The 144179-nt window shown below is 32.5% G+C and overlaps 15 protein-coding genes and 1 long non-coding RNA gene across 20 annotated transcripts in view; 10 read left to right on the forward strand and 6 right to left on the reverse strand.

Annotated features, from left to right (window-relative positions):
- Nucleotides 1–8493: 8493 nt before the first annotated feature.
- Nucleotides 8494–10779, forward strand: LOC120580030 (uncharacterized). The gene is made up of 2 exons (XR_005645655.1): nt 8494–10237; nt 10480–10779. It is a non-coding gene; the product is annotated as an uncharacterized lncRNA (long non-coding RNA).
- A 1774-nt stretch (nt 10780–12553) lies between these two features.
- On the forward strand, nt 12554–22454 carry LOC11444424 (ABC transporter G family member 15). Of its 3 annotated transcripts, none has more exons than XM_024783126.2 (10): nt 12554–12682; nt 12940–13215; nt 16327–16406; nt 17303–17764; nt 18072–18194; nt 18567–18698; nt 18861–19145; nt 19769–20041; nt 20126–20233; nt 21846–22454. In XM_024783126.2, the coding sequence occupies exons 2-10, from the start codon at nt 12960–12962 to the stop codon at nt 22206–22208; spliced, it is 2082 nt and encodes a 693-aa protein (XP_024638894.1). In that variant the 5' UTR covers nt 12554–12682; nt 12940–12959; the 3' UTR covers nt 22209–22454. The 3 variants fall into 3 exon arrangements, with proteins under 3 accessions (XP_024638894.1, XP_024638893.1, XP_013456597.1); XM_024783125.2 differs by having other exon boundaries at nt 12674–12815; XM_013601143.3 differs by lacking the exon at nt 12554–12682 and adding an exon at nt 12689–12829.
- Nucleotides 22455–27999: 5545 nt separating this feature from the next.
- LOC11446636 (ABC transporter G family member 15) lies at nt 28000–34963 on the forward strand. 3 transcript variants are annotated; one of them, XM_024782523.2, is made up of 10 exons: nt 28000–28375; nt 31283–31362; nt 31513–31974; nt 32602–32724; nt 32805–32936; nt 33027–33311; nt 33416–33688; nt 34077–34184; nt 34316–34374; nt 34508–34643. In XM_024782523.2, exons 1-9 carry the CDS (start codon nt 28126–28128, stop codon nt 34370–34372), a joined length of 1770 nt encoding a protein of 589 aa, XP_024638291.1. In that variant the 5' UTR covers nt 28000–28125; the 3' UTR covers nt 34373–34374; nt 34508–34643. The 3 variants fall into 3 exon arrangements, 2 of the variants coding, with proteins under 2 accessions (XP_024638291.1, XP_003607361.1); XR_005645736.1 differs by lacking the exon at nt 34316–34374 and having other exon boundaries at nt 34077–34315; nt 34508–34645; XM_003607313.3 differs by lacking the exon at nt 34316–34374 and having other exon boundaries at nt 28126–28375; nt 34508–34963.
- A 322-nt stretch (nt 34964–35285) lies between these two features.
- LOC11442855 (protein TRAUCO) lies at nt 35286–39771 on the reverse strand. Its single transcript, XM_003607314.4, has 2 exons — nt 38611–39771; nt 35286–36146 (listed from the first exon to the last, which is right to left on the reverse strand). The coding sequence occupies exons 1-2, from the start codon at nt 39662–39664 to the stop codon at nt 35587–35589; spliced, it is 1614 nt and encodes a 537-aa protein (XP_003607362.1). The 5' UTR covers nt 39665–39771; the 3' UTR covers nt 35286–35586.
- A 4595-nt stretch (nt 39772–44366) lies between these two features.
- Nucleotides 44367–50779, forward strand: LOC11443665 (NAD(H) kinase 1). The gene is made up of 11 exons (XM_003607315.4): nt 44367–44556; nt 45181–45325; nt 45445–45564; nt 46228–46415; nt 47165–47278; nt 47447–47541; nt 48056–48162; nt 48529–48602; nt 49381–49459; nt 49555–49862; nt 50198–50779. Exons 1-11 carry the CDS (start codon nt 44524–44526, stop codon nt 50504–50506), a joined length of 1572 nt encoding a protein of 523 aa, XP_003607363.1. The 5' UTR covers nt 44367–44523; the 3' UTR covers nt 50507–50779.
- A 1368-nt stretch (nt 50780–52147) lies between these two features.
- On the reverse strand, nt 52148–56617 carry LOC11441204 (protein RETICULATA-RELATED 4, chloroplastic). The gene is made up of 8 exons (XM_003607316.4): nt 55967–56617; nt 55133–55201; nt 54316–54447; nt 54156–54209; nt 54016–54060; nt 53034–53173; nt 52631–52756; nt 52148–52542 (listed from the first exon to the last, which is right to left on the reverse strand). The coding sequence occupies exons 1-8, from the start codon at nt 56528–56530 to the stop codon at nt 52506–52508; spliced, it is 1167 nt and encodes a 388-aa protein (XP_003607364.1). The 5' UTR covers nt 56531–56617; the 3' UTR covers nt 52148–52505.
- A 24462-nt stretch (nt 56618–81079) lies between these two features.
- On the reverse strand, nt 81080–84910 carry LOC11439218 (phospholipase A1-Igamma3, chloroplastic). Its single transcript, XM_003607321.4, has 2 exons — nt 84052–84910; nt 81080–82165 (listed from the first exon to the last, which is right to left on the reverse strand). Exons 1-2 carry the CDS (start codon nt 84725–84727, stop codon nt 81237–81239), a joined length of 1605 nt encoding a protein of 534 aa, XP_003607369.1. The 5' UTR covers nt 84728–84910; the 3' UTR covers nt 81080–81236.
- A 15332-nt stretch (nt 84911–100242) lies between these two features.
- Nucleotides 100243–102293, forward strand: LOC11441642 (phenylacetaldehyde reductase). Its single transcript, XM_003607324.4, has 6 exons — nt 100243–100513; nt 100615–100784; nt 100950–101141; nt 101254–101416; nt 101529–101715; nt 101930–102293. Exons 1-6 carry the CDS (start codon nt 100387–100389, stop codon nt 102072–102074), a joined length of 984 nt encoding a protein of 327 aa, XP_003607372.1. The 5' UTR covers nt 100243–100386; the 3' UTR covers nt 102075–102293.
- Nucleotides 102294–106231: 3938 nt separating this feature from the next.
- LOC11438790 (phenylacetaldehyde reductase) lies at nt 106232–108688 on the forward strand. The gene is made up of 6 exons (XM_003607326.4): nt 106232–106680; nt 106824–106993; nt 107407–107598; nt 107793–107955; nt 108102–108288; nt 108387–108688. The coding sequence occupies exons 1-6, from the start codon at nt 106560–106562 to the stop codon at nt 108529–108531; spliced, it is 978 nt and encodes a 325-aa protein (XP_003607374.1). The 5' UTR covers nt 106232–106559; the 3' UTR covers nt 108532–108688.
- A 1611-nt stretch (nt 108689–110299) lies between these two features.
- LOC11441660 (phenylacetaldehyde reductase) lies at nt 110300–112414 on the forward strand. The gene is made up of 5 exons (XM_039832763.1): nt 110300–110344; nt 110880–111068; nt 111441–111590; nt 112102–112160; nt 112261–112414. Exons 1-5 carry the CDS (start codon nt 110300–110302, stop codon nt 112412–112414), a joined length of 597 nt encoding a protein of 198 aa, XP_039688697.1.
- A 221-nt stretch (nt 112415–112635) lies between these two features.
- LOC11446660 (uncharacterized) lies at nt 112636–115875 on the reverse strand. Its single transcript, XM_003607329.4, has 5 exons — nt 115321–115875; nt 114391–114690; nt 113961–114107; nt 113438–113656; nt 112636–113325 (listed from the first exon to the last, which is right to left on the reverse strand). Exons 1-5 carry the CDS (start codon nt 115732–115734, stop codon nt 112897–112899), a joined length of 1509 nt encoding a protein of 502 aa, XP_003607377.1. The 5' UTR covers nt 115735–115875; the 3' UTR covers nt 112636–112896.
- A 4756-nt stretch (nt 115876–120631) lies between these two features.
- LOC25492871 (uncharacterized) lies at nt 120632–121460 on the forward strand. The gene is made up of 2 exons (XM_013601146.3): nt 120632–121010; nt 121115–121460. The coding sequence occupies exons 1-2, from the start codon at nt 120695–120697 to the stop codon at nt 121141–121143; spliced, it is 345 nt and encodes a 114-aa protein (XP_013456600.1). The 5' UTR covers nt 120632–120694; the 3' UTR covers nt 121144–121460.
- A 312-nt stretch (nt 121461–121772) lies between these two features.
- LOC25492872 (sulfite reductase [ferredoxin], chloroplastic) lies at nt 121773–126386 on the reverse strand. Its single transcript, NM_001426984.1, has 8 exons — nt 126112–126386; nt 125060–125839; nt 124683–124979; nt 123952–124149; nt 123110–123244; nt 122908–123024; nt 122652–122810; nt 121773–122528 (listed from the first exon to the last, which is right to left on the reverse strand). Exons 1-8 carry the CDS (start codon nt 126259–126261, stop codon nt 122319–122321), a joined length of 2046 nt encoding a protein of 681 aa, NP_001413913.1. The 5' UTR covers nt 126262–126386; the 3' UTR covers nt 121773–122318.
- Nucleotides 126387–127073: 687 nt separating this feature from the next.
- On the reverse strand, nt 127074–127658 carry LOC112420885 (uncharacterized). The gene has a single exon (XM_024780664.1). The coding sequence runs from the start codon at nt 127656–127658 to the stop codon at nt 127074–127076; it is 585 nt and encodes a 194-aa protein (XP_024636432.1).
- Nucleotides 127659–134617: 6959 nt separating this feature from the next.
- Nucleotides 134618–138880, forward strand: LOC25492873 (cytochrome P450 81Q32). The gene is made up of 2 exons (XM_013601148.3): nt 134618–135602; nt 138173–138880. Exons 1-2 carry the CDS (start codon nt 134697–134699, stop codon nt 138794–138796), a joined length of 1530 nt encoding a protein of 509 aa, XP_013456602.1. The 5' UTR covers nt 134618–134696; the 3' UTR covers nt 138797–138880.
- A 4186-nt stretch (nt 138881–143066) lies between these two features.
- The window catches only part of LOC25492875 (cyclin-B1-2), a 4282-nt gene continuing 3169 nt past the window's right edge, over nt 143067–144179 (forward strand). The window contains exons 1-2 of the mRNA XM_013601150.3: nt 143067–143286; nt 143576–143676. Coding sequence (XP_013456604.1) covers nt 143158–143286; nt 143576–143676 — 230 coding nt within the window. The 5' untranslated portion in view covers nt 143067–143157. The remainder of the gene's footprint in view (nt 143287–143575; nt 143677–144179) is intronic.

The following is a 144179-nucleotide window of genomic DNA, read 5'->3' on the forward strand; positions in this document are numbered from 1 at the left end:
AGGGAGCTTAGAATTGGAGTTTGAGTGAGAAAATGTCACTTTTCCCGAGAGTACCTGATTTTCACTCGCCTTGAGTTCGCCTTGAACTCGCCACGGCGAGCTACTGTTTTTGTGAACTCGCCATGGCGAGCAGATGTGCTCGCGAGGCGAGTTGCACAGTTCCTGAGTGCTAACTTGCCTGTATGATTAGTAGTGGTTTGAGGTTGTTGGATTTGAGCATAGTTTTATTTAATTGTGCATTATTATGGATTGATGAATTGCTGGTTGTTGTTATTGCTGATGGCTATGATGTATGATTATTTATTAAACCATACATGTTGTATTAATTGGAGTCACATGGAGTTGCATTCCATGGTCAGTTGTATGTAGATATACACAAGTAGGTCCATTGCATATGCATAAAACAGCGGTGAGGGCTTCGGTCCTGGAGTACTAGTTGCTCAACAGCGGTGAGGGCTTCGGTCCTGATGAATGCTTTAACCATTCAAAAGCGGTGAGGGCTTCGGTCCTGATTGGTACCACATGCATAATGCATTTCATTAAGAAGTCTAAGATGGTGTCTTAGCAGTGGTCATGTCATTTGCATGAGTCTTGGTTGTTGTTTCAGGTTTATCTGATGTTGATGTTGATGTTGAATATACATTTATTTATATATATTCATTGCGATCTTGATGTGTTGTTGATGTTATTGGTAATATGTACATTGTATACATACTTGCTAAATGGATTATTATGGTGATGTTGTTGTGGCTTGTGAATTAAATATTGATATTTGCAAGATTATTATATTTGAAGTTTTAGGGTGTTAGATTCATTTGATGATTTTAATATCTATATTTATTGTTGTGAATCTCACCCCTTCTGCTTGAAAACGTTGCCCTTCCTATGGGTAACTTGCAGGTGATCCTGAGTAGTAGGTGGTGGCTCAAAGTCGTGTCTAGGGCTCTGATACGTGGGATGGGAATTATCATTTTTGTTATTGTTGCTTTTCCTTTCCATGTATCAAATTTTGGAACTTGTGGTGTGGAGCCTTTTTGTTGTCTTTGAACTATGATGTTGAATTATGTTAAGGCCTTTAATGCCATAGATTATTGTTGGATGTTCATGAGGATATGGATTTTGAAAACTATTCCGCTGCTATGTTTTCATATATATAAGTTGATTTGATTAAATAGTTTTATTTTCTATTTAAGAATTTTTGAAATGACGTGTAGCATGCCCGTTTGTGGAATTACTCTGATGTATATAAGCTATTTTATTTGTTTTGGGTAACGGGGTGTTACAATTTGGTATCAGAGCAGGTTGGTCCGTCCGACCAAGTAGTAGAGTCATGTTGAGCCACCTAGGATAGAGTGTCAACTTTAATGTTGCTTTTTGTTGTTGTTCTGAGTTGTTGTTTTTCGTGTAGAATCTCGAGATGACTGGAAGTAGTGATGCTGCTCTTGTTGCTGCGCTTGAGGTTGTAGCTCAAGCTGTTCAACAGCAACCTAAGGTTGAGATTGGTGGTGATGGAACCAGGATGCTAGAGACTTTCCTGAGGAATCATCCACCAACTTTCAAGGGTAGGTATGATCCTGATGGTGCTCAGAAATGGCTGAAGGAGATTGAAAGGATATTCAGGGTCATGTAGTGTTCTGAGGTTCAAAAGGTGCGGTTTGGGACGCACATGCTAGCTGAAGAGGCTGATGATTGGTGGATTAGTTTGTTGCCTGTTCTGGAGCAGGATGATGCTGTGGTAACCTGGGCCATGTTCAGGAAAGAGTTTCTGGGCAGGTATTTTCCAGAGGATGTCAGAGGTAAGAAGGAGATTGAATTTCTGGAGTTGAAACAGGGTGACATGTCTGTCACAGAGTATGCTGCAAAGTTTGTGGAGCTTGCCACATTCTATCCTCATTATAGTGCGGAGACAGCTGAGTTCTCCAAGTGTATTAAGTTTGAGAATGGGCTGAGGGCTGACATCAAAAGGGCTATTGGATATCAACAGATCAGAATCTTTTCTGAGTTGGTTAATAGGTGCAAAATTTATGAAGAAGACACCAAAGCTCATTATAAGATTATGAGTGAGAGGAGGGGTAAGGGACAACAGAATCGTCCTAAACCTTACAGTGCTCCTGCTGACAAAGGAAAGCAGAAGATGGGTGATGATAGGAGGCCTAAGAGGAGAGATGCTCCTGTTGAGATTGTTTGCTACAAGTGTGGTGAGAAAGGCCACAAGAGTAATGTTTGTGGAGGAGATGATAGGAAGTGTTTCAGGTGTGGTCAGAAGGGTCACAGTTTAGCTGAATGCAAGCGTGGGGACATTGTCTGTTACAACTGCAATGGGGAAGGTCACATCAGTTCACAGTGTCCTGAGCCGAAGAAGACTAGAATTGGGGGAAAGGTGTTTGCTTTGACTGGTACGCAGACTCCTAATGAGGACCGACTTATCAGAGGTACTTGTTTCTTTAATAGTACTCCTTTAATTGCTATTATTGATACTGGTGCTACTCATTGTTTTATTGCTATTGAATGTGCATATAAGTTGGGTTTGGATGTATCTGATATGAAAGGGGAAATGGTTGTTGAAACTCCAGCTAAGGGTTCAGTAACCACTTCTCTTGTTTGTCTGCGGTGTCCTATATCTATGTTTGGTAGAGATTTTGTGATTGATTTAGTTTGTCTGCCGTTGACGGGTATGGATGTGATTTTTGGTATGAATTGGTTAGAGTATAATCGGGTTCATATCAACTGCTTTAGTAAGACGGTACATTTTTCTTCTGCTGAGGAAGAAGGTGAAGTTGAGCTTCTGTCTACAAAACAGATGAAACAGTTTGAACGTGATGGAATTTTGATGTATTCTCTAATGGCACAATTGTCGTTAGAAAATCAAGCTGTGATTGATGGGTTACCTGTAGTGAATGAATTTCCGGAAGTGTTTCCTGATGAGATTCCTGATGTGCCACCAGAGCGGGAGGTTGAATTTTCAATTGATCTTGTTCCAGGAACTAAGCCGGTGTCGATGACACCGTACCGTATGTCAGCTTCTGAGTTAGCTGAGTTGAAGAAACAGTTGGAGGACCTGTTAGATAAGAAGTTTGTAAGACCCAGTGTTTCACCTTGGGGAGCACCGGTGTTGTTGGTCAAGAAGAAGGATGGTAGTATGAGACTATGTATAGATTACCGTCAGTTGAACAAGGTTACGATCAAGAACAGATATCCGCTTCCTAGAATTGACGACTTGATGGATCAGTTGGTTGGTGCTAAGATTTTCAGTAAGATTGATTTGAGGTCTGGTTATCATCAGATAAAGGTGAAGGATGAGGATATGCAGAAGACGGCCTTTAGGACACGTTATGGTCATTACGAGTACAAAGTGATGCCTTTCGGTGTTACTAATGCGCCTGGTGTTTTTATGGAGTACATGAACCGAATTTTCCATGCTTTTCTGGATAAGTTTGTTGTGGTATTTATTGATGATATTTTAATCTATTCCAAGAATGAGGAGGAGCATGCAGATCATCTGAGAATTGTATTGCAAGTGTTGAAGGAAAAGAGATTGTATGCAAAGTTGTCGAAATGTGAGTTCTGGTTAAGTGAAGTGAGCTTTCTGGGTCATATTATTTCTGGTAGTGGTATTGCAGTGGATCCTTCAAAAGTTGATGCGGTATCACAATGGGAGACTCCGAAGTCGGTAACTGAGATCAGAAGTTTTCTGGGTTTGGCTGGCTATTACCGCAGGTTCATAGAAGGGTTTTCGAAATTGGCTCTTCCGTTGACACAGTTGACCTGTAAGGGTAAGTCTTTTGTGTGGGATGCTCAGTGTGAGAGTAGTTTCAATGAGTTGAAGCGAAGATTGACAACTGCTCCTGTTTTGATTTTGCCTAAACCAGAAGAACCGTTTGTTGTGTACTGTGATGCATCTAAGCTGGGCTTAGGTGGTGTTCTGATGCAAGATGGCAAGGTGGTAGCGTATGCTTCTAGGCAATTGCGTGTTCATGAGAAGAATTATCCTACACATGACCTGGAGTTAGCTGCGGTGGTTTTTGTTTTGAAAATTTGGAGGCATTATTTGTACGGTTCCAGATTTGAGGTGTTCAGTGATCATAAAAGTTTGAAGTATTTATTTGACCAGAAGGAACTGAACATGAGGCAGAGGAGGTGGTTAGAGTTACTGAAGGATTTTGATTTTGGCTTGAATTACCATCCTGGTAAGGCCAATGTGGTTGCTGATGCTTTGAGTAGGAAAACGTTGCACATGTCTGCTTTGATGGTGAAGGAGTTTGAGTTGTTAGAACAGTTCAGAGATATGAGTCTTGTCTGTGAATTGTCACCCCAGAGTATACAGTTGGGAATGTTGAAAATTGATAGTGACTTCTTGAACAGTATCCGAGAAGCTCAGAAAGAAGATTTGAAGTTTGTTGATTTGATGACTTCAGGTAATGACACTGAGGATAATGATTTCAAAGTTGATGATCAGGGTGTGCTGAGGTTCAGAGGTAGAGTTTGTATTCCTGACAATGATGATTTGAAGAAGTTGATTCTTGAGGAGAGTCACAAGAGTAGGTTGAGTATTCACCCGGGGGCTACAAAAATGTATCATGATTTGAAGAAACTGTTTTGGTGGTCTGGTTTGAAAAGAGATGTTGCTAAGTTCGTTTATGCCTGTTTGGTTTGTCAGAAGTCCAAGGTGGAGCATCAGAAGCCTGCAGGGTTGTTGACACCGTTAGATGTACCGGAGTGGAAGTGGGACAGTATCTCTATGGATTTTGTGACGAGTTTACCGAACACTCCGAGGGGGCATGACGCTATTTGGGTTGTTGTCGACCGGTTGACGAAGTCGGCACATTTCATTCCTATTAACATCAGTTATCCGGTAGCGCAGTTAGCAGAGATTTATATTCACAGTGTGGTGAAACTTCATGGTGTTCCGTCGAGTATTGTGTCGGATAGAGATCCGAGGTTCACTTCTAGGTTCTGGAAAAGTTTACAGGACGCCTTGGGTTCGAAGTTGAGGTTGAGTTCGGCTTATCATCCTCAAACAGATGGTCAGTCGGAGAGGACGATTCAATCATTGGAAGATTTGTTGAGGGTGTGTGTGCTTGAGCAAGGTGGAGCTTGGGATAGTCACTTGCCTTTGATTGAGTTTACTTATAACAACAGCTATCACTCGAGTATTGGTATGGCACCGTTCGAAGCCTTGTATGGTCGGAGGTGTAGGACTCCTTTATGCTGGTTTGAGTCGGGTGAGAGTGTTGTATTGGGACGGGATTTGGTTCATGAGACTACTGAGAAAGTAAGGTTGATAAGAGAAAAGATGAAAGCTTCGCAGAGTCGACAGAAGAGTTACCATGACAAGCGAAGAAAGGATCTTGAGTTTCAGGAGGGTGATCATGTTTTTCTGAGGGTCACTCCTTTGACGGGTGTTGGTCGGGCTTTGAAGTCGAGAAAGTTGACTCCTAAGTTCATTGGTCCGTATCAGATTTCAGAGAGAGTTGGTACAGTGGCATATAGAGTTGGTTTGCCACCACATCTTTCGAACTTGCACGATGTGTTTCATGTTTCTCAGCTTCGGAAGTATGTTGCGGATCCTTCTCATGTGATTCCGAGGGATGATGATGTGCAGGTTAGGGACAACCTGACAGTTGAGACTATGCCATTGAGGATTGATGACAGGAAGGTGAAGTCCTTGAGAGGTAAAGAGATACCTCTTGTGAGAGTCGTTTGGGGTGGAGCGGCTGGTGAAAGTTTGACTTGGGAGCTGGAGAGTAGGATGCAGGAGTCGTATCCGGAGTTGTTTGCTTGAGGTAAGATTTCGAGGACGAAATTCTGTAATTTGGGGAGAGTTGTAACGCCCTAGTGATTTATTTAATTAATTTTAAACTATGTGGAGTATATATATATTTATATATGATGGTTTGGTGATTTATATGGAATATATGCATATATTTGTATATATGTGATTTTTGGATGTTTTATGTGGTGCATTATTTTATTATATGGTTTATTTAATAATAATTAAAATAAGTATGAAATAGTAATTATTTTGAGGTTTGGGGAAATAATAGGAGTTATTAGAAATTATGGGGAGTTAAGTGTAATTAGGAGGGAGTTACTTTTAAGAGGGAAGTTATCAGAGAAATTAGAATCAGTTTTACGTAGAAGCAGTTTTGGGAGCAAACAAGAGAGAACCAAGGAGGAACCAAGAGGGGATTTTTGCTGCACATTTCTTCTGCAAATTTTAAGGTAAGGGTGGGGTTTACTTCAATAGTGTAGATGTTAGATTCTGATTTTTGAGTTTAACAGGTTTTAGTGAAATTTGGGGATTTTGGGTTTTATGTTGAAAATGGGATTTTTGAAGTTGTAAGCCTGAATTTGATGTTAAAATTGGTTTCTGGTTGCATAGAACACTTAATTATGTATCTGTAAACTGATTTGGGGAGTGATTGGAAGAAAAATGGGATTTTTGGGTAAAACCAGTTTTCTGCCCGTACAGAAGTTCATCGCTCGCCTCGCGAGCAGCTGTGCTCGCCATGGCGAGTGAGCAACTTCATAGCTCGCCTCGCGAGCAGTCCAACTCGCCATGGCGAGTAGCCCAGATCAAAACTTGATTTTTGAAAAGTTGTTATAAGATGTTTTGGGGTTGGTTTAAGGTACCTAGATGATAATAAAGAGGAATGGTGAAAGTTTTAGGTTAAAAAGATGAATAGGGAGCTTAGAATTGGAGTTTGAGTGAGAAAATGTCACTTTTCCCGAGAGTACCTGATTTTCACTCGCCTTGAGTTCGCCTTGAACTCGCCACGGCGAGTTACTGTTTTTGTGAACTCGCCATGGCGAGCAGATGTGCTCGCGAGGCGAGTTGCACAGTTCCTGAGTGCTAACTTGCCTGTATGATTAGTAGTGGTTTGAGGTTGTTGGATTTGAGCATAGTTTTATTTAATTGTGCATTATTATGGATTGATGAATTGCTGGTTGTTGTTATTGCTGATGGCTATGATGTATGATTATTTATTAAACCATACATGTTGTATTAATTGGAGTCATATGGAGTTGCATTGCATGGTCAGTTGTATGTAGATATACACAAGTAGGTCCATTGCATATGCATAAAACAGCGGTGAGGGCTTCGGTCCTGGAGTACTAGTTGCTCAACAGCGGTGAGGGCTTCGGTCCTGATGAATGCTTTAACCATTCAAAAGCGGTGAGGGCTTCGGTCCTGATTGGTACCACATGCATAATGCATTTCATTAAGAAGTCTAAGATGGTGTCTTAGCAGTGGTCATGTCATTTGCATGAGTCTTGGTTGTTGTTTCAGGTTTATCTGATGTTGATGTTGATGTTGAATATACATTTATTTATATATATTCATTGCGATCTTGATGTGTTGTTGATGTTATTGGTAATATGTACATTGTATACATACTTGCTAAATGGATTATTATGGTGATGTTGTTGTGGCTTGTGAATTAAATATTGATATTTGCAAGATTATTATATTTGAAGTTTTAGGGTGTTAGATTCATTTGATGATTTTAATATCTATATTTATTGTTGTGAATCTCACCCCTTCTGCTTGAAAACGTTGCTCTTCCTATGGGTAACTTGCAGGTGATCCTGAGTAGTAGGTGGTGGCTCAAAGTCGTGTCTAGGGCTCTGATACGTGGGATGAGAATTATCATTTTTGTTATTGTTGCTTTTCCTTTCCATGTATCAAATTTTGGAACTTGTGGTGTGGAGCCTTTTTGTTGTCTTTGAACTATGATGTTGAATTATGTTAAGGCCTTTAATGCCATAGATTATTGTTGGATGTTCATGAGGATATGGATTTTGAAAACTATTCCGCTGCTATGTTTTCATATATATAAGTTGATTTGATTAAATAATTTTATTTTCTATTTAAGAATTTTTAAAATGACGTGTAGCATGCCCGTTTGTGGAATTACTCTGATGTATATAAGCTATTTTATTTGTTTTGGGTAACGGGATGTTACACAAAACATTTCCAGGTTTTACCTTGAATCAAATGAAAATGTCTAATTTCAAATTCCATTTAACAACTGACATTTGGGGGCACTTGTTATATGCAAGTTTTGATTAATTGTTTTCAAGCAATAGCAATCATATTTTTAAAGGTATATACCCAATGAAGATAAAAACTTCAATTATTTTCCGAGTTGAAGAATGCCAAGTCTAACCTCTCGACACTCAACATTCGGAGTAAGATTCTTTCTACTGCCAGTACAAGAGTTCAAAGACATCCTCGGAGTCGAGTATATAGAGATTCGAGGTAGATGTTTACAGAACTATTTAAAAGTTCAAGTTGCATAATTTCTTAAAACAAACTGCCAAATCGAAGGTGTGCAGAAGAAGTCCTCAAGTTGCAGTTAGATAGCTGCAATGCCTAAGATTCAAATAAAAGAAGATACTTGCAAGAGAAATTTTTTCATCGAAGTTACAAGGCACATGCATCCATAAATTCTAGGAGTTTGTTTAATTAATTTTCTATAAATAGTAGAATCAAACTTCATGCAAAGGAGTTTATTTTCGTTCCAAAAACTTGTCTACTAGATAACACATCGGTTCACATATAGGATAATAAGTTGTTGATTTGAATGACGTATTTTTTTTTATTCAGATTTGAATGATGATGTCACTCACTTTTACTTGTATTAAAAATCCCATTTTATTTTACTTTTTCTCCTAGATTTTCATCACGCGTTTATTTCTTTTTACATTTTAACTTCAATCACGCCTTTTCTTACACTTCAAAATAAGTCTTGCAACCTTAAACCTATCAACTAGGAACTCTTTACGGATCTAACTTGAGTTCTAGATTGATTTTTCGAGTTCATTTGCTAAAGGGATATATTTCCACGTCAACGCCCTAAGAATTCATATCAACGGATTGTAATTCAAATCTAATCATAGATCTATAATTCAAATTCTTAATAAAAGTGAACTCCTAAGATAATGATATTATCTACAATGACCAACACCTTTTATGCATTATTTGAAACTTGGATCTTTTGTGCTGATGGCTAGCTGTTGGAACATGTCTTGATTCCCTTTAGAGGGAAATTTATACAAATCTTGGCACCAGATTAAAAGAGGGAACCCTTCAAAGATGAATCAATGTAAGTTTTTTTTCCTGTTCAATTTTAAATTGGAAACTTAACTTCTTACGACTTTGCCAATACTTTTTCCTCTATCGTATTTTCTTTCAAGCTTTTTGTTGATGTTGTTAAATCGATACTAAAATGTTAATCTTGCGACGGAGTTGGTAATTTCCTTAGTAATTTAATCATGATGAATCAACTACAAAACCCCACCATATAACTATGTTGTGTTGAATGATTCTGCTTATGGCTACTTGATTATTGTAAATTGAAGTTTCACATTTATGCTACATTGGCTGGTTAGTACTTTGTTTTTATTGGCTTAGTTTTGTGGCTAATCTGGTACATGGTTTGGATCTATTCTCCGTTTTTTTTTTTGTGCGGAATTTGCAGCTATCTTTTGTTGAACTTCTGTTGTTTTGTGTTCTTTAAACTATTATGATGATCATTATGCATCTGCTACTAGTTTGAAGGATCCATATCCCTGAGTATGTTGCACAATGCTTCTGCTACCACTATATGCATGAGAATGTGTGTGTTAATCATCATCAAAAAAGCAGATTGTTAAGGTATTTTATTTTCAATTACAGAATGTACGAGAAGGTGTGTAATTGAACTTTACAAATAACATTTTGAGGTTAATTTCATATTAGATTGAGTATTTGTATTAATAGTTTATATTTAGATGGCAACTATAGTCAACAATTTAGTTAATGAAGTCGTCGAGTTGCTTAAGCAATATGTTTTGTACTTTATTGTGAAACAACTAATCTTGTATGTAAATGATGCAGGCGGAATTCTAGATATGATAAGAAACAATTTTTGTGATTTTTGTTTGATTACTTTGCAATTTTATTTAATTTAAAACTTGCAACTTTTATATGCTTATATTACTGCAGAAAATTCAAGTTGGTGACCGTTGAGCGATATATTCAATCTTTGTTGTTGTTTATCCCAACAAAATTAGCTAAAATTGTTTTCTAGAGAATGGTTGCGAATTAGTTACTAAACGGTAACACTTTTAAAGTGTTACGAATACTACTCTCAGGGTAGCACTTTTTATCAACTCACTTGGGATATGGTCTGATGATGTTAGCTTTGAACCTTGGAATGAGACCTTTGTATGTGCTCTTCTCATGTCTCAGGTCCGATTCTCTCGTGTCAATTTCGGTGGGCTAGTTTAACTTCTTCATAAAAACATAGATTTTGATTTAGTAAGACTTCTCAAATGCTATAAATCTCATAGATGTTGTAGGGTTCCATTAATATCTGATGTTCTTTTCATTTGTTATGACTTTTCTGATATACCGTTGGAGTATTTATGATTTCCTGATGAGTTTGCCTTTGTGATAATCCAGAATAGTTTTGTTCATAATTTTGATATCAGGCCTTTGATTTATGATGGGAATTGACTCCCCAACAAGATTTGAGGCGCCACAAGAGTGATGATTCATTTGTTGAAGATAATAACTGTTCTGGTGATGGGTCTACTGCATTAAAATATTACTGCTATATTATTTGCAATTTTTACGGAGGCTCACAAATTTATACTCACAAATCCTATGCATTTCAAGGAATTTACAGTTTTTTTTCCTTCAAGTTTTGTACCTGTTAAAAGTATGAGAAGGCAAAGAAATCATCAAATGATAGAGTGAATATGAAAGCAATTCACACTGGATTATTGTCACGGTAGAATCTGTGCAACATTCTTTGATTACTGAATCTGTCACATCATCGGATTAATAGAACTAACTAATAACATGATTATCAACTGATAACAGAAACTGTGAAATATATATAGAGGCTGCAACATCCCCCTCAAAAGTTGGAATTTGTATACCTAACTCCAAGTATGTAGCCTATTTACACCATTAGTCTGCTGTGCTCATATAACTTCTTTAATTATGAATGGTAGTAATGTGCTAAGTAATGGAGTAAAAGACCAAAACTAAAACAGAAAGTATTTGCCTCTATTATTAGAAACAATTCATGAAAAATGTGAAAGAGATAAATTCTCTATAAAAGCCAAGTCAGAACCGTCCAGACTTAAATGGGGTTGCTGAGCAGGCATAAATTCAATTTAATAATTTGAATGTTTAGAGAAATCGGTGTCAAGTATTAATATTGATGAAATATGGTGATAGGGAACTAATTTCTAAGTTATTAGTAATTTTTTTTTTCTATTTTAAAATATTGGATCTTGCTAACGATTGTCGTAATGACACTTTTTAAGGATTTTCAATTAAGAAACTATTCATTGAAAACGTTTAATACTTCGATTTTCAATGCATTTCTTTTAGACAAAAGAAAAACTATTAAATGAAAAAGCACGAGATACATAGACTGGGGGCATTCGACCAGACCTAGGTAAAATCCAAATGGGAATACGTCATAATAAACATACTAAGTGGATCAACCCTAATCTATCCCAACAAATAATCACTCATCACGAGCGCAACCTAGCGAACCCACATACAGGCGCAAAATTAGGTTACAAAAAAAGGTGAAGAGTGAACATCGTAAAGAACAGTTAGGTATTAAAAAACATGGCGTATGGACCGACCGCCAACACAATACACATTCCACGAGCCAACAACTCCCTGAACAAAGCAGCAAGCATAAGAGCTCTTTCGAGCATTAACAGTCCGAACAATCATAGAGACTAAGACAGATGAGTAGAGGGTACTAGAGTGGATGCAGACATGACAACTTGAAAATTGCGGATCTCAATAGATCCGGAGCATCAGAGAATCGATAAGGTCAAACCACCAACCACAATAGTTTCAAAGACGCGTTAGAACTCAGATCGAAGAATGAGTCTGATACGTTAGCAAGCGAACATACCCTTTCGATATCCAATGCATTGAATGTACAATTTTTCATAAAAAATTACCATCTAAAGTCTTTAAAGAGTATCTTTAAAAAATGCCTTCAGAACACTCGTTAGCAATTTTTCTAAAATATTTTATAGGTAATTGATTTATTTTGTCAAATAAACACCCAAATATAATTGTGGTCCACAAATAAACTACCATTATTAGTTTTTTTATCTTTTAAAATATATTAAATTACTACCTCCGTCCCTAATTATAAGGCCCTTTTGAAAAAATAACGGGAATTAAGATAGTGGATATTTGTATTAAATATGTTTGTAATTATTATTGTTTTTACAATTTTATCCTTTAAGAAAGAGGGTTGGCTTATGTTTTCAACATTCTATTTATTGCTAATTGAAGAAAAAGATGTATAATAAATAGGGACATGTATGTAAAGAAATAATTAATGTAGTTGAAAATAGAAAATGAATCTTATAAAAAGGGAAGAAAAAAAATTCTCAAAAAATCTTATAATTAAGGACGGATGTTGTATCAGTTATCATACATCAAATTTGTGTGACTTAGAGTGCCATTTCGAAAAAAAAATATTTATTGCTTAAAATATCTTGACATACAAATACGCTGACTTAAGTTAAGAAAACTAAATTTCCCACTAAAAGAAGTTTACTAGTACTAATAAAAACGACGGTTTGAGAATGCAACAACATTCATTGATATCAAATTTGTGTGACTGATCAAAAGTATGGTGTATATGTAAGCACATGTAACCTTCACATTAATTTCCTTTACTTGCCACCTATATGCTTCTATCCGTTCATACCCAAGACATTAAACTCTCCCATCTTTTCTCTCTCTTCATAATTTTTCCATGTAACTGTTTGATTAGGTACAGCATTAATGGTTAGTTGTTTTGCATTTGTTGTACATCCATTCTAGATTTCTTTTCTTATCTCTTTTAAGCTTATTTTATGTTACCATTCATAATAATATCTTGTTCAAACTATCTTTAGCTTCAAATCTACATAACAACATGGAGATTGAAGCAGCAAGTGGTAGCAACAACAAAGGATACAACATGGATGAGAGTGATGAGGAAGCATATTGTGGCCTTAATAGAGGAAGTTTCTTAGCATGGGAAGATCTAAGAGTTATGTTGCCAAATTTTGGGAAAGGACCAACCAAGAGGTTACTTAATGGGTTAAATGGTTTTGCTGAGCCTGGTAGAATCATGGCTATTATGGGTCCTTCTGGCTCTGGAAAATCCACTTTGCTTGATACACTTGCAGGTTCATAACTAGTTACTTCATTCTTATTATGCTGCTATATATGTTTCTTTGTTTGTGACAGTACTTTTTTTTTTTTTTATGCTATGACTTGAATTGCCCAAACATGAGTAAATTCAAGGTTTTTTAAAAACCACAATATCATGTTATTTGGAAGAAGAAAAAATGTTCAACCTTTTATTGGTTTGATGGTTTCTCACTATGGTGGTACACAAATTCTTTTATTCAATTAGGATTATGTATAATTAAATGTACCAAAATTGGATATTTCCCTTTTGAGCTTTCTTTCTGAGACTGTTTGAAGCTTAATTGTTTTGTTTAGTGTATTGAATTTACTAGTTTGATGTTTAATTTTTGTTTTATTAAAAAAATTCAACTCAATTCTGGTGACACTAACCTAAGGGCCCTTGTTTTAATGGTTTGGTCTGTGGTGGGGTATGATATTGTTGTCTAACAATAAAAAACATTACAATTATGGACCATCCCGAACCAATTCTGTCAAGTCAAAAATTTATTTGCTATTTTGATGATATTTGGACTTATTTTTGTACTTCTTAATCACCAGGAAAAAAAATTGGGGTTTCTTATAAAAAATATACAGATATTTACAAAAATACGTTAGTGACCTTTCCACTATACAGCTACAAATAATGAAGGAAGTGGCATTCAGAAATCCAATTATAATTTAACTAAGGCATTATGGGAAGAATAATATTAAGGTAGTTAAAATTGCTTATATTCCCTCAAAATAAATTGCTCATATTAGAGAACACAAAAGGTTAATGTTTTTTCGCTTAGGACATGTTAAAGGTCACATGTTAAGGAATCTATAGATGCGAAGGGCTCCCTTCATCCTTTAATATAAGGGTATTTTGTCCAAATCATAAGTATTAAGAAAAATTGTCGCAGTAATAAATTTATGTGAAAAATTTGTAACTATTACTAAATTGTCTTTTTAAAAATAAATTTATTTAATGTTGATTTTTATATTCTAAGACAGTTGGTAGTATTATACTCTTTCCGTCCCAAATTATAGGATGTTTTGGGTATTTAACATGTATTAAGAAATCTAATTAATTTTCTATGAGAAAGAGATATTATGAGTTATTCTACAAAATTGTCTTTAATAAATGATATAGGAAAGATAAATTAAAAAATTGAAAAAAGTTAAAGTAATAAATAGTTAAGGGTATATAGGAAAAGTAACATTAAGTTTCATTGGTATTGTAAAGAGACTTATAATTTAGGGTTATGTTAACAAGTGCTCTAGTGCCCTTAGGACACTTGTTAAGGAAATCGAAATTAATATGTTTACATTGGATTCAACAACATTTTGACTTTGAAAAAATAAAATTCCTCATTTTTCATCATTTTTCAATATAATATTTTTATTTTTATCCTCTTAAACAATGCCCTAAAGGTACTCTTTAGCATTTCCCTATAATTTAAGACAATTTTTTTCTCAAAGCAATTTATAATTTATGACGCAGGGAATATTACTAAAGGGTATAGATGGAAAAAAGATAAATGAATGCATCTAAAAATTTATAAATAGTATTATATTTAACGACAAACCTATTTTTTTAAATAGTCTTATAATTAGACACGGGTGAAATATTTATTGAAGAAAAAATTCTTCAAAATATTTTAAAAATAAATTAACACAATTTTTAATAAATAATTTATATCTTTGCGACACTAAGATGTGTATTTACCTTTTGCTTATCTTATCTTATGATAATAAGGAAAAGAGGGGTGCATGGAGTATTGATTTATTTTTTTAAATCTCGTTTTTATCTTTTTCTTTTCTACTGTGTTGGAGATTTGCTCTTATTGTAGAGTTGGGTAACAAAGTGGCGGTGGCAACTGTTTCTGTCTCCAAAATTTATTTCCAAATCTTTGACAGCTGCCTTTGAAAAGAACAAGTTAATAGTAGCTCTCTATCTTTATGTTATTAAATTTTGGTGGTTGGAATTGTGTGATTGGAAAATTATATTCAATCACATAACCTAACTTAACTTGTGGATTTTGAAAAGGGTAGGTTCAATTAGCATGAGAATCTAGGTGTGTACAATTAATCAAGTATATTTCAATAGAATTTTTTTATTTAGTCTTGGCTAAAATATGGTTTTATTTCCTGCAAATATGCCTCGTTTTGGTTTTAATTCCTGGAGGGATTATTTTCAAAAACAAAAATTTTTGCAGGGACCTTTTTTAAAAACAAAATATTTTGCAGGGACAAAAAACTACAAAATTGGTTCAATTATAATGTGTCACGTATGCAAATCATCACAAAAATGGGGTCAGGGACTATTTTCAAAAACAAAAAATTTTGCAGGGACCAAAAACAATTTTTTTTTTTACAGGGACCAAAACCAAAACGAGGCATATTTGCAGGGACTAAAACCATATTTTAGCCTTTAGTCTTTAATATAGATTAAATGCATTATTTTTTATATGAATCTAAAAAGTCAACTTCCTTTTGTAATAGAGACCGAAAAGAATATATATCCAAAAAATTATTGCAAAAGAGTTTGATAAACATATACATTTCATTACCTTCATAAGAGTTCTTTTATCTCAATTCTTAGTTTTTAAAAAGAAATGGACCTTAGTTTAGATTTGAAGGCAAGTAAAGTTTGATTAAACAAGTGATTGAATTCAAGTGTTAATAAGGTTCATCAAATGGCAAATCGTTCGGAAAAACGAGAAACTTTAGTCATGTTACCCAAACTACGGTTTATAAGTTATAGCCATGCATTGGTGTTTTTCCTTTTCACCAATTATCAAATTCCATGAATATTGATTGCCAAAACACACTTTAAAGCCCCATGGCCCATGCTGGGGACCATGGTTTTTGTCTTCTCATTTGCACTATAATGGAATTTGACCTTTTCACCTAATCATCACATATCATAAATGGTTGAGTGTTGCATAATCTATCATGCTTATCATCCAGTGTTAGATGAAATTAAAATCATATTAGCATCATCATTAATCACAAGATAAAAAAGGAGTAACAAAGTTTAATCAATAATACAATTATCCATATGCAATTTGCTAGTTGATACATAACTTTTCAGGGCTAATCTAAATGTCCAAATGCTGTTGCAGGTAGACTTGCAAAAAATGTGGTAATGACAGGAAATGTTTTTCTCAATGGGAAGAAAAAAACTCCAGGCTATGGTTTTGTTGTAAGTACACTAACACATATTGTTGCTAGTCAGAATTTATTTTGAGCACCTATTTTCATTTCTTTAATGACTGAAAATGTTCCACATGCATTTACTTTTTGAAAAAACAAAGTAATTAATTATGAATAGATGCATTTCATGTAATGCTAGAGAAATTTTCTAAAAAGTGGTGATTTTGCAATAACTTAATTGTGTATCTACCAAAAGAATAGAGTTTAATTTGTATGCGCTTTCGGTGTTTAACACAACCATTCAATTAATAATTCGTGTCAAATGGCTTAATGATACAAATGAGTGACTAGGAAAATTGATCATCGAAATTGTAAGCATCGGTTAAGATAATCTTTGCTTTTTAGTGAAAAAGTAAATATATGATTGAAATTGTAAAGCGTCGGACAAAATAATCAATCTATTAACTTTTATTGTTACGGTTTATGATGTGATATGTTTGTCGAATATGCAATCCTTCCACGTTGATCCCACATCAATATCATTACACGAGATTAATTTGTCTATGAAACTTACGCTTTCATGGACTAATTTGATAGTAGTTAGTTCATGCACAATTGTAACTGCCTGCAAATTTGTCTCTGAAATGACCTAAATTTCATAGAAACATTTGTCGCTTTTGAGCTCGTATTGATGTAACATCAACAAGCAATGTAACATGTCCAGTTAACATATTACATCATAGTCTCTAACGATAGAACTTAACAAATGATTAATCTTGAATGACATAAGAGATTATTTGAGCTTTGCTTACAATTTTGAACCAATTTGTATATTCACTTGTTTAAACATAATTTATCAGACTCATGAAATGATGCGATAATAGATCATTGAATAAAACTATATCATTCATCATACTCATTCATTAATTGATGTTGAAACTTCAGGCATACGTAACACAAGAAGATGTGTTGTTAGGAACTCTTACAGTGAAAGAAACAATAACATATTCAGCACATTTACGTCTTCCATCAACAATGTCCAAAGAAGAAATCAACGGCTTAGTTGATGCAACAATCATTGAAATGGGTCTCCATGACTGTGCAGATAGGTTAATAGGTAACTGGCATTTGAGAGGTATAAGTGGTGGCGAAAGGAAAAGAACTAGCATTGCACTTGAGATTCTCACAAGGCCTCGGTTGCTGTTTCTTGATGAACCGACTAGTGGTTTGGACAGTGCTTCTGCATTTTTTGTTGTCCAAACTCTTAGAAATGTTGCTCGTGATGGAAGGACTGTTATTTCTTCTATTCATCAGCCTAGCAGTGAAGTCTTTGCACTTTTTGATGATCTTTTCTTGCTCTCTGGTGGTGAAACTGTTTATTTTGGTGAAGCTAAAATGGCAATCGAGGTATAAATACATTTTTGGTGTCTGCAAATATATATATATATATATATATATATATATATATATATATATGTTTTTAGTCTCTGCAATGATTTTATCTTGTCGATACCCTCGCATTTTGAGAATGATTTGTTTTCTCTTATTTAGAAAGACACTTTAAGTTCAAGACGTGTCCTGAGTGTCTGAAACGTATAAATATTCGACATTCGTACGATATTGACACGTGCATTCACGTGTGTCTGATTCATAAATTTTCTCTTCTTCAACAACTAATGCTCATGTTGTATAAATTTTTCGATTTCTTGTGCAGTTTTTTGCTGAAGCTGGTTTCCCTTGTCCACGTAAAAGAAATCCTTCTGATCACTTCCTAAGATGCATCAATTCTGACTTCGACGTTGTAACGGCTACACTGAAGGGATCTCAAAGGATTCCTGTATGTATTATTTAGTAATTCTAAACATATGCTTTGAGGTGTCAGATGATTAATTATATACTCATCCTACTTAGGATCTTTTGCAAGAGCTTATCTTATGACGTCAGTTAACAAATAATTGAAAATAGCTTATGATATGATCATAAATTGTTTTTTTAGCTTACTTTTACGGTATGTTCATAAGCTGTTTTCAGCTTATTTTTAGAAACAATTCTAGCTAGCTTTTTGTTGTTAGTTGTTTTCAGCTTATGAAGAGTTAACCCTCATTTGTTCAACAATTGCGGAAACAACTTACACCTTAGCTTTTACACGATATTGAATAAACACTTATTGACATGGATTTTTTTTCTTTCACTTTTTTCGCCTTATTAGGATGTTCCAAATTCAGCAGATCCTTTCATGAATTTGGCTACAGCACAAATTAAGTCAATGCTAGTTGAGAGATTTAAGCGTTCAACGTATGCCAGAAGGGTAAAAGACAAGATTCAAGAACAATCAACCAATGTAAGCATTTATATTTAGCTATACACTTCATTACATATAATTCAACTGATATCCATGCCGAGCTGAAATCCTAAGGATACTCTTTTTCTGTGTCAGTATAGTAACCGGTGTCCGTGTCAGTCATTCATAATATTGATTTTGTTAATGATAAATGTACTACAGGAAGGGCTTGAAACTGAGATAAACCTTGGAAGCCAAGCTAGTTGGTGGAAGCAACTCAAAACACTGACAAGGAGATCATTTGTGAACATGTGCAGAGATGTTGGTTACTACTGGCTGAGGATTATGATCTATATCATTGTATCTATATGTGTTGGAACCATCTATTTTGATGTTGGCTACGGCTACACTTCCATCTTGGCTCGTGGTGCCTGTGGTGCATTTATATCAGGATTTATGACTTTCATGTCAATTGGAGGCTTTCCATCTTTTATTGAAGAAATGAAGGTAAAAAAAATTGATTCAAGAAATGAAACTAATTATTGATCAGTAATATGAGTTTATAAACAGATAAAGTTTTCATCAATACTTTGGAAGTGTATGGAATAGCTTATTTGAGCATCTTTGGATTAGCTTATTGTAGTTTATCTACTGGTATAAATACTTGTGAGATTGCTTGGTAAAGCTTATAGAAACGGCTTATGACATGTCCATAAGCTGTTTTCAGCTTATTTCCATAAACTCTCTAGGATAGTGTATGGTCTATATGAAAACAACTTCACGTTATTGTCTTTTGTTATAGAAATAGCTTATATATTATATGATAAGCGTTTATGCTATAACCATTATATATCCGTACAAATCCTATGCCATAAGCACTTGTATAAGTCTTTGCAAGAGCCTCTGAAAATAGCTTATGCTAAGTCTAAATATTATTTTCAGTTCATTTTCATAAGCTCTTTCAGATAGCTCAGTGTCATAAGTTATAACTTTTAGCATATGCAGAGTTTACCTTCATTTCAACTTTGATTATAGAACCAACTTATACAAAAGTTCCTGTAAGATATGTGTTTATTCAATAAGCCATTTATGTTAGGCTTATGATGTTTTTGTTGATATATCTGAAACAGGTATTTTATAGAGAAAGGATGAATGGATATTATGGTGTAGCAGCATTTATTTTATCAAACTTTCTTTCATCATTCCCATTCTTGGTTGCTATTGCTCTTACTTCTTGCACAATCACATATAACATGGTGAAATTCAGACCCGGATTCATTCACTATGCGTTTTTCACTATTAACATCTACGGATGCATCTCAGTGATTGAGAGTCTCATGATGGTTGTAGCTGCACTTGTTCCAAATTTTCTCATGGGAATCATTACAGGAGCTGGAATCATTGTAAGAACAAATGGCGAAAATTCTACTTGAAACCTACCACATGATCCCCATGTGTTAATTTGTCATATATTGTTATTCATGCAGGGAATCATGATGATGACCTCTGGATTCTTTAGGTTGCTATCTGATCTTCCAAAACCTGTTTGGCGCTATCCAATTTCATATATCAGTTACGGTGCATGGGCGATACAGGTAATTCCCGTTCATACCAAGTGTCGGTTTTGTTTTGCGGTTGAGTCGTTGACTAAATTGATTATGGCTAAAAATGAGTTGAATGTAAAGTGATTTATATTTGGATATGTTTATGTAAAGTCGGTTGAAGACAAGTTTGAGGCTAAAAATCAAGTGTAGAGGGAACAATTTCAATTTCTAGCTTCAAGATAGAATCAATTATGGATGCAAAATCGGTTCTACTTGAGAACATCCAAACATGTCAATACTAATTCTACACCTGTAAAATCAATTTTTCTTCCTCCAAGAGTCGAATTAAACATACACTAATTGATTCCGGAAGAACTGAATTTGTTAGGAAGTTGACAATTTTGACAGAGTACCCTAGTAACAAGTCCATAATTGAGACTAAAGCAACATAAATGACATCTTTTTAGGATCCAATTGCGCATTTATTTTATCTTCATTGATGATAAACATAACAGCATAATACGTTTCTAGAAGTGAATTTGAAGATTTATGCTCTATGTATAATAGCACGGACACTTTAGATTGAAAGCCTGCTAGATACTGGCACATGTAGTTACATCCAATCACTTCCATCTTTATTGATGTCAGACATAAGCAATGTTTCACAAATCGCGTGTCAATTCGGCGAGTTTACCGAGTTTACGTGTTTAGGTGCTAAAAACGTGTTAACTCGGAGGTAAACTCGATTTCTGGTAAAATCGGAAAGTTTGACGAGTTTGACCGAGTTAACACTCAGTAAACTCGTGTGAAATCGGGCGAGTTTACCGTTTTTGCGAGTTTACTCCTGTATTTTTTTTTTCTTCAAAAATGGCCCATTGTTTTTGGCCCATTTTTTTTCAAGCCCAAATGAAAACATATTTACTTTCTAGCTTACAATACGTTTCAGCTTATTGAAGTGAAACATTTCATATCATTTTCTTTGAGTTTTCAAGAACAGGGGAGCGAATGAAACATTAGGTTTCCGAAGATGAAGATATAGATGAGAATGGTGTTATGGAACTTTAGAAGATTGACCTTTCGAAGAAATTACCTAGTTTGTTTTTTGGATAGTTTTATTCTCAAGTTTATAAACTTGTGAAACTTTGTTTTTGGGATGGGTAGACTTTAGAGACTTATGAAACCTATGCTTTTGTGTGTTAATTTTTCTATTTTGATACTAAGTTAAGCATACCACTTTTTTATGGTGGTTTGGTATACTTTGCATTTATAAGTAAGTCTATATTTTTCACTATTGATCTTTTTACAGTATTATATTAGCTTACATATGTATGCATATAATAAATTGTATAAAATTTCAATTTTAGGTAAACTCGTACGAGTTTACGAGTCGAGTTTACCTAAATAAAACGAGTCGAAGTAAACTCTCGAGTTACAAAACATTGGACATAAGAGCATAATATGTTTCTAGAATTCAATTTGAAGATTTATGCTCTATGTACAGTAGCACAACACTTGAGATCGAAAGCGTGAAAGATACAGACGCGATACCAACTTATGTAGCTGCATGCCTCCATTTTTTTATAATTATTATCGGTATACGTGTCAGTGTCGTATCTGGTGTTAGTGTCCACCTCAATGCTAATTAATATGAATTTGGATGCAGGGTTCATACAAGAATGACTTGCTTGGTCTTGAGTTTGATCCACTGCTCCCGGGTAACCCAAAACTGACAGGAGAATATGTGATAACACACATGTTGGGGATTGAATTAAGCCATTCCAAGTGGTGGGACTTGGCAGCACTTTTTCTCCTTCTCTTAGGTTACAGGATATTGTTCTTTGTTGTTCTCAAGTTCAAGGAAAGAGCATCACCATTATATAGAAAACTTGCTGCCAAAAGAACCATACAACAGCTTGAGAAAAGACCTTCTTTCAGGAAAATGCCATCTGTTACTACTTCCAGGAGGCATCAACCACTTCATTCACTATCTTCTCAAGAGGGTCTTGATTCTCCACTCCACACCTAGAAGAAGAACAACTACAAAGAAGAGGAATATATATAGTTATATAATTGAATTCTGCTGGATTTTCAGATATTGATTGGTTGCTTTCATATGACACACAAAATTTGCATTTGCTTTATTAGTATTAGTTTATATGTATAGGGGAAATGTTTCATAACTGTTCCAATTAAGATAAGAAAAATGGAACATTTGTGTCCTTGGATTACATTTTTAAAAAAATTAAATTCTGAGATTGAATAATGTCTTGTACAAATGTCTCATTGTCCTAGCCTTATCAGTATTAGGTTAGAGCTTTGTTTGGACTGATTATACATTGCTTAAAGATATAATGATACAAGTTTTCCTTCAAGAAATTTTGTCATATATACACCATGCCTGAATATGGTTTATCATTTATTTGTTAACAAGTGAACACTCCTCCAACAAATCATATGTCGACTTCACCGAATAAACCCCCCTTCCTCGGGACGCCAAAACAACCTATCCTCCCACTCCTCCCATTGGAACGTCGTCAACAACCCCAAAAGACTATCTGGCAAGGACCGCTCTCAAACAAACAAATTTCTACGCCAAACAAACTGTCAACTCCACTCTCCCCATTACACACCCGGAAATCTCTCACCATGCCTTCCTTTTGTTCTGAAATCAAAAACAACCTTGGAAAAATATTACAAAGAGGTGTATTTCCTAACCACTTATCTCTCCAAAAACTTGCTGCTCCCCCATTTCCCTCCTTACAAAGCACTTCCGCTTTAAACCAATTTTACGCCACTAATTCTTCTAAAGAAACAATATATTTCCCCACCTCGATGTGAAAACCGGTCATGAGACATTACATCCAACACATTCCCTACTCAGATTTCTATACTTACCGACCAAAACCTTTTTCCAAAGGGGACTATCATTTGAAGCAACCATCGTCTCCACTTAGCCAAGGGGCTCAAATTAACCGCTCTAACATCTTTTACACCAAGACCGCCTTTACTTTTTGGTTGACACACGGTTTTCCATTTAACCCAACAAATCTTCACCCAAGAATTTAATCTTCCACTAAGTTTCTCTAACATCAGATCTCTTGTAGTCAACTTTCTAGGATTAGCACCCACCAAAAGACTCAAATACTTAAACATAATAGAACCTTTGCTACGATATTTAAGAAATTACATGCCAACTTTATAAGCTCTCTCTGCACATTTACCCCCACCAAACAACTACTCTAAAAATTATTTTCAAACTTGAGACCATTTCAAATCCATGTAACATCACTTTCAACGTCCATAAATTTTCCACTGCCACTTCCCCAATACACAAGGTGCCATCCGCATATCGGAGATACGATCACCGACACTTCATAGCCACCCACCTCAAAACCCTTGAACAAATTCAATCTCACTGCATTACTCATCAACCCACCAAAACCTTCCGCTACCAAAAAGAATAAAAAAGGAGCTAGTGGGTATCCTTGTTTTAAACCTCTTCTAATATTAATTTCCTCCGTGAGACTCCCACAAACACATGTTTTCACCCGAGCTATCCATTTGTCATAAATATTATGAATGTTTGAACTATGACATATATCATTGTTTCGTTAACATTGCACCTCTTTGTATCAAGGTTCGATTTTAGTTTTGTAATTTGTCTTTGGTTAGAGATAAAATTTAAAAATATCAAACGGCCCCAGTTAAGGAAACATATACCAAATGAGAGTTAGGTCTAGTTTTATGTTGTTATTATTATGTTAGGTAGAACATTTGATGAATGCTGAAGAAGAGTGCATAGAGGTTAGTTGAATCAATTTGAGATGAGTAAATTACGTATGCATGTTAAAAGTGGCAATTCTGTGGAACTTATTTCCTATCTATGCTTTTAGTAATAATGGGTGATAAGATGTGCAAATAAGTAGATGCTGGGGTTTACTTCTTCTATTGTAACTTTTGTGCAGGATGGTGCAGATTGTACAGTGTCCCAGCTTTCAATTTAAACATTGCCAAAGCTGCTCCATGTGCCCCCCAAAAGTTTCTTTCTATAGGAACGATTATTTATTTTACTGTTTGGTTATTATAGCACATTCATAGTTCCTTTGACTTCAAGAAAGAATTTGTCTAAGATATTTTAGTTTTTTTAAAAATAATAAAACGAATAATATTAATTATGACAAAATATGATTGAAATATCTGGTAAAATAATGTGATTTTTGAGAGCGATTCTAAAATCTTGATTGACTTTATTCTCTCAAACTCTATGGAAGCAACTATATTTCATGTGATTCTAATGTGTTATTGAAGTTATATATATTATTGTCAGGAAATTTCATTTGATCACCAAATTTTTTAGATGAGATTTAAATTCACTTTATGTAATGTATAACTCAAGGATTTTAACAAAAATTATACACTTTAAATGCCAATCCGTAACTTTGTTAAATTTATCGTAATTCTAAACATGCACGTATAGTCAGTCATAGTCTACATGAAAACGATTGTTGCTTATTCAATGTATAATGTTGTGTTATGCATTAAGGTTTTTTCTTGGTGGATAGGGTGTGGGGGTTAGTAGGAGGTGCATTTATACAAACTTATTACTATAATCCTCTCAAAAAAACAACATATGCCAATAACATTTATACAAGATAGAGATAGTGTTTCAAAAAAAATAAAGATAGAGATAAATTTGTAGAAGCATGACACAATGAAGCCAAACTTATTTTGACAAACATAATCATCAAACATGAACATGTAATGGAGTTTTCATCTACCATTTCTCATGGCCTTGATGTCATTCAACTTTAGTTTAAGGTCCCCACTTTGAAGCAAGTAGGGGAAAATTTGTACTGTATTGCTATAAGACAAGACAAGACAGTTGAAGTTAGCCCCTTGATGCTGCAGAAGAGTTAATTCAATTTCTATTTTAAGGAAGATATATCCCAGAGGCTAAGATAAAAGTATCATTTCTATATCTCTTATGTGACTGTCCAAAAATATACAAATATGGAATCGGATATTAAAAGACCTAAGATATTTATATATGTACGTACATGTGGAAGCTTGAGAATAATTAATTAACGGTTGAAAAATAAATGGAACATTGGATTTCGATACTAAGAAACATAATATCTTAGTGCTCTAACTTTAAAGACATGATCCCATTCTGCCAATTTTCACTTCCCTATCGTTAGAAGGTTTGTTTGTTAGGTGAGAATAGTTATCACACCCTCTTCATCATTAATCCACTCAACGGAAAGAACATTAATACACATAATGAACTTAATAATGGATAAATTAATGCTAGATCTTATCTTGTCTTGATTATAAATAAATAAAAAATCAATTAATCCAAGAAAAATAAGATTCATTTCAAATTTTCAAGTGGGTTAATTATTGGAAATTACTAACCTTGTTGAGGAAGTAAATATAATAATTTTTGAAATTTGTATAATCAAATTCTTTGAAATGTCTAAAAAAAATTCAACAGTTCAAAACTTTCTCTCTTTTTTTTTTTTGACAAAAATAAAAGATATTCATTCATTCAAATTGGTAGAGTACATCAATACAATGAAAATTCGCTAAAAACAAAAAGGATGAATCTGTGAACAAACTCACAACATCCATGTTAATAGCATAAAACGGCAAAGTACTAAAGACTACACATATGACTATATTTAAGCCTCCGGAATACCCATGTCTCCGGATCTGCAACGTTGACGACTCCAAAGTCATTGATTTGATCTGCACTGGATCGAAGATGGTCTGACAATCTGAACCGAACAAATACCTGAACGAAACAAGAAAAGCAAACAACGTCGCACAAAGACGACGAACAAAACAAGGTCACACTAAGACAACTAAATCACAAAAAAAAAAAAAAAAAAAAAAAAAAAAAAAAAAAACGAAATAGATATGTAAATCACTTATTTCAATAAAAGGGAAATAGAAAAAACTTTCTCTTTTAGGTTTTTATAAAATGCCCTAAATTATTTTATGTAAATATTAATTAATTCTCTTTCCTCAATATTAAACTCTTAAAAAAAATATAAATTTTCAGTAAATTTTAGCAGCACAATCAACTTTCTTATATGCATATCTCTATATTTAAGATAACATGATTGTAAATTGATTAGTCATAAATGTATAGGACAATAAGTTAAACTCTGATTGTAAGGGTGCAACTTCGGTTGGAATAATGTGATCAATGACTTGATGAACTCATTATATTGGCCATGAATTTTGAAAAATTCGGATCATGTGTTATATTGGCCCTTTTTCGATACTGAAGGTAATTTTAATGAAATTTGTGATGTTTGAGATGGTGAAGGTAGAGCGGGTAGAAGATGATGTCGTTGTTGCCAGAGTAGTAGAGTGAGAAGAAGGAGTCGAATTTTTGGTAAGAGAAGAGGGGGAGTGGTTGTCATCGGACATGGTAGGCATATGGAAAGGTTAAGCGTTGGAATTCGAGAAGAGAGAAAGAGTAATTGTGGCTGACGCGGGTGGTTGAGGGGGAAAAAGAGACCAATGATGGTAGAGATAGGTTTAGGGTTTTGGATCAGTATACCTGATGCTTATTGATACCATGTTAGAATAAAAAAGAGGTTATACAATTGCAATGAGGCTCTAGGAGGGTGTTGCTTATACAATGTACATAGTCAATGTGGATTTACTTATATACTTTTTACTGAAAATTTACTTATATCTGAAAGTACTTTTATAGGTATTTTTTAATTCATATTTAAAATTGAAGGGCATATGTATCTTTTATTCTAAACAGATGAGTGTTAGAAACACTGTCTTGTTAATACTTTCTCTAACACTCATTTATTTATTAAGAAGAGTTCATACGAGTACCACCATTTTATGCATGACCTATTTTCAAAATGTAAACCTTGCATTGATTCTATCTAATAAAATAGGGTGTGTTGCACTTCCTAGCACTCCTTTAAACAACTTTTTTCATTTGCACATATATTGAGAAAATAGACGGTGTGTGTTTAATATGTTGACAATTATAGAGTTTTACTTATAGCCAACAATAGAGTTGCAATTTTTTTTTAGAATACTAGAAGTGTTAAGGAAGGAAGGGTTATTTGAAAATATTGATTATGCCTTTTATAAAATTAAATTTGAATAAATGTAAATATTGAAATTAGAACATTAATTTTATTAATATGAATTAAAATATTGAATATTTAATGACCTGAATTTAAAATATTTAATATTGATGTCCATTATCCGATGAGTTTAACCTTAGAGACCATCTTATATGGACTTGGTCAAAATGTGGACCTCACTATTTTTAGTAACTTTAAAATTTATTTTTTCTTCATTTTTTATTATTATAAAATTATTTTTATTAAAAATGGTAAGCGTCCATCTTTGGACCATTTTTTAGAGGTCCATATTAGATACATCTTTAACCTTATATTTAATTAGAATATGGTTTTTTTCGTGGTGCTTGAAATATAAAATTTAGATCAAAAAGATATATTATTATTGCTTGTAAAAAAAACCTACATATATTATTTTTGAATTGATGTAATGTATATTATTTTTTTATTGACAAATTAATTTTGAATATGATAGTTAGTACTTTAGTGAACTTGGGATGTGTCTTTCACCGATTCCCCTGCACATGCAAAGCCCATATCACTGAATAACGATATTAATATTCCATAGTTGGTTACTGTTGGAGGACAATAACTATAATTGCAACTCATCATATAGTAACAATTATTAATCCCTCACAAAAAAACAAAGTGAGTGGTGACCCATTTTACCACGCGTGAACCATGTACATGTATATATATATATATATATATACAAGCTAGCTAACTATTTGGCTACACAAAGCAAAATGTTATTTGTTTTCTCTTTGATTTCAATCAATTAAAAATCTTTATTTTGATTTTGTTACTTTTTTGTTTGAGGAAATGGAGATAGAGCAAGACAATGCCAAAGACAATAGTAAAGGTGTTAGCAACCCTATTGAAATGATGAGAGGTTCAAAAAGAGGGATGCATCTTGTGTGGGAAGATTTGAGTGTTGTAATTCCAAACTTTGGCAATGGACATACAAGAAGATTGCTTAATGGTTTGAATGGATATGTTGAACCAAACAGAATCATGGCTATTATGGGTCCATCTGGTTCTGGAAAATCTACTCTTCTTGATGCTTTGGCAGGTTTGTTTTACTTCCTACCCCATGAAAATCACAAGTCATGAAAAATATCTCTTGCATTCTATATATATGATTTTTATTTTTATTTTTAGGTCATTCATGTTGGTTTTTGTACTAAATAACGCACTTCAAATTATATACATATATATACATCTATTCTCTCTTAACTATTTGATTAAAAAATAAATAAAAACTCTATATCTCTTTTTTACTAACTACATTATTTTTAAAATGTATACATCTCTTAAAATGAACTAAGTCTTTTTTTAAGCAAAGAAAATGAACTAAGTCTTCTCTATCATCTTGTTCCCTTTTGTATATTGCAAAGTGGGGTGAGTTATATAATATTCTTGTTGCTATGAGGGGTTATGTGCTTCAAATCACCCTATAACTGAAGGAAGGCCTAAGTAAACGTGATTACTGAAGAAAAAAGAATATATACAAAGAAATTGATTAGAGAAAATGTATCTGTTTTTTCCTCCATGGATGAACAAATGAAAGCAATTAACAGGAAAGAGACGATGTGCATGTTTGATATTACGGTCAGTGTCTAAATTAAGATAACTGTAATTTATTTATTTTTTAGGGAAGATAACTTTAATTTTTTAGAACCTCCAAAACATAGATTTGGCAAAATTACAATATCTCATCAAAATTTTAACAAATTCACTAACAATTGTTGCAATTGTTTTCTTCTCACGACCACAAAATCTATGAGGATTGTTATTTGGTGTCCGAAACAATAATGTTATGTTGACACCCTTTTTTCCCTACATCTCATGTGAAAGGACATTTTAATAATTTCACACCATGTAAAAGAGAGTGTTAGGTGGGGTGGTGAGGGTCACATAGCCACGTGTCACATTTATGTGTGTGGTAAAAGAGGTATGTGCCACCTATGATGGTCAACGTATCACCACTCTATCTAAAAGCATTTCGGTACAAAACTAAGCTAATACAAAGCGGTTCTAATTTTTCTTTTTGGAATGAAAAAATAAAACATATTATTTTGGGTGATAAAACAAAACTGAGTTTACTTACCCAACTTTCCGGATTGCTAGTGTTCATCCTCTAGAAATCGGATGATTAACAACAACAAAAAATGTACAAAAAAAAAAAAACAACATATTTAAGTCCAAATATTTTTTGTAATGTTTTGAATTGTATAAAATCTATTGTTTCTCGATCGTTGTTAAGTATTAATATTTTTAAAATATTAACATGTGTTATTAGAGCACTTGTTAATATATGTTATTAGTGCACTTGTTAGCATACATAGAAATTTTGTCATTTTTTCTCTAACCATTTGTTCAAAGGATTCAAACCTCTTGTCACCAGAAGCAATCCATTAATGTCGGTGGTTGATTGACATTCTATTCGTTGGTTCACTTGAACCATTTCCAAGCCAACATCCATCTACCATCAACTCATAGTTAGATATGTTGAAAAATATAATATAACTGAAATGGAAATGGAAATGTTAAGCCTCCCAATTTATAATTATGGCTTTTACTATATATTTTTTATTCTATAACATTTTATTATTATATTTTTCTACATAAAAGAATAGAATTTATAGCTTTATATTTCATCTCATTCATTTTTAAAATAATAGAATGATAATTTTGTTAAATTTCATTCTAAAATTTTGAAATAATATGACTAAATTTTTTATTTCATAAAATAAACTCAAAGGTTTTTTCTAGATTACCTTTGAAGAATGGTGGGTAATTTACCCACTAACCAATGAAAATGAACAATTTGTTGGTGGGGTCAAGATAGTTCATGGATACCACTTAAAAATGTGCTTATATGGCTAATGTGTATTAGTTGGGGTAAATTACCCACCATTCTTCCATAGGTACCCTAGTTGTCACCAAAATCAAAATATTGTTTTATTTCACTTTCTTCTGCCGCATTTTTTTATCTTTCTAAAAACCATTTTCAAATCCACACCTTAATTTATTAAGAACAATTCCATTCCATTTTATTCCGTTCATCACATTCATTTTGCTCATTATAGTCATTTCATTATGTCCATATTTAGCTAGAAAGCCATTTTATTTTTTATTTTTTATTCATATATTAGCTTTTGCATTCCCTTAGCATTTTATCCACAGTAGACTAGATTAAAAGTTCATACTAAATTTGCCGGTACAAGGTTGAAATCAAATGATGTAGATTCATCATCAAATGTAAAATGATGAGCACATGAAGCCATTAAATTGTACCTGCATTACTCTTCAATTATTTATTTTCTTCAAAAGAATGGAGCAAAAGCATGGTATTTTTTTTAAGATCGATAAAAATTAGCAGAATATTATATCTATATATATATATATATATAGCGACATACATACACTGATTATTTATTTCAAAATGTGAATTGGGAATAAAGAAAAATGCATTTGTGGGTTCATAAACATCTATACCACACCCAACAAACAAGACCTACTCACACTCCTATGACCCATGTTACTTTATCTATCCTATAAAGATAAATAAAGTTCAATTATTCAGCGGCAGTTCATAACTAACATAGTACTAACATCTACTCTTGACAGTGAGAATTTAATATTTGACTTCATTGTCATGGACGTTAGTTGGAAAGAAAAAAAAAATGCATGTATAATAATATATGAGCAAAATGCATGTACCTGTACATTTAGTGTTGTCCAATCCAAACAAAGAAAAATGCATGTATATATATGTACTATAACAAAAATTGGTGGGTGAATGCTAATTAATAATCTAAAGTCCTAGAACCTAAGCCGTTATTTTGGACATAAGGTAATGAAATTTTATAACTAGATTAGTTTATATTATTGAGATTTCTTATGAACAAATTACCAATGCTAAGGATTTCAATTTCAACATTGGATATATAAATTGAGATTTGTTGCATTTCAGGTAGACTCTCTGGAAATGTTATCATGTCTGGTAATGTGCTTTTAAATGGAAAGAAAAGGAGATTAGACTATGGGGTTGTAGTAAGTAACTAACATCTTACATACATATAATCCACTTTTTAAGTCATTATATTCTTTTATAAATTTATGATAATGAGTATTAACCAGCAAAGAATAAATTAACAATGTCCTATAATAATATGTTTTTATTATGTATGAAACACTATATAGGCTTATGTGACACAAGAAGACATATTGTTGGGAACACTAACAGTGAGAGAGACAATATCTTACTCAGCAAATTTAAGGCTTCCAGCTACAATGACAAAAGAAGAGGTAAATGACATTGTAGAAGGAACAATAATGGAGATGGGTCTTCAAGATTGTGCTGATAGACTTATAGGAAATTGGCACTTAAGAGGTATAAGTGGTGGAGAAAAGAAAAGAACTAGCATAGCACTTGAAATTCTTACTAGGCCATGTCTCTTGTTCCTTGATGAGCCAACAAGTGGTTTGGACAGTGCCTCAGCATATTTTGTTGCTCAAACTTTGAGAAACATTGCTCATGATGGGAAAACTGTTATTTCTTCAATTCATCAACCAAGTAGTGAGGTTTTTGCATTATTTGATGATCTATTTCTACTTTCTGGGGGTCAAACAATTTACTTTGGACCAGCTGAAAATGCAGTTGAGGTACATTTTTTAATATCAATCTCTCCCTCTCATATTTACTTTCATTATTTATTCCAATTTTCAATTAAAAATAATATGTTATCACTGCTGTTTTAAAAACCAAAATATCATTGTACCCTGGACCGTTATCAAGTCACCATATATTTGCAACTACTTTGATATAAAGATTTTTTTTTCTTAGAGGTTTAATAAATGAAGATAACATTGAGTAAAACCTAATAAATATTCTATTTGTATTTTAAAATAACAAATAATATTAGACAGTGGAATATTTCTAATGTGACACACGAAATATTCATTTATTTATTCATGTGTTGGGAACTATGGTCGGTCCCTCTTATTCCCTTCAAAAAAAAAACTATGGTCCCTCTTGTTAGCTTCTATGATTAGTGCTTCATTTAAGGGAGATGCATTCCAAACTCAAAGTTTTGGGATTTGAATATCTCACGAGTCATGTGACAAAATTCACATGAAGGGGTCAAGTGCCATTAAAATTTATAATTAGATTAATTTCTTGCAATCTAGTTATAAATTTTACTACATTAAAATGTACATACAAGTTTGATGTTTTTCTCCTATAACGAATCTTAATCATATTAATTTATATATCCATGTATTTACATGCAGTTCTTTGGCAAAGCAGGATTCCCATGTCCAAGTAGAAGAAACCCTTCAGATCATTTCCTACGTTGTATTAATTCAGACTTTGATACTGTCACAACTACTATGATGTCCTCCGGGAGAACACATGTATATAACAATTTCTCATATTTATCATTAACCAATTCTTTGTATCTCACTATCTCCACTATTAATTCTTTTGAATGCAGGAGCCAAAAACATTGGCACCACCAACAATGAACTTATCAACAGCAGAAATCAAAGCAATACTCATAGAGAAATACCGTTGGTCAGAATATGCAACTTGTGCAAGAGCAAGAATCAAACAAATCTCAAATTTTGTAAGTAACCCTTTACTCATAGGATATTGTTATTCAAACATGAACATTTTATATGTAAATGTAAAGGCCAAGGAATCATTTTAATTACAGGAAGGACATAATTATGAAAGTAAAAGCAAGAGCCAAGCCAAATGGTTGAAGCAACTATCAACTTTGACTCATAGATCTTTTGTCAACATGTCTAGAGATGTAGGGTACTATTGGATAAGGTTAACAATCTATGTCGCCTTATCTTTGTGTGTCGGAACAATCTTTTATGACATTGGATCAAGTTATACAGCCATTTTAGCAAGAGGAGCATGTGGCGCTTTTATCTCGGGTTTCATGACATTCATGTCCATAGGAGGATTCCCATCATTCATAGAGGAAATGAAGGTATCAAATCAAATGCTGCGCTATCGCAAATTTCGTCGTCTCTAACATTTAGTGAGGGAATTAAAGACATGTTTTATTCTGTCTCTAATTCTTGTCTTATGCAGGTCTTCTACAAAGAAAGGCTGAATGGATATTATGGAATTGCAGTCTACATTCTGTCAAATTTTCTCTCTTCATTTCCTTTTATAGCAGTGATGTCATTTGCTACAGGGTCTATAACATATTACATGGTTAAGTTTCGTTCTGAGTTTTCGCATCTTTTGTATATCTGTTTGGATCTTTTGGGCTGTATAGCTGTTGTGGAGAGCTCAATGATGATTATAGCTGCATTGGTTCCCAATTTTCTTATGGGATTGATAATTGGAGCAGGTTATATTGTAAGTACCATCAGCCTTTATATTTTGAGGAAGGAAAAAAAAAAAAAAAAAAAGATATGTACGGTCCGTGTAAACTAGTTTTATATCATCGTTCAATAGAAATAGAGTATTTAATAGTTATCTTTAAAAGATGGGTACGAGATAGGCCTGTATGGCAAGATGGTGAGTTTCTATTGGATGACGGTGTAAAAGTATTTACACTTTCAGTGCATATCCACTAAACTCAAATCATCGGATCATTAAAAACGTTCGACTTTAATCATAATTATCTTTATAATCGCATATATGATTTACTATGATTTGATGACAGTGTAAAACTTTTTACAATAACAGTGTATAAAAACTAAACTCGATTATGGTTGCTAATGTAAAACATATATGTGTACAGGGTCTTATGATGATGACTGCTGGCTATTTCCGGCAGATTCGTGATCTTCCCAAATTCTTCTGGCGTTACCCTATTTCATACATCAATTATGGAGCATGGGGTTTGCAGGTAAATTCAAGAGTATCAAAATTCTCAAACAATATAAGAAAGAAAATCTGAAGCACACAATCAAAAGGATATGAAATGGCGACTTAATTATCGCTTTGCAGACGCTTTTTAATTAAGAACTTATTTAACAGGTACTTATCATATATTGGTTCATGTATAAATCATGTCTACTATCAAAGAGAAAATGAGGGTAAACTCCTCATACACTTTGTATATTTAACTTCTATAATTGGGAGTTTATAAAAACAAATTTTAAGACATTACAAAATATTTTTGATAATTGGGAGTGTGTGACATAACCTTAGTGATTATGGGCAATGCAGGGAGCTTTCAAGAATGATATGATTGGGATGGAGTTTGATCCTGAAAACCCTGGTGAGCCAAAACTGAAAGGAGAAATCATCCTCAAAACATTGCTTGGAATGAAAGTTGATTATTCAAAATGGTGGGACCTAGCTGTGGTCATCTTCATCCTCATGTTGCATAGAGTTATTTTCTTTTTCATTCTCAAATTTAAGGAGAGAGTTGTACCTTTCCTTCACAGTATCTACACAAAGCAAACACTGCGACGTATCAAGAAGCGGGCATCGTTCAGGAAAACGCCATCGTTCGCTTCCAAGAGACACCAACCATTGCATCCATTGTCTTCTCAGGAGGGTCTCAACTCTCCATTTCATTAGAATTGCGTTGTTTCCTGATACAAATACATAAGATTCACATACCATGTATACCACAATACTATTATTATTATATATATTTGGAAACACTGTTTACCTTTATATTTATAGTTGACATGAATATAAGATACATGAACAAGCAAATGCCATGGTTACTTACGGTTCATAATGTGATTTTCCTAAATCAACAACACACTATATATTTCATTTTCATCCACTCCATGTTCAGAAGGTACAACACTATTTCAAATTTCCCGGGCTTTATTGGCCTTTTGGGTCATCCCTGAGACCTGATTACATGAATAAACGGACTCCAGGTGGTGAATGCCAAGGAAGAACAATCAAAGAACGTCTTAATCGTTAATAACTTTTCCTGATCTTAATTATATCATATGAATAGCTCGATAGTTTTATTTTTGAGAAGTTATCAAAAAATGATTCATGCATTTGTGACTTTAAAATAGATATGGCAAAAATATCCAAAAGGGGAAAAGGACAATGCCAAACAAACTACAAAATATCTGAGTATACCTCTGAAAATTATAAGAATTTCCCTGGATTTAATTAATAATATTAAGAATTCTCCACTTCATAAGTTTACACCACTAACCTAGTCATTTGTAAATCAATTTAATTTAATATCAACTAAAATTACAGCAGAATATGAACCCATCCATCTGTGCAGCAAAAAAATACTTGGCAACAAACTGTAGCCCATATTACACTTAAGATTTATTCTCTTCCACCTCTTCATCTGATTTCTTCTCGTTTGACTCTTCATCTGATTTCTTCTCCCTCGCCTCTTCATCTGATTTCTTCTCCTTTGCCTCTTCATCTGATTTCTTCTCTGCCTCTTCATCTGATTTCTTCTCCTTCGACTCTCCATTTGATTTCTGCTCGTATGACTCTCCATTTGATTTCTTCTCAGTCGACTCTCCATTTGATTTCTTCTCAGTCGACTCTCCTGTTGATTTCTTCACAGTCGACTCTCCATTTGATTTACTCTCATTCAACTCTCCATTAGATTTCTTCTCAGTCAATGCCCCATTTTCAACTTGATTTTCAAAACCATGATGAGGAACTTCAACCATTGGCTTGGGAATTGGCCGTTCATTGAAATCATGAGGAAAAAATTCGAAGTCCGGACCAAAGTTGAACTTTACTGTGCAGTTTTGTTCATGGGGAAGAGTATACATTGAAGCAGCAGGATAGTAACGACCACCAAAGAGGTCTTTGAAAGCTACACCTTGACATACACCATTTTTGAAGAAAGATATCTCACTTCCTGCACAGAAAAGAGAATATTGGAAACCAATTGAATTTTCATTCCATACTTAAAATACAACTTACAGCAAAGGAAATTTAACAGTTGTTCTGTAAGCAAGGAATATAGTTGTTCAATGGTCATAAACAACATTTCAATTGTAGAGGTATGAAGAGCTTATGAAAATAGTTAACTGTATTCTATTAATTGTTTTCAGCTTATTTTCACAACCTTTCTAAAACAAGTTAAGCAACTTACGGAAGCAGTTTATACACAGTTCAAAGCAGAATTTTTCTCTCATTTATTTTACAACTATATGTACATAAGCAATTAAAAAAACAAGCGCCCAATTAAGTTGTGTACCTAATGCACCCTATATATTATAAATTTATGACTAATGGGCTTTGTACCTAACGCACCCTATATATTATAAATTTATGACTAATGGGCTTCGACAGTTTCCAGTTCATACACAGTTCAAAGCAGAATTTTTCTCTCATTTATTTTACAACTATATGTACATAAGCATTAAAAAAACAAGCGCCCAATTAAGTTGTGTACCTAACGCACCCTATATATTATAAATTTATGACTAATGGGCTTTGACAGTTTCCACTTTTCCACGCTATTGAGGTTCCCATCCCAAGCAATCAATGACAAGCACCGCCTAACTTCCAACAGTGAATATTGAGATATTCAGATTAAGGAACTCAATGGGCCAGTCCATACAGGGCTTTGCCATGGTTTCAATTGGCCCCCCGCTAGTGGATGGCAGGATTGGTTCCCTGGATAGTTGGTCCTTGGGCTGGATACCGAGTTTCTGAAATAGATTAAGGAATTCAAATTGCTACATGCCCTAAGACTAAGATAGAAATGCGGCAGCAGCATTGCCCATAGAATCAAATCTAGATCAAATTACGATCACATTTGCATATTGTATTAGTGGTTTTACTGTCTGACAACTCTAACCACCAGCCAAAAATGCATGGGAGGCTTAGATGTCTCACTTATCGAAAAATGGCATACCATGATTAAACCAATCAACATACTTAAGAGCATTTATCGATGAAACAACACAGCATTCAGTAGATTTAAATGTACAACCATTTGAAAAAGTATTAAAAAATGAAAAAAATATTTTGAAGAAATTCCCTCCCTCCCTCTCTCTCTCTCTCTCTCTCTCTCTCTCTCTCTCTCTCTGGATGTCATAGTCTCTGTTTTATCAAATCTCAGACGATGTTTATTTATGGGTGCAAAAAACATGTTTCTATTACATTCTTGTTCTTCATCTAAGTTGTTAACGTCTTTTATTTGTGTTCTGCCGGTCCCAACAGTATGGATTTTTCGTCTGATGGAATTTCAGATACATGATACAATAGAGGCACGAAATGGTACATGAAACTTCAGAAAAACAAGAGATGGCACATCCTAGATTCATTAATATAATAGGAAAGCAACTCAGCAGATGCTCTGCCAAGAAAGGAACTTGGGGCAGCGAAATAAGAAAAACACGGCAATTCAGATCAAAAACAGGCACCAGCAAATGCACAAGAGAACAGAGCATGAAAGGAACTTACGACTTGTTGTGATGATGATGAGAGCACACGTCAATTGAGCAAGAAGTGTGTGCAAACTAGAGAAAATATGACACCAGCAGATGCATGTGATTGCAAGCCCTAGTTGGTGAAGAGTGGGTCTATTTTGCTATGCAATGTGGTTCAGGAATGGGTGGTAAGGTTTATTTTTTGTGGGGGTGGGGGGAGGGTGGGGAATATATTTAGGATAAAACTTACCTACACTGCTATAGACATTGTTCCATCGGTCCTTTCACAAAAAACGGTTATTTTTCATCAACAGATATAATATGTCAGTTACATAATATACCTTTTTATATATTATCGGTGAAGAACAGGACAAGCTGGATTTAAGGAACATGACATAAGTTTTGTCCATATATGAACTGTATCTAGGCCATCACATATCCTTAAGCGGTGAGTCGCATCGGGTTCAGTGAAAAAACATTAAAAAGTGACTGGATACTTTCTAGATGAATGGGTACCAGAATGTTTCTTAGTACAAGCGTTGGTAGTGTCTGATTTTAGATATGTGCCAGACTCCAATAAATATCCAATTCTTAAGTATATACTTTATATGGACTTCATAGGGTTTCACTGACAATAGAATTTAGACACACTTAAGGGACCAAGTTTACAATCAAGAAGCTAAAAACTGTTTCTCAATCCAAATCCTCACCCTCCTCCCCACCCCTAAATAATGAACTATCAATTTGGCCATGAGATAATAAACAAGCAAAAAAAAATTATCAGTATTTAACATCTACACTCTACTCTACAGTTAAAATACTAATCACAAGGTAACAAATCAATCCAACATACGCTATCAATAATGTTCAAAATTCCAACATCAAAAACATAAAACAGCAAAGCAAAAACATATAAACAAAATAGAAGATTTGAAGACTAACCAGGCACAACTTCAGGTGGATCTTCCTTGGCATCTGGATTATAAGCATACCGTTGTCCTTTATACCAAACCAAATTCTGATTTTTCGGCGCAAACTTATCTCCATCAGGCAAATTAATATAAAACCCAATAACATCACCTTCACCATAACCCTCATCCCCATAATTCTCCCTCAAAGCCTTATGAATCTTACTCCCATCAATATCCCTATATCCAAAACTATTCCCATCATACCCAACAGGTGCCTGCAAATCACCCTTCTCCATTGTCCAACCCAACCGCGTATGTCCACTCTCCCCTAACCTCACTACCTTTATCTCAAAATACCAAGCTCCTTCCACTACCCCTCTTGTTGCCCTAACCATTCTATACCCCTTTGTGCTCCCAGCACTTAACCTATCCTCACTCAACTCAACTTTCTCCGCTTTGTAAACTTTCGATAAACATATCTTCATCTCCGGTGTATCATCGCTTTTATCAGGAAACCTTTGTACTGGTGTTATCAGAACACTATCTTCTCCACCGTTCGTGTGGTTGTTATTGTTGGTGTTTGTGTTGTTGTTGTTTTTGTTTTTCTTCGATTTTTTCTTCGATTTCGTTGCCCATACATTGTTATTCTTTTTCTTAGTTTTCTTCGTCGTCGCTGTTCCATTCACCGGTGTTGTTGTAGTCGGAATTGGCACAGCAGCAGCAGCATTGTTAACCTCCGGCAATGAAATTGGTTCTTCCTTAACGGGGTTCAGAGAGGAAAGTTGCTTCTGCTTCTTCGGAAGCGGTTCTTCTTCATCTTCATCAGGTTGTTCTCTTTTCTGTTTCGGTGAATTCTTCTGTTCGGCAGAGTCGTCGGAGGGTTCATCGGAGGGATCGAGTTCAGATTTTCCGTCATTGGAGGGAGTAGTGGTAGTAACAGGAGGCGCCTCTATTAATTCCATTTCAACCACGGTGGAGGCAGCGGGTGGTTCGACGGAGGGTCCGGTTGTTGTTGTGACGGTTGAAGGATCAATCATTTCTTCATCTTCTTCTTCGTCTTTGTATGTGGCTTGAAGTGTATCCATGGAAATTAGGGTTTCGAGTGCAATCGGAGAGATTCAATTTGAAAAGCGAGGGTGCTTCCGATATGAGAAGAAGGAGGAAGAGTGAAATAGAGAATAGAAAAATGAAGAGTGGTGAAAAGTGAAAACTTGGTTAAATCATGTGTTGGTTGGGTATACTTTAAGCCCAATTTATGTATGTTGCTCCAACACTAAAAATGTACATCCTATTAGCACCTCACTTTGTGCTAAGATTAATAAACATTTCCCTTTTTAATTTAAAAAATAAAAGATTGATACACATTCCTACAAAGTGTTTTCATATTAATAATTTTATATCATACTAGTAAAATACATGTGGTTCCGCACGGATACGAGTTGTGTTGCCTGTTATAAATAGTTTATGTTTGTGTCAAGTTATAGATTGAGAGTGGTTTATATGTCTGCAAGTGTACGGGTATATCGTCGTAATAAACTTGTGTATCTCAAGGTAACCTTTTTCTCCTAAGTGTTTAACTATATTAGTTTTGATTTTTGAGCATTTGATGGTTGATTTTGGTTTCGAAAATATAATATATAAAAGCACTTTAGAATCATTGGAGTTCATCACTACAATGAACATTTCCAAATCCTATTCCTTTCTGATGTCAGAAGAACTCGTTGCCTAAGGATGAGGTAACTCTAAAATATCATATGTTATCTTTCAGACAACAAAGGGAATATCTTACCAACATAATTTCATATTCACATGGTTCATATGTTGGTAAGACCCATTAAGCCATATTACTCTGTTTGTCCAAACAACTTTTAGGTTTTTCTTATCCTTCGAGAACTTTGTCTAGACATATGGTTCCAGCAACTACCTTAACCTTTTGGTAACTTGGTCGATGTCTAATATTTTAGTGAATTATCATGTCACGATCACTCAATCTCTTTGTTATCAACTTCAACTTCCGTTACCTCATTGATAACATTAGTCTCAAATGATTACATCTAATGATTGTTTGATATTTTTTTTATATCAATCTATTGATTATTCAAGCTCTAACCATCTTACCACAATTTGTTTTGAATATTAATAAGGCTAGGTTTTTGAATTCACACAAGAAAAAAAAAAGAAATGGATTATGGAAAATTCGTCATAGAACTACTTTCCATGATCCCAAGATATAAGAGAGACTATTCACTCATCACAGTAATGATTTTCGTAATAAAATAAAGAAAACAAAGAAATAAAAACAATGCACTTTATTGAAACAGCAAGAAAAGTTACAAGAATTTTCTTCCAAGTTCCACGGAGAAAAACAAATAAAATTAAAGTCTTAAGGTTGTTACGACTATAACCCCTAGTTTTGAGTGGTCGTCACAACCATTAAAATCAAGGCTTTAATCTTTCGGTTTCATTGCTTCGTTGATGAGTAATGTTCCAATTCTTGGTCGTTGGAAGATGTCTTGGTTGCTCCATGAGTTGGTTTGGTCAACAAGTTTTCATCCTTTCAAGTGTTTTCTATCTTTTTGCATCATTTGCTCATATTCCTCTTAAATTATCTATTTGCTAAAAACAAAAGGAAAATGTGGTAAAATGAAAATAAACCATAAATAAATATTTTAATGCATTAGATAAAATTTAACTAAAATTATAGCAAAATATCATGTCATCGGTGGTGGCTTGCCCAAAGTTTTGACATAGCTGTTTCTTTTTTGGGTGATGCTCAAAAAGCTCTTCGAACTTCCTTTTGTTTGTTCTCTTCATTGCACTATTGATTACTCATCTTGAGTTGACTAGGGCGACATGGAAGTTTTCCCATGCACTCATGAATGGACTGTTCACTAAGTGCGTGTGTTGATGGTAACATGTTGAAATCTTTTTATGATCGAGTGATTGCCATGACTATCTCCAAAGCGTTGTCTTTATTTTCTTCAACATTTTCTTTGGTGATGGAAGTAGTTGTGTCGCTCGCATTCCTTGAATGTGGATAGTCGGTTTGTTCTTTATCTTTAGGGTAGAGTTTATCTTTGTGTATTGGCGTATCTTTCCTTATTGTATGAGGATCATGATGACATACTCTAGACGGATGCAATCATTAGTTGTGTGTCTGTGACACCTATGAAATCATTTCTTGTATATTTTATGTTTGTATTGAGTCTTAATATTAATTGGCTTAAAAAAAGACTAATTAGATCTTATTATAAAGATTAATTTTTGACTAGATATTTGCACCTTAAATTCAGTCTTTCAAATTATGTTATTTAGATTTTATTAAACTACAAATGAGTTGATATTAGAAAGGAACAAAGATAGGCATATTGAGTCAAATGTCTTAATAATATAGTTTATGTATGGAAAAATGTCCTAATAATCCCAAATTGGATAAAAAAAAAAAAAAAGTACAATCTAACTACACATCGTTCCATTGAGAGATTAGAGTCATATTTTGAAGAATAATTTGTCTTAATGTAACTCATAGTCTTTTAAACAAACCGATTCAACAAATCAGGTTGTTGGCAACAATAATGAGTTGAGTGGTGTCAGTCTTATTATATTATGGTCTATAGACTACAGATCAAGAAATTGGTAACTCACCTCACCACCACCGGTCGCGGGCGAGCACATTAGATAGAGAGTTTGACTTGCCTTTGCCACGCGTTTCTGAACAAAAAGATAAGGCCACTTTTCCCACCAAAAATGGAATGGAAAGTCAAACTAGTTGTGCTACTGCTACATATGTCAATATAATAAATACTACCTTTTTTTTTTTAGCAAATAATAAATACTACTTATTTTTGGTCATGACTATAATTATTATTTAAGTTCTTGCTAAATAAATATTTAAAAAATTATTAATAAATTAATACTGGCAACGGTTATTATGGTAAGAAAGACTGAAAATTTATTTTCTTTAAGGTAGGTCTAACACCTTTGAAGTAGGTGTCAGTGTGAATTAAAAACTTGTTGCGGTTTAAATAGAATTGATTTATGTTTGGATCTAATAATACATAATTGATTAAACAAAATGAATGTATAATTGATTCAATCAAACTCAAAAGTTAGGATTCCAAGCTTCAAAGAGAATTGTTTTTGGATATGAAAATTGGTTTTGAAAAGTTGAACCAAACATGTGTAAAATTACTTTTTTCACTTATGAGACTGTGGAAGCACTTCTTGACTAAATAGAAGCTGAACCAAACAAGCACATAAGAAATTAATTCCTCTAAAAAAGACGACGACTACTACTACAAGAATTTGATTTTTTTTTTTTTTATTAAGATTTTGATTTCAAATCTAATTTTATGAATACAAAATTTAATCTATAATTATTTTTATTTTATTGATAATCTATATATTTATCTTCTTTTTTTTAGAGGCTATATATTTATCTTTTAACTGCACTATAATTATTTTATAAATAAAAATTGTATCATTGTTTACTACCACTTCTTTCATTCATCATACGCTCACATACATAAATAAAGATGCCTGAGTTCAAACGTCAATTATGACATTTGATCTAATAAATTTGTCATTTTTTTTAGCGTTTTAAACTTTATTTTTTGACAAATTTTTTAAAATGTGCTATTAATATCATTATTGATTTCAACCAAAAAAGTATTAATTTTTAATAAAAGAAGACTAAAATGTAGATTTTTTTTAAAAAGACTAAAATGTAGATTTCATCCTCCTAATTTGGTAAGATCTTAATTTTGGTTTTTTATTTTTAATTACAATTTTGATCCTATTTTTTTTTTACCAAACTACATGTTCACCATTCAATTTGATAACGTGAAAATAAGTTGTTCACCATCAGCCCCTTGTATTAAATCAATTGATACCATTTTGGCTCTGTGACCGGTAACACACATTTTACAGGATTTTCAATTTCTTTTTACCCATTTTTTTTTTTTTTTTTTATAACTCTATTGATTTCTCGCGCGTCTTGTTTTGTTCAGATTATACAATCCAAACGGCATAAAAATCTCTCAAACACGTTAAATATTTTAAATTTTAAAATCTGAATAGAACGCGCGAGAAACTTATAAGGTGGAAAAAATAATGACTTTTTTTTTTTTTTTTATTACAAGAGGTCGAAGTTCAAAGAGAAAAGCTATAAATTAATCAAACGTGGAGTAGCTACTCCACTCCGGCTAATAAACAAGCCTCCTCTTGAGTAGGACAATGCTCGTAATATATATATATATATATATATATATATATATATATAAACCTCAAACAATAATTATATTTGTGAAAACAACTCAACAATTAACTCTTTATTTTCATTCATGCTATCACCCACCTAGTATATTGTCATGCCATCAAATTAAATGGTCAATATCAAAAAGGTGATAACAAATTTCAAACATATACTAAAATTGTGCAATTAAAAATAGAGACAAAAGTACAATTTTGCTGAAATAAAGACTAAAACCGAACTTAAAAAGAAAGTATATGAATTTGATTTCTAGATTCATAATTTTTTTATGGACCAAAAAATTATCTCGCAATGATAATAAAATTAAATTTGCCTAATATTTCAATAGAGTATTTTTTGTTTTTGGACCATAAACAAAGTAACAAATATAAATGAAACTAAACTCATTTCAACCATATATATAAAAAAAAACCTACTAGAAAACTAAATGCAAAAATCCCACTATATAATATATATTGGCTTGTTCCATCCGTGTTTACACATAACAACAATGTTGAAAGCAACGTGTTCCTTTGTCTTTGTCTTGTGAGAATAGTGCATTATAAAAGAACAACACAAGAGAGTAGTATATTGCAAGGTCAATAACTTCCCTCCCACAAAGAATTGGTTTGGTAGTTAGTTGGTATAACACATCCCATTTCCCTTATTCCCTATTCTCTCCTCTCTTCTTCCATGGCACCTCCTCACAAGCTCAATTCTCCCACGGTAATTCTTTCATTTCAATTTTCAACTCTTTATACAACTATTTCCTTCTAGGGTTTTTCTTTATTGTTAACATTATTTGCTTCTGTAAATTACCCTGCTAGGATTTATCTGTGTTTTTGGAATCATCTGCTATTACAACATATCAAAATTCATTTTTTTTTTTAAATTTGAAAATAATGGGCATGCTCAATTTTGACTTAAAACTTCATTTTTACTTTGACTCCCTAACTGCTTATAGGGTATGATCAGTCTGATGATGCGGACTTAGGACCTTGGACTGTGCTCTATGGTCTCAGGTTCGAATCCTTTTGGTGCCTATTTCCGTGGGATAGTCCATAGCTTTGACTTTAATTGGGTTCCCCGCTAGTGGACGGTGGGATTGGTCCTAGATTAGTCGGTCCTCGGACCGGATACTAAGTTTTCAAAACCAAAAAAAATAAATCAAGTGTTCTGTAGGAAGAATGAACTCTTCGAGTGTGTTACTTAATAGTTCTGTTAATTTATCTATTTTTTTTTTTTAAACTGTTGCATATTTTACTGTTTCTTTGAGATGCAGTTTCACAATATGTTAGTATTAGGTTACAAGTTTGTATTTTGGTTTTTCTGATTTCCTTCATGGAACAGGGAAATTCGAGTGTGACGTCGCAGGCTGAGAATGGTTTTATAAGTTCATATTCTCCATTTTCTGAGAAAGCAGTGCAAGAGCTTCTTCAATTACCAATCCAGGGTTCTGATGACCATCTTATAGAGTTCTCTGAATCTTTAAGAAGTATGAAAATCATCATATTTTGTTAGAAATTATTAATAATATCAACTGCAACAAAATATGTGATCTTTGATAACAGAGATCTTTGTGTCCTTATTTTGTCTTGAAACTCCTTCTTCTAGCCGTCGCGAAGACCCTTAGGAAAGTTGCTGAAGGAAAAGCTGCTGCTCAAGCTGAGGCTGCTGAATGGAAACGTAAATATGAGTTGGAGCGGACACGGAATCTGCAGATCGAAAATAAAGGTTCGAATAATTGAATTACTACCACTTCAATGATTGATTTTGTATGTTGTGCTTTTCTATTCTGTTACAGTCGATATTGTGGGAGAAACGGAAAAATTTGTCATATGATTTTTACTTAATTCCAATGCCGCTTGCTATTAAATTGTCAATTTCCGGTCAATTTGTTCTTTTTTATTGCTTCCGTTTATTCATTTCAATCATTTACGTTTCTGTTACTTTTGATTTTATGTTTTTTTTTTCCTGTATTAACGCAAAATTGCCTTTAGGTGTTTTATCGTTGTCTGCAATCTCTATTTAATTCAATGCAACTTTTGTCGATTAGTGCTTAGAGTTCAAGTTCTTGTAGTTGTATTTCATCGTCTTGCGGTCTATCATCTGAGAATGATTTTATGGCTTCATTTATTACTGTTTTTAATAAATACATAAACAGTTAAAATCTTTCATTTCTTCTAGATAATGAGTGTTTCATTTGTCCATTTTTTTCTGACCTTCTCGCCTTTTTCCGTTGAATTTTCCAAGTATTCGCACTTACTTGGCACAATCTTATCGTTTAGGTCTACATCTTTCCTGAATATTGAACTACCATCTAAACTGCTAATGTGTTTTCTGTCTATTTGTCAACTTGAGTTTATAATTTATACTCCCTGGATGTTTTTACTACAGGAAAATCATGCCTTGAGCATCGGGCTGATCTGGATGACGTGAAGACAAATAACTCCGCCAAACAAACTACATTATATAAAGTTGAAGCTAACGGGAAGTCTGAAGAATGTTATTCAAGGAATGGTATTTGTTCCCATGACGTCCTTAGGGATGGGAACCCTCATTCTGATTCCAAGATGCTCAGAAAGGTATTTTGTAAATTCCTTATTGAAGCAAAATACTCCCTCCGTCCCAAATTGTATGACGTTTTGGGCATTTCACACATATTAAGAAATGTAATTAATATTGTGTGGGAAAGAGATATTATGAGTTGTTTTACAAAATTGTCCTCAATAAATGATATGGGAAAGATAAATGAAGGTATTGAAAGAAGAGAGAGTAATAAATAGTTAAGGATATAATAGGAAAAGTAACATTAATTTTTCATTGGTATTGTAAAGCAACATACAATTTGGGACAAATATTTTTTCTAAAGCGACATACAATTTGGGACGGAGGGAGTATGTTATTATGATCAATTTTGTTGCAGCAGGATTCCCTATTGGTATTCTTAAATATTTTTCTCTGATGTACATGTGTGGTCTACACATGCGTAGCCCTTTTATTGATGTTTGTCGCACTCAAACATCCATAAGGCTGAACAGATCACTGTGCAGAACAGCACAAGCTGTTGAGCCTTATGTCATTAAAAACAATCGAGAGATATCAGTGGATAAATGTAGATGTTATTTACCGATACAATATTATATAGTAATTACTATTGAATTATATGCATCTCTTTCCGATGACTGTGCAAGTACTATCGTATTTTGAGGAATCCGTCCTACCAAACACTAATCCATACCCTCATGGTAATTAGCTATATTTGTTGCGCTTCATTGATAATGTTAAAATTACCAATTCAACATTACTGTACCTGACTTATTTATTGAGGCAGGCTTCTTTTAAACTTCAATGGTGCTGCAAAGGCGAGCAAAGTGATCAGCACAAGCATGACATTGTCTCTTTTGAAAGAGGAAACATAACCACAGCAGAGCGCAGTAGTAAGCAGGTATCTTTTATTATTATGAAGGAATTTACTTTATTGCTTCAAAAGTTATTTTGCAATCCATAAGCAAGCATGTCCCTTCTTAAAGTTTGTCCTCGTGCTAGCATTATATTTTCCTTCTATTGCACACACATGTGTTGTGCTCTAATTGATTTGTCATCTTTATTCCAGATCTCTTTGAAATGGGAGTCATCCCCACAGACGGTGCTCATATTGACCAAACCAAATTCGGATTCAGTTAAAATTCTGTGTGCTGAAATGATTAGGTGTGTATCTCAATAAATTGTTTGCTATCATTTTCATATCTTCCAAAGTCAAGTTTTATTCCTTTTACTTATGGTATGATGCTGACTCGAGCCTTAGACTCTTCACAAAATAATGGAAGATGTGTAATGAAATTTAGACAAGAGAGTTCGCAAGCTTTTTCGTTTAAACTTCCAACTGCTGCAGCTCTCTTTCATCTTTCTTTCTTAATTGTTGTTAGAAAGGCTTAGATGTCTCTGCTTAATATAAAAGCCAAGAGCACTCTGCGCTTTGAGATTGTAATTCATTGTGTATGAAGTTGGTGTGGGTTACTGAAGATTGTTTCATTTCAAGTTTTACATTGTGTTAAACGTCTCATTATTTTATATTTCCATCTATCCTCGGCCTTTGTATCCTTCCAAGTATTTGTCTTTAGTATAAATATATAACATGAAAATTTTCTTTTTAAGTTTACCTTTTTGCTGCATGTCAACCCTTGGTTAATTGGTATTTTTTTTTTTTTTTTATCATTCTCAGATGGTTGAGGCAGCATAAGAAACTACAAGTATATGTGGAACCACGTGTCAAGGTCGACCTTCTTGAGGAGTCATCATACTTTAACTTTGTAGAAACATGGAGTGATGGTAAGTAGTCAAATATTTGATGTCATAAAAGGATAATCTTCACATGATGTACTTCACAAAGTTGCGCAGCTTCAGCTTGTGCGTCAATGTTATTTTTCCAAGTATTGCCACTAGAGCTTTTTTTCTAGTGCTATATTTGTGGATCCATTGCACCTAAGAACCTTTTGTAGATATATACTCTATGAATATGACTCTTGTGAAAATAAACAAAACAGTGAATGGCCAAAGAAAGTTTACTCCTTGTCTGTTTTAAGATAATGAATTTCACTTTATCCATAGTGTAGTATCTTGTATTATCTTTTTAGTTAACTATCTGATTATAGGGGTCATTGTAATTGTTTATGTGCATCAATTTTTTTCTTGTAGATAAGGAAATATTGAGGCTGCACACTAAAGTTGACCTTGTGATAACTCTTGGAGGAGATGGCACTGTCCTATGGGTATGTGAAATTGTTTTAAAATATCCTATTGAATGGTAATAGTTAACTTTCTAGGCGAAACTTGTTAATTTTGTCATCTAAAATATGGTTAGAAGCGACAGAAGCATTTGCATAAATTTAAGAGTGAACAAGAAAAGAATTTACGCACCAGTTCACCACAAGTAACTAACTCTTTTATATTTCCGTTTCTTATCCAAACCACTGTTGAAGGTTACGCTTTTGTGAACCGCAGATCTGGTTTACTGTGAACAGTATATACTGCTAAATACTTTTTTCAGTGCGAACGATTCTATGCATTGAGATAAATATGTGGTAGATTAGAAGTGTTGAAGGAAGTCTGAATCATGCATATACATAATTTATCAAATTGAACTTTTAACTATTTATTCAAACTAATAGATTGCTGAAAACTATTTGATTCCTGGGCACTTAAGTAAATGATGTTGATTTCTTCATAGAAATTAGCACACTCAATTTTTTTAAGAAATGTGCATAACCTTAAAGGACATTTAATATGAGATGGAGGAAGTAACATTTTTAATTCCTGGTTTTCGTCCTTTTTTATTTTTGGAACTTCAACTTCGATGAATATGATGATTGCTGGATGAAGGTTGAGCTACCATCTCTGGTCAAAATATATCTTTGGATTTGGAGTATTCATTATTAAAGTTTGGTTACTAAGTCTACTAGAGTAGTTTACTTTGCATAACTTAACCGGTTATCCTAATATATTGCTTTGTGATATCGATTATTAACTTTTTGTGTTCCAAATGTGCAGACAGCGTCTATGTTCAAAGGACCAGTGCCTCCTATTGTCCCCTTTTCTTTAGGGTCTCTTGGATTTATGACTCCTTTCTGTATCCTTCAACTTCGCATAAATGTCGATTATCTACTTTTATTAATCAATATCTGTTTACATTTCTATTGTAATCTTAACTTAACCTTCCTTCAGATAGTGAAAATTACAAAGAGTGCCTTGAATCAATTTTAAAAGGCCCCATTAGTATTACATTACGGCACCGTTTGATATGTCATGTTATACGAGATGCAGCTAAAAATGAATTTGAAACTGAAGAACCTATACTTGTTCTAAACGAGGTTACTATTGATCGTGGTATATCATCTTATCTCACAAATTTGGAATGTTACTGTGACAACTCCTTTGTCACACGTGTGCAAGGGGATGGATTAATTTTATCTACAACATCCGGCAGTACTGCATATTCTTTGGCAGCTGGAGGATCAATGGTCCATCCTCAGGTACTTTCTTGAAGAGCTTCTTATTCTTGTGACTTTATTCCTGAATTTAGCTCATATTTTCTGATTGGCAATGAATGTCTCGATCAGTAAATTTTAATATCTACAATATCAATGAACTACTTTTGTATTATTACAAGTTTTTCCTGGAACCCGTTGTTTTGCTGTTTACATGTTATGGCTCTCATTATTTTTGCTCATAAGATTTTAACATGGAAATTCTGGTCAGTCTTTATATTAAAGTTGCTTTAACCTTACAGTTTTAGTGTCATAATTCTGTTCATGCCATGTTCTATCAATATCCTCCTCCATCTAAAACTCCGTCTTCAAATCTGCAGGTTCCGGGTATTTTGTTTACGCCAATTTGCCCACATTCCCTATCTTTTAGGCCACTGATATTGCCAGAGCATGTGACTTTACGGGTGCAAATACCATTCAATAGCAGAGGATCTGCATGGGCGTCATTTGACGGCAAAGACAGGAAACAGTTAGCACCAGGAGATGCATTGGTTTGCAGCATGGCACCCTGGCCTGTTCCTACAGCTTGTCATGGAGATTCTACTAGTGACTTCTTGCACAGCATTCATGAGGGTCTTCATTGGAATTTGAGAAAGACGCAGTCATCTGATGCTCCCCGTGAAGCATGACTATCTCACCGTCTCTCTTTTTTATTGGCAGAAACTATACTTGGAAATTGACATGTCATTTGTGAAGATATACCAAACGGGGGTGTTGTAGAAACTATAGAAGCAGCTATAATTCAGTGTACTTTTCTTCTTTGTATTGTTGTAGTAATAAATAACTTATTACATAGTCCATCGATGATGATGAAAATGTAGAGGTTGAACCGTGATATTGTAACTTAAAACTATTGAATCCATACATTCTTACATTAATAAACTTACAGAGTATTTTCTCAAGTTTTCTTTTTGAAGTCAATGTTGTCTGTTTACAATAGTTAGTTTAGTTCTGCCCATTAACATACCTATGATCTTTGATTTATTTAAAGGCTAAAATATGGTTTTGGTCCCTGCAAATATGCCTCGTTTTGGTTTTAGTCCCTGCAAAAAAATTTTGTTGTTTTTGGTCCCTGCAAAATATTTTGTTTTTGGAAATAGTCCCTGCAGGGACTATTTCCAAAAACAAAATATTTTGCAGGGACCTTTTTCAAAATCAAAAGATTTTGCAGGGACTATTTCTCTAATAAATGGTTAAGTCATCATGTGACACGTGTGCAAATTATCACAAAAGTGAAGCCAGGGACCAAAACCAAAATGAGACATATTTGCAGGGACCAAAAACAACAAAAAATTTTTGCAGGGACTAAAACCAAAACGAGGCATATTTGCAGGGACCAAAACCATATTTTAACCTTATTTAAAAGATTACTGTCTAATTAATTATTCAAGAACCAGTTGTATAAAAATATAATTTCAGATATCAACCTTACTACACATGTAATTAATCAAAGTCAACTTGCTTGCATTTCTAATAAAAATATACCTGCTATCCATAATTTTATATTTCAGAGATATGATAAAAGCATTTAGAAATTTTTTTTGAACCAAAAAAGATATTGCTAACATGGGTGAGAGACTAATCCTCGTTCCAAATGGTGTGCTTGTAGCTAATAATTTTTTAGAAATACAAGCATATGCTACAAGTTCAAACTTTTTAAAACCTTTGAATAATGTCTCAAGTACGATTTTTTTTAGAAATACAAGCATATGCTACAAGTTCAAACTTTTTAAATCCTTTGAATAATGTCTCAAGTACGAATTTTGTTGACAGAAAGAATTTTGTTGGGAGAGAAGAACCCGATTTGTGTGCCCTACAGGTTCTTCAACGAAGATTAGTACTCACTGTTAAACGACAGTAAAAACCATATGCCGATAGACCCTCCAAATCCAATAACATCTTTCCCTCTTGTAATACAGATACAAGATTTAATCATGCTATTTGCAAATCATCCTTTTTACACAGATTATGACCATTCACGTTTTATTCGCTTGCATGATTTTTTTTTTAAAGATGACAATGATATGCATTGAAGAAAAAAAATGAAAAATTAATAATTGAACACAATCAATCAAGAACAAATTTGCTCAATAAAGAGAAGAAATGCATCCGGACTGAATGTAACTCAACCAGCCATAATCCTAAGTAAAGCTTTCAAAATAAAAGATATCATAAATCTACCAGATCAAGCAGGAATTTCTCAACATAAGCTAAGTTTGTGAAATAATGCACAACCTGCATCTCATGTTAGAGCAAGGAATGAGGATGGGTTTCAGGTCAAAAACAGAGGATTTCTTTTGCCATTAAGAAAAAACTTGTTTCTTTAATATCTTTCAATCTGCTGCAACATTCTCATCTACTTTCAAACTATATCCTTGTACCCAAAGATAAAAAAAAGTATATATGTGTTGTCATCCTCATAACATCAATTGAATGAGGAAACTTATGAGAAAAATAAGAATAAGCAGAGTGCTCGGCAATGAGCGCACAAAAATAAATAAAGATAAAAAAAAACTAATGGGCTACTCCGTTAATTTGTTCTCTGATGTCAAGTAATGAAGGAAACACGCTTCTTGATTTAAATGCAGTCCGTCAAGAAAGATCCAAGTCATTATCTTTGTCTTGGGTCTACTGAACCCCTATCCAACGTGCATAATCCACCCATCTGTAAAGGCAAAATCATAAAACATGAGTTACTAGTAACAAGAAAAGCTTCTTTTACAAGTAATCAGAAAATATATGAAGTTTCTTACAATAATGAACCCAGATATGTATTGCCGGTTCGAACAGCAAAGCAAAGAGCACTAAGTACAAGCTTGTGCTGGTGCAACAAAGGTTCCAAAAGCCTCTGTTCAATAATTCCAGAAAGAACTTGGTACCTATCAGGCAAATCAGATTCTTAATAGAAGCTTTAGACAACAATCTATGTGAACAACTCAAACATTTTTAATATGATGGAAAGTGATCATCGTACCATGCATGATGTGATAAAAGATAAAGTTTCAATTTATAAACTGTAATTTTCTTCCAAAAGTAAAAAAAAAAAAAAAGTAAAAAAAAAAATAAAAATTGATCCAACATTAGTTGACCGAAGCATTAGTAGATTTTTGATTGGCCTCAAAATCTCACTAATGGTAATCACATTATTCTTTTTACCTGAGGTTGCTAGAAACTGCCATATAAACACCATAAGCAGCACTGGTAGAAAATATGGGAACATTTTCAATTTCCTCTGCAGAATCCTTATTAACAGCCTTCTTTGCATTAATTGCGGCATTAGTCACAACTGTCCCAACCTGAATGAAAGCAAAATGCAAATGTCAATGTTTGAACCTAGTTGATTCCACTTACATTTAAAACAATGAATGCAAATGACACTCGGCAAAATCTTTTATTGAAAGAAAAGGCTGTAATATATGATATAGATACTTTGGCAGATTTGAGACCCTTCACTATCTTGTTCTTTAGAACCGGTAGATAAATTATTTCATATTCATATTTGATGTTGCAGTGCAAAAGTAGTTTATCATAATAGAAGATATATATTACTACAAAATCATATTTAGATATAAATAGTGCAAGCCAATGACCAAGATTTAGGCTTGCACTGCATCATAGACAAACTGAACTGATAGACCCACCCAGCTGAATTAAACTTAACCATACAACAAACTTGTAGAGAGCAAATTCAAATAGCACTCACATTGTCATGAATAGAAAAATAACTCTTAAAAATAATACCCATAGTATTCAAACAGCCTACAAGAAACATTAAAAATAATTCTTTTCTATGCTAGAATTTCAACAATACAAGCTCTGACTCTAGTATCATACCCATAATTTTAAGGTTAACGGGAAAACTAAAAATCAGTGTGACAGTGTGTGTGACTCGTCTCAAGATTAAACACTAAGTCCGGCTAGAACCAAAGCCATAATTTAAATTTAAATGAGAAAACTACATGAGTCAACCCCACTGCAAAATCATGACTCTGCTTAACTTGTGTTTCGGCTAATATACATTCAGAAGTGCTCATAAGAGTAATGTGAAGAGCAGGTCAAATGCTGTCAAAATTTATATACTTTTTTTTTTAAAACCACAAAGCACAAGAGTACAATAATTAGGCAAATGAGAACTAACCAGTGACGAAGCAGATCCAACTGCAAAAAGCTTGGACCCATTACGCTGTGCAAGGTAACCACATTTTGTATAACAATTAGTCACTAGCCACAGGAAACTAAAAGGAAAGGATAAAACATAAGTTTCCAAATCATACATACCACAATTGCACCAACTCTTTGCAAGAAAGAATATGATGATCCAGAGAGAGCAACCTGTGGAAGGAAATTAAGAGTACGTAAGTAAATACTACCATTAGGTTGTGAAAATTGTTTAAGTAATGAAAACCATGTGAAAGTAAGCTATGGGATATATCAAGACCTGGAATGCATTATCTGGGCAGTTGTGGAAAAACTTAGTAATGGCCCCTGCACTGACTCCAAGTGGTGGTCTAAGAGAAACTGTAGGTGCAGGTAGATAAACAAGCATGAAATCTGCGATTATAGCCATGACCTGAGAACAATATAAGCAATAGGGATGTTAGGGGAATTGACTACAATACATGTTTCACAGGAAGCAATACTTTTTCTAAACTATAGCATGTACAAAGTGGAAGATAACATACATATGTATTAAGGAGTAAAACGTCAAAGATTTAACTGAAGCATTAATATATAAACTCATCCACAGAGAAATGTAGTATTCTATTCTTTATCCAAACAAAAGAAAGTGTTTTTCATTAAAAGTATTTATAGTAGCATCAGAAGTATTTGGACCTAATACCAAAGAAACTGTTTTTTCATAAGCTAAAAAAACTGTTAATTTCTCCAATTCATTTATATCATTATATATTTTTTATATTTTGAATCATCAGTCTCACGATTATTTACTATACCAGAACAAGTGACAACAAATACAACATAGAACCAGAGGAAATCGAAAAAAATGTTTTCTCAACCGATATCTCAAATTATAGTCAATCAGAAGCTTTGAAACACTATGCATCTCAGAAACATGTAAAAATTGTGTGGCAAAAATCAAAATCTAACAAGCATACAGAAAAGAAAATAATCCCCAAAGAACAGCAGTGTACGTCATGCACATATCCATCGCAAGCCATCATAAAACAACACGTAGTAACAGTAACTAAGCAACTAAATTCACAGGGAAAAATTTGAGTAATTGAGAATATTCTTACCACATCGGCGAACACAATTTCAAGCTCATCGAAAAATTTCTCTCTCCGACGATCATACTCAGCAGCAGTCTAGGGAGACAAGAAATACAGGTGAGCCAAGATTGTCTATCAAGACATCAATACACAAAGTACATTATAAGTTCTAACATAATAAAAAAAATACAATTGAAGTGTAAACTAACCCAATCTTCTTACTCAATAATAACACAATTCATTACTAACTCATACCAAAACACTGATTTTAATTAAAATTTTATTTCACCAATAACAATATTTAAACTATTCAATCTCTCCATGGTTTCAAATTGCAGATGTAATATTGCTGATGTGGAAGACTCCGCAGCAATATTGAGCTGCAATTCGGGCGTGATCGTCAAATACATACATGTACGACTGCATCAGACTATTTCGGTCATGTTTGTTCAAATCGATCACAAAAAATTAAAATTTCAGATCCCCAAATCTCAATCTGCTTTATATCTAATGAAAAATCTTACCTTTATCAGTCTCTCAACTCTTGTATCTCAAGCACCTCTCAATTAGTATTTACAGAGCAAATCAGACTCTACTATGATGGCTAAAGAATAGTGCAGTGGCACGGTGGTGCCACTTTATATAGTTTGTAAAAATTTAAAATCATTTCACACGGTGGCATCCGCAATGCGCTTCACATCAACCACAATTGCTGCATCCGCGACCGCAATTTAAAACCATAAATTACTCAATTCAAATTAAAAAAAAAAAAAAAAACATTGTTATTAACGCTTTCCACCATTACCACCAGAATGAATTCAGTAAATATGCATAGCACTCTGAATAGAATAAGAGATAAACCTTGGTGAAGACGCCAACGCCGCATTCAAATCCAACCTTAGCAAGAAAAAGATCATCAGCAAGTAGACGCTCTTTAAAACCACCAAACTGAAGCAACCATCGCATAAACGGAGATTTCTCAAGCTCCAAAAACCTGGCAACTACAGACGCCGGAATCTTACCTTCCTTGATAGCAGAAGCTAAGTCAGCCGGCACACTCTCCAACGACCTCCCCGCTTGCGCCAACAACAACAGCGCCTCATTCAATCCTCCACTCTTTCCGTCATTGCTTTCTCCGTCTCCATGTCCTCCGTGTCCTCCATGTCCGTCATTGTTTTTTCCGTCATCTCCGCCGCCGAATGAGCCGCCGTCGAAGGAAGGTGCGGCGGAATCGGTGGAATGAAGAATGAAGAGAGGATCTGTGCGGTGGTTGATACGGAAGGAGGAAGATGGAGAAGGAGTGATACGGAGACGGAGGGAAAGTGGAGGGAAAGAAAAAGAAGGGAGGGATTTAGGAGTGGAAGGAGAATGAGAAGAAAGAGAATGGGAAGAAGGAGGAACGAAGGAAAAAGCGATCGACGACATTGTTGCCTTTTCACTCACTTACGAAGCTGCGCACACTACTCACTCAGGGGTTTTAGTTTAGTTGAGTTGTGTTATGCTGTTATGACTTATGACTTATTTCGATGACTAATATTTTATATATATTTTTTTTTTTATGACAAATTTAGTTTAATGGAATTTGGGTTTTCATATCTGTGATGTGACTGCCACTTTTTTTATTCTCTTTATTTATTTAATTAATTCAGACTAGATTCTCGTGTAATAATCAACTCGAATCTCTCCTATTTATCTCATTTCTAATTAGATTGATATTGTGATTTCATGTGTAAACATGTTTTTTTTTTGGGAATAACTTGAGATTGAATTGTTCCCGTGAATTTGAGATTTCATGAATGGTTGATTCACTTTACCGGCTGAATATATTGAAGACAACAAGGACTAGGAGAGGCGTTACTTCCTATAACACCACATTTATTTCATGATACTACTACCTCAGACTATTAATTATTAACAACCAAAAACATATTTTTGGTCTGATTAAAAAATTTAGTTTAGTTAAGTTGTACCAAAAAAAAAAGTGTACGTTTAACATTTTATACACTTATTATTCCACTTATTCTAGCCACTAATATTACACTTATTCTTAAAGGTGATATCAAGATATCTATGATACGTTCTGTTACTCTATGCAACTAGTCGAGATACCCGCGCTACAACACGGGTAGCGCGGCTTCGCCGCGTGTCGCGTCTCGGCTGCGCTTGGCATAGTTATTTTTTTTTTGTCCATAGTATTTAAAACATAATAATGTATATATTGATCAGTAGTAATGAAAAATTATAAAATAATTTTTTTTTTTTTGTCAAGTAGTTTAGTGGCTAGAGCTCACACAATTTAATTGTCGAGAAGTGGAGTGTCCGGGATTCGAACCCCGGCCTCTGCATATAAAATGTGATATCCCTACCAACTAAGTTAAGCTCACGGGAATAAAATAATTAAATTTTAATATGAACAAATATATATTAAATTTTAGTATTGACGATATTAAAAAAGCCAATAATAGTAATAAAAAAAAGCTAATAAATGAAAATAATCATAGTTTTTATTTACTAATATGTTTTACTGTGAAAAATAGTAATAAGCATCCCGTGAAAAATCATAATTAAAGTATTATATAATATTGTTATCGTAAAATATATTTCATAAATAAACATGCTAACATATTCCCGTAAAAAAAATAAAAATAAAGTGAGATATATTTTTGTTAATATGTAGTCCATACACTCATATATATTCTATCAATATATATAGTTCTCATTAGATTTCAGAAATAAGAATATACTAATATATTCCCGTAAAACAAACATATACTCATATATTTTTTTATTAATATATAGTTCATACACCAACATATACTTTATTAATATATTAATAAAACTTAGGCAGTCGCAGTGTTTAAATAGAGATATTAAAAAATACAATTTTTTTTTTGAAAGATTAAAAAATACTAATTATAAAACTGATCACTCGTTATAGTTACTAAAATGGGTCCCGTGTTACAATTGTACACTCCAACGGGTTTTCTATTGATACATTTAAAACGGAAAAAATTGAAGTATGAATAATCATAGTATATTATAATTTTTTTGTTTGTTTTAGTATTGACGATATTAAAAAAAATGAAAATACATTTCACAAATAAACATATACTAACATATTCCCATATAAAAACATATAGTAAGATATATTTTTATTAATATATAGTCCATACACTCATATATATTTATCAATATATAGTTTCCATTAGATTTCAGAAATAAGAATATACTAATATATTCCCGTAAAACAAACATATACTCACATATATATTTTTATTAATATATAGTTCATACACCCACATATATTTTTTAAATATATTAATAAAACTTAGGCTGTCGCGGTGTTTAAATAGAGATATTAAAAAAGTAATAATTAAAACTGATCACTCGTTGTAGTCACTAAAATGGATCCCGTGTTACAATTGGACACTCCAGTGGTTTTTTTTAGTGATACATTTAAAAAAAACAACGGAAAAAATTGAAGTATGATTAATCATAATATATTATAATATTGTTCTTGTTTTAGTATTGACGATATTAAAAAAGCTAATAAATGAAAATACATTTCATAAATAAATATATACTAACTTATTCCCGTAAAAAAAAACATATAGTGAGATATATTTTTGTTAAAATATAGTTCATATACTCATTTGTATTTTATCAATATATAGTTCCCATTAAATTTCATAAATAAGATTATATTAATATATTCCCATAAAACAAACATATGCTCATATATATTTTTATTAATATATAGTCCATACACCCACATATATTTTATTAATATATTAATAAAACTTAGGAAATCGCGGCATTTAATTAGAGATATTATAAAAAATACTAATTAAAATTGATCACTCGTTGTAGTTACTAAAATGGGACTCGTGTTATAATTGTACACTCCAACGGATTTTTTAGTGATACGTTTTAAAAAAAAAATAGAAAAAATTGAAGTATGATTAATCAAAGTATATTATAATATTGTTCTTGTTTTAGTATTGACGATATGAAAAAAACTAATAAATAAAAATAATCATAGATTTTATTTACTAATATGTTTGAGTGTGAAAAATATTAATATGTGTCTCGTGAAAAACATAATTAACGTATTATATAATAGTGTTATCGTAAAATGCAAAATCTTATTCTACAACACTTGTTAGTTTCCTCTATAAAAAAAAAACTTGTTAGTAAAACCGAATTGTAAATTAGTAGAGAAAATGAAGTTGAAAATGAAGAGAGAAAATGAAAAATGAAGAAAGTTGGTATGAAAAAGATAAGAGAGGAGAGTGAGATTGAGGGAGAAAAGTTTATTATTAAATAAATAAAGAAGAGAAAAAAAAATTTATTATTATAAATAAAGAAAGATGAGAGAGAAAAGTTTATTATTAAATAAAAAAAGGTGAGAAAATGGGTTTTAGTAAAGTGGATTTTGATAGTGGATTTGACAAAAATAACCCTATAGTTGTAAAGGAAAAAGTTTGGAAGAAAATTAGGTATGGGTAGTTAAGTAATTTTAGTAGTATCTTGTTTTCATATATTGTAAGTGATGTTGTGTGCAAAATTGTAGCTAAGGTTCTTGCCCATAGCCTTAAACAGGCCTTGAATATGTGTATATCTATCAATCAATCATCTTTCGTTCAGGAAGATCCATTCTTAATAATGCTATGATAGCCATTGAGATTATTCATTACATGAAGGCAAAAACTAAAGGAAAGAAAGGTGATGTTGCTCTTAAGCTGGATATTATCAAAGCTTATGACAAGTTAGATTGGGAATATATGCGTCATATCATAGGTCAAATGGGATTCTCGTCTCGATGGATTAACTAGATCATGCTTTGTGTTGAGACGGTGGAATATTCTGGCTTGATCAATGGAGCAATTGTAGGACCTATTGTGTAGGGTTGTGGTCTTCGACAGAACGATCCTCTTTCACCATACCTTTTTATTATTTGCGTTGAAGGTTTATCATCCCTTATTCGTGAAGCTGGGCGTATAAATGATATTAGAGGTGCCATGATTTGCACGGATGCGCCAATTATTTCTCACCTCCTCTTTGCAGACGATTGTTTTCTATTTTTTAGAGCTTGTGAATGAGAGGCAGTTGTTATGAAAAAAATATATTGGTTGTTTATGAAGAAGCTTCGGAGCAAACTATTAATTTACATAAATCATACTACCTCCGTCCCTAATTATAAGACCCTTTAGAAAAAGGCAAATGTTAACTTATGCCCTCAAGGGCACATGTTAAGGAACTAATTATAAAAATATTATGTTTAAATATTAAATGTTAACCTATCAAAAGTCGTGTATTCAACTTCTTAAAAGTTTAAATATTATGTTTTCCAATGCAAAATTGCTCTTTTTGGGTTCCTTAACATGTGCCCTTAGGGCACAAGTTAACACGACCCTTTGAAAAAATAATTTGTCCCTTTTTATAAGACCATTTTGATATTTCCAAGTACATTAATTATTTTTTTACCAACAAACCCTTATTTATTTTGCATCTTTTTCTTCAATCAATAATAAATATTATATTGAAAACATAAATTAACTCTCTCTTTTAAGGATAAAATTGTAAAAACAATAGTAACTATATACAAATTTAATACTACAACCAACTTTCTTAATCTCCGTAATTTTGGCAAAAAACTCCTATATTTAGAGACGGAGGTAGTAATTATTTTGCAGTCAAAATATACTAGATGATCTTCAGGATCTCATTGCTAATAATCCCCGGCTTCCGTCAAGTGTTAGGTAATGGTAAATATCTTGGATTTCCGTCAATGAAAGGGAGAAGCAAACATGTAACTTTTAAGTTTGTTGAAAATCGCATTTGAAGCAAGACTAATTATTGGAGTAGTAGGTGTCTCTCACAAATAGGCAAAGAGATTCTTATTTAATCAATATTGTAGTATATTCCCTCTTATGTTATTAGGGTATTTATACCCAAGGTTTTGCAACTCGAGAGTTTACCTCAACTAATTTTGTCTAGGTAAACTCGACTCGAGAACTCGTACGAGTTTACCTAAAATTAAAATTATATTAAATTTATTATATGCAAGACATATGTAAGCTAATATATTATTGTAAATAGGTCAATAGTGCAAAATATAACTTAATTACAAGGGCAAATTATACCAAACTACCATAATAAAACATTATGCTCAACTTAGCATCAAAATACAAAAATTAACGCCCAAAATCATAAGTTTCATGAGTCTCTAAGTTTAAGTCATCCATAAACCATCCAAAAAAAGGAAGTTTCACAATTTCCTTAAGTTGTTAATAAAACTATCTAAAAAATAAACCAGTTAATTTCTTCAAAAGGTCAACAAACACCACCACCGCAACCCTAACTGGCGTCGCAATCACCGGCGTTGAACTCTGAATTTCCACCGTTGGAATGCAACCATAACTGGTACGTGCTCCCATGTTCATGGTTTGAAAACTCAAGGAAGAAAGAAAAAGGAACGTTTTATTTCAGGAACAACGTGTTACTGTAAAGGTAACTATTCAGTAAGCGTTTCAATCTTTAGGCTTGTTGAAAAGCAAATGGGTTTTGAAAAAAATGGGCCAAAAAAAGGGCCAATTTTTTTTTTTTTTTTTTTAAATGTATACTCGTAAAACTCGGTAGAGTTTACCGAGTGTTAACTCGGTCAAACTCGTCAAACCTTCTGATTTTACCAGAAATTGAGTTTACATCAGAGTTAACACGATTTTGATACCTAAACACGTAAACTCGATAAACTCGGAGAGTTAACACTCGATTTGCGGAACATTGTTTATACCCCCTAGTTCACTCATTGAGAAAATGTTGAATGGGTGAGGTCATAATTCATCAAACTCATGGGGATTGCTCTGGTTGTCTTGGGAAGACTTTCCACTCCCAAGGTTTTTGGCGGTATGGGTTTTAAAAGTCTTAAGGCTTTTAACATGGCTACAGTCGATAAGAAGACATGGAAGTTGGTTTCTAATCTAGAATCTTTCATCACTCGTTCACTCAAAGCTAAATATTTTCATAGAAATATTATCATGGAGCTGTTTGATGCCATAATCTCAGTCATATTTGACGAAGTATTTATAGTGTGAAAGATACGATCCTTCGAGTTTTTTGGAGGTGGAAGTTGAACCCCGATACTACTCTTCTTATTCCACTCCTTAACTCTCTCCCACCCTAGTCACCATACATACCTTATAACTCCCAATTTGCTATTTTAATTAGTGAATTTTAATAGTAATAATATTTATAATAGTGCAATGTGTTCAAGTTGTAAATAAATGAAAGAAAATGAAGTACTTTAATGATAACAATTAAAAACTTTAATGAACTAATGTAATTGAAGGACTAATCGTTTAAACAATACTAATTCGATTAAGTAACATTTTTTTTTATCAAGTTTTACTTGTCTCTCGACCGAGCTTTAAATTATTATAACCCAACTAAAAAATGAGGGTTAATACAAACAATTAGAACATCTTTTTTAGAAAAAAAAAAAAAAAAAAAGGTACATAACTTTTTGTTAAGGGATAAAAAGAAAGGACATAACTTTTGCTTTATGGAATAAAAGAGGATGAAACAAAGTATAAAGAGAATGTTAATTAAACTATCAACCAATTTGAATTAAATGATTAATGAATTCTATTAAAAAACAACAAATTAGTTAGAAAATCTAAATTCGATTTTTGAATGGTACAAATCTTAACCGTATATCACTCATTACTCCCCTAAACTTTGGATAGCAGAATCTTTTCATACAAGAATCATATGGTTATAGTAAAAGTATACATTGTTGTATCAAAAGTAGTAACATTTATGAAATTTCTTGGTTTATGTAAAATGTCAAAAGGTGACAATTAAAAATGAACGGAGGTAGTAATTAGCATTTCACTTAAAAAAAATACTCCCTCCGTCCTAAATTATAAGAAAAAAAACATATTTTCTTTGTTCAAATTATAAGCAAAAAATACAAACTTTTATCATATTTATTATGTTTTTTCAAAAAATTATCTTTTGCAAAGTGCATTCAATTTGCTCTCTTTTTCATTTTCTCTGTAATCAACTCAATGAAAATTGTTTTTACATCTTCCTATAAAACTTATTTTAAAGATAACACAAAAAACTATGTTACAAAATAGTACTACTGTATGTTTTGGTTTTCATAATAAATGTGATTTTTTTTATTTTTTTTATAACATGGGACGGAAGGAGTGAGTCTCAAGAGAGAAATGCGATGGTCAACGTCAAGATGGCAGACATGGCTGGCCCTCGGTCCAAGCTCCAAGGAGTTGTTATTTACGCTAACTTATTTGTGGGCTCCGTTAGATCTTTCCTTGTATTTTTCTATCACCCCATTTTTCAACGTTCTTTTGCTAAACTTCAAAGAAAAACTACTTTTCTAATTCAACAAATTTGTGAGAACCTTCACCATACTACAATGATTACTCAGCCGGTCGATGCAATGCATGAGCTTTGCACTTTTTAATTCCAATTGTTGAATTTACAACAGTATGATTGGAATCACAAATTTTAACAACCATAACTTATATTTCACTAGTGAAATTATTCATGACTAAAAACGTTTAGATGAGATGACACAAGTCTCTTTTAACTTAATCAAAATTTTGAGTTTGAATTTAGCCTTATACATACATCATCGTTAAAACTCTTAAGGAGATCTCCGCATTTGCCCGCGGAGGATATCCGATTTACACCAAGTAGACTAGTGAAATTATTCATTTGAAAATGTATAAGTTAAATGAAATGACTTTCAAATTATCTTAACTCATTCAAACCAATGAGACTGCTAATGTCTTTTTTTTTTGGTACATAGACTGCTAATATCTTTGATGAGGCAGTTTTATCTCTAGCTATGTTTTAGTTTTTTCTATCAGTATTCTAAAATTTATTCAGACTATTACTAGGAGTGAAATGTCTCAACCTTTTAGTTTTAAATTCATATCCAGTTATAATTCTGATTTAAATAATTCGTTTTACTAATATTTTACCTTTATAAAAAAAATATTTGAGTAAAACATGTAAGTAAAAAATATTTTAATTCAATTCATCTCAGGAATAATATAAACAAATCTTATTAGGGTTAAACAAATATATAAGCATTTCCATGCCTTACCAACCTCACACCCCCAGCCACCCACCCACTTTGAAATTTGTCGCTTAGTGTGTTTGGGAATTAATATATTATATCACTAAAACTCTTTAAACATTGCATAAAAAAAAACTCTTTAAACAATTTTTTTGTATTTATGTCATGAAACATTTTTTAGTATTTATCTCACGAAAAATGCACATAGTAAATTCGCCCAACATAAAGGGCCATGTTGTTTTTCCATGTATTTTGTGTTTATACAAAGTTTGATTGAGTGGGTTCACCTCTTGGTTGATAAAAAACAAAGTTCTGCATGTGCTTTGTTTTGATCAGATTTTCTCTATTCATATTTGGTTGGTAGTTGAATTTTGCATGATTTGAGGTTCGTTATGAACTTCCACATTTACTTTATTCCAATGTAACATATTTTCCTAGCAATACTCCAAAGTCCAAATTTCTAGTTCGTTGAAAGCATGTTTGATTGAACCAAAAATGTCAAAATCACTTTAGGCATGCTAAAAGCTACAAACTTTCTTTCGAAATCGTATCCACGAGTTTTCATTCATAAATGATATCTTCTACATCATGTGGGGTGTGTAGTCGTCCATGGAGCCCAAATAACATATGTTCAACTGTTTGTTTACACAATGACTCCGTTAAAATGTAGCGAATAAAAGACAACATGATCAATAATGAGCTAACTTATAGAAGATAGTTGATAAGTTTGTTAATATTAAGTAAGTTAATTGATTGAATTGAAAGGATTTAGTAAAATTATACGCCGTAAAATCAAACAAAAAATATTTAAAATTGACGGTTCAATTTTTCCAATTAAGACGAAACGAGAGAAAACATTATGCACAATAAATTATAAATTCAAACAACTTGAAATAACACCATATATGTTATAAACTAGCACCAAACGCAACTTGATGTAGCATCATATCAAAAAACGCTATAACTTCGATAGAGAATACTATCACTAAATAACGCTACTTTGATCGTTCGAGCTTATTTGTTGTAAACTATATGTTATAAACTAGCATCAAACACAACATTTTTTTTGGAAGAAATAGCACCAAACACAACTTGAAGTAGCATCATATCAAAAAACGCTATAAACTCGATAGGGAGCACCATCACCAACAAGAGAGGATAACAACATCATGTGAGTATGAGAGAGAAAGTTGTCAAAAAGTTGTAGCAAAATGGTTGTACAAATATCATTTCTCTAATTACAAACCAACAAAATAACCTTACCAAAGAGACCCGATGTTTATAAACCAGCAAAATATGTTAGTAATGGTATGTTTTCTCGTATAATCGTTGTCTATTTTATGAGACCACACTATGATTATTGGCATTCTCTTCCTCAAACATGAGTTTGAGTATTTGTATCGTTCGTGAGCAATTTTATTTCCCCATATTTAGAAAATCACATGATTTCAAAAATTAATTATATTTTTATCAAAAAGTGTATAATCCGAACGACACAAAAACTATGTTATTTTTGGATGTGTATTCCATAATGAATTGGGGAGTTAGAAAAGTTGCTCCATATTGTGAAAATTGCTCGGGCTGAAAAACACGAGTAATTTATCTAAATATCCCCTCGACAGTTAACTGCCGTAGACGGTAGTTAACTGCCGAAATTCAACTTCATCCATCGGCACCACCAAGGTGCATAACCAAGAACAAGAACAAACTCATACCCATTCTCTCTGTGTTTTAGTTGTTGATTTCATGAACAATCCTTTGTGCTTTTGTTAAAACCTCTGCTTCAGATGATTTCACACCATCATGTTCCTTTTCTCACTCTAATTCATCGTCTAATGCTAATAGTTCATCAAATTCATCAACTTTAGAACATTGTGCAACAACGTTGTTGAAAGTGAGTAATAAGAAAAGGGTTAGAAGGAAATTGATGGATTTTAACATGATGAGATCAAGATCTGATGGGTTTGTGAAAAGATAAAAGCATTGGTTAAGATTTGTTGCATTGATGAAGATATAGTTCATTGAAGGAAATTAATGAATTTGGTGCCAATGGAAATTGTGAAAAGATAAAAGCATCGAAGGAAATTGATGAAAATATGCTCCAGCATCATAAAAAGCATGAAATAGCTCCATGGCATGAAATTGAATTTCGCCGATAAATTTCCGCGGCAGTTAACTGCAGATGGGGTATTTAGATAAATTACTGGTGTTTTTCTGCTCTATACTATGTGTCAACAACAATTTTCCCATATTGTTATACTCTTTCTCATCATGCTAAAAACTTTTCAAAAGTCCCGCCCACTATGTAAATATATTGGGACCATTACTTTTTCCATCTTATCTACTTCTCACGCGCCCTATAATTTTTAGAAAAATTTCCATGGGATTTGAGATTATAAAATCCGAACACAATTTGGATGTGTTCGGATTATATAATCCAAAATATGTTTATATGGTTTACTGACGGATTCTCAAGTAACAGTGTTACTGGCGGATTATTTGCATTACCGGCGGATTGTTTAATCCGTTATACTATTACTGACGGATTTATATCCCTCAGTAATGCAATGCCTTGTACGATTACGTTATTGGCGGAATCTTTCCGCTAGTAATAATTCGTAGGTTCCTTATTGATATTACTGACGGATTTATCTGTCAGTAATATAACCCACTGAATTATTGAGGGATTTTTCCATCATTAACGTTATTGAGTGTTTTTTGGATGTTATTGAAGGTTTATTCCGCCAGTAATTACTGAGGGTCTAAATCCCTCAGTAATGTAATTTTGAATTGGTTAGTAAATTGAGGAATTCTTGTAGTGAAATAAAATCATAAAAATACCACCAAAAAATTCTAAAAATCAAATAAAACTAATACAATTTTTATTTTTATTTTTATGAGAGTATGAAAATTTTAAAAAAAATGAAAAATGGGTCTAAACGATGAAAAGCAAGGAACACACCCTATTTTTTGAGGTTTTCGGATTATAAAATCTAAATTGGTGAAAAACTCATTTTTTCAATCCATAAAAAAGGAAAAACTCAATTCAGATTATAAAATTCAAAAATCACATGGACATTTTCGTAAAAAAAATAAGGCGCACGAGAAATGGATAAGGTGAGAAAAATAATAGTCATATATGGGTCATGAGTTCCTTTTTGGTCCAATCCTTAAAGTCCATCTCATAATACGTGCTCAAGAGTCAAACCATAACTCTTGATTATTTCTTCTCCCACCACACTTTCTCACCACGCACCCTCCTGAATTATGAAAGTGATCATGTTTATGTTATATAATCATGACTCATTTTTGGGAAATTTTGGATTGTATAATATGTCAAATCCTCCAAACCTTAAATTTCAACATAATATGGGACTGATTCAAATTGTATAATCCGGATTATTTTGGAAATGAATTCAAATTATATAATGTGACCCAATCCAAAATTTGAATTGTAACGTTACAAGCAAGGTTTCCTCATTATGTGATGTATTTAGTGAATTTTAAATATTTTAAATGTTTTTTTTTTTATTGTAGTTAGAGTCTAGGAACATATGATTATAAATTACTTTACATTGTTCAACATTATCAATCATTATTCACTCTACAATTTTCTTTCTTAAATTTCATTTTGGGAGTGAGTTATGATATCATGGTCATTATTGACACTCATGCTATCCCCAAAATTGTTGTGCGGCTTATACGTGGATAGTACGGTAGTCAGCAAAAGACCTTTGTATCAATTACAATATTATTTATGAGTTTTAAATTTTCGATTTTGTATAAACCAAAAATACTTAAAAAAGTTCGGGTTATATAATCCAAACAAAAATATTTTCAGAATTGAGTATGGCGTGTGAAAAAAGAGTGTGATGGAAAAATAATAGCTTAAAATTTTTTCTTTGAAGGGAAACTATAAACTTCTTCATATCTCATATTAGTTAGTTAATTAGCTAATTCATACCTTTTCGAAGAATTTGTTAATTAATAGATTTTTTATATAAAATAATTAACTAATTAATAACTTAATGATGTAAGGGTAAGTAAGGTGGGTAAGATATAGATTAATTTTGATACAATGTAGATATGATTAAAGTTAAATGTTTTTGACAATTCAACAGCCATAAAAAATCATCATTTTATTTCAATGCTGATATGATTAAAGTAAAATATTTTGTGACAAGATTTATGACAGATTTTATATTTGAAATGAGGGTTTTTCCAACATGGTACATTTTGTATCCATTTAAAATCTGTCCAAAAATTGTCCCAAATTTGTTTGAAAGTTGACTAAAGGCAACTTTTTTTAGTAGTGTATAAAGGTGTCAAATAATATAGTGGTTAGAATTCATCTTTAATTAGAATGTGCAGGGTTTGAATCCCGACCCTTACCTATTACAATTTATTGTCCCTTCCGAACCCCCACCATTGCATATTTTAATATATTGTTCCTACCAACTGAGCTATACTCCTAGAGATAATGTACAAAATATTAATTTCAAAGTAGTTGTTTTTGTTTTTCCCTATCCAAATGAGCTATACTGCAGAGGTAATGTTATTCGCCATGTGGCAGTCCACGTAATTAAAAAATATATATATATATATATATATATATATATATATAATTTTGAAAAATTATTTTTTTAAATTTAAAAATCATAAAATATTTCTGAAAATAATTTTCCGAAAAACAAAATCTGAAAAAAAACTTTGAAAATTAAAATTTTCGAAAACTTAATTTTTTGACATAAAAACTGTGAAAATTTAAATTTTGAAAAATAGATTTTTTTTAACTTGAAAATTATATATTAAATTTTTTTCAAAAATAATGACAATTATATTTTCAAAAGTTATAAATTTAAAATTTTCGAAAATAAATTATAATTTAACAAAAAATTCTAATTTCTTGTTCTTTTACGAAAATTTTAATTTTAAAAAAAAATTATTTTTTTTCGGAAATTTCAGAATATATAATATTAAAAAAATTAATTTTATTTTGAAAATTAAACAAAAAATAAATCAGAAAATTATTTTAATATTTTAAAATTTATTTTCTGATTTTTTAAATTGTTTTTTAATTTTTTTAAATTTATTTTCATATTTTTTATTTTTTTATTTTTAGAATTTTAATTTTTTTTAAAAATATAATATTATATGGCACGCCACGTGGCAAAAGTTGCACAGTCAGTAATTGCCACGTGACCAAAACCATGCCAAATCAGCTGAATAGTGGGGTCAGAGACCTTTTTCAATATATTTTTTCTTACAGGGATGTATTTCATTTTTTTTTTACAGGGACGAAAATCAAAATTGAACCAAATTACAGGGACGATTATCATATTAAAGCCAAATATTACTTTCAAAACAGGTGTTGTTTTGTTTTTCAATGTAATATTATATTTTACTGGACATTTATAAAAATTATAAATAACCAACCGTTAATAAGATTATTTTTGCTTCTCAAATGTTGTGTTATAGTCTATCGATATAGAATGCAGTATGTGTATTAGGTTTTTCTTTATTTTCTATTTGTATTTCAGTTTTGGTCAAGGTTTTTCATACCATATGGATGGTGTGTTTCTGCGAAAAAAACTGACTCTTTCGGACTTCATCTTTATGGTGACCATTACATACATATGTACATGTATTTGTGTGTCTTGGTTATAATCAAGATTGAGTATGAAAGGGGCCATTTGAAATAATGATGGCAGCTAGATCGTTTTTCACTAAAGAGGTTACATTAGCTACTCTAATCTTACCGAATAAATTCCTACTAAGCCTAATCAAATAATATTCATTTATGAAAGAAGTGCACTATGTTACGCTATGCCATGCCATCTTGTCATAATCGGTGTATAAGTTAGGTGAAGCTGATTATTTGTTGTGGCAGTTGTATTGAGCAGTATTCAGGGGTGTGATTTGATGTAAAATTGGATTTTTTTTGATTCAATTACAAATGGATGATGTATTATTGTAACCTGAGGTTGGTGTGCACAGCTTGTGCCAACAACTGTTTTAATTCAATAAAGTTTTGATTAAAAACATAGTAGTGTCCATCAAAAATGAGTTATGTTATGGGAACAAGAAATATTTAGATTTCCTTTATTCAAGTTTAAATATTCTAATAAAGTTTTAATTTTGCTTTCAAGATGGAGTATATTAACATCCCAAAGGGATCTGATTCAAATTTTTGACAATGTTGATATCTATAGATTTGGAGGTTTTAAGTGCAACATAAGTTAATTGTTTCACCTATTGATTTAGTTTTCAACAGTTTTGTGTTTTTTTTTTTTAAATGTGGGAAGCTACTGCATTTTGACCAAGTTCTTAGAATTTTGTTTGAAGCCTTAGCCACATAACATAACATAACATGGTATTTCTTAAAAAAAAAAAAAAACATAACATGTTATTCTTCTTTACAAATTTAACTAGTTTATATCATTTGCATTTATTTGACTGCTAAATGAGAATGACTCAATTTTCTTCAAGGATAAGTGTTATATTATATCTAAGCTAGAATATAAGGTCATAATATAACACTTATCAATGTTGTTGTAGTGATCACTCTTTTCTACATGTAAATATGGTCAAATGGCGAATATGCTCACTATGTCACACCTAGATTATTTGTGAGATAAATTATTTCTCTCATATTCAAAGGTGTCATAATGGTCCTTGCCAATGCCCTTGAACAGCACAGAGTGCTTCAAGTGCTGGTCCATAAATGACACTTGTGTACTTAAGAAGGAAATGTGCTGCGTTATTGATTCCACTAGAGCAGCACTCATGTTTTCTGTCAACTTTTCGTACCACGTGTATCGCATTTTGGCCAACATGCCACAATAAAATTTATACTGTATGAACCAATCTTATATAAACCATCAACTTAATTATAATACTTCATCCGTTTTAAAATGAGTGTCGTTTTAGCCAATTACACACATATTAAGGAATGAAATAAAATAGTCAAATATCATAACAATTTTACCAAATTACTCTAATAAACTATTGGTTCGTTTTTCATTAAAGAAAAAATAATACTTTAGAAGTAGTGTAACATAGTATTAATTGAAGGATACAATTGAAAATAAAAAGTTATTATTGCATTGGAAACTAAAAGTGACATTTATTTTGAAACAATTTTTTTAGATAAAACAACACTCATTTTAAAACGAAAGGAGTATAATTTTTCTGAATACACAAAACATATCTCTTAAAATTTGATTTATTAATTTAGAAAACTCGCAAATTCATGAAAGGGACTTTGGCGGTCTCAAATTTATTTTCTATTAATTGATCTGATTGGATGAACTAGAAGTTGAATTGAACTTCTATCATTATATTAGTATATATCATTAATACTACATCCGTCCCTAATTATAAAACCCTTTTGAAAAAATAACGGGAATTAAGATAGTGGATAAAGTATTAAATATGTTTGTAATTACTATTGTTTTTACAATTTTATCCTTTAAGAAAGAAAGTTGGCTTATGTTTTCAACATTCTATTTATTGCTGATTGAAGAAAAAGATATATAATAAATAGGGGCATGTATGTAAAGAAATAATTAATGTAGTTGGAAATAGAAAAGGGGTCTTATAAAAAGGGACAAATTTTTTTCTCAAAAGGGTCTTATAATTAGGGACGGAGGTAGTAGTTTTTTTCAGAAGATTAAAAGATTTACTTTGTCAAAAAGTATAGTTTAGTTGATAGGGATATTGCATATTATATACAGGGGATACTTCACTTCTCAACAATTTAATTGTGTGAGTTTTAGCCACTAGAATACTTGGATAAAAAAAAGAAAAGAAGAGACATGAGTAGCAACTTGTTTGTTCTAAAAAAATTGAGAATGTATTTCTTTTAAATAATCTACTCAACAACGACTTAATTATATAGAGAATATATAAATGGGTTAATTAAGTTTTTGGTCCCTATAAATATCTGCAATTTTGTTTTTAGTCCCTATAAAAATAAATCACACTTTTTAGTCCCTACAAAATTTTCTGTTAGTGTTTTTAGTCCCTATAAAATTTTCTGTCAGCATTTTTAGTCCCTATAAAAAATTTCCATCAACATTTTTAATCCCTAAAATGCTTAAGGAAAATGTCACAGGGACTAAAAAGTGTGATTTTATTTTGTAGGGACTAAAAACAAAACTGTGAATATTTATAGGGACTAAAAACTTAATTAACCCTATATAAATTTATAGGGTTAATTATTTTATTTTATTTTATAGAATTTAAGTACACATGAAAATTTGATTTTTTTTTAGTTTTCTAACGTGTTTGTGTATAGGAGGTAATTATTTTTAAGGCCTTGTCCGATATTAAATGTGAGCATCTCTCTCAACTAAAATTTTAAGTCTTGATTCATCATGCAGTAAAAGTTTAGCTTTTTTTTTTCTTTTTGTGAAATCCTAACTCTCGTTGGTTCGATTTCTTTTAATTAGGACCAATAAAATCTCCAAAAATTTCCATACGTAAAATTGCAGAGAGGTCTAGGAAATTGACCTAGAAGAAAACGACATTTTTATTCTACATGTTGTAAAATTATTACTTAAAATTAAATTAAGAGACAAACGATCGTAATTAAACTCACTCATTGAGTTTGGGGATAGGACCACAGGCGAGGACCACATACTACTTTTCAAGTCCAGCTCTACGATGGAAGAATATCTAAAAAGTTGTCCAAAACGCCAATAATGAGATAGACATCACTTTTTTTAAAATAGAAGCTGACAATCTTCATGGTCCTTATGATTGAGATGATAATTTGATTTATGAATCAAACAGATGTGATAAGCTAGCAATCTTTATCAGATAAAAATTGTCATATATATTATTATGAAAGTTATAAACACTTTCTATAGTTATTATGAATATCTTTAGGGTAAAGTTGTTTTAAGTGTCATATTGTTGCTTTAAGTTGACTAGTTATGTTCAACACTTATAAATCTCATACTACATAATAATCTCTCTCCAATTTTGTTAAAGAAGTCCCACATTAAAATGTAACATATGCATACAAGAGTAATTTTTTTAAGAGGTTAAAATTGAATATATTACAAAATCAAAATATCATTCCTAGTATAAGGAAAAACATGAAAAGAAATAACTACTAGTCAATGCCCAACATTGTGAACGGATTAAACCACCAATCATGATAATTGAAAGGAAGAGAAGCACATTTCGCCTTCAACCACATGAATACCAATTATCGAGCATTCTTTACCATCAAATAACCTGTTATTTCTTTGTTTCCAAATTTCCCACACGCTAGCATACCAAATCAGCTGAATAATTGATTGCCGCCCCTTAGAGCCACCACCGCCGACATAGCTAAACTGATCCGCAACACAAACAGGGAGTACTGAAGAGACGCCAAGCCAACAATGAATAAAGTGCCAAGCTGGCCCAAAATAGCAACAATGTAGAAATAAATGTGAGGAAGTTTCCAAAGAACCCCAACCACCAAACACACAACTGAGAATCATTATCTATAACTCCATGGTGAAGCAGGTTATCTTTTGTAGGCAACCTATCACGAAACAGACACCAAACAAAAAACACAACCTTCAGAGAGATATCCTTATGGCAAAGGGACTTCTTAGCCACCGTAGCAGCAACATGGTGATGATTAGACAAGAATTTATAAGCACTACGAACAGAAAAAGCATGAGTCGATTCCAAGTTCCAATGCCATCTATCATCCTTTTCAACCTGCAAAATTACATTTGGAAGCAATAAACTAAGTTCCCCCACCAGCTCCCCTTCCCACGTGAACAACCTTCGCCACCACTTCCACGCCCCTCCATCCTCCCCCCAGCCTAACTGACACATGTCAAACACGGACACCCCCTTAAACAACGACATGTCGAACAACCTGCTAAACCTGTCCTTAAACGACACGCCACCGACCAACACATCTGAACAAAAAAGAGTATGTTTCCCATTTTCCACGGAACGACTAACATGATCACTAAACCAACCCTCCTTACACAAGGCAACAATATCACATCACCAAATAGAGACATCACGCACTCCATCCAACAATCGGCATACAAGAGTAATGAAAAATGTATCCTACGTGAAAAATGATCTTTGGACCTAGTTTGAATTACACGGTCTTAAGTTGATTTTTTTTTTTTTTTAATTTGATATTTGAGATTAAAGTTAAAAAAACAAATATATTTATTTACTCTAGGGTTCGACCCACCCAAAAAAATGTCCACAGATGTACCCTACAATAAAAATTGTATTTAGTGGTAGTTTGTGTGTAATAATTGCAAGTACTTATTATTCATGTTTCATAAATCCACACATGTACCCCACCGTTTACAATGTTAAATAACCTCCTATAAATGCCAGTTATCTGGGGTGCATGAATCACAATCTTGTATGATGTTTGATTCTATATGTTAAATTGTGTGATTGTTGATAAGATATGCTACTATTGCCGAATAGTGTTTTAGTATGTTATGTTATACTCCACTATCGTTATATATTTTCAAAAGGTTACCCATTTTGTATGTTTGTTTTTGACTACTTGCACAATCCTTTGTTCGAGTAGATGACAAGATGGTAACATTTGAGGAAGAGATCGAAGCTAAACAACAGAAGGAGTGATCGATATGCCGTTGACACAATATATAGTTGTTTATTTTACGTCGTTAATAAGTTAGTTGGTGTATTATGTGACAGTTAAAGTTTTGTAGAGTTATCTTTGCTTAATGCGACAAACCTTTAGGTTGCATTCTTTTGATCTAATAAAATTATTCCACGATCAATTTTATTTAGGGTTAATTTTTCAAATTGTCATTTATAATATACGTAAAATCTGAAAAATATCATTATAATAGAAAAATACAAAGATTCTACCTCTATAATTTGAAATTCTTTCTATGTTGTCTTCCAACAACCTCGTTACAGAGGAGACGCTGATATGTTAAGGAGTCTTTTTTTTTTTTTTTGTGGTAGTCGGGGTTCGAACTCCGGATCATGCATATATTATGCATTATTTATACCAATTAAGCTAAGCTCACGAGAACATATATGTTAAGTAGTCTTGTTACATGGCTGTTGCCACGTGAATTTTTTTTGTGACATGCCAATTTTTTTTCTTCTCAAAATTGTTTTTTCCCTCACAATTTTTTAGCCTCAATTTCTTTTCCTAACATTAATTGAGGTGCTGCAATAAAGGAAAAAAATGGATCATTTTTCCTAGTAAATGTAAATGCAAGAAAAGTGATCTAAATGTTAAATTTTTTTATGATTTTTTGGAGGCATGTCTAAGACGTTAAAATAAAGTCTCTTACATAAAATTTAAATTTTCTAATATGAGACGAATTACTTATGAATTTTTAAAGCGTCAACAACTCAAAAATCAAAACAACTAAAATCTCAACTTAGAAATCAAATTTTGAGCTAAAGTTTTGCAGAAACGTCCATAAAAGTACTTAGAAAACATATGCAAAGTTTCATAGCATTCAATTTATTTGATTTTTGTTCCTCATAATTATGAATTTCTTAAAAAATCAAAATAAAATGAGACGTCTTCAGATTGCTATGAAACTTTGCAAATACTTTCTATATCTTTTTTATAGAGGTCTCTAAAAAAATGTGCTCAAAATTCGGTTTGATGTCGTGGTTTCCGTTGATTTGATTATTGAGTTTTTAAAGCTTTTAAAAACTTATAATTAGTTTGTTTGTTGTCGAAAAATTATAGTTTTATGTGGGAGACTTTATTTCGGCGTCCAAAACATATCAGTAAATATAATGAAAAAATAGCATCTAAGTTATTTATTTTTTTTGGTCAGATAGTCTAACGGCTAGAATTCACCTTATATCTAAGTCACTTTTTTAAACTTTATGTTTAGAGAAAAAAAATGATCCATTTTTTCTTTATTTGAGCCCCTCGATTAATGTTATAAAAAAAGTTTGAGCCAAAAAAATTCAAGGAAAAATATATAACGTCATCATAAAATTTCCCATGGCAGCAACTAGTGGCCAGTGGCCGAATCAGAAAAAAATTCCATGTGGGGCACAAAATTTATGTTGTCTTAACCATTAAACACAAAGTTGATAAAAAGAAACTACACACAATAATCATGCTAACAAATGTTTTTAAAATATTTGTTAAAGATTCAAAATTAGAAATGATTGATGAAATTTAGGTAGAAACAATATTTTTTTTTTGTTATTTTAATATGTTGAATGTACAATTTTTAAGATAAAATTTTCATTTTAAACTTCTTAACAATTGCTTTAAGAATAGTCGTTAGCATTTCCTTAAAATAATTCTCAATGCGACCTGAGTAACTTCAAATCATCAAGAAGCAAGTTTTGCATATTCGCAAACCTAAATAAAAAATATTTAAGCACACGCATAAATATAAAAAATTAAAAGAAATGTAATTTAGACACATCATTTAACACTATTTAATTCTTTTCTCTTTAAATTGTGTTACTATGTGAGTGTATCCAAACATAATTTATTTGGGTTGTGACTAGATAAGTGTTCTAATTGTTTGTATTCTCAACGTGAGTTAACTCACGTAGGTGTAGGGGTGAGAATAGGTCAGGTCAGACCAGACTTTGATAGGTCTGATCTTGGCCTACTTACAAGCTTGAGCCTGGCCTATGGCCTATCATATGCCATTTTTCTTGACTTGACCTGGCCTATTTAAAAGTCTGGCTTGGCCTGAAAGCCTATTTCCAAGCCTACTTTACATTAAGGTCATCAAATAGTTCATTTGATCTACTAAATAGGTTAAACAGACCTTAAAGCCTACTAAAAAGCTTATTTCACTGCAAGCAAATTTTAACAAGATTAAAGTTTACTTAAAAGTCTATTACGACAAAGCCTATTATGGGACTGACAGATAGAGAAAAATATGTTTCTCTTTTTAATGTATGCAATTATTTTAATATTAAAAATATATTTTTTAATAGATAGATATTAATAGGTCGGCCTATCAGCCTTAACAAGCTTTTCTGGAAGCCTATGTCTGACCTATTTAACTAAATATGCTTTTTAAAAAGCTTAAGCCTTGGTCTTTCTACTAAACAGGTCAGGTCAGACCATAGCAGGCCAAACCGTAGACCCCCTGTAGGTCGGCTTGACTTATTTTCAACCCTACGTAGGTGTATTTCTAAGCGGGAATAAGTAAAAACAAATGGGAGAAGAGCGATTCAAGTATTTCTTGATAGACTTAAAACTAAGAGAAGAAGAAGCCATCCCTTATAAGCCTTGTGTTGTATCATGCTCAATCGTGGCAAATCCAAACTCTTAGAGGAAAAGGACCAAGTGAAATGATATTTGTACAACCATTTTATTACAACTTTTTGATAACTTTCTCTCTCATACTCAGATTATATTCTTATTCTCTCTCTTTCTTTTTCTCTGTCTATTGTTTTGGACCAATGAGAAGAGAACAAATTAAAGTTGTCAACAAAATTATACCAAATGGATGTACATATATCACTACTCAAGAACCAATGGTCCATACACTACTTTTTAAGATGAGCTCAAAATTTTAGTTGTCCAAAAATGAAACTTTGTGAGACGTCACTTTCCAAAGGTAGAAGATTATGTCGGTTATGGCCCCCCCTTTCGTCTTCATGACTAAGACCATGATATGACCTAGTTCCAATTTTCACCTCACATTTTTTGTGGTACATTCACTTCAACTTTTTTAGGTTTAAATGTGTCTTTGGTCCTTGCACTTTCATCAGATTTTGGCATTGGTTTCTGCACTTTTTTTTATTTGACATTGGTCTCTGCACTTTGTAAAAATATTGGTATTGGTCCCTCTGTTAACTTTCTGTTAAAAAAAAACACAAAATCAACAGAGTGCCACGTGGCCCAATCATTTCCGCCACGTGGCACCAATATCAATATTTTTACAAAGTGCAGGGACCAATACCAATATTTTTACAAAGTGCCGGGACTAATACAAATAGTTTTGTGTTTTTTTTAACAGAAAATTAATAGAGGGACCGATACCAATATTTTTACAAAGTGCAGAGACCAATTCCAAACAAAAAAAGTGTAGGGATCAATACCAAAATCTGATGAAAATGCAAGGACTAAAGGCATTTCTTGATGTAACTAAAAAAATGACGCATGCCTTGTTTTTTGTCCAAACAATTACTGACAATGAAGTCAGCTTCTATTTTAGAAACCAACATAAGAGATGTTCATATTTTAACCGATACAAATCAAACCACATATGATTCAAATAAAGTAAAAAACTACTAAAAATGTTATCTTATGAAAATCATTGAAATCGAGTAAGATATCATTCATATCTAGATCCAAGGTTATATAAATTTGGTCAGGTACGGGTTCATTGTGACCCACGTATACCTAACTATTAACTATATAACTCGCAGTACCCTTTAAATGCAGGTGTGTATGTGTTACAACGAGCTTAGCAAAGATCACATGGGAGCATGTACTTTTGTTTGGACTCATGTGACCATGTGATAGTGCCATAACTGATAATAGTTGTGCGTGTACCTAAAATAAAACACGATTTTTGTGAGATTTTCTTTTTTCATGGCAGAGATTTTTTATTCATACAAATAAAATAATAGTCTTTGAAAATGAATATTTTAACTTATATGGGAAAATTATATTCTAAAAAAAAGGGAAAATTATAATGATTTTCCCTTTGATTTGATTAACTGCCACACACCTCTCCACAAATTTAAAATGTACAGTAACCTGACCTCAATTGATGTCTATTAACCATCCATTTAGTTCAAGGAAAAAATATTTCCAGCAGCTTAGCGTTACATTTGAAAGTTCAAAACCTTGTATGTAGGTCATATGTTTTCTATATAGACAAATGTTATTAGGCATGACAATGAGGTGGGCTGGAGACGGGTTTTGCCTTCTCAATCCCCATCACCTACTTTAATATACTTACATGTTACCCTACTTATACTTGATGGGGATGAGAAATTGAATCTCATCCCCGTCTCCAACGGGTTCAGATATTCTCGCTCCATCCTCGTCCCCGCATTGAATCAATTTTTTTTAATAAAAAAAGAGTTTTTTTTTTTTAAACTTTAATGGTAATGTTGTAATGCATTATCCAACAATTTGCGCTTATTTTAACCTTTCCTTACCGAATAATTTAGTTGCTCCTTTAACTATCAATGAAAGTTCTTATATCATGACAATTATCAAATCAAATAACATAGCATATCATTATCAACTCCCTCAACAAAAACAAAATATGACCTTTCTACATTCGGATAGGGTTTGGGTATGGGTTCGGGGTGGGTACATATATCCCCGTTACCCGTCACGTACCCGTATTTTGAAATCGGGGAAAACCCAAACCCTATCAAAGCGGGGAAAACCCGTCAAATCGAAGTTGGTTTGGGCGGGTACCCATGACACTGATTTTGTTGCCATGTCTTAATGTTATTGTATTAGTTTTTTTTTTTTTTGACAAACTAGTAGTATATTAGTTATTATTTTCTTCTTTAAAAAATGTTGCTATTTACTCCTTTAAGAAAATTTGAGCTATGATCATTTGACTCTTTCAACTCCTTTAATACGGTCATATGTATTTTTCTAACTTTTACGACATCTTTACATCATTGGCGGAGCTAGAAATTTTATAGAGTCTACGAATATTTTAACTGTAAATTCACATGCGACATAATATATAAATAGTAGAAGTGATTGTAAGTTGTAACTTGATAGTATGTCATTTTGTCTAATAAATCATTATGAATAGTGATTCAAATTTTGTTACCATAAATTAAATGAGCAATGAAGTATATATAGATTTTGATTTCTATGGAGTATAGAGTATTTCTGTGAGTAATAGTATTGATTTGGGTGAATGGTATAATAGTTCATAGTTAGAGAGAATTATTCGTTAAGACGCTTCAAGAATTTAATCTTAAATTGATTATAGTAATCAATTTCAAATTCCAATGATATTAATTATAATATTTTATTATATTGATTAAACTAATTTTAGTGGTAATTTTATGAATTATTCATTTCTAGAATTTATAGTAGAATAGAAAGAAGAAAAAAACCAATGATAAGTTTTAGTAACAGCCGCAACCATAGGTAGAGGTTCTTGATGTTTTAAAAATGACATCCTTAGAAATACCTACGGTTTTGTTCGTAAGTAAAGGTGGAAGTGACAACCCAAATGGATTCAGCTACGGAAATTAACCCTATAGTAACAGATTTCGGTGGTCACTACAAATCAAATTTCTTGAAGTGATATAAAGAAAATTTGGATTAATCCGGAGCATGTGCCCAGATTCGCCGGATGGTAAAACCGCCTTTGTCTGCAACTTATTGTAGATTAAGATAGCACTAATATATGCTATGAATTATCATACTTTTTTTTGGACATAAATCATATGAATTATATCATGCTCTAGATGGTTGAGGGCATTAACACTGGTGCCCAACCAATTAATAAGCCTAACAATATGAATCAAAATTCTTAAAAATGGAACGGTTAATATCCCAAAATATAAGATTGACTTAGTAATTGTCCTGAGAAAGTTAAAGAATGAAGTGGTAAATTATGGTCTTAGATTTGATTTCGACCTCCAACAAACACCATCAAAGCCGACGTACATGCAAGATCATTTTCAAAACATTATTTTGAGCAATCATTATCTTTAATTTATTTTTTTTATCATTTATTTTTAAGAAGTCAAAATAAAATATATTAATATCAAAATTTAATTTCTTTGTTTTATCTCATATATAAATTATCTTAATTCATCATCGATATAGGTATTTTTGTATTCTCTTGAATTTTTCTTAAAGAAACTTCACACATATTTAATCTATATTACACAACCCTAGCTAGCTAAATGAAACATACATACTTTTTTTTTAAGAGAACATGCATACATTCTTCTTTTTATCAACTTATATATACTTATGAATTAATATTCTTTATCAATTAATCATCATCACATCTTATATTTTCTCCTTTACATTTTTTCCCTACTAAAAACAAATCAGGTGGTCCTTGATTGGAAGCTACCAATGCGATTTTGAATGCGATTTTTAAGCACTAATGCAAGATGATGTGCAATATCTGGTGGATGAGCTTCCAATAGAGGCCGTTCCGGCACAACCCACCGTCCATCGGCGGTTTGAACCATCCCTTTATTCTCATCTTGTCTCCAATGTGGTGGAACACCAAACTCACTCCGTAGAAGATCACAGCTCTTATTCACAAGTGCAATATCCCTTTCTGTAACCATATTAAATTTTTTATCTTTCCCATGATACCCATCCATCAAATGCAAAAGTACCTCTAAATTATGTGTACACCCCAAATCACCATTTTCCTTCAAAAAAGGACTATTTCTATGATCCAATTTAATTTCAGTTCCAACATGAGCATAACTCCAAGGAAAAGACAATGTATCTTCTATATACTTTTGAAACTGAAATTTCTCATTGGTTATAATCCCCGGCACGGTTGGAACTTTGTCATGAATATTATGTATTCTCAAAACTTTTACACCAAGTTCTTCACACCTTTCTTTAAAATGCAAATTCCCAACTCTCGGCCCTGCGAACGAGTAAACCGTTATGGGGACGTTAGTTGTTTTGTCACCATCTTCAATGATGTTCACTCCTAACTCGGCTATGTCGTAAGCGCTGAGTACGGCTAGGGCAGCACCAAGACTGTGTCCTGTGACTGTGATACTGATTTTTTCACCTTGGTAGAATTGAAGAAGTCGTTTAATTTCTGAGAGTACTTGTTCTCGAGCTGAGAATGAACAATAAGTGCATGATTGTTCTTTCTTGGTGTATAAATCGTAGAATCCTGTTTCTACTTTGATTGATGGGTCGTTTTTGAAGTTTGCTTCGTGTAGTATGTCTTTTAGGTCGTATATCCATTCTATGTATGTCACGGTGCCCCTCCATGCAATCACTATATAAAGAGAAAATACTATCTTTAATTGAATAAGCTGAAAAATTAGGAAGTATCTAATATAATCTATCAAAAATGCTCTAATTACAAAGCTTTACTATTTTTAGTAAAAAAAAAAATTTAACACATCAATAATAATAATAATAACTAGTTGTTTTCAATAGTTTATAAATAATATTTTCAACCAATCTAATTATTTTTATGGAGAACACTTTGGTATTTGGTAAAAAATATATTTTAGTCTTTAACACATTATTTTACTATACAAATTAACCTTAACCAATTATTTCTTCTAAAAGAATGAATAAATTAAATTTCAATTATATATTGAGATGGTGGATAATACATGATGAAAAGATAGAGAATATTTCTCTCAAAAAAATGATAGAGAATATTGTTATAAAAAAAAGATGGAGAGTATGTTTGTCAAAAAAAAAAAAAAAGATGGAGAGTATATAGATATTTAGGCCCTTTCTGATAAAAAAAAAAAAGAAGACATAGTTGATGATAACTAAACACTTGATAGAGAATAGGTTAGCAAGTTTTCTTTGTGTTTTAGTTAGGTTTGTACGTAAGGTTCATTTAAAGATTATTTTGTTTAAAAATAATTTTTATGCTGAAAATGAAATAGCTGTTTTGATAGCTTTTGAAGAAAATCATTTTTAATAGAAGAGAGAGAAAATCATTATTTATGGTGTCTATGTGTTTTCAACTTGAATGTTTTTTCAACTACAGTAAACCGTCTGATTTCTTAAAATTCTCGGTTGTTATCTGAGTTGTAAAAGTTTAACTTTGTAACCTTAATGGATAGTAATTCAAGCCGCTCCTCCGTTGTAAAGCGGTCATTAGTACCACGGTTAATTCACCATTTTTTTTTAAAACCGTTTGATTAAATTAGAGATTCAACTAACTCCTAAATAAAAAATGGCATGAAGAATTTTTAATTAATTATTTTTTTAATCTACAATAATGAAGGTTAAAAAATAGGAAAAAGTTATATAATATAAACTAGAGTTGTATTATTTGAACATCCATACATGTGACAACCAAAATTTTACAAAGGAAATGAGGTAGTGACACAAAAACCAAAACAATAGAAAGAAAAAATAAAAAGATAATATGAGTATGAGAGAGAAAGTTGTCACAAAGTTGTAAAAAATGGTTGTTCAAATATCATTTCTCTATAAACTATACACTATAAGCATTAAGTTGTACAAAATTTAGAGTAAAAATTATTAAAAAAATGTTACTCACACCGTTCCTTTTCAGTCGCCGTATCGATTTAAGCTTTTTTCTTACACATACTAATAAAATCAATGAATTTTATTACTTTTGATTTTTTGAGGGGTTCTATTACCTTTGATAAAATTATATTTTTTCTATAAATTTATTACCTCTTAATTCCATAAATTTCTCTATCTTTCTCCGCATTAAAATTAATTTTTTTTTGGTGTAGCATTAAAAGTAGTTAATATTATTTGAACTTTGAAATTTATGACCACCAATCACAAAAATTTTCTTTTAACAAAACCCACATGTTTTTTCCACCAATAACAAAACCCACATGGCAAAAGAATAGCAAGGAAGTATAAATTAATAAAAATATGATATAAGCTCTTGATAAGATCATACTATATTAATTGAAAGAACTTTATTTTAATTTTTTTGAATAAGAAATTTATTTTAATGTTGAGTTATTTGAACACAAGATTTCCATTGTATACATCTAAGTGAGTAAGTCTAACTCGAGGTGAGAGAACACAAACACCCAAAGAGAGAGAAGAAACAATATATAAATATATAGTCTTTTGTGTCAAAAATTCAGTTTGAGAAGCACTTACTATCTTTATTTTATGAGTGGTAAATTAAGAGTATAGGGTACATACCTATGTCACGGCGTCCTAATCGTTTAATCTCTTCTTCGTTGGTGGAAACAGCTATGTATCCCATCCAATTAGCATAAGGGCTCCAAACAGAAGAGATCTTAGATTTCTTGAAGAATTTTGGAAGATTGATATTTGATGTTGCATAGAGGTAGCGGCTTATGGTGTATCCATCTCCCATGTAAAGTTTCTCAAAGAAATGTGCAGGATGATACTTGCATGTTCCACAATATTTTGAGTTTTGATCGAAGTCGAATGAATCGTAACATGCTTGAGCTAGCTCACCATAGCGAATGATTTCTTTGCGTAGGATAGGATCCATTGGATCTAATAGACCTTCCCAGTCGTTCTCGCCTTGGATTTCTCTCCATACCTCGCTCAACGGAGGCAGTGGTGATTCTTCTTCTTCTTCTTCTTCTTCTTCTTCTTCTTCTTCATCTTCATCTTCCTCTTCCTCTTCCTCTTCCTCTTCGTGCAGTTGGTTCATAGTGGACGAAGAAGAAGAGCATTTGAGGAATAATATTGGCGAATTATTAGGTTTTTTGGAATTGGAAAGGAAAAGGATGTTGGATTTGTGGTTGATGGGTTTTGAAAAGAGATGGTGGGAATGGGAAGGATATGGGAGGATAGAATGTTGGTTGAGGGTGTTAGGAAGAAGAACAGGTACAACAGAAGCCATGCGAGGAGGAACTAGATCCACTATCTATCTTTTATCCTACAGAAAAAATCATCAAGATGTTAATGGCTCGTTGGAGAGATTAGAGATATATAATGTAAGGTGTGTGTATATATGGGATGAGATTTATTCACATATGAGTAATAGAGTGATGGTAATAAGGGTCTAGAGTTTTCATATGTTCTTGTTTTTTTTTTTTTTTTTTTTTTTTTTTTTTTTTTTTCCATATAAACCAACTCATTTCACTTATTTATTCACATATGACATAATATTGTATTTTGTTTTTATTGAAGAATGACATAATATTGTATTATTGGTTAACTTTTTAATTGTTTATCATATATGACATAATATTGTATTATTAGTTAAAAATCAAAATTTAAAAGTTTTATTGAATTATATAACATTTAAAGTAATCAAGAAAATTACTAGTAATTAGGACATGGATAGATAACCAAACAATTAAACTTAGGGAAATGCTAAGGCATTGGATAAAAGAATAAAATAGAAATTTTTTGTTGGAAAATGATAAAAAGTAGTCAAGTCAACTTGTAAAAAGTTTATAATTGTTGTTTCCAAAAACCCTTAAACTTATGTGGACAATGACCTCAATCAAAGAACGAAACACTTGGGAGAATAAGAGTTTGATTTCTAAATGAAACAATCTTTAACAAGACTATACTTATCTCATGACCAAACTCTGAATTATCATGATTTTTTTTCTTCTTAAAAACCGGAGAATAACGCCAAAAAAAAAAGAGAGATATGAACTCTTTAAATTTGACATAATTTTTAGCTATATTTTTACATAAGTAGACTATATCATCGATACATGCAATACACGATCGAGTTATATAGGTCGATAACAATTTTTATTTTGTGGTGTGGATATTTTAAAGAGCACGTAAAAAATAAAAGAATAGTAATAAAATTATTACATTTTTTTGTTTACAAAAAAAACTAATACATATTTCTCCTTAAAAAAAAAGACTAATATATATTTCATATTTTATACGTAAAAAGGTTCTTCATATACAAGAGTCGTGAACGGAAACTCGGACCACTTAGATGTCCAAATGCCTTGCAACTTGAAAAAAATCTATTATTGGTACTATAAAAATATATCTAGTATCTAGTATAATGGTAGTCCTATCTATAATACTCGACAAAAAATAAATATTATAATCATTGAGAGTTTGGTATAGCTGAATTTGTTAGATTCATAATATTGTGATGAGCAAATGTTTAAATTTTGATTGGAAGATGTATTCATATTTACGGTGTTCGATATGCTTTAAATATGATTAACTTTAATGAAAAAATTTGAAAAAAAAAATAATATAACATATATTTTATATTTTGGTGGTATCTAGGGGAATCTAGAGGTGGAGGACCACTTATTTTGTTGGTGTAGTTTTATCGAAAATGTTCGGTATATGATTTTTGAATGGATAGGAATGTGAGTAATTTATTGAAACTTTTCCTCACTAATTTTTATCTTCTTCTTGGAGTAAATTGTTGGAATATTTAAAAAAGAGATAACCAAAATCATAGATATTAATCATGACATATTATGCTAAAAAATAAAAATAAATCATGACATATTATAATAAATAAAATAAATTGTGTATCTTGAATGAATTGAAGGATCTATTGTGAATTATGAGCACTGGTCTTGAGAAAGCCTTGTCATTAATTAGGGTAGAGAACTCTTCTCTCCCTTTTCTAATGTTTTTAGAATGAGAGTGTGTTGAATGTGTCATGATTTAATGAGATAATCAGTATATGTAAGCATTAGTAGATACGGGAATATCTCAAAAAACTTACTATGAGAAACGACCCAATCTATCACAACTCGTTTCTAATTACAATCTATTAATAAATATCTTTTTATTTAAAATATAGAGCAACATTATAATTATAATTTAATAGTTGATATAATAATTTATTATTTTAATTATTGGTTAAAGTTAATCCATAAAATTGAACATAGAAACACGAGAAAGATAAAATCTTATTTGGCATGCAATAATTTAAAAGATTTGAGAGATTCAAAATAATGTTATTTTTTCTTCTAAAATCTCCAGGGTGGAAGAGATGGAGGCAATTAAAGCAACCTCTTAAAGATGGTTTCAAGCTAAGAAAAAAAAATAAGGTCTTGTATTTGATTTTCTCTAACCAAATACAAACCTTCTCCACCACCTTACTCAATCATCCAAATCTCATCCTTCGACCAAGATGTAATTGCTATTAACGGTGGTGGCGGTGCGATGAGAAGCTTCCATCTTCGTACCGCCTTCTCTCATGTCCTCTTTAGTTGTTGAGTTATGATACATAGACAATCTTAGGTGACAATACATCTCTTGGTATCCACACAAAAATATGCACATGGCCACGTGGATCCCACACAAACACACTTTCTCTTTCATCTCTTATTCTCTCTTCTAATGCATGAATGTACAAAGGTGTCTATATAATATCTTCGTTAATTGTTTGTGGATATTTTTTCGGTCTTGAATATAAACAAATATCAAAATGTATTTAGTCTAATTGTGAATCAAATACACCTACCTTAATGATTATTTTTTCCTCTTCACGCCGGTGAAGGACGAATTAATAAAAGTTTGAACTTGTGGTAGTTGCTATGAAACAACATTATGGTGTACCACTGACTATGATGGACTATGGATCGAGACCCGGGTCCACCGCATCCTCCAGTGAATTTCCATCCACAAGTACTCCATTCAACCTTTTCCTTATTTAGCCGCATGCTAAAAATAGTTATGTCCTTTTGTCAAAAAATAAAATAATCGTGTCTATTGAAATTTGGTGAATTGATCTGTCTTTGAAAATATAGATATTTTTGTTATGGTGTCAATTAAAAATTGTTGTGTCTTATTAGAAAGAAAAAAATAGGTTCCCGTGAGTATAGCTCTGACAGGGACATACATTGTTATATGTAAGGTTTGGGGTTTGAAACTTCGAACTCTGGACACCCTATTTATTCACCTTGAAAAATGTGAATTCTAGCCTACTTGACAAAAAAAAAAAATCTCGTGAACTAAGCTCAGTTGGTAGAGATATCGCATTTTATATGCAGGGGCCGAGGTTCGAACCCCAGACACCTCCACTTCTCCACAATTAAATTATGCGAGCTTTAGCACTAGGTTAATTGACAAAAAAATAAAAAATAAAATAAAAGATAGTCGTGTCCATTAAAATATCTGCTATTTTTATTTTTACTTTTACGAGTCTTCCTTAGTTTTTGTTTTGACAAATTCCTTAGTTTTTGTTGTTGATATAAATAAATATTATTAAAATTATTAAGGAAATCCACTTGTTTCTTCAAAAAAAAAAAAAAAAAAAAAAAGGAAACCCACTTGTAATCCAATTTTCTTCTAGGCGTTGAGTTAAAATAATTGAGTCTTTTTGACCAAAAAAACAAAATTGAGTCTTTATTATGTACTAAGTATTAACTACTGATATTTAAAAGGAAGGAACAAACATATTTTTCAGCATGAGAAAGACAGCATTTAATCTTTATGTGAAATGATTAAGCTTCAATATATTGATAGTTGAGAACAAATTATGTTACTTTCGCTTTTTATTACAACTTAATCCCCTTCATTATTTAACAAACATTTCATAGTTGTTTTCCTTCTAGTTTTATATTGTTTCATTGATTTTTTGAAAAAGGTAAAATGAGATGCATTAATAATAAGACTAATCATCAAGCACAAGGTGTGCAAAGATGACAGTCCCCAACAAGGTTAAAATGTCATTGATGCTGATGGAGCTAAGACACTAGGAAAACGCTAATAAATATAATTACAGATGGATACTCTCATACATAAAAGCGGATGTTTCCATCAATCATGAAAACTATAAATAAACGACGCTTGTTTTGATTTCATCGACAAGAAGGAATTACGCTTGACTTTCTCAATGAGAGCTAAGTGGTTTGAAATCATATTTTTTAAAGATACGATTATTTCGTTTCTTCCAGAGAACCCAAACACAAGCAAGGCAAATAACCTTAAAAAAATGTGTGTAGATCGAGGCATGCCTGCTATCGACGAAAACTACACAAAATGATTGTGAAGAGTATTAGTAGCAACAAAGTCTATACCAAGCCAAACCCGGACATGCTGCCATATGATGTTTGAAAACGCACACTGAATGAAGAGATTGTGTGTCGTTTCCGCATTGCCACAATCAGCAACACACGCCAGATCATCATTTTGAAGAATGCTTCTTTGGGCTAAATTGTCTTTAGTTGGTAATCTGTTACGAAGAAGACGTCAAGCGAACAAGAACACCTTTGAAAGAATTTTCTTGCCAGAAATCTAGTGTGAACTCCCTATCCAATAGAGCATCATTGTCTTTAGTTAGGAATATTCTTTAGTTTTTTCATTGATGTTTATTGGTGTAATAGTATAACTTTGTAAACTTTTTCGAAGTTTATCTAGACATTCCTTATTTATGCTATATATAATGAAAGTATATAGTTTTGAGTTGTATTTTTCCCTTTTCAATTTTAACCTTCATGTGAACTATTTTATTTACTGCTTTATTCTTTTTATAATATTAATTAAATAATTAATTAAAAATAGGTAAATCCATTAAAATAGGAACAACTTCAACAATTTTATCTATAACAATGTATAAAGAAAATATGAGATTTTTGGTTAGAATATTTATTATTTCAATTATATCTTTAAAAAAAATTCTATAATAATAATATATTGTTGATGCAATTAAAAAATTAAATATTATTTGTGTAATTTAAAAAGATAAGCATGTTGTACAATTTGAAATCACAAACGTCTATACGTATAATCTTAATCAAAATCCAACAAATTTCATAAAAAAATATTGTTCATAATTTACACATGTTAGCACAATAAAAAAAGTGAAAATACGACGGACACGAAGTGCACGTCTGAATGCTAGTATAGGATAAACTGTTTGGCATCGTTAATATATTTTATTTTAATTTAAAAAAAATTACTAATATTATCCAATGTTTTAAAACCCGGACCGGTGATCGACCCGATCAAGGCACTGGGTCACTAGTCGAACCAGTGGGTCACTGATCCGACTGCATGACTATTGATCCGGTCTATATCAAAATATTTATGACCAAAAATTACATTAGGAATGAAACATTGATAAAAGAAACCATGTCATTTTTTTTCTATTTAAAGTTCGTACATTAAAAAATTTATATTCACAGCGGCAAGTTAATTTCTTAACTACAACACAATTCAATTTTAAGCTAATTGCAATCCAAATTCAAATGAACTCATACATTAAACAATAGTACTGCATAAAAAACCTCACAAATAAGTTCTAGTTCAAATTCCATCAAAGTTAAAACATAGTAAGTATGTTCTACAAGATGACAAAGGGAATGACTTGAACTTTGAATAAGAAGATGACAGAGGGAGAGAGGATGCGACGGTGGTTGAGATGAGAGAGGAGAACGGCGGTTGAAATAGCATTTGGGTTGGGAGTATGTGTTACTAGGGGTTTTGTCTTTATATATGCCTTGCCTTTTCATTTAATTTATAAAATAAAAAAAAAAAAAAAAAGGAAACGGGTCGGGTGGGTTAAACTGGTTTAGCGGTCTGCCCACTAACCCGGTCGGGTCACAACGAGTTGAAACGGGCTAATTGCATGTTCGGTCCAATAGCCTGCTCGAACTACTGCATCCTCCGGTTTTCGATCTGACCGATCTGATCGGCCGGATCGGGTTTTAAAACAATGATATTATCAGTTGGGAAAGAAACTATTGATATACAAAAAATTTATAAACAAGTGTACATACAAAACTCATTTAGACACCACAAAAAAAAAAAAAAACACCAAAATAGGAAATACTTCTTTCTTTTTATTTTTTTAAAGGAGGAAATACTTCATATTGGTGATTACTACTTGTATTTATCATTTTAAAAGTTATTTCTTTTCGTGCATTTAGAAAATCAATAAATTTAGTTATATTTGATAAAAAAAAAATTGTTAGTACTTACCATACTCTTACGTCCTGTTTGGTGCACATGATAGGAAGACAGAATATGATAAAACTATCATATCTTGTTACAATATACTGTTTAGAAAATGATAACTTAAACATTTATATCCTATCTTACTCACCACCATTTGTTATTTTTATCCCTAATTTTTGGTGGGTTAGAATTATCCTATCATTTTTTTTTAAGGAAGAATTATCCTATCATGATTAGCATTAAAATTCTCATTTTGCCCTCTCTCAATTCATCGTTCATCTTCTTTGTGACCTCTATCCATCAACCTCTACCTCTTCCTCCATAACTCTTCAACACCATCTCATCTATTTGTCACATATCTAACCTCAATTCCACCCTACAATCACTTTTTTCCATCTGCTTAATTTTTTGTTTATTTCTTTATTGATTATCTATTTTGTATTCATGTCAAATTTGAAAAGAGATGAAACAGGTTGGAGTTACACAAATGAGCTTTGAAATAACTTTGTAATCGAAGAAGCAAGAAGATTGTAAACGATTTTATTTTATTTATTTTTAAATTCAAGAAGCCGTGATTTTTTTAATTGAATTCTGTAATTGAAGAAGAAGATGGAACTCCTACAAAAAAGGAAGATGATTGACATATTTTTTTGAAGTGACAATTTTTTTAGAACTTTGTATGACTAATAACAGCTTAATTGTATTTAATTAAAAAAAGTAAAAACATATAATTAATTATAAGGGTAATTTTGTCATTTAATTGTGATATATGATATTATGTTTGTTATAGTGTGCATCAAATATATGATAGGATCTTTACCAAAAAAAAAAGTGATAGGATGAATGTTTATCTTGTTTATATCATCTCCTATTCTTATCCAGTTTTATATCATATCATATCTCCATCCTATCTTGTGCACCAAATAAACCGTTAGTTGTTTACTCTCACTCTCTCGGGTTGTTCTGAAGTATATATTTTTTTTGTGGCGTAGGGGCGAACTTATAATTTATGACCTACCTATTTTAATTCTTAAAGTGTGAAAATAATTTGTTTGAAGAAGATAATTTTTATTACGTTAAAAATTAATCTAACAAAAATATCAGACTTCATACAGAAAAACTTTTTTTTTTATTATTTAATATTTAAATACTCATACAAAATAATTCATACAAGTATTTCTAGATGCAAAGTCATTAATAATTGTGTCTACATCAATATATTCTATCATATTTGTCTCAAAATAAAATTGCTAGATCATTCAATCTTTCTCGTGACATGAATGATTTCAACTAGATTATCAATATTAGTGATATACTCAACACTATTCTCATATTCTTTCGAGTTTCTCACTTAAATGCTTCCATTCATTCACTTCATCATTTTCAAAAAGACTCTTGTTGCTGTTATTTTGAGATGTGAGTAATTTACAACATTATAATACTTTATCTACATACTTATAGTTAACCAACCATTTTCTTACAAAAGTCTATGCATTGCGCAACTATATGGAAAAATAAGCATATGAGAAATACCTAGAAAGTCTGTCTATAGAAAATGTGAGATTCAATTCTCTAATAGGTCATATTTCAATTAAAATGTCTAGGGTTTTAACATAAAAAATACCTCAATTTCTATGGATCACATATATCTAAAGGAGGGATGATGTGGTCATCGATGCCTACATCAACATTTGATGCATCAAGAACAATATCGTAGTCATGGATGGGATTGTCATCGTTCAATTTTTCATTAGAATATTTAATATTAACTTTTTCTACGATCAATCCATCATTATTAGAAGGCTCTTCTACTCGTTTACAAACAAATTAATCAATTTCTCGATTTTTTCACTACGAGATGCCTGTTTTCGCGAAAGCATTTTATGATCAAATAATGAATCAAAACAAATAGAATAATGGCACATAGAGCTATCGTCGGGACCCTTTTCTTTTATTTTTAAATTCTAGAAGAAATTAAACAAGGGTGTTTAGAAATTAAGGGCATGGAGAATCATAACTCAAATACGTTTTTTCATGTCGAGGTATTAAATCCAACATATAATCATTTATGGCGTCAACAATTGCATTCTTAGGGGATAATATAGCTATATCTTAAAAACATAATGGATCATTCATGTTGTGCAATATATTTGATTGCGTGCTCTGAACAATAGTTGAAAGTGGATCGCCAAAGCTAGGAAGCAACAAATCTTGTGGTATCTAGACTGTGATATCCACATCATTATCTTCTCCAATACTTCCATCACAAATTCTCAAAATTCATTCTTTCTTGAACGTCAAAATACGTGCTTTCAATGTAAGCACTTCATAGTAACTTGAAAAACAAGAAGAATTTATATTAGAAAAAGCAACTTATTGTCTTGTTCCTTTAGGTATAACAGGAAGAATCTAAACAAAATCTGCACCCAAAACAACTAATTTTTCATGGAGTACGATCAACAACTTTAAAACAATGTTTGTGCATCATAAGTGGATTCTTACGAAGTGGATTCACTCGAGATGCAAGAAATGAACTGATACCAAAAATAGCATTTAAGGAATAATATTGGTGAATTAGTAGGTTATTTGGAAAGGAAGAGGTTTTGGGAATATGAAATATATATGGCTCGTTGGACATGGAGATATTAGATCAGATATATATAAAATAAGGTGTATTACAAGGTTTACTATAAGGTGTATTTTTTTTTTTGACAAAACTATAAGGTGTATTATCAACTAACTCATTTCACTTTTTATTTTTATCACACGACATAATATTGCATTACACCTGCTGATGTAATGGCAGCAGCAGCACCTGCACAGCGTCTGCAGCAACAACAAATACGGTGGCAGCCACCTGACGCGGACTATCTAAAATGTAACGTTGATGCAGCCATTTTTGAGGAGCAAAGGAGCTTTGGTATAGGTATATGCATTCGGGACTCCCGTGGTAATTTTATAAAAGCATCAACAAAGGCTATGGGTCTAAGAGATGCAATTCTTTGGCTTGGTCAATTGGGACTATCAAAGGTGCAAATTGAACTAGACCGTAAGCTAGTGGTTGAAAGCATACTTGATAGAACTAATAGTCAATGAGTTTGGCACTATTATTAACAGGTGTAGGTCTCTATTACAACAATTTTCAAACTTTAAGATAAATTTTGTTAGGATACAAGCAAATTATGTCGCCCATGGCTTAGCTAGGGAGTCAAAATTGTACGCTCGTCACCATGTTTTTGATTCGATTCCATCTTGTATTAACTCTATTTTATTGAATGAAATAATATGAGTTATTGATTGTCAAAAAAAAAATTACTCAATTGAATTAACTATCTATCAAAAAAGCAGTAGAATTAAGTGGAGATTATATGTATCTATATTCATACCTAAGTTGTTTCCATAATGAATTATATCCTTTTGCAAAGTGATTATCAAAATGCAAAAGCATATTATCATAAAAGAACATATTCTTACATCAAAATATATATATTGGTCCCGTTTGTTTAAGATATTTTATTTTATTTTTTTAATATTTTTTAGGTGTATTTTTTTGAGATTTTTAATTAAAGAATGGTGTGTTTGCTAAAAATTATAAAATTAAAGTTTGTAATTTTGTAACAACTAATGTTTATAAAAAGAAATTACGCTGTTAATAAATCTCTCAATTTTTAACCATCTCTATGAATGGCTAAAATAAATTAAAAAAAAAACATTTCTATGAAAACAAGGAATTTTTACATACTTACTTCCCTTTAGATGTATCAGAATAATAGCGTTCCAATTTTAAGTCTGTTTATATCACTTTTTGAGATATTATATGTTTTAAATGTAAATTCTTCAAAGTTTAGTATTTTGTAAAATGCGCTTCATTGAGTTGAAAAATGTGAACGTTGTTTATAAATTACCTTTAACCAGTATTTTTAAAGAACTTGACACTTGTTAAGTAGTGGTTCTATCATTTTTGGTTAAAACAACAAAATTGTTGTCTAGGAAATTTTGAAATGGTTTAGAAATTGGGTTCACATCTCCTATAAGAGAAATAAAGTCTCCCAACAATACACACACATATAGTGCAATTCCATTACCATGTGTAGTTGAACTGGCCAACAAAGATTATATATTTTCCACTTTTCCAAGATATGTCTCCTCCAACTAACTAGCATACAAATATTTCAAAAGCTAATTTCTTCAATTACACACCAAAACTGCTCCTTTCCACTATAAAGGAAACATTCTCACACTGATGCTTATAAATATCCTCATGACATTCAGAAAGGATCCAAAGATAAATGTTTTCTAATTTTAAGACAGTGCATAACTACAATTGTAAAAATTATTCCTTGAAAATAATCGATAAATTGAGTTGGAGTGAGGTCATGGACCATGGTTGCGTAGAATATATAGATATATAATGGTTCCATTTGCTCATTCACAGAATCACAGTCCACTAAGGACAAATGAAAGTGAGGACCAGTGATGGTTGTGTTTCGAAACATCGTTATGGCGTGCCTTGGAATGTCTTGATCATATGGAGACTTGGACCACCAGGAACACAACAGATTCACCGGGGCCGCATTCAGCCACATTCTGCATCCACGCGGTCTCCACTTCAACTACTATTGGATCAAGATCAGACAATTCATCGTTTGTGTTTTGATGTTTGGTGCGGGGAGTTGCCTATTAAACAAGCTTTTTCTAAGACTTTTTGAGTTGTCAACATGTAAGAATGGGTTGGTTTTCGAGTTTGGGGAGTGGGCGGGTGGTAATTGAGTGTGGAAGAGAACTTGACCATTCTTTGTGACGTAAAATAGGGTTAAGGGAAACACACTTTGGAGCTTTGTCTGGAAAAACTTGAAACAATGGGAATTTATCCTTAAATAAGTTGATCTTGCTTACAATAATCAAACTAATCAAGCTGCAAAAAAGTGTCCTTTTTTAGGCGGTATAAAGAACTTGACGACATATCCCACTTGAATTATCCCCCTCATCAGATAATTAATATTTTAGCGTAGATGCAAAACGCATAGCAAAAGAGATAAAGAAGCTGTGTGAAATACTTGGGTGTCATAGTTTTTTGGTGCCATTGGTGACATATGTTCATTTTAGATGAGAGAAAATGATAAATGAATGATTAAAATAAATTATTTAGATGATAGAGAATGAGTTGTTAATAGAGAGATAGACACAAAGGTGTCAATGGCACCAAAAAAAACTATGGCACCCAAAAAGCTGCATGAATACACTAGTGCATATATATGATTCTAAACCGATTTTCAAAACCTTTCTAAGCTGGTTTTTGACACGTGCTTGCAAGTCCACGAGTTTATTGTCGTAATAAAAAGTTATCGTTTTTTTAGGGTGTTGTGATTATCAAGGTTTTTCTTTACCTAAGTGCTTAGCTAGATTTGTTTTGAATGTTTGATTTTGTTTTGAAAATATGCAATTTATAAAATATTGACTTAGAATCATCAGAGTTCATCACAACAAACGAACAATTCTAAATCCCAATCATTTTCATTTTGTGGAAAATCATTCCCTAACAATGATGTAACTCTAAAATATCATTCGCTCTCTGATAGACGTTTGGCAAGTGTACCAAATACTATCGAAGTAATAAAAATATTGTTCCCATAAGGACTGGTTTAAATCTCAATCATTCAATTACGTTGTAAGTTAGGATGTACAAAAGCTATTTTGATTTGCCACTAGGCAGTTGATTGGTTTGATTGCATAAAAGTAACGACAAAAAGTAAAGGTTGATTTTAAGAATAAGAGAGATATGAGTTTAGGTCTTTCGAATCATCGATGTTCCTCTAATTGGTATATTGCACCTATTATTGTGAATGATTAACTAGTTCCACGATAGTTAACAAAATAGCCCTAATCAATCCCTTGAGTTATGACTCTCTTATAGGGTTACAACCCCTAATTCCTTAGGAGGTCTAATAACCTTTGAAGGTTTAAGCACATTAACCTAATATCACTAATAAAGGATTATCCATTCCTAGACTAACCATGTTTATTAGAACAATTCAATTAGGTGTAAGTCAAAAGTTAGGGCCAGTAGTCATTCGTTCTCACTAAATCATGTTTATATTTGATCAGGATATAAAAAGCATTAAGAACAATTGAATTGAATAAAAACTAGATTGTCATTCACAATAAATAGAGTTTCACAACAACATGTTTCAATTAGGGTTACAAAGAATCATCTCTGACCTAACCTCTAATGGATTTAGCTACTCATAATGGTGTTTACAAATAACATAATCATTAGAGGAATCAATACATACATGAATAGGTAAAAGGATAAAGAAATCGCCCTCCTAGCCGTCTTGTAGTCTCAAAATCGAACTTTGCTCTTCTCAATTCGTAACCCTTGTCTTTGGAATAGACTTCAGCTTAAATAGGCACAGAAATTCGCCTAAAATCGTGTCATATTTTAAGTATATCGTGACATGTTTTCTTCATAGTAACAAACAGCTGAATTAGGGTTTCCTCAAATCGTGTCATGTTTTTGCCATCGTGACACCTTTTTCCTTAACAGAGAGCATATTTTTGGTCTTCTAAAATCGTGTCACGTTTTTACCAAATCGTGACACGTTTTGCTTCTTTGCATTTTCTTCAGTTTTTTTGTTCTTTTTGCTGCATAAGTGGCCTTGTGAACTCCAAAATGTAATCAGTTTACACAGAAAATTACGTAATGACAAGATGTCATCACTCGTTTTTAAGATATAAAAGGCGGGCCTTATTATCCATTACAGCCCTATTACCCATTGCATCCCCAAAACTTTTACGCTATTCTCATGCTTCAAGACTTTTGTCTAACCTCATATTTCCAACAACATCCTTGTCTTTCAGCAAAATATGTTGCCTTGATTCTTCTATTAGTGCATTCTTTTAAGAGGATTTTCTTAGGGCATTACATTTTCTTTCTTGAATTTCCATATTCTTGTATTTCCTTATAAATATTGCTCATTCGTAATAAAATTATATATACATACAAGAGACAATTGAAACTCTCACTTTTTCTTCTTTTTCTACTTCATGTCGATTTTCATAACAATTTGTAATTATTTAAAGATATTAATAGTCAAAATTATGCATTGATATGTGTAAAAGGTTGCGACATATATTTTTAGGGACCGAGGGATGTCTCGTTGAAGGTCTTAGTGTTTGCTTGACGACTTTTTTTAGAATAGATTGCCAACTAAGGTGAATTTATTCCGAAGAGGGAAAATATCACATGAGTCTCATTTGTGTGTTGGTGGTTGTGTATTGTTGGAAACAACGAATCATTTATTTTTGGATTGCAATTTTTTTGGTTCAATTTGGCAACTTGTTCGAAATTGGCTAGGAGTTCATTCAGCGGATCCGTCTATTATTGCGGATCATTTTTTACAGTTTGACGGTTCATCGGATTATGCTAAATCAATACGTTCTTTCATGTTATTGATCTGGTTTGCTAGTTTTTGGGTGATTTAGAAGGAAATAAGTAACATGATTTTTGTGGCAAAGAAAATTCTCCTCTTAAGCGCTTTAGGAGAATATTAAGTTTCTTTCCATTTTATGGTTGTTTTTCCGCATCAGTTTAATATTTGGTGCCAAAGCCATTTTCTATGCTTGAGCATTGGCTAATGCCTTTTCGGATTTACTGAACTTTTGTTGTATTATTTGGCATTCTACCTTGGTATGTCTTGCGCCGGTAATCTATCGATAGTAATCTATCGATAGTAATATATCTCAATTTTACCTCTTAAAAAAACATTTTCCATCTCTTCAAACACCCCTCAAATATATCCCATGTGATGGTCCTTCAATCTTCTCGAGCCGTCACTGCATAACAAAAAGGTTTTTTTTTTTTTTTTTTTTCGGAAAGAAATAGACTTGGTTGTTAAAAACTTTCTTTTGAAAGGGCCCATGTCAATTTTCAAACTTGCTGGCTCTATTTTTTGACTATTGACCATTCAAAGCAAATTATTTCAAATTAACAAAATGAGTTATTAAAAAACAAAATATTAACCTGCGTTCTTAAGGCACAAGTTAAGGAACTAAAGGTAAGAACATTTGATTAGAAATTGTGCATTTCATGTTTTTAGAAATTTAAAATCTTAAATTTCCAAAACAAAATTTATGTTTTAATTTTATTTTTATTTTCTTAGTGCCTTAAGGGCACAAGTTAGCATCACCTTTAAAAAAAGCCTAGCCCTCGCTCCTTATCCTTCTAAGAAAGCATAACTCTAAATTGTTTTTGTTCTTTTTATTTGTATTTAAATAAATGGTTTCACATCAATTTATCTTGCCATTTGGTCGTTTCGTCATCTAAGTGAGACGATATTGTTTTTGTTCCTCATCTTATTGTAACATTATTTATTTGATTTTCCATATTTATTTGGTGTTAGTTCGACTCAACTTAGATTGACAAATTTAATTATTTATTGTCAATTACAAATTCAAGCAATGACTTTGACTTCGTTACATATATAAGTATTCCTAACATTATTTTATTCCGAACACTATTTTAACAACTTTGAAATTTGTATCGATGTAATCTTTATTAATTATTAAAAAATATTGTTTGTTTAGTAAAAAACAAAAGGTGTTATAGACTTTTAAATATTCCATTTTTTTAAAAGAACTATTTAATATATTCATTAGCCAAAAATAATAAGTAAACCTACTACTTCTTTTTAGGACAATTTGTTGGTTGGTGAGGTTAATAACAAACCTACCACTTCTTCTAACAATTTGGCATTATGTTATTATTGTCTTGTTACAGAGATTAGTCTTCTATAATCAGAAGATTAAATTTAGGAAAATGTTACATAGACACCTTTTAATTGCATACACCCTTGTACACCCCATGTATTAGGAAGAGAGAAGAGAAGAAGAAAGAAAAAGTGTACTTATGCGGGATCCATATGGCCACATGTCAGATTTTTGTGTGGGTGTCAAGGGATGTATTGCCACCTAAGGATGTTTATGTATCATAACTCTTAAATTTATAGTGGTTAGAAGTATCTCAATGTGTGTACCTAAACACTAAATTTAATTTTGTGTTCATACAAGAATAGTAGTAACTCTTGCTTCCAAACAATGGCCCTATATAAAAAATAGGCTTAATTGCACTTTTGGACCCTTATCTTTCCAAAAGTTGCGGTTATAGACCCCTAACTAATTTAAATACAAAACAGCCCCCTATGTTTTGATTCTTTGGCAGTTTTGGACCCTCAGTCCATTGTTGACTCGGTCAACGCTGACGTGGCACCCTAAGTGAGATACCACGTGTCAATTTTTTTTATTTTTTTTGCCTTGGGGGTCCAAAACTGCCAAAGAATCAAAACATAGGGGACTGTTTTGTATTTAAATTAGTTAGGGGTCCATAACCACAACTTTTGGAAAGATAGGGGTCCAAAAGTGCAATTAAGCCTAAAAAATACTATATAACTTTGGCCTATCTTAGACCATGCGCAGTACGTGGTGGTGTATGTGCATTAATTAAGGAAATTTTTTTTTTTTTTGACAAAAAAAATAATTTAGCAAAAATGACATCCCATTTTCTGCTCTTATTTAGTTCATGTCCATTTAAAAAAATTGTATTTAAACAAACAATCTTTAGATGAATTCTGTGTAGAATAAACAATCTATCAAAGTATGACTATGAAGAGTGGTGAAGGTAAGGTTGTGTGTGTAACAGGTGCTTCAGGTTTCATTGCTTCATGGGTTGTCAAGTTTCTTCTCCAACGTGGTTATACTGTTAGAGCCACTGTTCGTGACCCTAGTCAGTGCTTCTTTCTCCTTGTCTAAATTTTAATTTGTTTCATTAATTTTTTGGTGTTTTATATTCATTTTGAATGAGTGATTTTTTTTTCATATCTATAGGTAATTCCAATAAGGTTGATCACTTGCTTAAACTTGATGGTGCAAAGGAAAGGTTGCAACTCTTTAAGGCAGATTTACTTGAAGAAGGTTCCTTTGATTCTGTTATTCAAGGATGCCATGGTGTCTTTCATACTGCTTCACCCGTTCATTTTGTCGTCACCGACCCTCAGGTTCAAGCATTATATATGTGTGTGTGTGAGAGAGAGAGAGAGAAATTTTGTTAACGTATTTTGGCCGTGTCGTATTTTGTAACATGCAAATGAGCTTCTTAGAGTAAAAATAGCAAAAATGACATTATTAATTAATTTTTGAATGTTGTGTTTTGCTTGTTTCAGACGCAATTAATCGACCCTGCTGTGAAGGGAACTCTTAATGTTGTGAAGTCATGTGCAAAATCACCATCTGTACAACGAGTTGTTTTAACTTCTTCTATTGCCACAGCTTTATATACTGGAAAACCTCGAACCCCGGAAGTTGAAGTTGATGAAACGTGGTTTTCGAATCAAGATTTCTTATGGCAAAATAAGGTACTATATATATGTAATGTGCCCCTTTTCCATTCACTAGACAATTATTGATCAAAAATTAATGTTGATTTTAGTTGTTATAATAATGCTAATGTAAAGTTACATATTTCAGATGTGGTATCAATTTGCAAAGACTTCAGCTGAGGAAGCTGCAACAAAATTTCTAACAGAAAACAACATCGACCACGTTGTTATGAATCCAGCAGTGGCATTAGGGCCTCTCTTACAATCAGAGCTTAACGAAAGTTCCACTTTAATTCTTAACTTAATAAATGGTACTAACTTCTATTTGCTACTGAAATTTTTTCCAATTTGGTTCGAGAGTGAAAACATCTAAAAATAAATTATTTCATTTTATAAACTTCTTGACTCAATTGCTTGATGCAGGTTCAGAAACATATATGAATGCTGCTTTTGGATGGATTAATGTGAAGGATATTGCAAATGCACATATTCAAGCATATGAGAATGCTTCAGCTAGTGGAAGATATTGTTTGGTCGAAAGAGTGATACATTTTTCTGAACTGGCTAAGATTTTGCGTGACATGTACCCGACATTACAAATTCCAGACAAGTAAGTTTGATTATTGACCTCTCAAAAAACGAAAGGAGTACTAGAACAATTGGTAACTTGAGCATTAATCCTACATTATGTATCGCGATTTTTTATAAGCATGACAGGGTCAATTTATTGGAATCTTCTTCATATGTTATACCAAAATATGTTGCTTTTCAGGCCTAATTTTTCTAACTACTAATAAATTTCATTTGGTGGACTATGTTATCAGGTGCGCAGACGATAAGCCTTTGATGCAAACATTTCAGGTTTCCAAAGAAAAGGCAAAGACCTTAGGAGTTGAATTTATTCCCCTGGAAGTGAGCCTTAGAGAGATCGTAGAAAGTTTCAAAGATAAAAAGTTTGCTAACTTCTAATTTGTGATATACGTTGATGAAAAAAATTGATGATTTGTAATCACGTTTTGGTTTCAGAAACTCTGCATAAGGATGAGTTATTTATCAATGTGAAATAAGGCTAGGTACGGTGTGTCTGTGTCAAACTTAGCCGTCTCAAATTCGCTTTTTACACCTCACTTTGCTTTGCAATTACAATTAATGTTTCTATGATCATATTATATTATATCATCATTTCTAGGATCGTTTGTTTTCTACTACTCCCTCCGTCCCAGTTTAACTTAACCAATTTTCCATTTCACACAGATTAAGAAAAATGTATAAAGGAAAGAGAGAGAAAAATAGTTTTGAGTGCCTTTTTTAAGTATTGATGTTTCATTCTTTATCATAAATGTAAAGTAGAATATATTGAATTGGGAGTTGTGAAAGTAGTATTAATTAGAGTTATAATTGAAAAAAGGTAATTAATGTTGTATTGAAAAGTGAAATGGGTCAAGATTCTTGGGACAATATTTTTTTGCAAATGGGTTAGTTAAACTGAGACGGATGAAGTATTACTTTTCCTACCATGTGGATTTCGCACGCGCCCAATTTTCTCAAAATACATTCGATTTTATATAATTCGAAAGAGGTTGCAGGTATTTTTAGATTGTATAATCCGAATTTATGTAATGCCCAGATTTCGTATATTATTTCGATGCCATAATTAAGCTAAACATTTGCTACAAGAAGATGGAGGGGGAAGGAGGCATGGGTATGGTTTGTTTCCTGAGTAAGGTTTGCTTCCTCTCTAGGATAAATGAGACTTTGATGGTCAACTTGACACCCAGACAAACATCCCTTAACCTGATAGATGGTGTCAATTTGCAGTCTGGCACCGTCATCACGGACCGTTCATACGGTCCCTAAAATATTAAAGTAACATTTTTGTATGAAAGACGAACAATAGAAACACATGGTAGAAAGAAAGGAGAAGAAGAGAGTGTGAGATGATAGAATGAGAAATTGTGTAGGATTGAAGGGTATTCATAGAGGGAGATTTGTGAATTTGGAGTGCATAAAGTGTAACGATTTATTAATAAGGGTTAAAAAATATGTTCAATTGATCTAACGAACCATGAAAACTGGTATTCGTAAAACCCAAAGAAAAATGTGTTCCATGAGTCAATCTTGTTGAGCATGTAACCGACCAAATTCTAAGCTGGTTTGAATTATATAATTTGAAACTATTTCAAAAAAATTTGGATAATATAATTTGAAGGTTCAGTGATGTGTTAAATCTCTCACTTTGTAAGGTGAGGGAACATTCAGATTATAAAACCTGAACATCTTAGATACATGATTTTTTGATGTGGTTCATATTGCACCGACAGTTTTTGTGGTTCACGACGCCCTAAAACTTTAATAAATTAGTGTGTATGTTTTCATAAGGAGTAAACTACACCAAAAAATCATGGACACTTCGGTCATTGATCCGAACACTAAACTAGCTGCAATTTACTACAACTTGGGACCACAGAGACACAAGGAGGGTGGATGGTGTTGAGTATCTTCGTCCATTGACTGACTCAGCCGGAAGAGTGCAGTTCAATCAGATGATGCTCATGAATGACGACGACGTGAGAACCATGTTCTCGATATTTGGTCAGTACAGTACTAAAGGAACAATCGAGTTGGAGTCTTCATTATTCAGATTTATTGAAGAAAATCAGAAAAGTTTGCTCCGGCTTAGGAACAATGAAGATATTAGGGTTCTACTCGAGGAACCAGATGAAGAACTTAATTGAGCTGATCAATAATCTGTTATGTTTTATTTTATTACATGTTTTACGTTGTTAAATCACATCTATGATGTATTTGAAATTGTTATACCTTTGTACCCAAAAAAAAGAAAGAATTGTTATATGCATTTAAAAGTCAAAAAATAATAATTATAGCAACTTAAAGCTAAGTATTTGAATTATGTTAGCTAATGAGGTAGTCGAAGAGGCTCGGAAAAAGAAAAAAGACCTTTTGTTGTTTAAAGTGGATTTTGAAAAGGCATATGACTCGGTTGATTGGGGTTATTTGGACTCTGTTTTGGCTAAAATGTCTTTCTCTGTCCTTTGGAGAAAATGGATTAGAGAGTGTGTCAGTACTGCCACATCATCTGTTCTTGTTAACGGTAGCCCCACTGATGAGTTTCCGTTAAGGAGAGGGTTAAGGCAAGGTGACCCGTTGTCTCCTTTCTTGTTTTTGTTGGCAGCAGAGGGTTTAAATATTTTGATGAAGTCGTTGGTTGAAACTCAATTTTTCACTGGTTACAGCATTGGGGACGTCAATCCGGTTGTTGTGTCTCATCTTCAATTCGCTGATGACACCTTGTTGTTGGGAACTAAAAGCTGGGCAAATGTTCGTGCTATGAGGGCAGCGCTTATCATCTTTGAGGCAATGTCAGGTTTGAAAGTGAATTTTCATAAGAGTATGCTTATCGGGGTTAACATTACCCCTTCCTGGTTAGTTGAGGTCGCTTCCGTGTTAAATTGTAAAGTGGGTCAAGTGCCTTTCCTATACTTGGGTATGCCTATTGGTGGAAATCCTCGGAGATTGTGTTTTTGGGATCCTATTGTGAATCGTATTAGAACTAGACTGTCGGGTTGGAATAGTTGTTTCCTTTCTTTTGGTGGTCGTTTGGTTCTTCTCAAAGCTGTCTTGACTTCTCTGCCTGTCTATGCTCTTTCCTTCTTCAAAGCTCCGTCAGGTATAATCTCTTCCATTGAATCTTTATTTAATAAATTTTTTTGGGGTGGGGGTGAGGAACACAGGAAAATCTCTTGGATAGGTTGGAGTTATGTTTGTCTCCAAAAGGAGTATGGAGGATGTTAGTGGATAGAGGTGGTTTTTGGTATAGAGTTTTAGTCACCCGTTATGGTGAGGTTTGTGGGAGGTTGGAGGATGGGGGCCGGAGTGGTTCTTTGTGGTGGCGGGAGGTTAGGCAGATTAGGGATGGGAGTGGTGGTGCTGGGGGAGGATGGTTTCAGGAGTGTGTGTCTAAGAAAGTGGGGGACGGGACCGACACTTTGTTTTGGTTTGACCGTTGGTTGGGGGTAGTTCCTTTGTGTGTTTGCTTTCGTAGACTGTTTGAGTTATATGTAAACAAATCTATCACGGTGGCAGATATGTTTTCATTGGGTGTGGCGGAGGGGGGTGAGGCATGGCAGTGGAGGCGGAGATTGTGGGCGTGGGAGGAGGAGTTGTTAGAGGAGTGTAGGACTTTACTGTTTGATGTTTCTTTGAATGTTAATGTTTCAGATCTTTGGGTGTGACTTCCTGACCCTTCAGATGGGTTCTCGGTTAGAGGAGCGTATCATGAGCTGACAATTACACAGTCACCTCTGGTGGACTCTACGGCAGAGATGATTTGGCATAGGCAGGTTCCGTTGAAAGTCTCAATTTTTGCTTGGAGGCTACTTCGTGATCGTTTGCCAACCAAATCTAATTTGGTCTATAGAGGTGTTATTTCTTTTGAAGATGTTTTGTGCATTGCTGGTTGTGGTACTTCAGAATCGACGCAACACCTGTTTTTATCTTGTTCTACCTTTGCTTCTTTATGGCCAATGGTTCGCGATTGGATTGGCTTTTCTGGAGTAGACTCTAATGTTTTGTCTGATCATTTTGTCCAGTTTGTTCATTCAACAGGTTGTAGTAAGGCTAGACAGTCTTTTCTTCAACTCATTTGGCTTCTTTGTGCCTGGGTATTATGGACTGAACGTAATAATAGGTTGTTCAATAATTCTATTACTCCTATGCCTAGGTTGTTGGACAAAGTAAAATACTTGTCTTTAGCTTGGTTGAAAGCTAAAAAAGCTTTATTTTCGTTTGGTACTGATAGGTGGTGGTCAAGCCCTTTTCAATGTTTGAGTATTGGCTAATTGGTTGTTCGTGTTGTTCAAACTATCAGACACTTTGTTTTTTTGAGGAGTTTCACTAGCACGCCTTGTGCTATTGAGATTCTTGTGTTTTTGGTTATATAATTCCATTTTTTATTGTTAAAAAAAAAAAAGTATTTGAATTTTAGTAAAAAAAATAAAAAAATTCCAACAATGATAAATAAACATCGTTTAGATTTTACATTTATTTGATGGATTGGATTCCCTTCAAAAAACAAAATTAAAAACATGACCGCCTGTATTTTCCGAAAAGAACCAACTTTGATTGATTGAATTATGTTTCGCGACCACTTTGGGAAGCTTTTTCTCGGGATATATAACACTATCTCCTTCAAACTATCACATAAAATTTTTTTCTTTCTCTTTTGGTATACACAATATTTCCCAACAAATTCAACATTCAATTTTATGTTTTAAGGTCAACGGATGGGCCTAAAAAGTTAGAGATAGAGGATTGGTACCGAAATTTACCCGCTACTTATTTGTTTAATAATAAAAAGCAACTTAGTTGGTGAGGTGCTATTTAACCAATAAACCATCTATCAGTCTATTGATAAGATCATAAGAAATTGAGAAAATGAATAGCAGTGAAGGAAAGGTGGTTTGTGTAACTGGTGCTTCAGGTTATATTGCTTCATGGCTTGTCAAATTTCTCCTTCAACGTGGTTACACTGTTAGAGCCACTGTTCGTGATCCAAGTTAGTATTTACCAACCAATATTACTTACTTCTTGTCTAATGTTTTGTTTCATGTTTATTTTGTGTTTCATTATGAATGAGTGAGTGATTTTACTTGTCCAAAAAATAAATATGAATTAGTGATTTTATTTTAATATGTATAGGTAATCCTAATAAGGTTGACCATTTACTTAAACTTGATGGTGCTAAGGAAAGGTTGCACCTCTTCAAGGCAGATCTATTAGAAGAAGGTTCATTTGACCATGTTATTCAAGGTTGTCATGGTGTTTTTCATACCGCTTCACCTGCTCATTTTGTTGTCGACGACCCTCAGGTCACGAATTTTTGTTAATGTATTTTGATTTTTATGAATTTAGTGTATCTCTATATCGTTGTTGTACTATACATCCTCGAGTCTTAGAATAATAGTGACATTATCAATGCAAAGCTTTTAAATCCCTCAGGAAGGACAGTTGCATTGTTAAAATTAATTGATGTTTAGCTTATTGTACAATTTTAGCAGCTTTTAACCTACATTTCCACAATTGGGTGTTTCTTATTGATGATATATATGGTTCAATGATAAGTCAAATTATGATTAAGGAGAACCATAGTCCTTTACATATGCAATTTGATGAGATTATTAATTTCGACATTATCATAAAAATATTTTTGTATCTTTTCAATTTGCAAAACATAGCGTTCATGTGTTATTGACTTTTGAGTGTTTGGTTTTCATTACTTCAGACACAATTAATTGATCCTGCTGTGAAGGGAAGTCTTAATGTTTTGAGATCATGTGCAAAATCACCATCTGTGAAACGGGTTGTTTTTACTTCTTCCATTGCTACAGCTTTGTATAACGGAACACCTCGAACCCCAGACACCGTAGTCGATGAGACATGGTTTTCAAATCTAGATCTCTTACGGGAACAAAAGGTGCACCCCTTTTCCTTGAACTTATTCGTGGTAATGAAATTTGAAGATAGTGCAAGTAGAACATGTGATTTATAAACATGTTTTTAATGTATATACATGTTATAGAAAACCGGCACACCACTGTTAGTCTTTCTGTTAGTTATAATGATGCTCATGTGATATATATTTTTCTTACTTTGATATATATATTTCAGATGTGGTACCAATTTGCAAAGGTTTCAGCTGAGGAAGCAGCAACAAAATTTCTAACAGAAAACGACATTGACTACGTTGTTATGAATCCAGCGGTGACGATAGGGCCTCTCTTACAACCAGAGCTTAACGGAAGTTCCTCCTTAATTTTTGACTTAATAAAGGGTAACTTCTATTTACTGATAAAATGTAGTTTTTGCGTTTAGTTGAAATAATTACACGAATTTTTTCATCAAATTTGTTTTCCAAGCAAAAACATCCAAAATAATAGACTTCACTTTTAAATTTATCAACTCAATCTCTTGATGCAGGTTCACAAACATTTCTGAATGCTACTTTTGGATGGATCAATGTGAAGGATGTTGCGAACGCTCATATTCATGCATATGAGGATGCTTCAACTAGTGGAAGATATTGTTTGGCTGAAAGAGTTGCACACATATCTGAACTTGCTATTATTTTGCGTGATATGTACCCGACATTACAAATCCCAGACAAGTAATTTTGATTATTGAATTAATTATCATGATATATTTAAAAACGGATATTTTTTTCTAACTTTAACTGACTAATATGTGAACTATGTATGTAATCAGGTGTGCGGGTGATAAGCCTTTGATGCAAACATTTCAGATTTCCAAAGAAAAGGCAAAGACGTTGGGAATTGAATTTATTCCCCTTGAAGTGAGCCTTAGAGAGATCGTAGAAAGTTTCAAAGAAAAAGAATTTGCTAACTTCTAAATTGTGATATAATAGTTCAACGAGGAAAAAATGTTGATAATCGTAATCACGGTTTAGTTGTAACTGTGAGCCACTTCAATTTTGTCAAAAGCTAGACTTATGATATGTTTATGCAAGAATTTGTTTTATGATATGTGTAGAAGTTGTTTTCATCTTATTTTCATAAGTTGCTCTAAATAACCTATAGAAACAATTTATTTATAACTCATGCAGATTTTACCCCATAAGTTATTTGATTGTAAAAAAAAAAGTTATTCATAACAACTTATATGATAAGAACTTAACATTAAGCTCTTCACTGAATTATTTATCCAAACACACCATGAATATCATCCCAGCATACCATTAGCATTACACTTTCATCTTCCTTTGGATGAATGTGGCACCTGAGTAATGTATAAAACTTTTTTATGAAATAAAATATCCAATTACATAAACTTGTGACTTTGAGAATTCTGACCTTATTACATGACAGATCCCAAACTACCAATCTTATAACACAAAACAATTGAATCATCATGCGCCTTCTTCGCCCGATCATGTGTAATTTTTATGTTAGAACTTATCAGCATTCATTCAAGTGCTAAGTTTCTCAGCATTTGAAGAAATATGGCAATGCAAAGAGAAAACTGCTTTGCCACTCTGTGCTTCATCAACAATGACGAGTTATTTCCAATGCAGGGGGTTTATCTCCGGTGCAGAGGGTGTCCTTCCTTCGCCGGTGACTGCTTATTAAAAAGACAGTACATGGATAATAGACGAAATCAATACAGGATTCGAGAATATCGTTATGCCAAAAGGCCATAATAGATGAAATCAATTCAGGATCCGAAAACATCCTTATGCCAAAATGCCACCAGTATGTATATTATTTATTTTTATAAGCAAATGCTACTAGTATACAGTATTGGTCGCTACTGCAAAATATCCAAGGTAATAAAACTTCAGGGCCATACTATCTTTTCTTGGTAGATTTAGAATCCACAGAATCATCTATGCATCAAGGAAAACAGGCTAAAAAAACCCTTGAACTCTACATAAAATTATAGTTGCTAATCTATGGTACCAAATTAGTACCAATCCCCTTTTGCTCCAGAAGTTGGTTAGTTTTAGAGAAGTGCCTGTTCAGAGAAAATCAAATAAACACAGTAAAGAGTAAGAATAAAAAATTGCTTGTTTGAGAATTAGCTCATGACAAGAATTTACCTCGTGACAGAAGGCCTTGATAAATGTAGAAATGGAAGATAAATTATAAAAATCAAAGTATCATGCAAAGAAACAACTAAAAAAGGTTCATATCTATCACTCTGCTGCACATATTTTTTCCTAATTTGGTATTTCTTCATAACAAATGTCTCATGTGCCGTTCTTTTTCAGACAAACTTAAGCCTCGTTGTGAATACATATAAATCAAAGCAGAAAGTTCAAACATACTTTACAACACTGTTATATTAACACAATAAATATAATGCAAAAACAACCTTACTTGCAGCCGAAGAAACCTCTTTTCACAGTCAACACGGAAGGATGCTCAGCTTTCAGAATGTGATGCTTGGTTTGATCAATTAAAACTGCATACAAGAAAGTAAGCAGAATAACTTGTTTGTCACCAATGCCACAAAAAAACATTCACTCAAAATTTATATAGTTTTTCGAAAAAGCTGGACTATTATAAGACTACACCACTGATTCCATGTTTGGTTTTTATAGAATCATCCAACGGTAGCAACGAAGTTTCTCCTGAGCAGACTCTGCCCACTGCAGAAACATGACACTATCTTTCTTCTCTGAGATTGTCTTGATAACAGAATCCGTAAATTGTTCCCAGCCTATATTTGCATGTCCATTTGCATTATCTTCATTCTTCCTACCTCACATGCCCCAACCGTTGTTTTCAACTTATTTTCAAAAGCTCTCTAAGCTAACTTAAACGTCTTATATAAAGAGTTTTACTTTATTTTATTTTTGTTATAAAAAGAACTTTTACATTAGCATTTATATTAATTAAGCTTTTTATCCAAATGGGACCTAAAGTTGTAAGACATATATTTAAAGAGAAATTTAGAAACACCTGTCAAAATACAATTTTTAAACCCAAAGAAAACCGCTACAAAAATATATATATATATAAGAATTCAATTAATAAAAAACCCAACTTCTAATCATGTTTAGATGAAAGATAGATGAATCTTGTACTATCTAATCTATCTATCTGTTGATAAGAATGAAATTGGAGGGAGGATGAATATTAGGGATGAAGGAAAGGTTGTGTGTGTAACAGGTGGTTCAGGTTATATTGCTTCATGGCTTGTTAAGTTTCTTCTCCAACGTTGTTTTCATTATTTCAGACACAGTTAATCGACCCTGCAGTGAAGGGAACTCTTAATGTTCTTAAGTCATGTGCGAAATCGCCATCTGTCAAACGCGTTGTTATAACTTCTATTGCATCTGTTGTATATAATGGAAGGCCCAGAACTCCTGAAGTTGTAGTTGATGAGACATGGTTTTCAAATCCAGATTTATTATGGGAACAAAAGGTACTATATATATATATATATATGTGTGTGTGTGTGTGTGTGTGTGATATCCATTTTCCTTCAATCAGGTCTTCTTATGCCTTAGACGCTAATCAAATGAAAAAAGAGAATATATGTATTATGTTCGGTATATCAAAGGTCATAGCAGCCTATATATAGGGAGATAACCAATTAATGTTCTCGTTATTCTGAAAGGGGTTTTGGAACAACCTTTACAAGTTCTTTTCATACCTTATCTCTTTTTAATGTAGGACTTGAGTTTTTTCCAATATAATATCAATCGTGAACTAACATGTTGTTTTGTTTGGTTGATATATAGAAGAACTCATTGTGTTAATTGCCTTTTTTATGAAATTGTTTTTGATTTTACAGCTTGATGCAGGTTCAGAAACATATAGAACTGCTGCTTTCAGATGGATCAACGTGAAGGATGTTGCAAACGCCCATATTAATGCATATGAAGATGCTTCAGCAAGTGGAAGATATTGCTTGGCCGAAAGAGTGATGCATTTCTCTGAACTTGTAAACATTTTGCGTTGTATGTATCCGACATTAAAATTTCAGACAAGTAAGTTCTTTTTTTCATCAAATAGTCTAGTGGCTAGAATTCACCTTTTAAGGTGAATAAACGGTGTGTCCGAGGTTCGAACTCCGGTCCCTACATATAACAATGCATTGTCGATGACACATGAGCTATGCTCATGGAGACAGTTTTATTCGATTAATTAACAAAATTATCTCCACGTACAATTTAATTATGTTTGCAAGTTAGGCTTTCGATCTACAAAACTGTTACGTATTTGGTAAAAAAAACTGTTATTCATTTTACATCTCACCTTTTTTTTCAATGAATCTAGTCGCAAAACTCACACATACAAAGTGCGAAGAAAATAGGTAATATGTGTAATAACTTGCACCTTAATGTCGGTACAACATTTTTAGTTGTACTTACTAGGCTTTATTTACCTTACAACATAACTAAAATTAATGCGTATTCAGATCCGTGTTTACTCAATCTTTGTTTAAACAATAGGTAACTTCAGCATTAATCCAGATTCCAACATCTCATATCATGATTATAAACATGGGCGGGTCAATTTATTGGAATGTTGCTCGAATTATGTATTTAAAGATGTTGTTATTCCTTCCATCTTTTCTAACTAATTTTCCATTTTGTGAACTATGTTATCAGGTGTGCAGACGATAAACTTTTTATGCAAACATTTCAAGTTTCCAAAGAAAAGGCGAAGACCTTGGTAATTGATTTTATTCCCCTGGAAATGAGCCTCAAAGAGATCATAGAAAGTTTCAAAGAAAAAAAGTTTGCTAGTATGATATTTCATTGAGGAAAAAATGTTGATAATCTTAATCATGTTTTGGTTTCAGAAACTCTGCAGAAGGATGAGTTATTTATTAATGTGAAATAATGTTGGGTATTGTGTTAAACCAAGCCGTTTTCATTTTGCGAAATAAGGTCTAGCTTATTGCATAAATATTTACGCAAGTGTTCTAAAGAGTTTATAAAAATAGTTTATGATATGAACTATAGAAACAATTAATTCCCAACTTATTCATAAGAACTTATATGATGAGAGCTTACCATTAAACTCTTAAATAAGTTATTTATCCAAACACACCCTAAATATCAAGCCAGCATACAGCATACACTTTTATCTTCCTTTGAGGATGCTGACCTTATTTCTCTAAGCATGGTACATATTACATGACAGATATCAAACCACCAATCTTAAAACAAGAAACACATAAATCATTGTGTGCCTTCTTCGCCTGATAATGTTAGTACATGTAATTTTTACGTTAGAACTAATCAGCGTTCATTCAAGTGATAAGTTTTCTCAGCATTTGAAGAAAGATGGCAATGCAAAGGGAAAACTGCTTTGCCATTCTGCTGCCTCGTCAACAATGAAGAGTTGTTCCCAATGTCTTGGAACGGCATTCGTTTTGGAACTAGTAGTCCACCTCTAGCAGCATGTGTTTTTCTTTCTCCATTCCTTAAAACCTCACCGTGTTTTCTGTTTTCTGTAACATTGCTACTTTTTTCCTTTGAGCTGCAAATTACTATTCGCTTCTCAAACTCTTTCTGTGTATCCAATGGAACCGGTGGACATTTCGTCCCCTTAACTACATTTTGTTCATTCTGGAACTTTTCAAAATCAACACAGAGCATGGAAAGTTTTGCTTCAATCTCATTTTTCTTACTTTCTGATGAAAGAGCCCTTTGTTTCCACTCTTGCACCTGTGTGAAAGAAAATACAAAGTTAATGCAAACAGGAAGCGCCAGAAATAAACGACTAGAAGTAAACACGGTCCTAAGAGGTTGTTGAATGTAAGAATAAACTTTATCTTACATCATTGTGTAGAGATTGGATTTGAGAATCAGAATGCAAGGCGCGATCTTTCCAGAAATCTCGTGAAGCCTGCAGTTCTTCCATCTCTTCCCTCACCTGGCCTAGCATCTCCTGCATTTGGGACCATTGTTCTGTCTCAACTCTAACTTGCTCCACTATTCTTCTTACAATAGTCTTGCAATGTCCTGAACACAGGTTTGCTTCACATGACAAATTTTCCTGCATGATTTGTCAATATACAATTTGATTTAAGAATTGAATTCGTTCTTTTAATTCGGTTAGCCAAGATTGTCAGTGTCATCTTAGGTCATGAGATTGTCAGTGTAAATTTATAATAACACTGCATTAAAATTAATCTCTTAAAAGATACACTAAGAAATTCAAATCAATTCACCTTCATAATTTTTTATTAATGGTGGGATTATTAAAGTCGTATTTAATTGGATTATTGTAGTTTATATGATAAAAAGACTAATTATTAACAATAATCTACAATCTAGTGGCAATGAAATCAAGAATGTACCTGATGAGGTACTTGAAATTCAACTCTCTTGGAAGTTGAAGCAGAACTACTAGCAGTGGACAGAAGCAGTGAATTGTACTCTTCCTCCATTCTCTCTAATAATATCCCCTTTGACAATCCCTCCATTTTCCTTCTCAGAATCTCCACCTGCAAAGTTCAATAAAATTCATGAGAAACCAACACCAAAAAGTATTTGAATGGCATGTTTGGACAAAATCAACTACTAATCTTTGAAGTTCATCACATTCACTATATTTAAATTACATAGCTCATTGGAGTTGAACTTTCACTCTATAAAATATAACTTATAAAAACATGTTTTCACTTTACATTATCTTGGCATTGGCAATCAAACAGATAAGAAATTCTAAAGATGGATTGAGAAGCAAAGCAATAACGCAAAACATGGTGGTTACTTTTTTTCACTTACATTTAGTTTTCCACTTGCAACAACACTATCATCAAATCTGCTACTTCTTTTAAATGACAAACTAACATTTTCCATTTCTTCAAACTCCCTCAAATATATTCCATCGGATGGTCCTCCGATCTTCTCGAGCCGTCTCTGCAGAACAGAAACTTGTTTGTCAAAATTTCTGCTATTCCTCCTTCCCTCAAAATCCTTAACTGTTGATCTCTTTTGCAACTTCTTAAGTTTGTCTGTCAACTCATGAATTTCTTCATCCAAAACTCTATCCATATTCTTCCCTTCACAAATCTTTATTCTCCCCTGCATTCCCCTTTCGAAGTTAAAGATCAAATCATGCAAACCAAACTATCATGTTAAAAACATGCATATAAATGAATGATACATAATTATAGTCTTACACCAGCTACTTGAAATAGAATTAGGCCAATTCATGATACATCAGCTATGACAATAACTACTCTACTTTCAAATTTTAGGACAAATTGAACCATAAGATCACATATCTTCGACAAGTAAATCATAAAAAGTTCAAATAAAGGTCTGTTTGAATTGGTATATTTGAGTCTATCAACTGACATAAGTACTTCTGAGATTGTTTGAAAGAGCTTGTGGTAACACCTCATGACTTGTCTATAAGTTGTTTTAAACTTATTTCTGTTTGGATTGGTATATTTGAGCTTATCGAATATCTATAAGTTGTTTTCAACTTATTCCCACAAGTTCTCTAGAATAGCTTCTGAAAACAGCTAGTACATGACAATGTTTGACTTCATTTTATATTTTGTTGTAGAAATAACTTATATATACGTACTTATAATAAGTGGTTATGCTATAAGCGTTTAATTAAGTTGTTTATCAAACCAAATTGATCGAAAAAACAATACAATGATAGAATAAAAATGAAAGTTTGAAGGAGAAAGTGAAACTAACAGAAACAAGGGTATGAACTGCAGATCTTAGAGTCCGTTCCATCTTGGAACGAGTCCTTTCCAACTTCTTAACAGCTATCTCTTTCTCCATCCTCAACAAATTACACTCAGCTCTCAGCATTTCCGCTTGAAACTTCCACTTCTCTTCCTCCAACAACGATCCATCACCTCTCTCAATAACAACTCTCTCCCTCCTCTCCTCACAACGATCTAACATCACAACCGGAACATTGATAGGAGGCTCAGCAGGTGCACGTTTCTCTCTATCAAACAATGTCCCTAACATGTTGGGGTCCCTCCGGGTGGTTGAGGAGGAAGGGAGTCTCCGGCGAGGACGACGAGGGAAATGGAGAATCCTTGGAGTTGGAGGAGGTGGTGGATGATGGGGCCATTTGGGTTTTCTTGGTGTGGACATTTTCTCATGCAATGTAACAAAGACGAAGAGTGTTTGTTTATAAGAAGGAAGGTGTATGTAGTAATAATAAATGGAAGAAGCGGTACTAAGTACTAGGCGTGCAACCTCGTGAAGAGGAAGAACAGAGATTTTGAAATGACAATAATAACAACAACGTTAGACACTGTGCTTTTTGTGTGACTGTTATTTATTTCCCAACGTCGAGCACTGCCTCTTCATGGGAATTTGAAAAAGACTTGTCTGGTTTTTGTTTTTGTTTGCTTTTTTACCCAATATGCCATTCATTGGTCAACCATAAATTATATTTTAAATTTAGTTAATAATCATTTTCACTTTATTTCATTCTATTTTGGTTTACACTTAGTTGTACATTATATTATTATTACTCCCTCTGTCTCATATATTTCCAATTAATGTGTTGAAAGTAAATACTGGTATAAATGTAAATTTAGAAGTGTTTAAATATAAGAGTCGCATACATAAAGTTTGAGAAGAAAGAGTTTGTGAAGGGGAATCACACACACATACCAAGATATCTTTGTCAATGTCATGCTGTTTCACACCTATTGTCAGTCACCCATTAATCAGTCAGTGGTCCGTGCCGTTTAAGGCAAAGCATTTGATTTGAGATTCTTTATCTTCTTACTACGTACGTACTACTGCCATACTCTTCATCTCTTTTAATATCTACGTTAGTTTCTCTTTGTTTCAAATTCTAATATTAGATTATCGTTTTGTTTAAATGCATGCATTCATATTTTTAAATATATTAAGTCAAGGTGAAATGAAATTGAATATATATTTTACGTAACTTTCTATCTTGTTTGTCTCCCTCAAGAACAATAGGACTGAGATTCTCTTGGGTTTCTCATTGTGTCCATTATACATATTGATGGCTTAATTATACGACATAAATAGCTGGAGCAAGTAATATTTGGACCAACATGCATGTTTAAATATATACACAGACACGAGACGGAACGTGTATCAAGAACACAGGTGTGCTTAATTACACTTCCGATTTCAACTGCTTCTTTGCTTTTGTTTTTAGCATAATTAAGCTGTATGGTTTTGAATTTCAGCATTGATTTTACTTCTTTCTTTACTTTTAGATGGGTGTTTCAATTTGAATTCTAACCATCAATCATACTTATCTTCCGATTGAACATCCAAATTACTTTTGAAAATCAGACTAAAAAGATTATGTCAATATGTTACAATGTCATTTTTTAAGTTAGTTTCTTAAACTTTTAAACAAATATCTATTTTTTGTAATTTGATTGTATGCATGTGTACACTATACGTGTAGCAATCCTCATGATCAAGCTTGCATTCAAGCCGTTTTCTGTTTGATATATGCAACCGGGTTGATTATCCTTATACTCTCTCTATATATATTAATTCTTTTAGGTTTATAAAAACAAAAGGGGTGGAGGGTGCACAATAAAGTATAGCTGAGTTGCTTGAGATATTGTAAGTTAAAAGTAAATCCTTTTGATACAAAAGTTAATTTAAAAATGAGAGAATCTTGTACCCAAAAATAAAATATGAAAGAATCATAAATAATGACCATTCTCCATATAAAGGAGTTATTTATGGGATTCGGCCCTCTACTTGCACAATAAAATGGGAATTTCAATGAGCATGTGCTAACAAAAAGGAGACCATGTGTTTAATTAACTAGACTAATTATTTCGTTCTTTTGAAGAGTTTCATAATTTTACCGTTACGAATTTGATTTCGAACAATTTTGAATTTTGTATTGTAGCCTTCCAAATAGAAGAATTATTATTACAGCAGAAAATTAGCCTTAACACACCTTCCCAATACAAGTCAATATGTTACATGAACACAATCTTTGCACATATATAACATCATAATATTTAAACAAAGAGGAATGATAGCAACACACGTTCTAGCGCACATTTTTTTAATTAATTGGTTAAAATTAACATGGGTCTCATCAAATCATGTGAGTTCCGTATCAAAGTGGATGTGTTGAAAAGTATGTGTTAAAATACGTGTTGCTAGCATTTCTCTTAGACAAATGCACATCCCTTGAAGATGTAAAAAAAAAACTACATTTATATCCCAAAAAACAAAACAAACCCACGGTACATAAAATAAAAATAGAAAAAAGTCATAAGATTTAAACAAATGTACATCCCTTGAAGATGTAAAAACTCAACAAGAGCCAAGAAACACGGTTCAAGTACCACAATCTTTTGTCGATCTAGAGGCTATGCGAAATTATAATGAGAATAGTAATTTGAACTTGGACATAGTGGATGCAAATCCACAAGGATTACATTATGGCAAAATGTATATTTGTTGAATATAAATGATCTTAATGAGCCAAATCCAGGTTGGACAGAAATTAAGGCAGGATATTGCTGGTAATCAAGTGAAAGTAAACGTAAACCAAATTGTTGAACAGACACTTATAGATTTGGTCTGGATGGTAGTTATGCCAACCAAGATATTTCACATATCCTTTCCCTGATTGGGAGCAACAAACTGAAATTCCAAGGAGAATTATAAGGTCTCTAAACTCACTCGATTTTATGCGAGGCGCGTGCAGTTCCGGGAAAATAAAGCTTCCTGCTCTATTTTCCTGCGGATTTGGTGGTTCAAGAGAACTAAGAGCATCAAAGGAGAAGTCTCTCCAACCTTTGTTCTTAGAGTGTTTTTATTTCTTATGTAATTTGTTTTTAGTCATCATGAGTGACTAAAACCTAATTGATTAGGGTCCTAAGATGAACCTCTATTTGTTTGTTGGATCAATTTAATTCAAGTTTTTTATTCGGTTATGTTTTGAGATCTATTTTATTTTTATTTTTTAGATGCAAAGATTTTAATGTTTTTGTGAATTCTAGGGAGTCTTTGACGGAATCGTTGCATTATAAACTTTATTATGTCCCCTTAGTAAGATAAGATTAAGCCTATCCATTTAATCTACTAAGGACAAGAGAAGGCATGTAGTGAACTTTTAATATTGATAGGTGTAGGTGGATCCTTTAGACGACAATTTACGAATACTAATTTTTTCTTATAATTGATAAATGTTTGTGTTAATCCAACAAAAAAATAGTAGGGGTTCAAAGAATTGTAATCACTGCTAAAATCTGCAATCCGAACCGTTTTTAATTTTCTGTAATAAATTCAATTGTTTTGCACAATCAAGTCAAACTTGCAAAATCTCTCCATTTTATATGCTTTTTTTTTATTGAAAGTTAAATGACACGGGACATCCATGCATATTAGAAGTTAGTTTATTTCATAATCTATAAATTGTAAAATCAAACTTCATACAACGGGGTTCATTTCTGTTTCATAAAACTACGCCTACTATAAATACATCCATCTTCACAAGATAATACATCTTAGAGCATCAACAACGCTAGTTCTTCATATTCTTCTTAAAACACAATAACATAGAATTTTGTTCTAGACCATTGGAGGATAATGTCTTGGCAGACAGGTTGGAGAACCGTTCTCCCAGGAAAACATGTTCCTGCAACTGCTACGTCAGAGAAAGCGAGTGTTCTTGAATCTTATGTGGTAATCATTGACCCACAAAAATTAACTTGAACATCAACATTGTTCTAGCATTGGAGATGCTCTTACTAACAATGTTAAAAGGACGATGAATGGAATTCACGCACACATATATTCCCTATACTTTTTACTTTTGCACACTTTTTGCACGTGTATTTTTCCTTTTCTTACGTATTTTACTTTGTTAACTTCATCCACGACATTTCTTGCACCCTAATAGAACAATTGTACATGTATTCTTAAACCTATCAACTAATAGCCGCTTAATGATTTAACTTAAATCGTAGATTGATCTTTTAAGTTCATTTGTCTGAAGGAAAGATCTTCATATGGTCTTTGCGCGGTTTGTTAATTTCCACAAGCACATTTTAAGGTTTAACTTGTTAATTTTGACCAATTAAATCATTAATAGATGAAGTTAACAAATTTTATAAGGACTCATCACCAAAAATATAAGGCAAAATTGGCCTATCCTTTTGTTTGCTTTTGGCCGCCGACAGCATATACCAACGGCCGCATATTGCTCGTTCTCGTCAAAACAATATTTATCTTGCTAGTTACACCAAAAAGTGTTTATCTTAGTAATAATCACTTTTCCATACAAGATAAGTTTTATTTGAGTTGTCCCAAATTGTAACGGGAATGTTACATGTTTGTCCTGCCGAATTTAGGATCCAGTTGAAGCAAGATGACAACTAGGCTTTTGCTTCTTGATTTCCTATGCTAAAGGGTTTCATAGTTCATGTGTATGACTGTTTTCTTTTTTACCTAAGTTCATGTGAATTATGACCATTTGGGGATCAGTATGTAAAATAAATAAATCAATATGCATATACAGATCACGTTATACATTGTAATCTATGCAGGAAGTTATCCACAATTTTATTCAAATGTTATATGTAATGTAGTAATCGAATAAACCATTAATTTAATTCATAAACTATCATATTTTTCTGTCCCTATAAGCTTAACTCATATTTAAGGACAATGCATAATATATGTAAGGTCCGAGGTTCGAACCCCAGACACCACAGAAGAAAAAAAAACTATCATATTTTTCTCTAATAGTCTTTAAATAAGTTAGATAATAATTGATGGATTTTAATATACTTTATGAATTAAATTGACAGATTTTATATATTTTAAAGATCACTTGACATATGCATATATTTTAAGGACTAAATTGAAAAAAATTAAGTTGTGATATTTTAGAGATTGATGATTTGGTGTATAATTTATAGTTGTTCACTACATAGTAAAAACACAAGGTACAATAACTTATGTCCTTTCTTGTTCCTCTTTCCACATTTGTATATAAATAAACGCACACAACTTATTTCATTGCATTGGTGTGACACAACACAATTGTAGATTTTTTGCATAAACTGTAAGGAACCCAAACATGGCAACTAGTAACACTTGTTTGACCTTGACAATCTTGGTTGTTTTTGGAACATTATTATACAACACAAATCAAGTTTCAGGTCAATGTGGAGGAAGCCTTCCAGCACTTATATCAGAATGTTCAAAGTTTGTTCAGAAATCAGGACCAAAGATTGCACCATCACCAGGGTGTTGTGCAGCCATTAGAAGCTTTGATGTCCCATGTGCTTGCAAACTCATCACTAAAGAAGCTGAAAAGTTTGTGAGTGTTCCAAAGGCAATATCTGTTGCAAGGTCTTGTGGAGTGAAGCTTCCAGCAGGAATGCAATGTGGATGTAAGATATTCTTCTATTCATTTGATTTGAAAATGTTTGTTTTGAATCATAAATATTTTGAGAAAGAAAACTGACAAAACTTGTGATGACATTGTTTGTTTCAGCTATTAGAATCCCACCGAAAGCCATATGAAGTGATCAACGAATTGAAAACGCAGCTTTTGTATTGGCAATAAAGCACTTTCCATTTTATGTAAAGACACAAATAAATAACTAAATAAATAATTCTCCATATCACATTGTTATGTGTTCATGGTAGAACTGTGTCTAATGGAATGTATGGAAATTGTTAGTGCATGTATGATCTAATATCTTTTTTTTATATGTAAGTTGTATAATCGAAGATCGAATTTAAAAGTTTTATATCATGCGTCAGTGTGTCACTCTCTCAATTAATTATTTTAGCTCTCATACACAAGAATAAAAATAGGCATACGTTCATCTCTGCAACCTCTTCAGTATTGTACAATTATTTTGCTATTTTTAGCCACTTTGATTATCTTGTTAGTTGAACTTTGTTAGTTTCTATTATCTCCGTGTATACTGTCTATTTAGTTAGTACTTGTCAACTTCCTGTCTCGCCAATCTGTTGTTCTCAGATGTAGTTCTAGTCAGTTTACTTACATGTACTTTCATAACTTGTCTCTCATGTTTTTCATTTTCTCATTTATTTCTCCATCAAAGTCATTTTCATCAATTTAAATTTAAATTCTTCTATCAATTTCTGTTATTGTCAAAGATTAAAAACAACAAAAAAACTCCCAGAAGTTTTTTCCACATACACATGAAATGAAAAATCCATTTCACTCAGAATCAATTCCTTTACAATTTCGTAAAAATCACCATCGTCGTACAAAGTAAAAACAAAGCAAATGCACATACATCGTGGTAAATAAAAAACTTGTATTCCAGATCATATGGTTCCCAGATGCAACACAATATGTAGCTTATCACTACGAACTATTATTACAGTTAGTACTTGGTAGATCCTGATTGATTGACTTTAAAGGAGCAAAAACAAAACTCAGCAACATATCGTAACAAACAAGATTAATTGAAGAAAAACCTGGAGTTGTGGGAAACCAAAAATAAATAGAGGGGCTTATTTTGTCTTCAGAAAACTCATAATGAAAATAAAGCACCAAAAGACTCTAGCTGAAAGCTTGTTTTATACAAAAGTTGATAAAACCAAACATTAATTTAGTCTATCCTCAGGGTTACCTCAGTAACAGCACCGAGAGTTTGCTCAGTCGCCATTCTCAGTCAACCAAAATGCAACATCACATACATCTTCAATGGGCGAGTCAATTAAAATTCACCTTTTCCATTTTGGTTTGATGCAACATAATTGCGGATAACTTCTATGGCTAACTGATGAGCACTCTTGTTTTGAAGTTTAGCTAATCCATCCATTGCTTCGTATGTCTCTTTATCAGTAAAAAGCTTCAAGTTGTGGCGTGTTGCTGCTACTACTGGACCCTCCCATTTCTCAATAAATTCTTTAAGCTTCTCAAATCCCTATAAACAGACAATGGTGTCATTTTCGCCAAACATACCTAACACTAATATTCATAATAATCATTTTAAATATTCAAAAGAAGGCTCCAAGATGCAACAAAAAGTATAAAGATCAAAATTTACCAGTCGAGCTGTGAAGTCGCCAAATGATTCTTTAGATTGACGCTTTTGCTTCCAATGATAAAACAATGGCTCCAAAACTGTTTCAAGGTCTTGAAGCTTCACCTTGTCCATGAAACTTCGAGCTAATGACATTTGGTTACTGCTGCCTCCAAGCCAAACCTACATCGGGAGGAAGGGAGAAAATGAGAGAGATGATCAAGATGGTATTTAGAATTTTCATAGAACCATAGGTGGGTTCAACCACTGATTAACAAACCTGATAGCTATTTGGGCCATCACCAACCAGTCCTAGTTCTGCCATATAAGGTCTAGCACAACCATTAGGGCAGCCAGTTATCCTTACAACGACAGATTCGCTATACTTCAGACCAACCTGAATTGGGAAAGGATAATTAGAAAGTTTTTTAATTAGTGATCTCCATCAAATCAATAGTTATACTTTTATCTAGCAGCAATACCTTCTCAAACATGGCACGAATCCGCTTAAGAATACTTGGTATCCCACGTTCAGCTTCAGTAATTGCCAGGGGACATAATGGGAAAGCCGGGCATGCCATTGCCGTTACATTAAGGGGATCTACATATTTTGGTTGCTAATCAAAGCAAAACAGAGTTAGAATAGGCCTAATAATGAGAAGAAAAATATACACCGTAAAACAGGATTAATATAGAAGGGGGAAGAAAGTAATAGACCTAAATAAAATAAAATAAAAGAAAACAAACAACCAGCATGAAGCCAAGCAAAAGTGGTCTTAAAGAAACCAATGTTCAACCAAATATAATAAAGTGAATTTTTGTTAGAATATGTGAATAGCTTGTATATAGTGATCGTATCTAGGAGTAATTTAGGATGACTTGGATATTTTTTTTTGAAAAGGAGGATGACTTGGATTTTTATCTCTTAAAACTGGTTCACGTAATTCCTTATGTATAAGCAGCAGTCAAAAGTGAGTGGAAAATATTCCCCAGTATCCCAATAAAAAATAGGTCATCGCAAAGCAGCAGCTAATCAGATTTACAAACACCTAAAAAATACAAAAGGCAATCCCTGACATAATGGAATAGCAAATATAAAGTGGTGCTTGTAAGAATAATTTATGTGTTCTAAACCCAACACAGTGAAAGGATGAAACTACTAATCATGACCGCTAAATGATACAGTGTAAGGTTAATGTCTAGTGTCAGCTGAGCATGGACAAGCGGATTCAATTCAATCTTTTATTAACAAATATAGCTTAACATAAACAATCAGGGCAAGGGTATATAATAATCTGTAAGAATTAAGTTGTGAACATCTCACCAGCAGACCAGCCTGAGAAAGAATGGTTGTGATCGGACGTTTCCATGCAGCACGAATATCAGTCAATATGATGTTCTGATTTGGAGTTAACCTAACATTCAAATTATACTTTTCAATAACCTCCCTCAGTGCTGTTTTCATTTTTCCACCAATACGACCATTGTCAACATGAAGCCCGCAGTATAAACCGCCATTACCCTGGAAGATGAAATCCAACAAATGAGCCAACATAATACACGGACATGGAGCTATAGTTTAGCCAAAGGCAGTATCACCAAAGAATGAGCTACCTGCAGATTACTTAGCCACATATAGGAGATACCATGTAGTTTTCTCACATAGTCACACATAAAAAAATTATATGCATATTTAGTAAAATCTACAATACCTCAAAACATCAGAACTAACTATTAACTTCATTATTCAACTACTCAGTCAGATATTTTCTGCGTTTCAATGTTATGCCTAGCATACCTTTTCAGGTAAAACAAAACTGAAACAAAGTGTACACTTTGCAGGTGAGATGGCATACATGAAGATCCATTCTCATCATATCAGCTATTAAATCCATGAAAAGACATCAAACATGTCAAAAGTCTATCCAAAAACTGTGCAATCAGGTGGAAGTCTATGTAACTACGAATGGTATTCATCAACAAACAATAACAGAGTCTATGTACCTACAAGCAAGCATAAATACATTGATATTATACACTCGAAAGAGAACTAACCTGCTGATGCCACCCAAGATAACTTTTGAATTCCCATTCTGGCAAGCTGCGGAAAGGTTCAAACTTCTTGCCATAATATTGCTCAGTTACACTTCTGAACTTCTCTATTCCCCAAGAATTGATGAGATATTTCATTCTACTATACTTGCGATCATCTCTTCTTCCATTTTCTCGTTGTGTAACAACAATTGCTTTCACCGCATACAAAATATCCTCTTTTGGCACGTAACCCAACGGTTCAGCCAAGCGGGGAAAAGTGGCTTCATTCCTATGTGCTCTTCCCATCCCCCCACCAACCTGCAAAAATAATTACAATATCCCAGTTAGACCGACGGCTGAAAGATCTTTTAATCAACCGTTATATAAATTCATCTTACATATATGTTGAATCCTTGAGGCTCCCCATTATCATCAGTGACAACAACAACACCAATATCATTTGTGAGAATATCCACAGAATTATCAGTTGGCACGGTAACTGCAATTTTAAATTTCCTCGGCAAGAACTGGGTTCCATAAATGGGCTCAGCTGAATCCGGGAAGTTCGTACCATGAGAATTATCGTTTCGTGCCTGAATCACCTCGGGCGGTTCCGCTGACATAACTCTCTCCCCATCTACCCAAACATCATAATAGAAACCCGATTGAGGAGTCAAAAGTGCAGCAATATTCTCCGCCGTTTCCTGAGCAAAGAGATAATCTTTCCTGACAATCGGAGCAGCAGGAGCAAGCACATTCCTATTAAGATCACCACATGCCCCAAGACTCGAGCCCATATTCCTAATAATCTCCCCCATCACATGTTTAAGATCCTTCTTAACAACACCATGAAGCTGAAATGTTTGTCTAGTAGTCAAACGAAGCGTCCCAATTCCAAACTGATCAGCAAGGTCATCCATAGTCAAGTAAAGCTGGTTTGAAACTTTACCACAAGGATTCTTCGTCCTTATCATAAAGGAATAAGTCCTCGAACCACGCTCGTCACGATTATACTGCTGATAACTACCATGAAACTTAATCAATTGTGTTGCAGCTTCGCTTAAATTAGGTGCATCATTCAACATATCTTCATTAAGAGGATATCTTATGAAATTGCTTTGTTCCTTGAATATCTCAACTTTGCTACGCTTCTCAGTTGCAGTTTCAGTCTTTGCAGGCTACACAGAAATAAAATTTATAAGTTTTTCAACCACAAAAATAATTTCATTTAATTTAATAACTTATGAAGTACCGACACATGTAAGACACTGGTAAATCTTGAGAAAATCACATGTGTTAGACACAGAGACACATCTTCGATCAGAAGTTGATAAACTCAACAAAATGAAATTAAACATTATAGAATCCAAACTGTAGCTAGTACCATATAATTACAAAATAATTATTTAAAAATTTAAAAAAAATAATGATTATGGAAAGGAAATTGAACCGTGTAAACAGCGCGAATGAGGGAGGAGGAGGAGCGAGGGATGGAGAGGGCATTGCGGGCGGCGGAGGATGAAGAAGAACGGAAGCCATGGTAGGTAGGGATCTGAAGTTTGGGGTCTCTGAGCGCCGCTGCGGCGAACGACGTCGTCATGAGGGATTCTAGGTTGCGTTGAAAAGAGAAAGGAGCACAGTGTGCGAGTGAGTGCGCTATGAGATGCTGCTACTCAATCACCACAACTTTATAGTAGTGATATCTAGCAGTGAAATGAAATTTGTATTGTTCGATTAGTGAAAGGACGAAGGCAAATTTGGTTTTGTTTTTTGTAGTCACGTGCTTACCACGGGAACATATTTACTATTATTCGATTGTTCACTCACGTACGCGCTAACGCATCACGCTCCTCCTTTCCCTGTTAAAACTTGAAAACGCTACTTATTTTCAGAGAAGGGTCTACTTTTTAATTAAGAAAAAATTAAGCGAAAGGTACGTGCTCTTTACTTACATAGAGCGCGTGTAACGAAAATGATTTAAAAAACATGCGTTACAGATTGTGCTTTTTGGGGTGGGTGGCGGAGACTAACGAACCTGGACCGAATCTTGGACACGACGATACTATTTAAAACAGCCACTTAAAAGGGATTATTATGCCGGATTTTATTTATTCCTTCCGTCCTACAATTATAATCTCTTTAGTATTTTAACTACAATTAACAAGAGTATTTTAATAAATGTTATTAATTTTATCATTTAAATTAACATAATTAATCATTTTCTTAGTAATCGTGTACAAATTTTAAACGACTAATATTATGAGATGGAGAGCGTACCTTATTTGAGAGTTTGGAGGAGAGCGGAATGAATGGCTTTGGAGATAGAAATATAAATGAATATTGAAAAATCTTTTTGAAAGATTATATTCGTAGAAAGTGATAAATAAATACTTTTTTTTTAAACAAGCAAATTTAAGGTGTTTCATTCATAATAATAGTAGCAATACAAAAAGGAATTACAACAAAAGTACTGCGTGAAGCATGGGATAAGGCTTCTCGTGCAAGAGCATGAGCGCTACCATTTGCTTGACGCCTAGTAAAAACAACTACAAAGTCGTTATAGTGATCAAGTAAGGTTCTACAGTTTTGGATGATTGAACCATACTCAGAGAGATTCATCTTACTATTGTGCACATCATCTACAACCATTTTACAATCCAGCTCAAAAATGACATTGTGGTACCCTAATGAAGAAATCCATTGAATGCCTTGGTATAAACCCCAAGCTTCACCCTCCGCTACTTTCATCACAGCCTCACAGTAAGCTGTCAAAGCAGCAATAAATGTGCATTTCTCATCACGAAGACACGCTCTCATGCTTACCTTTTTTTCTGTTGTAAAAAATGTTGCATCAATGTTACACTTGAAATAATTTGGAGGAGGTTGCCAAAACAAGGGTTGCACATGATGTTGTTGGGTGCGATCATTAGTGTGAGTATGTCTCGCATGCTGCCATGCATGGAGAGTTCCTTGTGCGCGGCCTATGACGTTCTCCATAGTCTCGGTCTTGTCCTCCCATAACTTTAAGTTTTGTTTTCGCCAAAGAATCCATGTTGTCATGGCAAATGTGATTAGTTGAGATGTGTTTAGATGCTACCACATACTTATTATATATTTTTAATTTTAAGAATATTATATTTGTAGAATTTATATAAACCTTCTCAAACCCTTCAAAACTTTACTCCAATATATTTTTTTTAGTTCCCCAAATGAGGAGCGTTTTATATTTTGAAGAAAAATAAACACACCCAAAGCCCTCCTCCCAATGTTATTTATTTCTTCCATTTGCTTCTTTTTCTTTTTTTCAAATCCTCCTCTCCATTCCCCTCCAAACTCGCAAACAAAGTCTAAAGAAAAGGCTAATAAGTGTCTTTAGATCATTTGACAAAAAAAAAAAAAATTAAAGTGAAAGTTTTATTTTAAGATTTGTGTTCAACACATTGAAACATGTGCCTTTGGAGGGAGGTAAATGTAAATAACTTTGTAAGTGCTCTTTGAGCCCGAAGGTCTTCCCTGCCTTGGATTGGGGCACCACCCCCTCACCCTAAAATTTTTGTAACAAAAAAAAAATACATTGAAACATTAAAAGTAACATTTATAACGTAGAATTTGTCAATTATTTTATTTTTGGAATCCTTAACAAATGTCGGCACTTCTTAGCAAAACCCTTACGTTAAGGACGCTATGATAATATGGCGTTCAGTCGTTGAATAAATAAATCATAATTAGAAATTATTTTTCCTATAAAACGAATCTGAATTCTCGTAAACGATTTATTCTTTTTCTTTGTTTACAAAAATAAATGATATTCATTCATTCAAATTGATAAAGTATATCAATACAATGCAAATTTGCTAATAACAAAAATGATGAATCTACAAACAAACTCACAACATCCCTCTTTATAGTATAAAACGGCAAGGTACAAAAGCCTACACATATGACTATATTCAAGTCTCCGGAATATTCATGTCTTCGGATCTGCAACGTTGACGACGCCAAAATCATTTGATTGGATATGCGCTGGATCTAAGCCGATATGACAATCTGAACCGAACAAATACCTGAACGAAACAAAAAAGACAAACAACGCCGCACAAAGACGTCGAACAAAACTACGTTGCACTAAGACGATAAAATCACGAAAGAAAAAAGAAAAAGAAAAACGAGATAGAGGGGATATTTTGAGTCAAAAAGTGACCCTAAATCACCCCTTTTTTATGGATGAAGGAAAATAAATTAGGATTTTGGTGACGGCTCACAAGAGAGAAGGAGAAGAGAATTATTTTCCTTAAACGATTTATTCTTTGATGTAACTTATTAATCATTGAGTAATTATATTTGAACATCTACTTTTGTACAATTTTTGGGACAACCTTGTTGTTCTCTCTTTTCATTGGTCAAAAACAATGGAGAGAGAAAAATGAAGAGAGAGAATAAGAAGATAATGTGAGTATGAGAAAGAAAGTTGTACAAAAATTGTACAAAAATAGTTGTACAAATATCATTTCTCTTAATCATTTGACTTCAATCACATTTTTTTAATGATGATCGTTATGCTAGTTGTCGTTGATATATTCTATCCACCCTTTTCATAAAAACATCCAACAAAAATCATGAGTGTTGAAAAAGTTGTTTCAATAATAAATTTGTCGGAAATATGTGCGAGTATTACTGAATAATCATTTGTTAAATAAATGCATCAATGTTAGTTTTTATATTTTAAGATAATTTTTGCCCACAAAAAATGTTTTAAGATAATTTGCTAGTATTATTAATAAGAGTTATATTTGAAAGAAATCGTAATAGATGCATCTAAAAAATTGCAGATGATTTTATATTTAAGGACAATCGATCAATTTTTTATGTAAGTTCTAATTAGGAAATGAGGGAGTATTTAAAAGTGTTATTTAAACTAACATAAAAAATGATTTTTCGAGCGTCCCCGAGACATTATTTAATGATTTTAAATTAAAAAATTATTAATTAAAAAAGTCAAATACTTTAATTTACAATGTATTGAATATACTATTTTCATTGAATGTACTATTTTGATACTATTTTATCTTTTTCATTTAGACGTTTTTTATATAAAAAAAGTATATATGAAATTGTCAAATATGTTGATTATTGTGAAACAAAGGATTATATTTGTGCCTCCCTAAAAACCAATAAACAAATTTAAGGAAAATTAAAAACTTTTTAAAACATAAAGAACATAATGATAATATAAAGGCTTATATACAGTTTTGGTCCTCCTATGTTGGTCAAACCACAATCTTGATCATCCTATTTTTAAGTGTATAATTTTGATCCCCAATTTCAGAAAGCTTGACCAATCCACAATCTTGATTATCCAATTTGATGATGTGACAATAAATTAGATGATCTGACATCAAAATAAATGGCACAATTGATGATGTTGAATGGTGTAACAACTAATGCCAACTCAGCTGACAACTAGAGCAAAATCAGTTGACAACTTAATTAGTTAGATGTTGACGATTGATCATGTATATAAAGTCCAAATGGACTCGGAGACCGTTACGTGTGTTATAATATATATATATATATATATATATATATATATCAATTATATCACAATCGACTAACAATTGTATCAGCCCTCGACTAACGACTCGACATGGCTACCAATCCTAACCAACTTGGATGTTGTTATTAGGTCTAATTAAGGACATGAGAATGTTTTTAATGATAGTACACAAGGTTGCAATATAAATTTGACCAAGACCAATGTTTAACGATACATATATGGCATGATAATGGATGTGATTAACGAAAGATAAAATGAGATAGAATTGGCCTCAAGGTCAGCTTGAATGACAAAACGTGGTCAAAACTCCCCCAAAAATAGAAATGTGGAGAACATGGATAAATGTTCGAGCACAACATTCAATTATATAATTACACTTTTGCCCTTCAACTTTATCGTATGATCAATATATGAGTTGACTAAGTCCACAACGCGCATGAAGACTTATTCCATTAATAATAGGGTGATAAAGGACATGGGTAATTGATACAATTCTCACAATAAGATGGTTTAAGATTGTAACTAAACCTACAGGTATTTAATTTCATTACTGATGTTAGTTATGACTTTCATTCGATCAAACCCATCTTATGCATTTCAATATCCATAAAACTTCCATGTTTTAGAGAATGTAAAAAAGTATTATTTTATTTTTAATAAAGATAAATATGTAGTGTCTATATAGTTTGGAAAGTCCAAATTATAAGTCTAAAGAATCGTACTCAATTTGGTTTTGTTTTTCTTACTAGAAGATTAATTATCTTTTTTATTGAGAGTCTAGTTTCGAACTTGTACACGTAAGTACCTTCAACTTGAAAAAAGTCACGATATACGTACGTATATTGATCAGCGAAAACCCGAAAAAAGTCACCAATATTAGTATTTTTTTTTTTAAATGTTAAAGACATGCCCGGCCTTCGGAATTGTAAAGTGCTCAATCAAGCCGGACCTCTAAATGATACGGATTTCAAGCAAAAAATTAAGTCTAATATTCACCCCCACTTAATTAAATAAAAAAAAATATGTTATATCCTTTTATTTCTTCACTACATGTTTGAGTCACCAATATTAGTATTTTTTTTAAATGATAAAGACATGCCCGAAGTGCAAAGTGCTCAATCAGGCCGGACCTCCAAATGCTACGGGTCTCAAACAAAAAATTAAGTCTAATGCTCACCCCCCACTTAAATAAAAAAAATATATGTTATATCCTTTTTTGCTCAAAAAAAAAAATGTTATATCCTTTTCTTTCTTCAAACATGTTTGAGTTTCTTTTTCTAGACTCTAGTTCTATTTTTTGTACATAAATCTGATCCTATCAAACCACCCATAATTTGTATAATTAATTAATCAGTCAAATTGAAAAGCTATTTCAATGAAAGAATCACAACAATCATTTTTTTCTTCGCATAAACAATTCGTTTTACCATTTTCCACAACAGAGTAGTGACAAATCCAAATGATACCGTTAGATAAATTTCACCTCTTTCACTTAATTTTTTTTAATTCCTTTATATTTAGAAGTTCTTTTGATTTTGATTTTTTTTTTTTAATGAAGTTTAACTATATAAAAAAGTTACGTTTTATTTTACTCGGTTAAAGATTAACATTTGTTAAACATCCAAAAATAGTGTAATTATTACACATATTATATTGTTAAGACAAAATTATTATTTATGAATTTTTTAACCAATGTTTAAATGTTGAGGAGTACCGGTTAGGAAGACTTTTTTTTTAAGGAAGTGATTAGCAAGACATTTTTTAAGGAAGTGAAACAATGTTGACAATTATGAAGTTTTGAGACCAACACAGCAAAACTTATTCAAAGGACCGCATTAAACAATTTCACCAAGATTATATTTTACTTTACGTTTTTTTTAGGGATTTTTACTTTACGTTTATATGCATTGAAATTACAGGTTGTCTAATGTAGATTCGATCTATGGTGAATTTTTATACTTTTAGTAAATTTTAATAAAATATTGTTTTTTTTAATTTTTTATAATTATAAAATTTATTATTAAAAATTAAAAATGCATGTATCTTTCAACCATTTTTTAGACATTCCTATTAGGCAAACTCTGAAATTACTAACGTCCTTAGTTAAAATTTTTTTTATCTTCGGTCAAAAAAAAATTATCTCTTTACAAATAAAAGCACTAACCGTTGAAAGGGAAATGCATAACTTTTTAACTTATAAACTATTAGACTAAGAGTGTCATGATGCAAAATACTCGTGATCCTACATAATTTTACAAACACGTAAAATAATATATATTAGATATTGTTTTATTTAACAAAATTGCGACTATTAGAAAGTGTAGCGATCTCGTGAGTATAATTCAATTGGTAAGAACAATACATTGTTATATGCAGTGGCGTAGCCAGGATTTTAAGACAGGGGGTTCAGACCTTTCAACTTTATTAGAGATACCAAAGTTTTGTGCAATTATCTTTTTTTTTTTTTTTTTTTTTTTTTTTTTTTTTTTGTCTTAGATGAAGTGGTAATCCACTAAATTAAACTCACACACAACTGTGAGGTCTCGGGTTCGAACCTAGGTCACGACGTCCGGCCTTGCAATTTCGGCATCTGACAATTGAGCTAGGACTTCTTGACAATTACTTTTTGTTTTGATTATCATTTATTTATACTACTAAATTTATAAATTTCGCAATTTTTCCCAATCAATTTTTTTTTTTTTTGCATAAATGTTTAATTTTTTAAAATTTTCCTTATTTTTGTATAAATTAAATTATAAATTTCAAAATCTATCAAATGAAAGTTAGAATTTTTGCAAATTATAAATTTATAATTCTAAAGCATAATAATTTGGTGTATAATTTTTTGTGTTCTTGAAATATGTTTCACGGGAAGAAGTAAAAATAATTTGCATAGGTTATTGGTTACGGAGAAAATGGGAGGGAGAGTAAATTGAGTACACCTTGCGTTTGAGTTCATGAGAATAAGTAAGTTTTTTTTTTTTTTTTTTTTTTTGAAAAAGATGACTTTTGAAACCAACATGATTAAATAGGGTAAAATTTGTCTTTTTTATTTATAATTTGGGACAAAGAAAGTGAACTTTTTCTGTTAAAATTTAGGATGGTGGGAGGATTGAGTTATGAAAGAATATAAAATATTTAGTAATATATATTATATATTTGCAAGAATCAAACACTGCAACATGCTTGATTTAGTGGTAAAAGTTTCTTAAATGGCTTTTAGGATTTGTGTTCGATCTTCAAGCACTTCATTTTTACTTTAGAAAGATTTCGATTATTACAATTAATTAATAAGAAAATAAAAGAAAACAAATGTAGTAGGAAAAACCAAATAGAGACCTATATCAAAAAGGAAGTCAAATATCTCTAATTGAGCCAAAAAATGTTGTGCTAACATAAAAGTTCCCGTGAGGGCAAATTCTATGGTACATCCAATATATTTGAGTGTACGGTACACTCCTTCTTTAAATTAATAACTAAATGAGTTGTTTTTTGAAGAAAAATATTTTTTTTATCACTTATAATTATAATAACTAAATCTTATTCATCAAAAGTACCAACGAAATAAAATTAATTTTTTTTGAATTTTTATCACTCATAATTGAGAACATTGATTATTTTTTACGATAATATGTAAAAACAATTACAATAATTTTTATAAACAATGAAATGATGTTTTTTCTTATAAAATGATGTTCTATAAAACATAAATATTGACAAATAGCTATTTATTACACAAAAAAGAATAATTTATTTATAAAATTATGAAGGAAAAGTACCGGTACACCTCAATTTGTGAGTGTACCGTAGAAGTTCCCAAAAGTGAGACCTGTGCCATTCATAGGGTGAGGGAAACTTGGGTTATTGGTGCAAAATGTTTGGCTCAAGTGCAATGTTAAAATATATCAGGAGGTTGATCCTTAAAATATCATGAGATTCAAGTAGTAATAAAACAGTGCAATCATGTGCAAATTTTAAAAGCTTAGGAGATGCAACTGCATATTCTCTCATTTATACGTGGCTCCGCCACTTGTTATATGCAGGGATCGAAATTTAAATTCCAAACACCCTGATTATTCACCTTAAAAAATGAATTCTATTTAGTCAATAAACTACTTGATAAAACAAAAAGAAAAGAGTAGCAAAGCACGATCCCTCGGTTCGTAGGGTATCGGTTATTATCAAAATTGTGAGGGTACATGTGAAAACAAATTCTACTTGGTGTCGTTAGCATAGACTTTTCTTTTAAAGGAGAATAGACTATTCTTGTAACACAGATTTTAAGATCAATTACTATTTGTGGTTGTAAAACACTATCTGCAATAGATATTTTATGATCAAATACAATTTGTGGTTGTCATCAAGAGAACCATATAAGTAGGTCAACCCAACTATTAAGATCAAATACTTATTTATCTATATAAACAAACTATATCAACACTACTCTCCCATAACTAGGACGCTCCAAGCACTATATCAAAATGGAAGAATCAACTAGGTGGATGATACACACTTCACTTTTTCTCTTCACATTTATCTTCCTTCTCAAAATCACACTAAAGAAATTATCCAAGCACAAAAACCTCCCTCCTTCTCCACCTTCTTTACCATTTATAGGTCATCTTCATCTCATCAAAGAACCCTTACACCGTAGCCTCCACAAGCTTGCACAAATCTATGGCCATATCTTCTTTCTCCGTGTAGGGACACGCAACATGCTTGTTGTTTCTTCACCTTCTGCTGTAGAAGAATGTTTGTCAAAAAATGATATTACATTTGCAAACCGTACTTCCCATACACTTGCCGGAAAATATCTCAATTACAATAATACGGCGTTAGGGTTTTCTCCCTACGGTGAACTTCATCGCAAATTGCGTCGTTTAACAACAACAGAACTTTTCTCCACCAATCGTCTTGCGATGTTCACAAAAGTTCGAGAAGAAGAGGTGCAATTATTAGTTAAGCAAATATTTGAAGGGTGCAAAGGAGAATTGTTGTCTAAGGTTGACCTTAAAAGAAAATGTTTAGAACTTTCTTTCAATATTATGTTGAGAGTGATTTCAGGGAAACGATACTATGGTGAGGATGCAGTTGCCTTAGAAGCAAAGGAGTTTCAGATTTTAATGAATGAGTATGTAGAGCTTCTTGGAAATGGAAATTTGAATGATTGTTTTCCAATATTAAAATGGATTGATTTTCAAGGGAAGAAAGAGAAAATGATAAACTTGATGAAAAAGATGGATGCCTTCCTTCAGAAGCTACTTGATGAGAAACGAAGAAATTGGTGCAATGACCAAAAAAATATGACGTTGATTGATGTTATGTTAGACTTGCAACAAAAGGAGCCAGAATTCTACACGCATGAAATAGTGAAAGGCGTTGTTTTGGTGAGTATTATTGATTGATTTGCATGCACCCCCATTTTTTTTTAGGGAGCTTCTACGGTGCAGTCATGAAATTGACTTGTTTGAAAAAGTTAATTTTAATCTTAATGTTTGATTCATTTTTAAATCGTTCATTACTGATTAATGATCAATAGTAATTCATCTAGTAATGCTTGCAACATCTTGGACTTACATGTACCATTTTATTGTTGAAATCTTTAACATGCAAATAGAGTTGCTGATATCATGCGATAGTCTTAAGTGTGACACTTCATGGGGTGTAACACTTAAAACAAGGTAGAATAAAATTAGATTAAGTGTATTCTCATTAATCTGATGAATTGATGATACTATGAAGACTGAACTTTTGATGCCATTGTACAAACAGTGAGGTGTTACTCAACACTTTTGATGTTATAGTGTTAACTTCACCAGAAAAGTCATTCCCACGACTTCACCATAGAATTTTCCTTTTTTTTATACACGTGTCGCTCATGCATACCCATGTTTTATACACGGGCCGCTCCATTTGTTTAAAGGTCATGCTAACTTGTACCCTTAGATCACATGTTAAAGAACCAAAAGTAGAAATATTTCTTTATGTTTTGTGTATTCTATTTAATACAAATTCAAAAATTAAATTCAATATACACATTTTAACAAATAATTACTATATTTGATTCAGTAAATTACTATATTTGAGTCCCCATGAGCTTAGCTCAATTGGCAGGACATTGCATAATTTATGCAGGGGCCGAGGTTCGAACCCCGGACACCTCACTTATTCTCCTTGAAAAGGAGAATTTTTAGCCACTAGGCTACTTGACAAAAAAAAAATAATACTATATTTGATTCATTAACTTGTGTCTTAAGGGCACAAGTTAGCTTTTCTCTTTGGTTAATTATGTTCAAAAATACTTCATCCGTCCATGTATGTAAGCACCCTTTGCATTTTTCACATTTCTTAAGAAAAATTGTTAGTGTAATTAATGTGTCTATTCTGTGTGTTAATATTACCAAATTGTCATTTGTTTGTATGTGTATTAAATTTGACTTTTTATATTTTAAGACAAGTTAATAGTATTAATTAAAAGTATTTTAGAAAAATAATAATAAATGCATCTAGTAATTTAAAAATGAGTTTATATTTAGAAATAAATTTTTAGTCAAAATGATGCTTATATCATATAGGGATGGAGAGAGAGTATAATTAAGGTAATGATAACTTGTGATCTCGAGTGCCCAAATTAATAAATCAAATATAAAAATGATTTAGTTAACATGACCCATATAATTAATTTAATTATTTAGATGCTCTCAACAACATGAATTAATCATAATTTTTAACTTTAATTGAATTCACCATCCACTCAACTGAATTAAACATATTTTTGCACGTAATTAACCTTATGTTGCGGGTGAATGAAGAAGTGATTAACCTTATATTGCGGGTGAATGAAGAAATTAGTGTCTAATGTCCATCAAACACTTTTTATTTACTATACTTCATTCATCCCAAAACGATTGACTTTGTTTTTTTTTTTTTTTAAAAAATCGTTTTGTATATGTCAATGCACGATTTAACTTTTAACATCTTTAATTACCTCTTAACAAAAATTATAAAAAGTTGATGTCCTAAAAATATTTTTTGAGACAAATTCAACATCTTAAAGTAAGGGAGAAAGAGAGTAAAAATTCAATATAATTATAAAATAGAGTTGTACCAAAATTATCGTACATGTATCATTTCTCCATTCATAATTGTTGCATGAATCTCTTTTTAAAGTTGGTCATATGCTGCAATGGAAGTCGAGCTACGCCTTGGTTGTAGTAGATTTTATTTAGAGAGGAAAGTTGTAGTGAAAATTATTAAGGAACAGACATGTTGACGTTATATATATTAGTCCATATGTTTTAAAATACACTTGACAGTCAACCACTATATACATGTTAATATACAACTTTGACTATTAATATCTTTAATTATATATATATATTAAAAAAATTATAAAAATTTGATATTTTAAAAATATTTATTGAGATAAATCAAAAAACATTTTACATGTTAACATTTGTATTTACATATTAATTAAAAAATATGTCAAAGTAAGTTATGTGAATAGTGTATATTATAAAATTGTAATATATATATTTTGAATCTAAGGAAGCAGATCTTAATTGAATAATTTGCTTACCAAAAAAAAAAAAATCTAAATGGACCATCTTCTTCTAATCACTCTCTCCTTCTTCCTCTTTTCAAAATATGTAGTTTATTTCTCTTTTGATCTTCTCTTTCTTGATCTTCTTTTGTTATTTTTCTCTCTCTCTTGATCTTCTCTCTAAAATTGAGAGAGACATAAATTATGGAAGGGGGAGAAGGAGAGAGTGAATGGAATGAGAATATAAATGGACTTTAAAAAAAAAAAAAAAAAAACAATATCCAAATGGAAAAAAAATGTAGTAGTTTAACAATTGCTTCAATTAATTTTGCCTAGTTTTTAGATATGAAAATGGTGCTACATAATCTTGAATTAACATAACAATTCACCACATATGTCAAAATAATTATGCAGGTAATACTTGTAGCTGGCTCTGAGCCATCGGCTACAACCATGGAATGGGCACTCTCACTTCTCCTCAACCATCCAGAAACAATGAATAAGGTAAGGGCTGAAATAGACACTTGTGTGGGACAAGATAAACTTGTGAATGAATCAGATGCTTCAAAACTAAAATACTTGCAAATGGTACTTATGGAGACACTTCGTTTATACCCTCCAGCTCCACTAATGTTACCACACGAATCCTCCAATGATTGCAATGTTTGTGGTTTTGATATACCAAAAGGGACAATGCTTCTTGTGAATCTTTGGGCCCTACATAGAGACCCTAACTTATGGAAAGATCCAACAAGGTTTGTGCCAGAGAGATTTGAAGAAGGGGAATTAGGTGGTGGTGAAATTTATAATATGATTCCATTTGGTGTTGGAAGGAGATCTTGTCCTGGAGCTGCTTTAGCAAAACGTTTTATTGGACATGCAATAGGATCTTTGATTCAATGCTTTGAGTGGGAGAGAATTGGAGATGAAGAAATTGACATGAATGAGGGAATAGGGCTTACAATGCCTAAAGTTGAACCTTTGGTTGCCTTATGCAAGCCACGCCAAGTTATGGTAGAAGTTATCTCAAATATATAACTTATGTATTATACATTTGTGTTGTATGTAACTAAATAAATAAAAGTATGTGTTGAAAACTAAATAAAAGTATTGTAAAATAAACTAAATAAAATTAGTGGACACCAAAAGCATTTTTGATGTGTTAAATTTCTACATCACGTCAGGCTTGGACAAATGAATTTGTTTGAATGAAGACAATATAATGATAATGCTGTGAATGTGTGTTTGAAGTCGTCCTTCTCTTTTTATAAATATTTTTTTTTTCTTCGTATTTATTAAGAAAAAGTGTCTAGTATATTTATGAAAAATGTTATTTGAACATCTAAAATTTAGCAAAGTATTTAACATTTAACATTATATTAAAATACATCATTTATAAGTGTTGATTTGATTTGAAGAGACAAAAAAAACTAATAAAAACAGAATCATATCTACACAATATATAAATACATTGTCGAAAAAGAATTTTTAATAAAATAGTAGAAGGGGCCAAGAAAAAAACTTCTCTCTACATCTATGTCATCCTTTTAACCCTCCTTTGTGCCTCCCTTCTCCTCCACCATATCCAAATTTTCTTCTTCGTCCCCATGTAGATTCGGTGGTGGTGATGCGACGAGGCCTTTTGTCTGCATAATCTTTTCATGCCTTCCCTCAAGAATCGTCTGACTGTGTCTTTTCTGGTGGTTGAAGCGCCCGTGGCTTTGAAGAGAGTGCATTGTTTACGCTTTCTCTGTTCTCTTCGATTTCCTCAACGCTCCGCTAGAGTAGGTGACTCACGAATGTTGGTTTGCAGATCTATGTTTTTATTGCCATTTTTTCTTTTGACGTTTGTCCTCGTTCTCTTTTGACTTCGTCGTAGGATATAAGGGTCGTGGTTTCAATAGTTATTTCTATGGATAGTAGGTTGTAGATGTAGAGTTGGCTTTCTACAGGCCCTTCTACGATGGTTACAACCTTTGGGGTGGTCTTGATTATAATGGGGGTTTTGATTCGTGATTATGGGTTTTTGTTGTTTCATCCCTTTTTGGTTGTCATTGGTTGTGTTATGTAACCATTAACAATGGGGATGCAAGTGTTGGCACAACAAGGTCGTGGTTGTTGGTGTTGTTTTGTATTAAATGTGATGTGGGTGGTGGTTAATGTTCGTAACACAAGGTAGTGGTCGTTGGTGTTGGGAGTTGGAATGTTAACAGTGTTTTTTTGTTCGCGTGGTGATGAGATGTTGGTAAAATTTGATTAGGTAAAAAAGAATAAGGTTTAAATAAAAGAGTTTAAATGAAGGATAAAATTGAAAGAAAAAAGACACACCAGAACTTGATATTTCCTTTATGTATTGCTATATACTCCCTCCGGCCACTATTATAAGTAAAAATTGAACTTTTGCTTATAATAGTGACCGGAGGGAGTATTGATATAAATAAACAAGTTTTAATGAATCATTTAAGGGTAATGCTAACTAGTGTTCCGAGAACACTAGTTAAGGAAAACAAAAATAGAAAATTTTGCATTGAAAATAATATTTTTTACACTTTTAAGAGTTTGACTATACAAGTTCCTTAAAAAAAAATACAAGTTGATTGGGCTCCAGTGGCAAGGAGCTCATTCCAAAGACGTGCCCGGGAAATACCGGGTTCGATTCCCAGGGGAAACAAAGCTTGGCTAGTGCGCATGCCTCTACGCACGAGCCGGATTAGTTATCCACCATTGGTGGGTCGGAAATCGATGCGAAAGCTAAAAAAAAAAATTCCAAGAATTTTTTACTATATTTGTCTCCTTAACTAATGCTTGAGAGACACTGGTTAGTATTTTCCATGATTTAATTTGTATGCGTTGCTAATATAAAAATGTTTTTCAATGTCATTCGATCATAACTATTAGATCATTAAAAATGTTTGATTTTTTTTTTTTGACAAAAATAAATAATATTCATTCATTCAAATTGATGGAGTACATTGATGCAATGAAAATTCGTTAAAAACAAAAAGGATGAATCTGTGAACAAATTCACATCATCCATGTTAATAGCATAAAACGACAAAGTACTAAAGCATACACATATGACTATATTTAAGTCTCCAGAATACTCATGTCTCCGGATCTGCAACGTTGAAGACTCCAAAGTCATTGAGTTGATCTGCACTGGATCGAAGTTGATCAAACAATCTGAAATGAACAAATACCTGAACGAAACAAGAATGACAAACAAGGTCGCACAAAGACAACAAACAAAACAACGTCGCACTAAGACGACGAAATAACAAAAGAAAAAAACCAAGTAGATGTAAAAATCACTTATTTTAATAAAAAGGAAATATAAAACGAGTTAGATGGGTGATTTTGATGGATGAAGGAGAAGAAAATTAAGGTTTTTAAATGTTTGATTTTATTCACAATAACTTTTAAAATCAATTATTTGATTGACTGTGATTTGTTTGTTAACAAGGTAGAACTTTTTACGCCGGGAGTATTTACAAATTAAACTATTAAGTTAATGGTAAAATATGAAACACAAATATATATATATATATATATATATAAAAGGAAAATATTACATAGACACCTTTTAATTGCATACACTCTTGTACACCTCATGTATTAGGAAGAGAGAAGAGAAGAAGAAAGAGAAAGTGTACTTGTGTGGGGTCCATATGGCCACATATCAGATTTTTGTGTGGGTGTCAAGGGGTGTATTGCAACTAAGGGTGTTTATGTATATAACAAAAAAAAATGATATTACTCTATGGATTGCTTTTTGAAAATTGGGATGGCATTTCGATAAACTATTTACTCTCAAGAATAAAATTTATACACTACTTTTCGATTTTTTATTCATATATGTTTAGAGTGTAGTATTTTTTTATTCGCGAGAATAAAACATAACTAGGCTATTCGAACATTGATTAGGGTTAGGGTTGGGAATAGGTTAGGCCGGCCTACAGGGGCCTACGGTCTGGTCTGGACTGTTTAGTAGATAGGTCTAGGCTTAGGCTTTTTAGAAAGTCTGTTTAGTTAAATAGGCCAAGCTTAGCCTTCAAAAAAAGACTGTTAAGCCTAATAGGCCGGCCTATTAATACTTATTTATTAAAAAATATTTTTTTTTTATATTAAAATAATTGCATATATTAAAAATATAAACATCTTTTTCTCTATCTATTAGTCCCTTAATAGGCTTTGTTGTTATAGGTTTTTATATAGGCTTTAATCTAGTTGAAATTTACTTGTAGTGAAATAGACTTTTAAGTAGGCTTTAAGACATGTTTAACCTATTTAGTATGCCAAATGAACTATTTGATGACCTTAATGTGAAGTAGGCCTGTAAGTAGGCTTTCAGGCTAGTCCAGACTTTTAAATAGGTCAGGCCAGGCCTAAAAAAACGGCCTATGATAGGCCATAGGCCAGGCTCAGGCTTGTGATTTATTTCGTAGGCCAGGCTCAGGCCTATCAAAGCCTGGCCTGGCCTGGCCTATTCCCACCCCTAATTAGGGTGACCATAATTTAGTTGGTAGAGACATCGTTATATATATATAGAGGTTGAAGTTTGAACATCGGACTCTTCAATTTAATCACTTTTAAGATGAATTTCTAGCAATAAGGCTATTTGAAAAAACACAACTTTCAATATTTTCACCAGGATATCAAGAATTTACCAAACGAAAATAACATTCTTGGTAAATAAATTCACAAGAAAGTTAATATTGGTCTAAACTTGACTTGTACAATTGTACAGACTAATTTCTCAAGTTGAGAAGGTCCTCACTGAATGAGAAAACTCTCTCTCAAAAGATTTTTTTAAGAACCTAGGACCTTTAAGTTAAATAAATTATTGGTCTCTATAAATATAAATGTTTTGATTATTAATTCTCTAAAAAAAAATCTTCAAAATATGGTCGCAAAAATATTTTTCGCCATCAAAGTTGACCTCCTAATATTTTTTACATAGACCTTAAAAACAAAACGTTGTAATTTTATAGGATCAAAACTTATTTTCTTTTTAAAAAAAAAAGGACCAAAACTTTTTTTTTTGTTTTGAAGGAGGACCAAAACTTGTTTAAAACCTTTTAATTATTAAAAGGGAAATGCTAACTGGTGCCCCCGGGGCACTGGTTAAGAATATGAATAAGGAAATTATATAGTAGTTAATGCATTGAAATTGTGTACTTAATTTATAATAAAGTCAAAAACAGTTTCCTTTTATGGTAATAATTACCTTTTATGGTATGCTTAACTAGTGCCCCGGGGGCACCGGTTAGCAGGACCCTTATTAAAATACTAACTTATTACCAAAGAAACCCTTTTATATATAAACGATTTTGTTGTTCCATTGAAACTCGATACTGAAAGCAAAGAGAAATCGAAGAATTCGAAACACAGAAATCGACATGGAAGAAGAATCAAAGACCATTCCTCACCAAATCGGCGGTGTCCACACCGATGTTCTTCGTTTTGGACTCCCCGGAGTCAAGAGCGACATCGTTGGTGCTCACCCTCTCGAATCATCTCTCCAATCTGTAATTCTTTTTCTCTCTCCTTTTCAATTTCATCTTTTAATCTTTCCGCGTTATCTTTACCCGATCTAATCGTTGTTTTTTCAATTGATTTGCCTGATTTTTATGTTAGCAATTTCCAGGGTTTTGAATTTAGTAAAAAAAAAAAATTAGGGTTTTGAATAAAAATTGATTGAAGAAGACATAAAAAAGTGTTCTATGATCTAATTGAATAGTATCTTTTTTTTTTTTTTTCCAAGTTTGGATTTTTAAGTGTTATGTGTGTTTGTTTTCATTTGGGTGTTGTTTTTAGGTAAGGGGTGTGGAAGAAGCTATGAAGAGGCAATGCAAAGTGAACTTGTATGGAGCTGCTTTTCCACTCAAGGAGGAACTTGACAGGCAAATTCTTTCTAGGTACGGGTAGTTCAAATTTAATTTATCTATTTTTTAAGGCTATATTCATAAAATGATTTGAAAGTCCAAACTATTTAGTTTAGTGATGATATGACACACAACTTGTTTGTATTAATAGTGAGTGTTTGAATTTGTATGTTAGGAATATCAATCACAGTTCATATATTGAGAAAATAGGACAAACAATGACATAAGAATGTAAGCTAAAAAGGTGTTGGTATGTGAACGTGAAAACAACTACCAATATGTGAATGTGGGTTAACTAACTTGGTTTGGAGCTGTTTTTCTACTGAATGAGGAGCTTGACAGGCCAAATAATTTCTCAGTACGAGTATTTGAAAGTTTAATAATCTACTTTTTCAAGCTAGATTCATAAAATGATTCGAAAGTCGAAATTATTAACTTCAGTGAGAACATGACATGAAGTGACGAGATGCCTTGTTTTTAACTAGTAGAGAGTGTTAAAATTTGTATGGTAGAAATTAGGGGTGGACAACCAGTCT

Source organism: Medicago truncatula, chromosome 4 (genome assembly GCF_003473485.1).
Source record: "Medicago truncatula cultivar Jemalong A17 chromosome 4, MtrunA17r5.0-ANR, whole genome shotgun sequence".
Taxonomy (NCBI): Eukaryota; Viridiplantae; Streptophyta; class Magnoliopsida; order Fabales; family Fabaceae; genus Medicago; species Medicago truncatula.

Bases quoted from the DNA above. Each gene is read 5' to 3' on its own strand.
- LOC11446636 (XM_003607313.3), top strand. From the start codon at position 28,126: ATGGAGATAGAGCAAGACAATGCCAAAGACAATAGTAAAGGTGTTAGC. The intron at 32,725-32,804 runs GTATATAACAAT...TTTTGAATGCAG, and splicing joins TGTCCTCCGGGAGAACACAT to GAGCCAAAAACATTGGCACC. The intron at 34,185-34,507 runs GTAAATTCAAGA...TGGGCAATGCAG, and splicing joins ATGGAGCATGGGGTTTGCAG to GGAGCTTTCAAGAATGATAT.
- LOC11441204 (XM_003607316.4), bottom strand. From the start codon at position 56,530: ATGTCGTCGATCGCTTTTTCCTTCGTTCCTCCTTCTTCCCATTCTCTT. The intron at 53,174-54,015 runs GTTAGTTCTCAT...GCTTTCATTCAG, and splicing joins TTGGATCTGCTTCGTCACTG to GTTGGGACAGTTGTGACTAA. The intron at 52,543-52,630 runs GTAAGAAACTTC...TTGCCTTTACAG, and splicing joins ACATATCTGGGTTCATTATT to ATGGGTGGATTATGCACGTT.
- LOC11444424 (XM_013601143.3), top strand. From the start codon at position 12,730: ATGCTTCTATCCGTTCATACCCAAGACATTAAACTCTCCCATCTTTTC. The intron at 18,699-18,860 runs GTAAGCATTTAT...AATGTACTACAG, and splicing joins TTCAAGAACAATCAACCAAT to GAAGGGCTTGAAACTGAGAT. The intron at 19,146-19,768 runs GTAAAAAAAATT...TATCTGAAACAG, and splicing joins CTTTTATTGAAGAAATGAAG to GTATTTTATAGAGAAAGGAT.
- LOC11438790 (XM_003607326.4), top strand. From the start codon at position 106,560: ATGAATAGCAGTGAAGGAAAGGTGGTTTGTGTAACTGGTGCTTCAGGT. The intron at 106,994-107,406 runs GTCACGAATTTT...TCATTACTTCAG, and splicing joins TTGTTGTCGACGACCCTCAG to ACACAATTAATTGATCCTGC. The intron at 107,599-107,792 runs GTGCACCCCTTT...TATATATTTCAG, and splicing joins ATCTCTTACGGGAACAAAAG to ATGTGGTACCAATTTGCAAA.
- LOC11442855 (XM_003607314.4), bottom strand. From the start codon at position 39,664: ATGGATACACTTCAAGCCACATACAAAGACGAAGAAGAAGATGAAGAA. The intron at 36,147-38,610 runs GTTAGTCTTCAA...TTTTCTGTGCAG, and splicing joins TCCACCTGAAGTTGTGCCTG to GAAGTGAGATATCTTTCTTC.
- LOC11441642 (XM_003607324.4), top strand. From the start codon at position 100,387: ATGACTATGAAGAGTGGTGAAGGTAAGGTTGTGTGTGTAACAGGTGCT. The intron at 101,417-101,528 runs GTACTAACTTCT...TGCTTGATGCAG, and splicing joins AATTCTTAACTTAATAAATG to GTTCAGAAACATATATGAAT. The intron at 101,716-101,929 runs GTAAGTTTGATT...CTATGTTATCAG, and splicing joins ACATTACAAATTCCAGACAA to GTGCGCAGACGATAAGCCTT.
- LOC11439218 (XM_003607321.4), bottom strand. From the start codon at position 84,727: ATGGCTTCTGTTGTACCTGTTCTTCTTCCTAACACCCTCAACCAACAT. The intron at 82,166-84,051 runs GTATGTACCCTA...CTCTTTATATAG, and splicing joins ATTAGGACGCCGTGACATAG to TGATTGCATGGAGGGGCACC.
- LOC25492873 (XM_013601148.3), top strand. From the start codon at position 134,697: ATGGAAGAATCAACTAGGTGGATGATACACACTTCACTTTTTCTCTTC. The intron at 135,603-138,172 runs GTGAGTATTATT...ATAATTATGCAG, and splicing joins TAGTGAAAGGCGTTGTTTTG to GTAATACTTGTAGCTGGCTC.
- LOC11446660 (XM_003607329.4), bottom strand. From the start codon at position 115,734: ATGTCCACACCAAGAAAACCCAAATGGCCCCATCATCCACCACCTCCT. The intron at 114,691-115,320 runs GTTAGTTTCACT...AGGGGAATGCAG, and splicing joins CAGTTCATACCCTTGTTTCT to GGGAGAATAAAGATTTGTGA. The intron at 113,657-113,960 runs GTACATTCTTGA...CAAATCATGCAG, and splicing joins AATTTCAAGTACCTCATCAG to GAAAATTTGTCATGTGAAGC.
- LOC25492871 (XM_013601146.3), top strand. From the start codon at position 120,695: ATGGCAACTAGTAACACTTGTTTGACCTTGACAATCTTGGTTGTTTTT. The intron at 121,011-121,114 runs GTAAGATATTCT...TGTTTGTTTCAG, and splicing joins AGCAGGAATGCAATGTGGAT to CTATTAGAATCCCACCGAAA.
- LOC25492872 (NM_001426984.1), bottom strand. From the start codon at position 126,261: ATGACGACGTCGTTCGCCGCAGCGGCGCTCAGAGACCCCAAACTTCAG. The intron at 123,025-123,109 runs GTATTGCTGCTA...TTCCCAATTCAG, and splicing joins TTCGTGCCATGTTTGAGAAG to GTTGGTCTGAAGTATAGCGA. The intron at 122,529-122,651 runs GTAAATTTTGAT...GTCTGTTTATAG, and splicing joins GCGACTTCACAGCTCGACTG to GGATTTGAGAAGCTTAAAGA.
- LOC11443665 (XM_003607315.4), top strand. From the start codon at position 44,524: ATGGCACCTCCTCACAAGCTCAATTCTCCCACG. The intron at 44,557-45,180 runs GTAATTCTTTCA...TTCATGGAACAG, and splicing joins ACAAGCTCAATTCTCCCACG to GGAAATTCGAGTGTGACGTC. The intron at 47,542-48,055 runs GTGTGTATCTCA...TATCATTCTCAG, and splicing joins CTGTGTGCTGAAATGATTAG to ATGGTTGAGGCAGCATAAGA.
- LOC112420885 (XM_024780664.1), bottom strand. From the start codon at position 127,658: ATGGAGAACGTCATAGGCCGCGCACAAGGAACTCTCCATGCATGGCAG.
- LOC11441660 (XM_039832763.1), top strand. From the start codon at position 110,300: ATGACACTATCTTTCTTCTCTGAGATTGTCTTGATAACAGAATCC. The intron at 111,069-111,440 runs GTACTATATATA...TTGATTTTACAG, and splicing joins ATTTATTATGGGAACAAAAG to CTTGATGCAGGTTCAGAAAC. The intron at 111,591-112,101 runs GTAAACATTTTG...TTTAAACAATAG, and splicing joins TGATGCATTTCTCTGAACTT to GTAACTTCAGCATTAATCCA.